The sequence below is a fragment of the Lathyrus oleraceus genome, chromosome 5 (genome assembly GCF_024323335.1).
Source record: "Lathyrus oleraceus cultivar Zhongwan6 chromosome 5, CAAS_Psat_ZW6_1.0, whole genome shotgun sequence".
In the NCBI taxonomy this organism is placed as follows: domain Eukaryota; kingdom Viridiplantae; phylum Streptophyta; class Magnoliopsida; order Fabales; family Fabaceae; genus Lathyrus; species Lathyrus oleraceus.
Window position 1 is genome coordinate 556,385,676 of NC_066583.1, and position 144,179 is coordinate 556,529,854.

General features: G+C 39.5%; 3 protein-coding genes across 4 annotated transcripts; 2 read left to right on the plus strand and 1 right to left on the minus strand.

Annotated features, from left to right (window-relative positions):
* Positions 1-50,233: 50,233 nt before the first annotated feature.
* LOC127086370 (CBS domain-containing protein CBSX5) lies at positions 50,234-52,523 on the minus strand. Of its 2 annotated transcripts, none has more exons than XM_051027123.1 (2): positions 52,057-52,523; positions 50,234-51,216 (listed from the first exon to the last, which is right to left on the minus strand). In XM_051027123.1, exons 1-2 carry the CDS (start codon positions 52,362-52,364, stop codon positions 50,373-50,375), a joined length of 1,152 nt encoding a protein of 383 aa, XP_050883080.1. In that variant the 5' UTR covers positions 52,365-52,523; the 3' UTR covers positions 50,234-50,372. The 2 variants fall into 2 exon arrangements, with proteins under 2 accessions (XP_050883080.1, XP_050883081.1); XM_051027124.1 differs by lacking the exon at positions 52,057-52,523 and adding an exon at positions 51,388-52,017.
* Positions 52,524-55,816: 3,293 nt separating this feature from the next.
* LOC127082031 (26S proteasome non-ATPase regulatory subunit 6 homolog) lies at positions 55,817-57,951 on the plus strand. The gene is made up of 5 exons (XM_051022255.1): positions 55,817-56,013; positions 56,094-56,208; positions 57,154-57,244; positions 57,324-57,469; positions 57,564-57,951. Exons 1-5 carry the CDS (start codon positions 55,872-55,874, stop codon positions 57,949-57,951), a joined length of 882 nt encoding a protein of 293 aa, XP_050878212.1. The 5' UTR covers positions 55,817-55,871.
* A 66-nt stretch (positions 57,952-58,017) lies between these two features.
* On the plus strand, positions 58,018-93,910 carry LOC127082032 (metal-nicotianamine transporter YSL3). The gene is made up of 6 exons (XM_051022256.1): positions 58,018-58,133; positions 58,215-58,349; positions 58,458-58,647; positions 58,743-58,860; positions 58,940-59,344; positions 93,726-93,910. Exons 1-6 carry the CDS (start codon positions 58,039-58,041, stop codon positions 93,908-93,910), a joined length of 1,128 nt encoding a protein of 375 aa, XP_050878213.1. The 5' UTR covers positions 58,018-58,038.
* The last annotated feature ends 50,269 nt before the right edge of the window (positions 93,911-144,179 follow it).

A 144,179-nucleotide genomic window follows, 5' to 3' on the forward strand; every position in this document is an offset into this window, starting at 1 on the left:
GCTTCATACTCGGCCATATTGTTGGTACAATCGAAACATAGTCTAGCAGTGAAAGGCGTATGGCAACCCTTGGGGGAAACGATTACAACACCAACACCATTACCCAACGCATTAGAAGATCCATCGAAAACCATAGTCCATCGGGATCCCGGTTCGGGTCCTTCATCCGGTCCCGGTTCTTCATAATCAGTAACAAGCATAACATCCTCATCTGGGAATTCAAAATTCATAGATTGGTAATCATCCACCGCCTGATGAGCCAAATGATCGGCCAGCACGCTTCCTTTGATTGCTTTCTGGGTAGTATACTGGATATCATACTCTGTTAAAATCATCTGCCATCTCGCTATTCTTCCGGAGAGGGAAGGTTTCTCAAATATGTATTTGATGGGATCCATCTTAGAAATCAACAAAGTGGTATGATTCAACATGTATTGTCTTAGTCGGCGAGCAGCCCAGGCCAAAGCACAGCAAGTTTTCTCGAGCAGTGAGTATCTTGTTTCACAGTCGGTAAACTTTTTGCTAAGGTAGTATATGGCATGCTCTTTTCGGCCAGACTCGTCATGTTGTCCCAACACACACCCCATTGAATTTTCTAACACGGTCAAATACATGATTAAAGGTCTTCCTTCAACTGGTGGCATCAGAATGGGAGGTTTTTGAAGATACTCCTTGATTTTGTCGAAAGCTTCTTGACATTCATCATTCCATCTCATCTCTTGATTTTTCCTCAATAGTTTGAAGAGGGGTTTGCAGGTAGCAGTCAAGTGGGAGATAAATCGGGCAATATAATTCAAACGTCCCAAGAAACCTCTGACCTTTTATCTGTACGGGGACTGGAATTTCTTGAATAGCCCTCACCTTAGCCGGGTCAACCTCAATCCCTTTACCACTGACAATAAAGCCCAAGAGTTTGCCGGATCTTACTCCAAAGGTGCATTTGTTCGGGTTCAACCTCAACTTGTATTTCTTCAACCTCTCGAACAGTTTGTATAACTGATCGAGATGCTCTCCCTCAGTATGAGATTTGGCTATCATGTCATCCACATACACTTCTATTTCATGATGGCTCATATCATGGAACAAAACCACCATAGCACGCTGGTACGTTGCCCCTGCATTCTTTAAACCAAATGGCATTACTTTATAACAGAACGTGCCCCATTGCGTTACAAACGTAGTTTTCTCCATGTCCTCAGGTGCCATCTTAATCTGGTTATAACCTGAGAATCCATCCATGAATGAGAATACCTTGTGTTGAGCGGTATTGTCTACCAGAACATCAATGTGCGGAAGTGGAAAGTCATCTTTAGGACTCGCTTTATTCAAATCTCTGTAGTCTACACACATTCGCACCTTGCCATCCTTCTTCGGCACTGGTACCACATTAGCAACCCATTGAGGATAAGAAGTAACAGCCAGAAAACCTGCATCAAATTGTTTCATAACCTCGGCTTTGATTTTCTCAGACATTTCAGGACGCATGCGACGAACCTTTTGCTTAACAGGACGACAATCTTCCCTCGTTGGCAGCCGATGTACTACTATATCAGTATCCAGTCCTGGCATGTCGTCATAAGACCAAGCAAAAATCTCTACATAGTCATGTAACATCTGAATCAACCTTCTTTTGACACTGTTTTCCAAGCCTGCTCCTATTTTGACTTCTTTCTTGTCTACTTCGGTTACCCAACGCATTAGAAGATCCATCAAAACCATAGTCCATCGGGATCCCGGTTCGGGTCCTTCATCCGTCCCGGTTCTTCATAATCAGTAACAAGCATAACATCCTCATCTGGGAATTCAAAATTCATAGATTGGTAATCATCCACCGCCTGATGAGCCAAATGATCGGCCAGCACGCTTCCTTTGATTGCTTTCTGGGTAGTATACTGGATATCATACTCTGTTAAAATCATCTGCCATCTCGCTATTCTTCCGGAGAGGAAGGTTCTCAAAATGTATTTGATGGATCCATCTTAGAAATCAACAAAGTGGTATGATTCAACATGTATTGTCTTAGTCGGCGAGCAGCCCAGGCCAAAGCACAGCAAGTTTTCTCGAGCAGTGAGTATCTTGTTTCACAGTCGGTAAACTTTTTGCTAAGGTAGTATATGGCATGCTCTTTTCGGCCAGACTCGTCATGTTGTCCCACACACACCCCATTGAATTTTCTAACACGGTCAAATACATGATTAAAGGTCTTCCTTCAACTGGTGGCATCAGAATGGGAGGTTTTTGAAGATACTCCTTGATTTTGTCGAAAGCTTCTTGACATTCATCATTCCATCTCATCTCTTGATTTTTCCTCAATAGTTTGAAGAGGGGTTTGCAGGTAGCAGTCAAGTGGGAGATAAATCGGGCAATATAATTCAAACGTCCCAAGAAACCTCTGACCTTTTTATCTGTACGGGGAACTGGAATTTCTTGAATAGCCCTCACCTTAGCCGGTCAACCTCAATCCCTTTACCACCATGACAATAAAGCCCAAGAGTTTGCCGGATCTTACTCCAAAGGTGCATTTGTTCGGGTTCAACCTCAACTTGTATTTCTTCAACCTCTCGAACAGTTTGTATAACTGATCGAGATGCTCTCCCTCAGTATGAGATTTGGCTATCATGTCATCCACATACACTTCTATTTCATGATGGCTCATATCATGGAACAAAACCACCATAGCACGCTGGTACGTTGCCCCTGCATTCTTTAACCAAATGGCATTACTTTATAACAGAACGTGCCCCATTGCGTTACAAACGTAGTTTTCTCCACTGTCCTCAGGTGCCATCTTAATCTGGTTTAAACCTGAGAATCCATCCATGAATGAGAATACCTTGTGTTGAGCGGTATTGTCTACCAGAACATCAATGTGCGGAAGTGGAAAGTCATCTTTGGACTCGCTTTATTCAAATCTCTGTAGTCTACACACATTCGCACCTTGCCATCCTTCTTCGGCACTGGTACCCACATTAGCACCCATTGAGGATAAGAAGTAACAGCCAGAAAACCTGCATCAAATTGTTTCATAACCTCGGCTTTGATTTTCTCAGACATTTCAGGACGCATGCGACGAACCTTTTGCTTAACAGGACGACAATCTTCCCTCGTTGGCAGCCGATGTACTACTATATCAGTATCCAGTCCTGGCATGTCGTCATAAGACCAAGCAAAAATCTCTACATAGTCATGTAACATCTGAATCAACCTTCTTTTGACACTGTTTTCCAAGCCTGCTCCTATTTTGACTTCTTTCTTGTCTACTTCGGTACCCAGATTTACAATCTCAACTGACTCCTCGTGCGGCTGTATAGTCCTCTCTTCCTGCAGTAACAGTCTGGCAAGTTCTCCAGGTACTTCACAATCTTCCACACTTCCATCCTCGGCTTGGTAGATCGGATTTTCAAAGTCATAATAAACAGTAGTAGAACTATTATCAACAGGATCCAGAGTGGGTATGGATCTGCAATTCGTTACGTGAGTGTGTGTAAGAAAACATAGCTTGTTGGAAGATGACAGAAAAGACAAAGAGCGCAATATTTGAATGCAAAAAATCCATTGATTTATTGAATATGAATATGCTTATGAAAATGACAAAACCCTTAACAAATTAGCTATTGTGCCCCGGGCATAGACACAACGCTTGGAGAAGTTCAATTGTAAAAAAACAAAAATTTGCAACACCAAAATAGACAATAACAATTACTCCTGACTAAAGGAAATCGGGATAGTGTCTTCAGCCTTCCAATTATTGAGTCCGTCGCCAATTGTTGGGAAAATCCAGCTATCCAGGTCGCAATCGCTGTCAGCGTCTTCTACAGCATTAATTTGACTCTCGGCTACCTTCTCAGAGCTAAACCCCAAGCCAAATTTGTCAGACTTGTACGATACGTCGATCAGTTGACCCCAGCCAGTACAGCCACCATCTTCAACCACAGCTTGAGCGTCCTTCAGGGAAATTATAGCAGGAGGAGTCCGAATAACCTTGGGCACACCGGAAGTTGGCTTAAGGACAGGATTGGTCGGAGGAACTACTTCAAATGACTGACAAGGAGTCTCAATGAATTCACCATCCATCTCGACGTATCTGAAGGCATGCACACTACTGACAATGTACTCTTCTTCTCCACACACGGTGACAATTTTGCCCTCTGTGGGATACCTCAGCTTTTGATGGAGAGACGAAGCTACAGCACCTGACCCATGAATCCAAGGTGTCCCAGTAAGCAGGAATAGGCAGGACGAATGTTCATTACATGGAAGGTAGTATTGAAGACTTGAGGTCCTATCTTGATAGGGAGGACTACTTCGCCATGGACAACACTCTTCGCACCATCGTAAGCACGTACCACAATGTCACTAGGTTTCAGTTCGATGCTTTTACAATCCAGCTTATCCAGCACAGTTTGGCAGCACATTCAAGGAAGAGCCATTATCGATCAACACATGAGACAAAGTGATTCCCCTACTCAATGGAGATATGCAGGGCTTTATTGTGATTCTTTCCCGCTGGTGTCAGGTCAGCATCGGAAAAGCCTAGGCCATTGTCAACAGCCAAGTGAGCAACATAATTTTCGAACTGATCGACAGATGTTTCCTGAGGCACATGAGCAGTCTTCAAGAATTTTATCAATGCATTGGCATGAGATTCAGAAGATAACAGCAGGATAACATCGAGATCTTAGACGGGGTATGCCCCAACTGTTCTAACCACATCGAAATCACTCTTGCGGATGATTTTCAGCACTTCTTCCATTTCCTGTTTGGCAACATCTTCGGGAGTAACTTCGACCGGTCTCTGACTGAGAAGGATTGACTGGTTTCCTTTCCTCGAGTTTCAAGGACAGGAGGTGAGATTTCTGGAGAGAAGATCCTTCCACTTCGAGTAATTTTACTAGTCCCAACGATGCCATTAGGATTAGTAGAATTGTCAATTTGCTTTACGCCATGGACGTAAACATCACCGCCATAATTCCACGGAATAGCTTTGCTTGAGGAATACGAGATCGGGCCAGGTGCAGTAATGATTGGGGAGCTACCCTGGGCTCAACAGTAATCTTCACAGGCGCCCTAGTAGCGGTAATCTTCACTGGAACTTTGGACCTAGCAATCACAAATATTTCTTCAATAGGGTTTTCCGCCTTAGGAATCTTTTCGAAGAGAACTGTACGATCATCCATCAGCCGTTGAATACCATTCTTCAATTCCCAACAATCATCTGGTTGGAATATACAGAGATTGCAATCTTCAGCACAACCTGGAAATAAACCAGCTTGCAATAAATTCCTCTTTATGATCGGGAGAGGAGATGTTAAGTCCGCCACATTGGAAACGTGATCGTCGTCATCCACGGCATTAACCGTCTTATCATGATTAGGCATAGGAGCAGTGATGACATTAGGGGTCTCCGGAGGCTCAAACTCAATTTCTCCAGCTTCGATCATATCCTGAATCTTATTCTTCAATGACCAGCAATCGTTTGTATCATGCCCGGGGCTATCGGAGTGATATGCACACCTGGCATTAGGGTTATAACGAGAAGAAGTAGGGTTGGGATTCGTAGGAGGATCTCTGAGGGTGATCAAATTTGCCTTTAGCATTCCCTGCAGTGCCTGTGCCAAGGTCATATTGATCCTGGTAAACTGCCTTCTTGGCCTGTCTTGTTTGGGCTGGAAGTTTTGAGATGGTGGTGCTGCAATCGTAACTGCTCCGATGTCATGGTCACGGTTTTTCTTGTTACGACCCTTTTGACCGTACACAGCATTTGATTCATTCCTCCCCTGATAGGACCTTTTGGTGCTTGCAGAGGCAGCCACCTGTATCTTTCCACTTCGGATGCCGCTTTCAACACGTTCACCTGTCAATATAAGTTCAGTGAAACCTGATGAAGAACTTCCCAGTAGATGGATGTAGAATGGGCCGGTCAGTGTGCCCATGAACATATCCACCAATTCTCTGTCAGTCATAGGGGGTTTGACTCTGCCAGCCAAATCTCTCCACTTTTGAGCATATTCTTTAAAGCTTTCTTTAGATCCCATAGTCATATTCTGCAGCTGTAGCCGGGTAGGCGCTAGTTCAGAGTTATACTGGTACTGTTTATAGAAAGTTGTTGCTAAATCAGTCCAGGTGCGGATGTCAGAGCTCTCGAGCTGATAATACCATTCCAACTGTGTGCCAGACAGGCTCTCTTGGAAGAAATGGATCCATAGCTTCCTGTCAGTGGTATGCGGCTGAATCTTTCTCACATAAGCTCTCAGATGCATCTGAGGACAGGACGCACCATCGTACTTAGTGAAAGTGGGGATTTTGAATTTGCGAGGAATGGTCACATCGGAGACCAGACCCAAACTTTCGAAATCCAGACCGGGCGCCTTCTGACCCTCCATAGCTAGCATACGTTCTTCCAGCAACTTGTACTTATCATCTCTTGGAGAGTACTGTTCATTTTCATAATCTTCATCGTCGTCCTCAGGGTTGAAGAGATCGACATTCTCCTCTTCTGAATCATTCTCTGTCTCCTCTTCTGGACCATTCGGGATCCCAAACTTGACTCCTGCGGCCTGTCCTTTACGCCTTCTTCCCGGTTAATGAAACTCACAGCTTTCTTGTCTTTCTTCTTTTCGAGCAAAAGAGCCTTCAGTTCCTCCTGCCCCTGGATAAGCTTAGCATCATCTCCTTGAATTGAGCATTCTGAGTCTGGAGATCTTTGACAGCTTGTTCGAGATCCATTTTTCTGTTTAGAAGGAAGACCGTGAGAACATTGAACTTGTAGAATACCTGTTATGCAGTGTTATGTTATGCTATGCAATGTATGAAATGTTTTCAAGGACTTTTGGAATTTAACTTTGCGTAAATCACCAACAAGAGAGAAATGTTTATTGCTAATTTCTTTGACCAATGTTCATTACAAAAGGAATAATAATAAAAATACAATGAAAGCTCAAGTCTCCCAGGGGCGGCTTCTTTTTGGGCGAAGATACGCATTGAGTCTTCGTTCCTCATTAAGCTGACTGGTAAGTTCTAACACTTTCTTCCTTCTTCTGCGACGAACTGAGTCTCGAAAGTATCCCTTTCTTCTCTCAACTGGATCCAGGATCTCTTTAGTTCCTCAACATTGGTAGGCATATCTGAATAAGGAATGATCTGAGGAGCACCTCCTTCAGCTTCAAGTTCGACAATCTGAGGTCCGATTGCAAGATATGGCATGACAAGTTCACGAGCTCTGGCGCGTACCCATCTGAGATAAGGTTCCATAGGAATAGAATTTTTCTGTCCTAACGTACCTCTCTTCACCATGCCCCAAGCTCGTACAAATCTTTGACGGAGGCCTTGGGAATCGTTGTCATAGTCGAACACAATGCCTTCGATGATCATTTCATGTGGACCATCTCTTCGAGCACAACCAAACTGTCGCAGAGCTAAAGCAGGATTATAAGTAATACCTCCTCTTATTCCTAGGAGTGGTACATTAGGGAACTCGCCGCAACGGTCAATGATGGTAACATTTTCCTTGAACTGAGGACACCAACATATGTCTGGGTGGGAGAGCGACATTATCCTTTGAGACCATTTCAAATTCTGCTCGTTCTTCAAGACCGATTGAGGAAGGTGCGAAATAAACCACCTAGACAACAAAGGTATGCAGCACATGAGAGTCCCTTGCTTCTTCATGGTACGAGTGTGGAGGGAATGCAAAATGTCTCCCAGCAAGGTAGGTACAGTGTTATGAGTGAGAAATATCTTAATAGCATTCATGTCTATGAATTGGTCTGGATTAGGGAATAACACCAAGCCATAGATTAGCAATGTCAGGATGTCTTCGAAAGCACGGACATTCATAACTTTTAAGAATTCTCGGGCCTTATTTGTCAGGAATTTGGCAAGTAAACCCTTAACTCCACTCCTTGTTACCCAATTAGCTTCAATGTCGGGCTTCGTCATGTGTAAAGCTGCGGCAACTTCTTCAGACTTCGGAACCTTTTCTAAACCACTGAACGGTAGTTGATCAAGGATAGGTATCCCAAGCAGACTGGAGAATTCCTCCAATGTGGGTACCAACTGATAATCTGGGAATGTGAAGCAATGATGTTTAGGGTCGAAGAACTGGAATAAAACTCTCATCATATCTTCTTTGAACTCAGTGGTAACTAAATTGAGAAGAGAACCATGTCTCTTGATGAACTGCGCATGATCGGAAAGTTCTGACACTAAGTTCTTGAGTTGAGGAGAGATTGCTACAAGATTAATCCGGATGGTCTTCCTGGGAGCCATAGCTTTACAAAACAGAGCAAAGTTAAATCCCTAAGTCCTTGAAATGGTTATAATGTCATGATATTATGATGTTATGATGTTATTATGTTATGATGTTATGTTATGATGTTATGTTATGATGTTATGTAAACAAACACAAGCAAGTCACACAACAATCACTCCTAAGTTTTAAGGCTTGCATGAGTTCCATAGGTAAGTACCCTCCCTACTGAAGTTTGGTTGGTTCAACCTGTCCTAGAATAGTAACCGGGTTCTAAAAGGATCTCCAATCATTGACCTTCCTTCAAGTCCACTTCAGTGCAACACCAAGTGGTTGACCGAAGCTTCCCTAAAGTCCAATCTCAAGGAGTGTAGTATCGAGTCTCAACCAACCCCAGTCGGAACCGAAGTCAGTTATCTCACTACTTTCTAATGGCCAGGATGAGTCAATTAGGGTTCTAAAGGTCTGGTTAATGCTTTAATGACACCACGCAGATGCCAATTTTTTCCTCAAGTAAACATGAGGAACATCAGGACATCCCAAGTGTCACATTAACCGTAGCCATCATTTTAACCATTCCAGTATACGCCGGATAGTCGCGATGATCTATTGCTACTTACCTAAGGTACACTAGATCCGGGTGTAGGATCTTTCACTCAAGAATACCCAAGCAATCCCTTAAAAGTAAATCAGACAATTTTAAATAAGTGATCTTGTTTTTTAAGGTAACCTCTCTTGTAATCGTCCCCAGCAGAGTCTCCAGTTCTGTCATACGGTGAACTGACTTGGGGTATTTTGCTTTTTATCGCAATGTCGCGGATAGTAAGAGTCGCCACCGACTTTTCTTTTATCCAATAAGGAAAGGTGGAAAAGAACAGGAAAGACCTCAATAGATTTTGGGTTCGGGAGGTACATTATACAAAGGGAAGGTATTAGCACCCTTTGTATCCATGGTTATCCATGGGCTCTTAATTGCTGGATCACTTATATTTTTGTCTGAAAAGTGTTGGTGAATTGTTTAAAAATGTTTCGAAAAGAGAGTTTAACTTTGTAATGATTCTCGTATGAATGTATACAAAGTATTTATCTCGTTTGATTTTGAAAAACAGTTTAGAAAAATATAACTTGGTAATGATTCTAGTATGAATGTATACCAAGTGGTGATTTTCTAGGACTTACAAAGTGTGAGGGGTGGAAAATGTTTTAGGTTATGATCCAGTAATTGAGAGTTATACCTTCCTAAGGTCGTTATGGGCATTTCCTATCCTTATGAGGGTAAAACTGTCCTTACTATTGAGAAGTAAGTAGTTTTATCCTTTGGATGTAAAAGGGTCATTGTAGGGTCATCGATAGGTCATTGAAGGCAACAGTTGTAAGGATACCTTAGCATTCGAAGGGACGATCATCATTTAACCGTAGGCTACACCGAAGGGTCATCGAGGGACAAAATCGTATTTTCGAAGGCAACATCCGAGGGACCCTGATTTATTTTATGATGATTTAACCGAAGGGTCTTTGCTAAGTGTATCCCTACATTCGCGGGACACGACCGTTATACCGTAATACCGTAGGGCAGCAAAGAGAGGTCCAAGATCACATATTTAAAGGCCGTATTTTACAATCAATTAGGCAATTAGGATGAATCTCCACATTAAAATCAATACATTAAAATCAGCTAAGTAATTGAGGGTTGTCATACGGTGAACTGACTTGGGGTATTTTGCTTTTTATCGCAATGTCGCGGATAGCAAGAGTCGCCACCGACTTTTCTTTTATCCAATAAGGAAAGGTGGAAAAGAACAGGAAAGACCTCAATAGATTTTGGGTTCGGGAGGTACATTATACAAAGGGAAGGTGTTAGCACCCTTTGTATCCATGGTTATCCATGGGCTCTTAATTGCTGGATCACTTATATTTTTGTCTGAAAAAGTGTCGGTGAATTGCTTAAAAAATGTTTGAAAGAGAGTTTAACTTTGTAATGATTCTCGTATGAATGTATACAAAGTATTTATCTCGTTTGATTTTGAAAGCGGTTTAGGAGAGGTTTTGAAAAGAGAATTTAACTTTGTAATGATTCTTGTATGAATGTATACAAAGTGGTTATCTCGTTTAGTTTTGAAAGTTGTTTAGAAAAATATAACTCGGTAATGATTCTTGTATGAATGTATACCAAGTGGTGATTTTCTAGGAATTGTAAAGTGTAAAGTGTGAGGGGTGAAAAATGTTTTAGGTTATGATCCAGTAATTGAGAGTTATACCTTCCTGAGGTCGTTATGAACGTTTCCTATCCTTATGAGGGTAAAACTATCCTTACTATTGAGAAGTAAGTAATTTTACCCTTTGGATGTTTAAGGGTCACCGTAGGGTCATCGATAGGTCATTGAAGGCAACAGTTGTAAGGATACCTTAGCATTCGAAGGGACGATCATCATTTAACCGTAGGCTACATCGAAGGGTCATCGAGGGACAAAATCGTATTTTCGAAGGCAACATCCGAGGGACTATGATTTATTTTATGATGATTTAATCGAAGGGCCATTGCTAAGTGTATCCCCACATTCGCGGGACATGACCGTAATACCGTAATATCATAAGGCAAAAGAGAGGTCCAAGATCACATATTTAAAGGCCACATTTTAAAGTTAATTAGGTGATTATGATGAAGCTCCACATTAAAATCAATACATTAAAAATAATAAATTAAAATTAATACATTAAAATTAATTATTAAAATTAACACATTAAAATTAATTATTAAAATTTAGGGTGAGCCTCCACAAGGGTATCCCACAAATAAAGTGGAAGACCTAACGGCAATCTTTTCCTGGGACATGTGAACCTTGGCAAAATTCAGCAAACGGGTTAGAATACCAAATCGGGGTGTAATCGAAGATTACATCGCAAAAGAAAATACAGCAGCATGAATGTCAGGCAAAACAGTGCATAATTAACATAGAATAGATCAGGTTACGCATAGAACATAACAAATATCAATGGCTGTCCCGTTCGCCTCTGCCTCGCCTAGCGAAGGCCTAGCGAACACTCGCTACATGCTCGCTTAGCGATGTGCTAGCGAGCGGCTGCGGGTTTTGAATTTCAGAACAGTATGACTTCAACCTGCGGCATGGCTTATGGCATTCAACACATAATTACATGGTTCAGCATTCACAATATTCAGGCACACTTAAATTCACATGCAAAACCTCAAATATGTTTATGAATTCAATTATAATATCACATGCAAGTTAAGAACCTAAAGCGGTATCACATGCAAATTAAGAAAATAAAGCGATAATAGTAACGCAAACCTGTTTGCAATCGAATTGTAACCTTGAGTTGGCCGATCGGATCGAATTGAGCGGAAGTGACCTTGCTGCCGCCGGCTTTTCCTTCAGGGTTTCCTTTAGGGTTTTCCGTCTGTGAGCGCTAGGGTTTGCTTGCTAGGGTTCTCCTTTCCTCCTTTTTTTCGTTTTCTTTTCATTACTGAAGTGCTGGTATTTATAATGCCCTTTTTCATGACCTAATGGGCTCAGAACGAAGCCCGAAATTTTTTGTTGTCTGTCAGCTTCGCTAGGCGAGCTGGTAGCGAACGTTTGCTTCGCTAGGCGAGCGTGTAGCGAACGTTTGCTAGGCGAGCGTGTAGCGAACGTAACGTTCGCTAGGCAAGCGTGTAGCGAACAGGCCAGTTTTGGGCCATTTTCTGGATTGGGCCATTCGTGAGCTGGGCCTTCGTTCCTTTGGGATGTCAGTGCCTTGTGGAACAAGTCGGAGGGTCTTGGAAAATGCTTTGTAATATCAACGGGCAAATTTTGGGGTATGACAGCTGCCCCTGTTCAATATTCTTGAACCGAGAGAGTTAGAATGGCGAGTATGCCGTTCGTGGTCTGGAGGTGAAAGATTATTGAACACTAGAATGCCCCAACAATTTGCGCTTGTCCATCAGTCTTGACGGAGATGGGCTTAAAGATGCCATCCAGGAAGTTTGATGAGGAGATTTCCAGATTCTGTCGTACGTTAGACGATATCTGGAGACATGGGTGTCACACCGGGTCGTACATCAGACCGTATAGTGAGTCATCCATTATGCTGTCGACTTCGCTGGGGAGTCAGAGTATGCTATATACTGCTGGGGATAAGGGATCAGAATGGATCGTACGTTAGACCGTGTCTGAATACCAGAGTGAGTTGTTCATTAGGCGGATGACTTTGCTGGGGATGAAAGATCAGAATGGATCGTACGCTAGATCGCATCTGAGCTGCAGAATGAGCCGTCCGTTAGGCTGAATCTGCTGAAAAGGGAGTAGTCGTGTACTAGACTACCATTCAGAAATGTACCTGTCCAAAGGTAGCATCTGAGTAAGGGAGTAGCCGTATACTAGACTACCATTCAGAAATGTACCTGTCCGAAGGTAGCATCTGAGTAAGGGAGTAGTCGTATACTAGACTACCATTCAGAAATGTACCTGTCCGAAGGTAGCATCTGAGTAAGGGAGTAGTCGTATACTAGACTACCATTCAGAAATGTACCTGTCCGAAGGTAGCATCTGAGGAAGGGAGTAGCCGTATACTAGACTACCATTCAGAAATGTACCTGTCCGAAGGTAGCATCTGAGTAAGGGAGTAGTCGTATACTAGACTACCATTCAGAAATGTACCTGTCCGAAGGTAGCATCTGAGTAAGGGAGTAGCCGTATACTAGACTACCATTCAGAAATGTACCTGTCCGAAGGTAGCATCTGAGGAGGGAGTAGCCGTATACTAGACTACCATTCAGAAATGTACCTGTCCGAAGGTAGCATCTGAGGAAGGGAGTAGCCGTATACTAGACTACCATTCAGAAATGTACCTGTCCGAAGGTAGCATCTGAGTAAGGGAGTAGCCGTATACTAGACTACCATTCAGAAATGTACCTGTCCGAAGGTAGCATCTGAGTAAGGGAGTAGCCGTATACTAGATGTCATACGGTGAACTGGACTTTTTGTGTTTTTTATCGCAATGTCGCGGTTAGCAAGAGTCGCCACCGACTTTTCTTTTATCCAATAAGGAAAGGTGGAAAAGAACAGGAAAGACCTTAATTTAGATTTTGGGTTCGGGAGGTACATTATACAAAGGGAAGGTATTAGCACCCTTTGTATCCATGGTTATCCATGGGCTCTTAATTGCTCGATCACTTATATTATTTTTGTCTGAAAAAAAGTGTTTGTGAATTGTTTGGAAAATTGTTTTTGGAAAGAGAATTTAACTTTGTAGTGATTCTTGTATGAATATATACAAAGTAGTTATCTCGTTTAGTTTTGGAAATTGTTTAGAAAAATATAACTCGGTAATGATTCTAGTATGAATATATACCAAGTGGTGATTTTCTAAAGATATTTTGAAAGGTGTGAGGTGTGAAAATTGTTTTTTAGATTGTGAGCCAACAATTAAGAGTTATACCGACCCAAGGTCTTTATGAGCATTTCCTATCCTTATGAGGGTAAAACTGTCCTTATTATTGAGAAATAAGTAGTTTTATCCTTTGGATGTTTAAGGGTCATCGTAGGGTCATCGATAGGTCATTGAAGGCAACAGTTACGAGGATATCTTAGCATTCGAAGGGACTATCATCTTTTAACCGTAGGCAACATCGGAGGGTCATCGAGGGACAAAGTTGTATATTCGAAGGCAACATCCGAGGGACTATAATTTATTTTATGATGATTTGACCGAAGGGTCTTTGCTAAGGGTATCCCCACGTTCGCGGGACATGACCGTAATATCGTAATCGTAAGGCAACAAAGAGAGGTCCAAGATCACTTATTCAAAGGCAAAGTTTTACAATTAATTATATAATTAGGATGAAACTCCACATTAAAATTATTAAAAATAATATATTAAAAAATTAATACATTAGAAATTAATACATTAAAAATTCATTTAGGGTGAAACTCCACAAGGGTATCCCACAAATAAAGTGGAATACCTAGCCAATAACCTTTTCCTGGGATATGTGAACCTTTACGAAACTCAAAAAAAAGAAACATGTCAGAACACCAAATCAGGGTGCAATCGAAGATTACACCGGAGAAATATCACAACAATAAATAGGATAGGATGAATAATGCATGGCTATGATAAAACATAAAAAAAAAACAGAATAGAAAAGTCAGCTACTGTCTCGTTCGCCTCTGCCTCGCCTAGCGAAGGCCAGGCGAATACTCGCCCCAGGCTCGCCTAGCGAGGTGCTAGCGAGCGGCCACGGATTTTGAATTTGAAAACAGCCCCACGTTAGGAACTTTGAATTTTATGGCATTTTATCACAGGAATAACATGATCAAACATTCAGGGGGTATTCAGGCATATTTAAATTCCCATACGAAAGCAAATTATATATCAACATTTAATCATGATGCATTATATATGTAGATATGGCCAATTGAAAGTATAAACAATAGAGATACGCAAACCTGTTTGCCAATTCAAGGTTGAAGGGATTGACCACTTGTAGTATCGGAATAAGTTAGGCAGCGGGAATTGGACGGCGATGGCTTCGGTGCAGATGAGCTGCCTTCAGGGTTTCTTTACTCTGAATTCTCCGGGTAGGCAGGGTTCCTATGCCAAAACTTCTATTCGTTCTTCTCTGTTCTCCTCCTCTTTTTTTTTCCCAGTGAATCTCCCAGTGTAACTCCAAGTGTAACTCCCCTACTGAAACTTCAGTATTTATAGACTAATTTCGTGGGTAATGGGCTTGGAATGAGGGAGACCCAAGTCCAAAATAATTTGTTATATTATTTATTTATTTATTTTTATTATTTAATTAATTAATTAATTAATTAAAAAAAAATTTCTCTTTTTTTTTTTTTTTTTTTTTTTTTTTCGTTTCTCGTTTTTTTTTTTTTTGGGAAAAATGATGGGTAATTTTTGGGGTATGACAGCTGCCCCTGTTCAATATTCTTGAACCGAGAGAGTTAGGATGGCGTGTATGCCATTCGTGGTCTGGAGGTGGAAGATTATTGAACACTAGAATGCCCCAAAAATTTGCACTTGAGAATCGACAGTTGGTCTTGATGGAGATGGGCTTAAAGATGCCATCCGGGAGGTTTGATGACAAAAGCTTCAGATCGCGCCGTATATTAGGCCAATTTGAAGACATGGGTGCCACACTGGGTCGTACGTTAGACCGTATAATGAGTCATCCATTAGGCTGCCGACTTCGCTGGGGAGTCGGAGTGTGTCATATGCTGTTGGGGATAAAGGATCAGAAAGGATCAGATGGACCATACGCTAGATCGTATCTGAGTTGCAGAATGAGCCGTACGTTAGGCTGAATCTGATGACGAAAGGGGTAGTCGTACGTTAGACTACACTTCAGAAATGTACCGTATGTTAGGTAGGATCTGATGATGAAAGGGGTAGTCGTACGTTAGACTACACTTCAGAAATGTACCGTATGTTAGGTAGCATCTGAGGGATGGACATCCGAACGGGTCGTACGTTAGACCGCGTTGGGGTTGTTGAAGTTCAGAATGGATCGTACGTTAGATCGTATCCGAGTTGTAGAATGAGCCGTCCGTTAGGCTGCATCTGAAAAAGAAAGTAGTCGTACGCTAGACTACACCCCTGAATGTACCGTACGCTAGGCAGCATCTGAGGATTTGAAGGTCCAAATGGGTCGTACGTTAGACCGCATTGGAGTTGCTGAAGAAGTCATATGTTGGGCTGAATCAGAATGAACCGTACGTTAGGCTGTATCTGATAACCTGTATATGTTGTACTTGCAATAAATGTCTGGGATGGGCTTAGAGATGCCATCGTTAGGAGGATATCGAAGTGTTGTCAGAATGAATGTTCCCATGAACTGTATTTGAAATATGTATCTGAATCTTGAATGTGATTGATAAAGGTGTCTGTCTGAATGAACCTTCTACTTTGACTATATCAGGAGGATAATTAACCTGCAAAGAAAAAGCTATGTCATGATGCATGAGATGTTTCGTGTTATGCTAAAATAAATGTGAATGTTGTATGCATGCGTATGCTGTGAAAGGATGTAATGAATGAGTTATGCGTATGAGAAGTTCTGCTTGGGGACTCTACTGGGGAAAATAAATCCCCATCTACTGATTTGAGACATTTGTGTCGATGACCCTTTCTCGGCTGGGGATGCTTGATTTCTGTCTGATGGTGGAAATATTCAACAGAGCCTGGCTGGGGATGGATGAGATGGTCAATCTGTCTGGTGACGCCGACCTCTGTTGGGGAGTAACTGGCTGTGCCTGGGGATACTGCCATCTTCTGAGGAAAAAAAAACAGGCTTGCTGGGGAAGAGAATTGGTAGCGGATTCATTGGAAGCATGATTAGACCTTTTCCTTGATCCTGAAGTCGGGTAGTAATTGCTATTGCTATTCTATGCATGTATTTTTGGTAAACATCAGTCATATTCAAATGCACATATTAATTCAAATTAAATCAATGGACATTTACGCAACCAAAACAGAAAAGTAAAAACAAAAGCATCTTTTTTTTTGAAAGAGGGTTGTATTGATTTTGAAAGGAGGCCTATAAACAGGCAATTTGTGTACAAGGAGACAGAAATCCTAGTAAGAGGAAATTGTCGAAAACAAAGAGAAAGCTATGTGGAAGAAGTCCTATTGATTTTAAGCCTACTACTGTCATTATGTCTTCGAGCATCTCATCCCTTGCTGTCGGATAGAAGTGATTGGCTTGGTCAGTCCCTCGAACTTGGATGAAAGTTGACTGAGAACGGGACATAGTCATACGCTTTAATCCCTAATTTTTGCCTGGACCGCCTTTTCAGGTTTTCAGTCCACCAGGATACCCTTTTTTGCCCAAGCCGCCTTTTCAGGTTTTTGACTTGCCGGGTGTACATTTTTTTTATATATCCCTAATTTTTGCCCGAACCCTTTTGGTTCGCCGGGATGCCCTTACTTTTGCCTAGATACGTCGATCTAGCGGGTCTCTTTTATGCGTAGTATTTTTTAACTATGTCCGCGTTCACGGGATGTGGGAAGTCTTCACCATCCATTGTAGCGAGTATCATGGCTCCACCTGAGAATACCTTCTTAACTACAAATGGCCCTTCGTATGTGGGAGTCCATTTGCCTCTGGGGTCAGTTTGTGGTAGAATGATACGCTTGATCACCAAGTCGCCAAGTTGGTACACCTGTCTCTTAACTCTTTTGTTAAATGCCTGGGTCATGCATTTCTGATATATCTGCCCATGACAAACAGCCGCAAGTCTCTTCTCATCAATCAGATTTATCTGATCGAGTCGAGTCTGAATCCATTCATCTTCATCTAAGCCCGCCTCTTTCATGATTCTTAGAGAGGGAATCTGAACTTCCACTAGTAAGATGGCTTCCATTCCATAGACTAAAGAGAACGGAGTTGCCCCTGTCGTAGTGTGCACTGAAGTGCGATAACCGTAAAGAGTAAAGGGTAACATCTCATGCCAGTCTTTGTATGTTACTGTCATTTCTTGCATGACCTTCTTGATACTGTTAGCAGTCCCCACGGCGCCGTTCATCTTTGGCCGGTACGGAGAAGAGTTATGGTGTTTTATTTTGAACTGCGTGCAGAGTTCAGTAATCATCTTGTTGTTCAAATTAGTACCATTGTCAGTGATAACTCTTTCAGGAGACAGCAGGTTTCTCAAATAGGTATTTGATAGAATCCATCTTAGAAGTCAATAAGGTGGTATGATTCAACATATACTGTCTTAGTCGGCGAGCAGCCCAAACCAAAGCACAGCAAGCTTTCTCGAGCTGTGAGTATCTTGTTTCACAGCCGGTACCTTTTGCTAAGGCAGTATATGGCATGCTCTTTTCGACCAGACTCGTCATGTTGCCCCAACACACACCTCATTGAATTTTCTAACACGGTCAAATACATGATGAGAGGTCTTTCTTCAACTGGTGGTATCAGAATTGGAGGTTCTTGGCGATATTTCCTGATTTTGTCATAAGCTTCTTGGCATTCATCATTCCATACCATCTCTTGATTTTGTCTCAGTAATTTGAAGATGGGTTTGCAGGTAGCAGTCAAGTGTGGAATGAATCGGGCAATGTAATTCGAGTGCCCCAAGAAACCTCTGACTTCTTTCTTGTTTATTTCAGTACCCAGATTTACAATTTCAATTGATTCCTCATGCGGCTGTATAGTCTTTTCTTCTTGCAGTAGTCGGGCAAGTTCTCCAGGGACTTCACAATCTTCCTCGCTTCCATCCTCGGCTTGGTAGATCGGATTTTCAAAGTCATAATGAACAGTAGCAGAGTCATTACCAACAGGATCCAGAGTGGATATGGATCGGCAAATTGTTACGTGAGTGTGTGCAAGAAACATAGCTTGTTTGAAAAATGACAGGAAAGATAAAGAGCGCAATATTTGAATGCAAAAAGTCCATTGATCTATTGAATATGAATATGCTTATGAAAATGACAAACCCCTAACAAATTAGCCATTGTGCCTCGGGCATAGACACAATGCTTTAAGAAGTTTGATTGTAAAAGAAAATTAAAATTTGTAATTCTAGAATAAACAATAACAATTACTCCTGACTAAAGGAAATCGGGATAATGTCTTCAGTCTTCCAATTGTTGAGTCCGTCACCAATTGTTGGGAAAATCCAGCTATCCAAGTCGCAATCACTATCAGCATCTTCCATAGCATTAATCTGATTTTTGACTATCTTTCCAGAGTTAAACCCCAGGCCAGCTTTATCAGACTTGTACGGTACATTGATCAGTTGACCCCAACCAGCACGATCACCATTTTCAATCGCGGCTTGAGCATCTTTCAGAGAGATCATGACAGGGGGAGCACGAACAACCTTGGGCACAAGGGGAGTTGGCTTAAGGACAGGAATGGGTGGAGGAACTACTTCAAATGACTGAGAAGGAGTCTCAAAGAATTCACCATCCATCTCGACGTATTTGAAGGCTTGCACACTACTGACAATATACTCTTCTTCTCCACATACAGTGACGACCATGCCTGCTATTGGATACTTCAGCTTTTGATGAAGCGACGAAGCTACCGCACCTGCCCCATGGATCCAAGGGCGCCCCAACAAGCAGGAGTAGGCGGGACGAATGTCCATCACGTGAAAGGTAGTGCTGAAGACTTGAGGTCCTATCTTGATAGGGAGAACCACTTCACCATAGATAACACTCTTCGCACCATCGTAAGCACGCGCCACAACATCACTAGGTTTCAGTTCAATGCCTTTGTAGTCAAATTTATCGAGTACAGCTTTCGGGAGCACATTCAAGGAAGAGCCGTTGTCGATCAACACGTGAGCCAGGGTGATCCCCTCACACTCGATGGAGATATGCAGAGCTTTATTGTGATTCTTTCCTGCTGGCGTCAGGTCAGCATCGGAAAAGCCTAGGCCATTGTCAACAGTCAAATTAGCAACATAATGTTCGAATTGATCGACGGATGTTTCTTGAGGCACATGAGCGGTCTTCAAGAATTTCATCAATGCATTGGCATGGGATTCAGAGGATAATAACAAGGACAACATTGAGATTTTAGACGGAGTATGCCCCAATTGTTCCACTACATCAAAATCGCTCTTACGGATGATTTTCAGCATCTCTTCCATTTCCTGTTTGGCAACATCTTCAGAAGTAACTTCGACCGATGTCTCTGACTGAGGAGGATTGACTGGTCTTTTTCCTCGAATTTCGGGAGCGGGAGGTGAGATTTCTGGGGAGTAGATCCTTCCACTTCGAGTAACTTTACTAGTCCCCACAATATCATTAGGATTAGCAGAACTACCAACTTGCTTTATGCCGTGGATGTAAACGTCGCCTCCATAGTTCCACGGAATAGCTTTGCTGGAGGAATATGGCACGGGGCCAGGTGCGGTAATAATCAGGGGAGCCACTTTGGGCTCAGCGGTAATCTTCACAGGCACTCTAGTAGCGGTAATCTTCACTGGAGCTTTGGACCTAGCAATCACAGATACCTCTTCAATAGAGTTGTCCACCTTAGGAACCCTTTCAAATAGAATTGTACGATCATCCATCAGCCGTTGAATGCCGTTCTTCAACTTCAAACAATCATTGGGTCGGAGTACACAGAGATCGCAATCTTCAGCACAACCTGGAAATAAACCAGCTTGCAATAAATTCTTCTTAACGATCAGGAGAGGAGATGCTAAATCAGCAACGTCAGTAACGTGAGAATTGTCGTCCACAACATTAACATTCTGGTCATGATTAGGCATAGGTGCTGTGATGACATTGGGGGTCGCCGGAGGATCAAATTCAATTTCTCCAGCGTCGATCATATCCTGAATCTTGTTCTTCAACAACCAGCAATCATTCGTATCATGCCCGGGGCTATCGGAGTGATAGGCACACCTGGCGTTGGGATTATAACGAGGAGAAGTAGTGTTGGGATTTGCAGGAGGGCCTCTGAGGGTAATCAAATTGGCCTTTAACATACTCTGCAGTGCTTGGGTTAAAGTCATATTGATCTTGGTAAACTGTCTTCTCGACCTGTCTTGTCTGTGTTGGAAGTTCTGAGATGGCGGTGCGGCAATTGTAACTGCCCCAACAGTATGGTCACGATTCTTCTTGTTATGCTTCCTCTCACTGTACACAGCATTTGATTCATTCTTTCCCTGATAGGACTTTTTGGTGCTTGCAGAAGTAGCTGCCTGTATCTTTCCACTTCGAATGCCGCTTTCAACCCGTTCACCTGTCAAGATAAGTTCAGTGAAACCTGACGAGGAACTTCCCAGTAGATGGCTGTAGAATGGGCCAGTCAGTGTACCCATGAACATGTCCACTAACTCTCGATCAGTCATAGGGGGTTTGACTCTGCCAGCCAAATCTCTCCACTTTTGAGCATATTCTTTGAAACTTTCTTTAGAGCCCATAGTCATATTTTGTAGCTGTAGCCGAGTAGGCGCTAACTCAGAATTATACTGGTAGTGCTTGTAGAAAGCTGTTGCTAAATCAGTCCATGTGCGGATGTTAGAGCTCTCAAGCTGATAATACCACTCTAACTGTGTGCCAGACAGACTCTCTTGGAAGAAATGGATCCACAGTTTCTTATCAGTAGTGTGCGGCTGAATCTTTCTCACATAAGCCCTTAGATGCATCTGAGGACAAGAGGCACCATCATACTTAGTGAAAATGGGAACCTTGAATTTGCGGGGAATGACCACATCAGAGACCAGACCCAAGTTTTCGAAATCCAGACCGGGCACTTTCTACCCCTCCATAGCTAGCATACGTTCTTCCAGCAACTTGTACTTATCATCCTTCGGAGAGTACTGTTCATGTTCATAATCTTCGTCGTCGTCCTCAGAATTGACGAGATTAGGATTCTCATCTTCCGAATCATTCTCGGTCTCTTCTTCTGAATCCTTCGGAATTCTAATCTTGACTCCTGTAACCTGTCCCTTAAGCCTTCTCCCCGGTTGATGTAACCCACAGGTTTCTGGTCCTTCTTCTTCTCCATCAAAAGAGCTTTCAGTTCTTCCTGCCCCTTAGATAAGCTCAGCATCATTTCCTGGAATTGAGCATTCTGGGCCTGGAGATCTTTGACAGTTTGTTCGAGAGCCATTGTTCAATCTGTTTGAATCTGCTGGAATCTGTTTGATAGGAAAATCGTGAGAACACTGATCCTTTAGAATACCTGTTATGCGATGCAATGCAATGTATGAAATGTTTTCAAGGACTTTCGGGATTTAACTTTGCATAAACTAACAAAAAGAGCTTTTTTTTTCTTTTCTCTTTTGTTTTTGCTTTTGTTTTTTTTTTTTTGTTTTTTTTTTTTTTTTAGCAGAGTTAAATCCCTAAATCCTTGAAATGGTTAGTACAATGCCATGATGTTATGATGTTATGTTGTTATGATGTCATGTTGTTAGATAAATAACAAGCACAAGCAAGTCACACAACAATCATTCCTAGGTTTTAAGGCTTGCGTGAGTTCCATAGGTAAATACCCTCCCCACTGAAGTTTGGTTGGTTCAACCTGTCTTAGAATAGTAACCGGGTTCTAGAAGGATCTCAAATCATTGACCTTTCCTTAAGTCCACTTCAGTGCAACACCAAGTGGTTGACCGAAGCTTCCCTAAAGTCCAATCTCAAAGAGTGTAGTATCGAGTCTCAACCAACTCCAGTCGGAACCGAAGCCAGTTATCTCACTACTTTCTAATGGCCAGGATGAGTCAATTAGGGTTCTAAAGGTCTGGTTAATGCTTTTATGACACCACGCGAATGCCAAATATTTCCTCAACTAACATGAGGAACATCAGGACATCCAAAGTGCCACATTAACTGTAGCCATCATTTTGACCATTCCAGTATACGCCGGACAGTCGCGATGATCTCTTGCTACTTACCTAAGGTATACTAGATCCGGGTGTAGGATCTTTCACTCAAGCATAACATACCCAAGCAATCCCTTAAAAATAAATCAGACAAATTGAATAAGTGATCTTGTTTTTAAGGTAACCTCTCTTTTTAAATATTTAGGGTCCCCAGCAGAGTCGCCAGTTCTGTCATACGGTGAACTGGACTTTTTGTGTTTTTTATCGCAATGTCGCGGTTAGCAAGAGTCGCCACCGACTTTTCTTTTATCCAATAAGGAAAGGTGGAAAAGAACAGGAAAGACCTTAATTTAGATTTTGGGTTCGGGAGGTACATTATACAAAGGGAAGGTATTAGCACCCTTTGTATCCATGGTTATCCATGGGCTCTTAATTGCTCGATCACTTATATTATTTTTGTCTGAAAAAAAGTGTTTGTGAATTGTTTGGAAAATTGTTTTTGGAAAGAGAATTTAACTTTGTAGTGATTCTTGTATGAATATATACAAAGTAGTTATCTCGTTTAGTTTTGGAAATTGTTTAGAAAAATATAACTCGGTAATGATTCTAGTATGAATATATACCAAGTGGTGATTTTCTAAAGATATTTTGAAAGGTGTGAGGTGTGAAAATTGTTTTTTAGATTGTGAGCCAACAATTAAGAGTTATACCGACCCAAGGTCTTTATGAGCATTTCCTATCCTTATGAGGGTAAAACTGTCCTTATTATTGAGAAATAAGTAGTTTTATCCTTTGGATGTTTAAGGGTCATCGTAGGGTCATCGATAGGTCATTGAAGGCAACAGTTACGAGGATATCTTAGCATTCGAAGGGACTATCATCTTTTAACCGTAGGCAACATCGGAGGGTCATCGAGGGACAAAGTTGTATATTCGAAGGCAACATCCGAGGGACTATAATTTATTTTATGATGATTTGACCGAAGGGTCTTTGCTAAGGGTATCCCCACGTTCGCGGGACATGACCGTAATATCGTAATCGTAAGGCAACAAAGAGAGGTCCAAGATCACTTATTCAAAGGCAAAGTTTTACAATTAATTATATAATTAGGATGAAACTCCACATTAAAATTATTAAAATAATATATTAAAAAATAATACATTAGAAATTAATACATTAAAAATTCATTTAGGGTGAAACTCCACAAGGGTATCCCACAAATAAAGTGGAATACCTAGCCAATAACCTTTTCCTGGGATATGTGAACCTTTACGAAACTCAAAAAAAAGAAACATGTCAGAACACCAAATCAGGGTGCAATCGAAGATTACACCGGAGAAATATCACAACAATAAATAGGATAGGATGAATAATGCATGGCTATGATAAAACATAAAAAAAAAACAGAATAGAAAAGTCAGCTACTGTCTCGTTCGCCTCTGCCTCGCCTAGCGAAGGCCAGGCGAATACTCGCCCCAGGCTCGCCTAGCGAGGTGCTAGCGAGCGGCCACGGATTTTGAATTTGAAAACAGCCCCACGTTAGGAACTTTGAATTTTATGGCATTTTATCACAGGAATAACATGATCAAACATTCAGGGTATTCAGGCATATTTAAATTCCCATACGAAAGCAAATTATATATCAACATTTAATCATGATGCATTATATATGTAGATATGGCCAATTGAAAGTATAAACAATAGAGATACGCAAACCTGTTTGCCAATTCAAGGTTGAAGGGATTGACCACTTGTAGTATCGGAATAAGTTAGGCATCGGGAATTGGACGGCGATGGCTTCGGTGCAGATGAGCTGCCTTCAGGGTTTCTTTACTCTGAATTCTCCGGGTAGGCAGGGTTCCTATGCCAAAACTTCTATTCGTTCTTCTCTGTTCTCCTCCTCTTTTTTTTTCCCAGTGAATCTCCCAGTGTAACTCCAAGTGTAACTCCCCTACTGAAACTTCAGTATTTATAGACTAATTTCGTGGGTAATGGGCTTGGAATGAGGGAGACCCAAGTCCAAAATAATTTGTTATATTTTATTTATTTATTTATTTTAATTATTTAATTAATTAATTAATTAATTAAAAAAAATTCTCTTTTTTTTTTTTTTTTTTTTTTTGGAAAAATGATGGGTAATTTTTGGGGTATGACACTAGACTACCATTCAGAAATGTACCTGTCCGAAGGTAGCATCCGAGGAGATAAAGGTCTAACTTGGTCGTACATTAAACCTTATCTGAGTTGTCCGAGGACTTGACGGTCTAACTTGGTCGTACACTAGACTGTCACTGAGCAGAATCTGGTCTAACTTGGTCGTACATTAGACTGTATCTGGGCAGAATCCGAGGACTTGACGGTCTAACTTGGTCGTACATTAGACTGTATTTGCAGAATCTGACTTGAAGGTCTAACTTTGTCGTACATTAGACTGTATTTGCAGAATCTGACTTGAAGGTCTAACTTGGTCGTACATTAGACTGTATTTGAGTGGTATTTGAAGATTTGAAGGTCTAACTTGGTCGTACATTAGACTGTATCCGAGTTAATGAAGGTCAAAATGGATCGTACGCTAGATCGTATCTGAGTTGAAGGAGTCATGTGTTGAGATGAATCAGGGTGGACCGTATGCTAGGTAGTACCTGAGAAGTGAAGGTCCAACCGGGTCGTACATTAGACCGTGTTGGGAGTAGTTGAAGATCAGAATGGATCGTCCGTTAGATCGTATCTGAGTGGAAGGAGTTATATGTTGAGCTGAATCAGAATGAACCGTACGCTAGGCTATATCTGCTAGTATTTGTATATGTTGTATTTGCAATGAATGTCTGGGATGTACTTGGAATATACCGTACGCTAGGCAGTATCTGAGGGATATGGTTAAAGCTTGAATGTAATAGATAAAGATGCCCGTCTGAATGGACCTTTGTTTTGACTGTGTCAGGAGGATAATTGACCTGAAAAATAAAGTTAGCTTCATGCCATGTCATGATGCATGAGATGCAAATGTTGTATGCATGCGAAATGATGTAATGAATGAATTATGCGTCTGAAATAAATGCGAACTTTGTATGCATGTATATGTTATGAAATGATGTAATGTATATGATGCGGAATGAAAATTGTATGTAGGTATGTGATGTGAAGTGATGTAATGAATGCACTATGTGTCTGAAACGTTCTTCCAGGGGACTCTATTGGGGAATAAATCTCAGTCTTCTGGTCGGAGATATTTGTATTGATGACTCTTTCTTAGCTGAGGATACTTGATTTCTGTCTGATGGTGGAAATATCCAACAGAGCCTGGCTGGGGGTGGAAGAGATGACCCATTTGTCTAGTAATGCCAATTTCTTCTGGGGGAATAATTGGCGTTGCCGGGGAATAGGATTGGCAACGGATTCATTGGAAAGCATGGTTAGACCTTCTCCTTGATCCTGAAGTCTTGTAGTAATTGCAATTCCCATTTTAGGCATGTATTTTTGATAAACATTGATCATATTCAAATGCATATATCAATTCAAATTAAATCAATGGACGTTTATGCAAACAAAACAGAGGAAATGAAAACCAAAGCATTTTTTTGGAGATAAAATTGTATTGATTTTGAAAGAGGGCCTATAAACAGGCAGTTTGTGTACAAGGAGACAAAAATCCTAGTAAGAGGAAATTGTCAAGAAAACAAAGAGAAAGCTATGCAGAAAAAGTCCTATCGATTCTAATTCCACTACTGTCATTATGTCTTCAAGCATCTCATCTCCTGCTGTCGGATAGAGGTGATTGGCTTGTTCAGTCCCTTGAACTTGGTTGAAGCTGACAGAGAATGGGACATAGTCATACGCTTGAATCCCTAATTTTTGCCTGGACCGCCTTTTCAGGTTTTCAGTCCACCGGGATACCCTTTTTTGCCCAAGCCGCCTTTTCAGGTTTTCGACTTGCCGGGTGTACCTTTGTATAAGTTTATCCCTAATTTTTGCCCGAACCCTTTTGGTTCGCCGGGATGCCCTTACTTTTGCCTAGGTACATCGACCTAGCGGGTCTCTGTTATGCGTAGTATTTTTTAACTATGTCTGCGTTCACAGGATGCGGGAAGTCTTCGCCATCCATTGTAGCAAGTATCATGGCTCCACCGGAGAATACCTTCTTAACCACAAATGGCCCTTCGTATGTGGGAGTCCACTTGCCTCTGGGATCCCCTTGTGGTAGAATGATACGCTTGATCACCAAGTCGCCAATTTGATACACCTGTCTCTTGACTCTTTTGTTAAATGCTTGGGTCATGCGCTTCTGATATATCTGCCCGTGACAAACAGCCGCAAGTCTCTTCTCATCAATCAGATTTATCTGATCGAGTCGAGTCTGAATCCATTCATCTTCATCTAAGCCTGCCTCTTTCATGATTCTTAGAGAGGGAATCTGAACTTCCACTGGTAAAACGGCTTCCATTCCATAGACTAAAGAGAAAGGGGTTGCCCCTGTCGAAGTGCGGTAACCATGAAGAGCAAGAGGTAACATCTCATGCCAGTCTTTGTACGTTATGTCGTTTCTTGCATGACCTTCTTGATATTGTTAGCAGTCCCCACGGTGCCGTTCATCTTTGGCCGGTACGAAGAAGAGTTATGATGTTTATTTTTGAACTGCGTGCAGAGTTCAGTAATCATCTTGTTGTTCAAATTAGTACCATTGTCAGTGATAGCTCTTTCAGGAGACAACAGGTTCCTTAAGTAGATATTTGATAGAATCCATCTTAGAAGTCAATAAGGTGGTATGATTCAACATATACTGTCTTAGTCGGCGAGCAGCCCAGGCCAAAGCACAGCAAGCTTTCTCGGGCTGTGAGTATCTTGTTTCACAGTCGGTACCTTTTGCTAAGGCAGTATATGGCATGCTCTTTTCGACCAGACTCGTCATGTTGCCCCAACCACACCCTCATTGAATTTTCTAACACGGTCAAATACATGATGAGAGGGCTTTCTTCAACTGGTGGTATCAGAATTGGAGGTTCTTGGAGATACTTCTTGATTTTGTCATTCATCATTCTATACCATCTCTTGATTTTTCTTTTTTAGTAATTTGAAGATGGGTTTGTAGGTAGCAGTCAAGTGTGGAATGAATCGGGCAATGTAATTCGAGTGTCCCAAGAAACTTCTGACTTCTCTCTTGTTTATTTCAGTACCCAGATTTACAATTTCAATTGATTCCTCATGCGGCTGTATGGTCTTTTCTTCTTGTAGTACCAGTCTGGCAAGTTCTCCAGGGACTTCACAATCTTCCTCACTTCCATCCTCGGCTTGGTAGATCGGATTTTCAAAGTCATAATGAACAGTAGCAGAGTTATTACCAACAGGATCCAGAGTGGATATGGATCGACAAATTGTTACGTGAGTGTGTGCAAGAAAACATAGCTTGTTTGAAAAATGACAGGAAAGATGAAGAACGCAATATTTGAATGCAAAAAGTCCATTGATTTATTGAATATGAATATGCTTATGAAAATGACAAACCCTTAAAATTAGCTATTATGCCCCGGGCATAGACACAATGCTTTGAAGCACTACAATAGCAATAACAATTATTCCTGACTAAAGGAAATCGGGATAGTGTCTTCAGCCTTCCAATTATTGAGTCCGTCACCAATTGTTGGGAAAATCCAGCTATCCAAGTCATAATCGTTATCAGTATCCTCCACAGCATTGACAGTCTTGTCATGATTAGGCAGAGGGGCAGTGATGACATTAGGAGTCTCCGGAGGCTCGAACTCAATTTCCCCAGCGTCGATCATATCCTGAATTTTGTTCTTCAACAACCAACAATCGTTTGTATCGTGCCCGGGGCTATCGGAGTGATATGCACACCTGGCATTGGGATTATAATGAGGCGAAGCAGTGTTGACATTTGCAGGAGGACCTCTGAGAGTGATTAAGTTTACCTTTAGCATACTTTGCAGTGCTTGTGCTAAAGTCATATTGAGCTTGGTAAACTGCCTTCTTGGTCTGTCTGGTCTTTGCTGGAAGTTTTGAGCTGGCGGGGCGGCGATTGTCACTGCTCCAACGGCATGGTCACCATTTTTCTTGTTATGATTCTTTTGACCATACACAGCATTCGATTCATTCTTCCCATGGTAGGACTTTTTACTGCTTGTAGAAGTAGCTGCCTGTAACTTTCCACTTCGAATGCCGCTCTCTACCCGTTCACCTGTCAGTATAAGTTCAGTGAAACCTGATGAAGAACTCCCCAGTAGGTGGCTGTAGAATGGGCCAGTCAGGGTACCCATGAACAGGTCTACTAATTCTCGGTCAGTCATAGGGGGTTTGACCCTGCCGGCCAGATCTCTCCATTTCTGAGCATACTCTTTGAAGCTTTCTTTAGATCCCATAGTCATATTCTGCAACTGTAGCCGAGTAGGCGCTAATTCAGAATTGTACTGGTACTGCTTATAGAAAGCTGTTGCTAAATCAGTCCAGGTGCGGATGTCAGAGCTCTCGAGCTGATAATACCATTCCAACTGAGTGCCAGACAGACTTTCTTGGAAGAAATGGATCCACAGTTTCTTATCAGTGGTGTGCGGCTGAATCTTTCTCACATAAGCCCTTAAATGCATCTGAGGACAGGATGCACCATCGTACTTAGTGAAAGTGGGGATTTTGAATTTGCGGGGAATGGTCACATCGGAGACCAGACCCAAACTTTCGAAATCTAGACCAGGCGCCTTCTGACCCTCCATGGCTAGCATGCGTTCTTCCAGCAATTTGTACTTATCATCTCTTGAAGAGTACTGTTCATTTTCATAGTCCTCATCGTCATCCTCAGGGTTGGAGAAATCAGCATTCTCTTCCTCTGAGTCATTCTCCGCCCCCTCTTCTGGACCATTCGGGATTCCAAATTTGATTCCCGTAGCCTGTCCTTTACGCCTTCTTCCCGGGTTAATGAAACTCACAGCTTTCTTGTCTTTCTTCTTCTCGACCAAAAGAGCCTTCAGTTCCTCCTGCCCCTTGGATAAGCTTAGCATCATCTCCTTGAATTGAGCATTCTGAGTCTGGAGATCTTTGACAGTTTGTTCGAGATCCATTTTTCTGTTTGGAGGAAAACCGTGAGAACACTGATCCCTTTAGAGTACCGGTTATGCAATGTTATGCTATGCAATGTATGAAATGTTTTCAAGGACTTTTGGAATTTAACTTTGCATAAACTACCAAAAAAGGAAACTCTTTTCTTTTTTTTTTTTTTTTTTTTTTTTTTTTTTACGAACTAGAGAAAAGTTAAATCCCTAAGTCCTCGAAATGGTTAGTACAATGCCATGATGTTATGATGATGTTATGTATGTTATGATGTTATGTATGTTATGTAAATAACAAGCACAAGCAATTCACACAACCATCATTCCTAGGTTTTAAAGCTTGCATGAGTTCCATAGGTAAGTACCCTCCCCACTGAAGTTTGGTTGGTTCAACCGGTCCTAGAATAGTAACCGGGTTCTAGAAGGATCTCAAATCATCGACCTTTCTTTAAGTCCACTTCAGTGCAACACCAAGTGGTTGACCGAAGCTTCCCTAAAGTCCAATCTCAAAGAGTGTAGTATCGAGTCTCAACCAACCCCAGTCGGAACCGAAGTCAGTTATCTCACTACTTTCTAATGGCCAGGATAAGTCAATTAGGGTTCTAAAAGTCTGGTTAATGCTTTAATGACACCACGCAGATGCCAAATTTTTCCTCAAGCAAACATGAGGAACATCAGGACATCCAAAGTGTCACATTAACCGTAGCCATCATTTTAACCATTCCAGTATACGCCGGATAGTCGCGATGATCTATTGCTACTTACCTAAGGTACACTAGATCCGGGTGTAGGATCTTTCACTCAAGAATACCCAAGCAATCCCTTAAAAGTAAATCAGACAATTTGAATAAGTGATCTTGTTTTTAAGGTAACCTCTCTTTTTAAAGTGTCCCCAGCAGAGTCGCCAGTTCTGTCATACGGTGAACTGACTTGGGGTATTTTGCTTTTTATCGCAATGTCGCGGATAGCAAGAGTCGCCACCGACTTTTCTTTTATCCAATAAGGAAAGGTGGAAAAGAACAGGAAAGACCTCAATAGATTTTGGGTTCGGGAGGTACATTATACAAAGGGAAGGTGTTAGCACCCTTTGTATCCATGGTTATCCATGGGCTCTTAATTGCTGGATCACTTATATTTTTGTCTGAAAAAGTGTCGGTGAATTGCTTAAAAAATGTTTGAAAGAGAGTTTAACTTTGTAATGATTCTCGTATGAATGTATACAAAGTATTTATCTCGTTTGATTTTGAAAGCGGTTTAGGAAAGGTTTTGAAAAGAGAATTTAACTTTGTAATGATTCTTGTATGAATGTATACAACGTGGTTATCTCGTTTAGTTTTGAAAGTTGTTTAGAAAAATATAACTCGGTAATGATTCTTGTATGAATGTATACCAAGTGGTGATTTTCTAGGAATTGTAAAGTGTAAAGTGTGAGGGGTGAAAAATGTTTTAGGTTATGATCCAGTAATTGAGAGTTATACCTTCCTGAGGTCGTTATGAACGTTTCCTATCCTTATGAGGGTAAAACTATCCTTACTATTGAGAAGTAAGTAATTTTACCCTTTGGATGTTTAAGGGTCACCGTAGGGTCATCGATAGGTCATTGAAGGCAACAGTTGTAAGGATACCTTAGCATTCGAAGGGACGATCATCATTTAACCGTAGGCTACACCGAAGGGTCATCGAGGGACAAAATCGTATTTTCGAAGGCAACATCCGAGGGACTATGATTTATTTTATGATGATTTAATCGAAGGGCCATTGCTAAGTGTATCCCCACATTCGCGGGACATGACCGTAATACCGTAATATCATAAGGCAAAAGAGAGGTCCAAGATCACATATTTAAAGGCCACATTTTAAAGTTAATTAGGTGATTATGATGAAGCTCCACATTAAAATCAATACATTAAAAATAATAAATTAAAATTAATACATTAAAATTAATTATTAAAATTAACACATTAAAATTAATTATTAAAATTTAGGGTGAGCCTCCACAAGGGTATCCCACAAATAAAGTGGAAGACCTAACGGCAATCTTTTCCTGGGACATGTGAACCTTGGCAAAATTCAGCAAACGGGTTAGAATACCAAATCGGGGTGTAATCGAAGATTACATCGCAAAAGAAAATACAGCAGCATGAATGTCAGGCAAAACAGTGCATAATTAACATAGAATAGATCAGGTTACGCATAGAACATAACAAATATCAATGGCTGTCCCGTTCGCCTCTGCCTCGCCTAGCGAAGGCCTAGCGAACACTCGCTACATGCTCGCTTAGCGATGTGCTAGCGAGCGGCTGCGGGTTTTGAATTTCAGAACAGTATGACTTCAACCTGCGGCATGGCTTATGGCATTCAACACATAATTACATGGTTCAGCATTCACAATATTCAGGCACACTTAAATTCACATGCAAAACCTCAAATATGTTTATGAATTCAATTATAATATCACATGCAAGTTAAGAACCTAAAGCGGTATCACATGCAAATTAAGAAAATAAAGCGATAATAGTAACGCAAACCTGTTTGCAATCGAATTGTAACCTTGAGTTGGCCGATCGGATCGAATTGAGCGGAAGTGACCTTGCTGCCGCCGGCTTTTCCTTCAGGGTTTCCTTTAGGGTTTTCCGTCTGTGAGCGCTAGGGTTTGCTTGCTAGGGTTCTCCTTTCCTCCTTTTTTCGTTTTCTTTTCATTATTGAAGTGCTGGTATTTATAATGCCCTTTTTCATGACCTAATGGGCTCAGAACGAAGCCCGAAATTTTTTGTTGTCTGTCAGCTTCGCTAGGCGAGCTGGTAGCGAACGTTTGCTTCGCTAGGCGAGCGTGTAGCGAACGTTCGCTAGGCGAGCGTGTAGCGAACGTAACGTTCGCTAGGCAAGCGTGTAGCGAACAGGCCAGTTTTGGGCCATTTTCTGGATTGGGCCATTCGTGAGCTGGGCCTTCGTTCCTTTGGGATGTCAGTGCCTTGTGGAACAAGTCGGAGGGTCTTGGAAAATGCTTTGTAATATCAACGGGCAAATTTTGGGGTATGACAACGCTGCCCCTGTTCAATATTCTTGAACCGAGAGAGTTAGAATGGCGAGTATGCCGTTCGTGGTCTGGAGGTGAAAGATTATTGAACACTAGAATGCCCCAACAATTTGCGCTTGTCCATCAGTCTTGACGGAGATGGGCTTAAAGATGCCATCCAGGAAGTTTGATGAGGAGATTTCCAGATTCTGTCGTACGTTAGACGATATCTGGAGACATGGGTGTCACACCGGGTCGTACATCAGACCGTATAGTGAGTCATCCATTATGCTGTCGACTTCGCTGGGGAGTCAGAGTATGCTATATACTGCTGGGGATAAGGGATCAGAATGGATCATACGTTAGACCGTGTCTGAATACCAGAGTGAGTTGTTCATTAGGCGGATGACTTTGCTGGGGATGAAAGATCAGAATGGATCGTACGCTAGATCGCATCTGAGCTGCAGAATGAGCCGTCCGTTAGGCTGAATCTGCTGAAAAGGGAGTAGTCGTGTACTAGACTACCATTCAGAAATGTACCTGTCCAAAGGTAGCATCTGAGTAAGGGAGTAGCCGTATACTAGACTACCATTCAGAAATGTACCTGTCCGAAGGTAGCATCTGAGTAAGGGAGTAGTCGTATACTAGACTACCATTCAGAAATGTACCTGTCCGAAGGTAGCATCTGAGTAAGGGAGTAGTCGTATACTAGACTACCATTCAGAAATGTACCTGTCCGAAGGTAGCATCTGAGGAAGGGAGTAGCCGTATACTAGACTACCATTCAGAAATGTACCTGTCCGAAGGTAGCATCTGAGTAAGGGAGTAGTCGTATACTAGACTACCATTCAGAAATGTACCTGTCCGAAGGTAGCATCTGAGTAAGGGAGTAGCCGTATACTAGACTACCATTCAGAAATGTACCTGTCCGAAGGTAGCATCTGAGGAGGGAGTAGCCGTATACTAGACTACCATTCAGAAATGTACCTGTCCGAAGGTAGCATCTGAGGAAGGGAGTAGCCGTATACTAGACTACCATTCAGAAATGTACCTGTCCGAAGGTAGCATCTGAGTAAGGGAGTAGCCGTATAGCTAGACTATAGCCATTCAGAAATGTACCTGTCCGAAGGTAGCATCTGAGTAAGGGAGTAGCCGTATACTAGATGTCATACGGTGAACTGGACTTTTTGTGTTTTTTATCGCAATGTCGCGGTTAGCAAGAGTCGCCACCGACTTTTCTTTTATCCAATAAGGAAAGGTGGAAAAGAGGAAAGACCTTAATTTAGATTTTGGGTTCGGGAGGTACATTATACAAAGGGAAGGTATTAGCACCCTTTGTATCCATGGTTATCCATGGGCTCTTAATTGCTCGATCACTTATATTATTTTTGTCTGAAAAAAAGTGTTTGTGAATTGTTTGGAAAATTGTTTTTGGAAAGAGAATTTAACTTTGTAGTGATTCTTGTATGAATATATACAAAGTAGTTATCTCGTTTAGTTTTGGAAATTGTTTAGAAAAATATAACTCGGTAATGATTCTAGTATGAATATATACCAAGTGGTGATTTTCTAAAGATATTTTGAAAGGTGTGAGGTGTAAAATTGTTTTTTAATTGTGAGCCAACAATTAAGAGTTATACCGACCCAAGGTCTTTATGAGCATTTCCTATCCTTATGAGGGTAAAACTGTCCTTATTATTGAGAAATAAGTAGTTTTATCCTTTGGATGTTTAAGGGTCATCGTAGGGTCATCGATAGGTCATTGAAGGCAACAGTTACGAGGATATCTTAGCATTCGAAGGGACTATCATCTTTTAACCGTAGGCAACATCGGAGGGTCATCGAGGGACAAAGTTGTATATTCGAAGGCAACATCCGAGGGACTATAATTTATTTTATGATGATTTGACCGAAGGGTCTTTGCTAAGGGTATCCCCACGTTCGCGGGACATGACCGTAATATCGTAATCGTAAGGCAACAAAGAGAGGTCCAAGATCACTTATTCAAAGGCAAAGTTTTACAATTAATTATATAATTAGGATGAAACTCCACATTAAAATTATTAAAAATAATATATTAAAAAATTAATACATTAGAAATTAATACATTAAAAATTCATTTAGGGTGAAACTCCACAAGGGTATCCCACAAATAAAGTGGAATACCTAGCCAATAACCTTTTCCTGGGATATGTGAACCTTTACGAAACTCAAAAAAAAGAAACATGTCAGAACACCAAATCAGGGTGCAATCGAAGATTACACCGGAGAAATATCACAACAATAAATAGGATAGGATGAATAATGCATGGCTATGATAAAACATAAAATAAAACAGAATAGAAAAGTCAGCTACTGTCTCGTTCGCCTCTGCCTCGCCTAGCGAAGGCCAGGCGAATACTCGCCCCAGGCTCGCCTAGCGAGGTGCTAGCGAGCGGCCACGGATTTTGAATTTGAAAACAGCCCCACGTTAGGAACTTTGAATTTTATGGCATTTTATCACAGGAATAACATGATCAAACATTCAGGGTATTCAGGCATATTTAAATTCCCATACGAAAGCAAATTATATATCAACATTTAATCATGATGCATTATATATGTAGATATAGCCAATTGAAAGTATAAACAATAGAGATACGCAAACCTGTTTGCCAATTCAAGGTTGAAGGGATTGACCACTTGTAGTATCGGAATAAGTTAGGCAGCGGGAATTGGACGGCGATGGCTTCGGTGCAGATGAGCTGCCTTCAGGGTTTCTTTACTCTGAATTCTCCGGGTAGGCAGGGTTCCTATGCCAAAACTTCTATTCGTTCTTCTCTGTTCTCCTCCTCTTTTTTTTTCCCAGTGAATCTCCCAGTGTAACTCCAAGTGTAACTCCCCTACTGAAACTTCAGTATTTATAGACTTGAATCTGCTGGAATCTGTTTGATAGGAAAATCGTGAGAACACTGATCCTTTAGAATACCTGTTATGCGATGCAATGCAATGTATGAAATGTTTTCAAGGACTTTCGGGATTTAACTTTGCATAAACTAACAAAAAGAGCTTTTTTTTTTCTTTTCTCTTTTGTTTTTGCTTTTGTTTTTTTTTTTTGTTTTTTTTTTTTTTTTAGCAGAGTTAAATCCCTAAATCCTTGAAATGGTTAGTACAATGCCATGATGTTATGATGTTATGTTGTTATGATGTCATGTTGTTAGATAAATAACAAGCACAAGCAAGTCACACAACAATCATTCCTAGGTTTTAAGGCTTGCGTGAGTTCCATAGGTAAATACCCTCCCCACTGAAGTTTGGTTGGTTCAACCTGTCTTAGAATAGTAACCGGGTTCTAGAAGGATCTCAAATCATTGACCTTTCCTTAAGTCCACTTCAGTGCAACACCAAGTGGTTGACCGAAGCTTCCCTAAAGTCCAATCTCAAAGAGTGTAGTATCGAGTCTCAACCAACTCCAGTCGGAACCGAAGCCAGTTATCTCACTACTTTCTAATGGCCAGGATGAGTCAATTAGGGTTCTAAAGGTCTGGTTAATGCTTTTATGACACCACGCGAATGCCAAATATTTCCTCAACTAACATGAGGAACATCAGGACATCCAAAGTGCCACATTAACTGTAGCCATCATTTTGACCATTCCAGTATACGCCGGACAGTCGCGATGATCTCTTGCTACTTACCTAAGGTATACTAGATCCGGGTGTAGGATCTTTCACTCAAGCATAACATACCCAAGCAATCCCTTAAAATAAATCAGACAAATTGAATAAGTGATCTTGTTTTTAAGGTAACCTCTCTTTTTAAATATTTAGGGTCCCCAGCAGAGTCGCCAGTTCTGTCATACGGTGAACTGGACTTTTGTGTTTTTTATCGCAATGTCGCGGTTAGCAAGAGTCGCCACCGACTTTTCTTTTATCCAATAAGGAAAGGTGGAAAAGAACAGGAAAGACCTTAATTTAGATTTTGGGTTCGGGAGGTACATTATACAAAGGGAAGGTATTAGCACCCTTTGTATCCATGGTTATCCATGGGCTCTTAATTGCTCGATCACTTATATTATTTTTGTCTGAAAAAAAGTGTTTGTGAATTGTTTGGAAAATTGTTTTTGGAAAGAGAATTTAACTTTGTAGTGATTCTTGTATGAATCTATACAAAGTAGTTATCTCGTTTAGTTTTGGAAATTGTTTAGAAAAATATAACTCGGTAATGATTCTAGTATGAATATATACCAAGTGGTGATTTTCTAAAGATATTTTGAAAGGTGTGAGGTGTGAAAATTGTTTTTAGATTGTGAGCCAACAATTAAGAGTTATACCGACCCAAGGTCTTTATGAGCATTTCCTATCCTTATGAGGGTAAAACTGTCCTTATTATTGAGAAATAAGTAGTTTTATCCTTTGGATGTTTAAGGGTCATCGTAGGGTCATCGATAGGTCATTGAAGGCAACAGTTACGAGGATATCTTAGCATTCGAAGGGACTATCATCTTTTAACCGTAGGCAACATCGGAGGGTCATCAAGGGACAAAGTTGTATATTCGAAGGCAACATCCGAGGGACTATAATTTATTTTATGATGATTGAACCGAAGGGTCTTTGCTAAGGGTATCCCCACGTTCGCGGGACATGACCGTAATATCGTAATCGTAAGGCAACAAAGAGAGGTCCAAGATCACTTATTCAAAGGCAAAGTTTTACAATTAATTATATAATTAGGATGAAACTCCACATTAAAATTATTAAAAATAATATATTAAAAAATTAATACATTAGAAATTAATACATTAAAAATTAATTTAGGGTGAAACTCCACAAGGGTATCCCACAAATAAAGTGGAATACCTAGCCAATAACCTTTTCCTGGGATATGTGAACCTTTACGAAACTCAAAAAAAAGAAACATGTCAGAACACCAAATCAGGGTGCAATCGAAGATTACACCGGAGAAATATCACAACAATAAATAGGATAGGATGAATAATGCATGGCTATGATAAAACATAAAAAAAAACAGAATAGAAAAGTCAGCTACTGTCTCGTTCGCCTCTGCCTCGCCTAGCGAAGGCCAGGCGAATACTCGCCCCAGGCTCGCCTAGCGAGGTGCTAGCGAGCGGCCACGGATTTTGAATTTGAAAACAGCCCCACGTTAGGAACTTTGAATTTTATGGCATTTTATCACAGGAATAACATGATCAAACATTCAGGGTATTCAGGCATATTTAAATTCCCATACGAAAGCAAATTATATATCAACATTTAATCATGATGCATTATATATGTAGATATGGCCAATTGAAAGTATAAACAATAGAGATACGCAAACCTGTTTGCCAATTCAAGGTTGAAGGGATTGACCACTTGTAGTATCGGAATAAGTTAGGCAGCGGGAATTGGACGGCGATGGCTTCGGTGCAGATGAGCTGCCTTCAGGGTTTCTTTACTCTGAATTCTCCGGGTAGGCAGGGTTCCTATGCCAAAACTTCTATTCGTTCTTCTCTGTTCTCCTCCTCTTTTTTTTTCCCAGTGAATCTCCCAGTGTAACTCCAAGTGTAACTCCCCTACTGAAACTTCAGTATTTATAGACTAATTTCGTGGGTAATGGGCTTGGAATGAGGGAGACCCAAGTCCAAAATAATTTGTTATATTTTATTTATTTATTTATTTTAATTATTTAATTAATTAATTAATTAATTAAAAAAAAAATCTCTTTTTTTTTTTTTTTTTTTTTTTTTTGGGAAAAATGATGGGTAATTTTTGGGGTATGACACTAGACTACCATTCAGAAATGTACCTGTCCGAAGGTAGCATCCGAGGAGATAAAGGTCTAACTTGGTCGTACATTAAACCTTATCTGAGTTGTCCGAGGACTTGACGGTCTAACTTGGTCGTACACTAGACTGTCACTGAGCAGAATCTGGTCTAACTTGGTCGTACATTAGACTGTATCTGGGCAGAATCCGAGGACTTGACGGTCTAACTTGGTCGTACATTAGACTGTATTTGCAGAATCTGACTTGAAGGTCTAACTTGGTCGTACATTAGACTGTATTTGCAGAATCTGACTTGAAGGTCTAACTTGGTCGTACATTAGACTGTATTTGAGTGGTATTTGAAGATTTGAAGGTCTAAATTGGTCGTACATTAGACTGTATCCGAGTTAATGAAGGTCAGAATGGATCGTACGCTAGATCGTATCTGAGTTGAAGGAGTCATGTGTTGAGATGAATCAGGGTGGACCGTATGCTAGGTAGTACCTGAGAAGTGAAGGTCCAACCGGGTCGTACATTAGACCGTGTTGGGAGTAGTTGAAGATCAGAATGGATCATCCGTTAGATCGTATCTGAGTGGAAGGAGTTATATGTTGAGCTGAATCAGAATGAACCGTACGCTAGGCTATATCTGCTAGTATTTGTATATGTTGTATTTGCAATGAATGTCTGGGATGTACTTGGAATATACCGTACGCTAGGCAGTATCTGAGGGATATGGTTAAAGCTTGAATGTAATAGATAAAGATGCCCGTCTGAATGGACCTTTGTTTTGACTGTGTCAGGAGGATAATTGACCTGAAAAATAAAGTTAGCTTCATGCCATGTCATGATGCATGAGATGCAAATGTTGTATGCATGCGAAATGATGTAATGAATGAATTATGCGTCTGAAATAAATGCGAACTTTGTATGCATGTATATGTTATGAAATGATGTAATGTATATGATGCGGAATGAAAATTGTATGTAGGTATGTGATGTGAAGTGATGTAATGAATGCACTATGTGTCTGAAACGTTCTTCCAGGGGACTCTATTGGGGAATAAATCTCAGTCTTCTGGTCGGAGATATTTGTATTGATGACTCTTTCTTAGCTGAGGATACTTGATTTCTGTCTGATGGTGGAAATATCCAACAGAGCCTGGCTGGGGGTGGAAGAGATGACCCATTTGTCTAGTAATGCCAATTTCTTCTGGGGGAATAATTGGCGTTGCCGGGGAATAGGATTGGCAACGGATTCATTGGAAAGCATGGTTAGACCTTCTCCTTGATCCTGAAGTCTTGTAGTAATTGCAATTCCCATTTTAGGCATGTATTTTTGATAAACATTGATCATATTCAAATGCATATATCAATTCAAATTAAATCAATGGACGTTTATGCAAACAAAACAGAGGAAATGAAAACCAAAGCATTTTTTTGGAGATAAAATTGTATTGATTTTGAAAGAGGGCCTATAAACAGGCAGTTTGTGTACAAGGAGACAAAAATCCTAGTAAGAGGAAATTGTCAAGAAAACAAAGAGAAAGCTATGCAGAAAAAGTCCTATCGATTCTAATTCCACTACTGTCATTATGTCTTCAAGCATCTCATCTCCTGCTGTCGGATAGAGGTGATTGGCTTGTTCAGTCCCTTGAACTTGGTTGAAGCTGACAGAGAATGGGACATAGTCATACGCTTGAATCCCTAATTTTTGCCTGGACCGCCTTTTCAGGTTTTCAGTCCACCGGGATACCCTTTTTTGCCCAAGCCGCCTTTTCAGGTTTTCGACTTGCCGGGTGTACCTTTGTATAAGTTTATCCCTAATTTTTGCCCGAACCCTTTGGTTCGCCGGGATGCCCTTACTTTTGCCTAGGTACATCGACCTAGCGGGTCTCTGTTATGCGTAGTATTTTTTAACTATGTCTGCGTTCACAGGATGCGGGAAGTCTTCGCCATCCATTGTAGCAAGTATCATGGCTCCACCGGAGAATACCTTCTTAACCACAAATGGCCCTTCGTATGTGGGAGTCCACTTGCCTCTGGGATCCCCTTGTGGTAGAATGATACGCTTGATCACCAAGTCGCCAATTTGATACACCTGTCTCTTGACTCTTTTGTTAAATGCTTGGGTCATGCGCTTCTGATATATCTGCCCGTGACAAACAGCCGCAAGTCTCTTCTCATCAATCAGATTTATCTGATCGAGTCGAGTCTGAATCCATTCATCTTCATCTAAGCCTGCCTCTTTCATGATTCTTAGAGAGGGAATCTGAACTTCCACTGGTAAAACGGCTTCCATTCCATAGACTAAAGAGAAAGGGGTTGCCCCTGTCGAAGTGCGGTAACCATGAAGAGCAAGAGGTAACATCTCATGCCAGTCTTTGTACGTTATGTCGTTTCTTGCATGACCTTCTTGATATTGTTAGCAGTCCCCACGGTGCCGTTCATCTTTGGCCGGTACGAAGAAGAGTTATGATGTTTTATTTTGAACTGCGTGCAGAGTTCAGTAATCATCTTGTTGTTCAAATTAGTACCATTGTCAGTGATAGCTCTTTCAGGAGACAACAGGTTCCTTAAGTAGATATTTGATAGAATCCATCTTAGAAGTCAATAAGGTGGTATGATTCAACATATACTGTCTTAGTCGGCGAGCAGCCCAGGCCAAAGCACAGCAAGCTTTCTCGGGCTGTGAGTATCTTGTTTCACAGTCGGTACCTTTTGCTAAGGCAGTATATGGCATGCTCTTTTCGACCAGACTCGTCATGTTGCCCCAACACACACCTCATTGAATTTTCTAACACGGTCAAATACATGATGAGAGGGCTTTCTTCAACTGGTGGTATCAGAATTGGAGGTTCTTGGAGATACTTCTTGATTTTGTCATTCATCATTCTATACCATCTCTTGATTTTTCTTTTTTAGTAATTTGAAGATGGGTTTGTAGGTAGCAGTCAAGTGTGGAATGAATCGGGCAATGTAATTCGAGTGTCCCAAGAAACTTCTGACTTCTCTCTTGTTTATTTCAGTACCCAGATTTACAATTTCAATTGATTCCTCATGCGGCTGTATGGTCTTTTCTTCTTGTAGTACCAGTCTGGCAAGTTCTCCAGGGACTTCACAATCTTCCTCACTTCCATCCTCGGCTTGGTAGATCGGATTTTCAAAGTCATAATGAACAGTAGCAGAGTTATTACCAACAGGATCCAGAGTGGATATGGATCGACAAATTGTTACGTGAGTGTGTGCAAGAAAACATAGCTTGTTTGAAAAATGACAGGAAAGATGAAGAACGCAATATTTGAATGCAAAAAGTCCATTGATTTATTGAATATGAATATGCTTATGAAAATGACAAACCCTTAAAATTAGCTATTATGCCCCGGGCATAGACACAATGCTTTGAAGCACTACAATAGCAATAACAATTATTCCTGACTAAAGGAAATCGGGATAGTGTCTTCAGCCTTCCAATTATTGAGTCCGTCACCAATTGTTGGGAAAATCCAGCTATCCAAGTCATAATCGTTATCAGTATCCTCCACAGCATTGACAGTCTTGTCATGATTAGGCAGAGGGGCAGTGATGACATTAGGAGTCTCCGGAGGCTCGAACTCAATTTCCCCAGCGTCGATCATATCCTGAATTTTGTTCTTCAACAACCAACAATCGTTTGTATCGTGCCCGGGGCTATCGGAGTGATATGCACACCTGGCATTGGGATTATAATGAGGCGAAGCAGTGTTGACATTTGCAGGAGGACCTCTGAGAGTGATTAAGTTTACCTTTAGCATACTTTGCAGTGCTTGTGCTAAAGTCATATTGAGCTTGGTAAACTGCCTTCTTGGTCTGTCTGGTCTTTGCTGGAAGTTTTGAGCTGGCGGGGCGGCGATTGTCACTGCTCCAACGGCATGGTCACCATTTTTCTTGTTATGATTCTTTTGACCATACACAGCATTCGATTCATTCTTCCCATGGTAGGACTTTTTACTGCTTGTAGAAGTAGCTGCCTGTAACTTTCCACTTCGAATGCCGCTCTCTACCCGTTCACCTGTCAGTATAAGTTCAGTGAAACCTGATGAAGAACTCCCCAGTAGGTGGCTGTAGAATGGGCCAGTCAGGGTACCCATGAACAGGTCTACTAATTCTCGGTCAGTCATAGGGGGTTTGACCCTGCCGGCCAGATCTCTCCATTTCTGAGCATACTCTTTGAAGCTTTCTTTAGATCCCATAGTCATATTCTGCAACTGTAGCCGAGTAGGCGCTAATTCAGAATTGTACTGGTACTGCTTATAGAAAGCTGTTGCTAAATCAGTCCAGGTGCGGATGTCAGAGCTCTCGAGCTGATAATACCATTCCAACTGAGTGCCAGACAGACTTTCTTGGAAGAAATGGATCCACAGTTTCTTATCAGTGGTGTGCGGCTGAATCTTTCTCACATAAGCCCTTAAATGCATCTGAGGACAGGATGCACCATCGTACTTAGTGAAAGTGGGGATTTTGAATTTGCGGGGAATGGTCACATCGGAGACCAGACCCAAACTTTCGAAATCTAGACCAGGCGCCTTCTGACCCTCCATGGCTAGCATGCGTTCTTCCAGCAATTTGTACTTATCATCTCTTGAAGAGTACTGTTCATTTTCATAGTCCTCATCGTCATCCTCAGGGTTGGAGAAATCAGCATTCTCTTCCTCTGAGTCATTCTCCGCCCCCTCTTCTGGACCATTCGGGATTCCAAATTTGATTCCCGTAGCCTGTCCTTTACGCCTTCTTCCCGGGTTAATGAAACTCACAGCTTTCTTGTCTTTCTTCTTCTCGACCAAAAGAGCCTTCAGTTCCTCCTGCCCCTTGGATAAGCTTAGCATCATCTCCTTGAATTGAGCATTCTGAGTCTGGAGATCTTTGACAGTTTGTTCGAGATCCATTTTTCTGTTTGGAGGAAAACCGTGAGAACACTGATCCCTTTAGAGTACCGGTTATGCAATGTTATGCTATGCAATGTATGAAATGTTTTCAAGGACTTTTGGAATTTAACTTTGCATAAACTACCAAAAAAGGAAACTCTTTCTTTTTTTTTTTTTTTTTTTTTTTTTTTTACGAACTAGAGAAAAGTTAAATCCCTAAGTCCTCGAAATGGTTAGTACAATGCCATGATGTTATGATGATGTTATGTATGTTATGATGTTATGTATGTTATGTAAATAACAAGCACAAGCAATTCACACAACCATCATTCCTAGGTTTTAAAGCTTGCATGAGTTCCATAGGTAAGTACCCTCCCCACTGAAGTTTGGTTGGTTCAACCGGTCCTAGAATAGTAACCGGGTTCTAGAAGGATCTCAAATCATCGACCTTTCTTTAAGTCCACTTCAGTGCAACACCAAGTGGTTGACCGAAGCTTCCCTAAAGTCCAATCTCAAAGAGTGTAGTATCGAGTCTCAACCAACCCCAGTCGGAACCGAAGTCAGTTATCTCACTACTTTCTAATGGCCAGGATAAGTCAATTAGGGTTCTAAAAGTCTGGTTAATGCTTTAATGACACCACGCAGATGCCAAATTTTTCCTCAAGCAAACATGAGGAACATCAGGACATCCAAAGTGTCACATTAACCGTAGCCATCATTTTAACCATTCCAGTATACGCCGGATAGTCGCGATGATCTATTGCTACTTACCTAAGGTACACTAGATCCGGGTGTAGGATCTTTCACTCAAGAATACCCAAGCAATCCCTTAAAAGTAAATCAGACAATTTGAATAAGTGATCTTGTTTTTAAGGTAACCTCTCTTTTTAAAGTGTCCCCAGCAGAGTCGCCAGTTCTGTCATACGGTGAACTGACTTGGGGTATTTTGCTTTTTATCGCAATGTCGCGGATAGCAAGAGTCGCCACCGACTTTTCTTTTATCCAATAAGGAAAGGTGGAAAAGAACAGGAAAGACCTCAATAGATTTTGGGTTCGGGAGGTACATTATACAAAGGGAAGGTGTTAGCACCCTTTGTATCCATGGTTATCCATGGGCTCTTAATTGCTGGATCACTTATATTTTTGTCTGAAAAAGTGTCGGTGAATTGCTTAAAAAATGTTTGAAAGAGAGTTTAACTTTGTAATGATTCTCGTATGAATGTATACAAAGTATTTATCTCGTTTGATTTTGAAAGCGGTTTAGGAAAGGTTTTGAAAAGAGAATTTAACTTTGTAATGATTCTTGTATGAATGTATACAACGTGGTTATCTCGTTTAGTTTTGAAAGTTGTTTAGAAAAATATAACTCGGTAATGATTCTTGTATGAATGTATACCAAGTGGTGATTTTCTAGGAATTGTAAAGTGTAAAGTGTGAGGGGTGAAAAATGTTTTAGGTTATGATCCAGTAATTGAGAGTTATACCTTCCTGAGGTCGTTATGAACGTTTCCTATCCTTATGAGGGTAAAACTATCCTTACTATTGAGAAGTAAGTAATTTTACCCTTTGGATGTTTAAGGGTCACCGTAGGGTCATCGATAGGTCATTGAAGGCAACAGTTGTAAGGATACCTTAGCATTCGAAGGGACGATCATCATTTAACCGTAGGCTACACCGAAGGGTCATCGAGGGACAAAATCGTATTTTCGAAGGCAACATCCGAGGGACTATGATTTATTTTATGATGATTTAATCGAAGGGCCATTGCTAAGTGTATCCCCACATTCGCGGGACATGACCGTAATACCGTAATATCATAAGGCAAAAGAGAGGTCCAAGATCACATATTTAAAGGCCACATTTTAAAGTTAATTAGGTGATTATGATGAAGCTCCACATTAAAATCAATACATTAAAATAATAAATTAAAATTAATACATTAAAATTAATTATTAAAATTAACACATTAAAATTAATTATTAAAATTTAGGGTGAGCCTCCACAAGGGTATCCCACAAATAAAGTGGAAGACCTAACGGCAATCTTTTCCTGGGACATGTGAACCTTGGCAAAATTCAGCAAACGGGTTAGAATACCAAATCGGGGTGTAATCGAAGATTACATCGCAAAAGAAAATACAGCAGCATGAATGTCAGGCAAAACAGTGCATAATTAACATAGAATAGATCAGGTTACGCATAGAACATAACAAATATCAATGGCTGTCCCGTTCGCCTCTGCCTCGCCTAGCGAAGGCCTAGCGAACACTCGCTACATGCTCGCTTAGCGATGTGCTAGCGAGCGGCTGCGGGTTTTGAATTTCAGAACAGTATGACTTCAACCTGCGGCATGGCTTATGGCATTCAACACATAATTACATGGTTCAGCATTCACAATATTCAGGCACACTTAAATTCACATGCAAAACCTCAAATATGTTTATGAATTCAATTATAATATCACATGCAAGTTAAGAACCTAAAGCGGTATCACATGCAAATTAAGAAAATAAAGCGATAATAGTAACGCAAACCTGTTTGCAATCGAATTGTAACCTTGAGTTGGCCGATCGGATCGAATTGAGCGGAAGTGACCTTGCTGCCGCCGGCTTTTCCTTCAGGGTTTCCTTTAGGGTTTTCCGTCTGTGAGCGCTAGGGTTTGCTTGCTAGGGTTCTCCTTTCCTCCTTTTTTCGTTTTCTTTTCATTACTGAAGTGCTGGTATTTATAATGCCCTTTTTCATGACCTAATGGGCTCAGAACGAAGCCCGAAATTTTTTGTTGTCTGTCAGCTTCGCTAGGCGAGCTGGTAGCGAACGTTTGCTTCGCTAGGCGAGCGTGTAGCGAACGTTCGCTAGGCGAGCGTGTAGCGAACGTAACGTTCGCTAGGCAAGCGTGTAGCGAACAGGCCAGTTTTGGGCCATTTTCTGGATTGGGCCATTCGTGAGCTGGGCCTTCGTTCCTTTGGGATGTCAGTGCCTTGTGGAACAAGTCGGAGGGTCTTGGAAAATGCTTTGTAATATCAACGGGCAAATTTTGGGGTATGACAAGGGTGGATCTCCACATTAAAATTAATACATTAAAATTAATTAGGTAATTTAGGGTGAAACTCCACAAAGGGCATCCCACAAATAAAGTGGAATACCTATCTAGTTAGCTTTCCCGGCGATGTGTGAACCTTTGCAAAACTCAGCAAACATGTCAGAATACCAAATCAGGGTGCAATCGAGAATTACACCACAAAAGAAACCAGAACAGCAGTAGGGTCAGATAAACAATGCATGGCTATGATAAAAACATGACAGGTGGGCAAAAGTCAGAACAGAAAAGTCGGCTGCTGTCGCGTTCGCTCCTGCTTCGCCTAGCGAAGTCTTAGCGAACACTCATTGCATGCTCGCTTAGCGATGTGCTAGCGAGCGGCTGCGGATTCCGGTTTTAATAACGATATAATGGCAGCAAGCTTCACACCTTATAGCATTCATTACAGAGATTATGTGGTTAGACATTCAGATGTTCATGCATACTTAAATTCATATGTAAAACTTAAGATAGTTTCATAAATTCAATCATGATACCATGTGAAAACTAAGAACATAAGGTAGTAATAGCAATGCCAACCTGTTTGTAATCGAATTGTAACCTTGAATTGGCCGATCGGATCGAATTGAGCGGAAGTGACCTTGCTGCCGCCGGCTTTTCCTTCAGGGTTTCCTTTAGGGTTACTCGGAATTCTCAGGGTTAGCCTCCAGGGTTTTCCGTTTGTGAGCGCTAGGGTTTGCTTGCTAGGGTTCTCCTTTCGTCCTTTTTCGTCCTCCCTTTTTCTGACTGGAGTTGTGGTATTTATAATACCTTTTTTCCATGACCTAATGGGCTCAGAGTGAAGCCCCGAATTTTCTGTTATCTGCCAGCTTCGCTAGGCGAGCGTGTAGCGAACGTTCGCTAGGCGAAGGATTTGCTCGCCTAGCGAGCAGGCCAGTTTGGGTCATTTTCTAGATTGGGCCACTCGTGAGCTGGGCCTTTGTTCCTTTAAGATCAGTGTCATAAAAATGAGTCGGAGTGCCCTGAAAAATGTCTTGAAATATTAATGGGCAAATTTTGGGGTATGACACATGGATAGCTAGAACAAAAGCTGTTGAAAAAGTGTTTGGCAATTGGGAGGAATCTTACAAACAACTTCCAAAATACATGTTCACTCTAAAACACTATGCTCCCGATACAATTTTCAAGATGGAAACATTGCCCGCATATACACCAGATGGTACGTATGCTGTTGGAAATAGAATATTTCACCGTATATTTTGGGCGTATCAACCGTGTATCATAGGTTTTTCTTTCTGTAAACCAATTATACAAATTGATGGTACATGATTGTATGGAAAATACAAAGGAACGTTACTGATGGCAGTGGCACAAGATGAGAACAACAATATTTTTCCGATCGCGTTTGCCTTAGTTGAAGGGGAGACTGCTGAGGGATGGAGTTTTTTCCTAAGAAATCTCCGATTGCACGTTGCACGTCAGCCTAACTTGTGTTTGATCTCTAATAGACACCCCTCAATCATCAGTGCATATAATAACATTGACAATGGCTGGCAAAATCCTCATTCGACGCATGTGTTTTGTATTAGACATATTGCTCAGAATTTCATGCGAGAAATCAAAGATAAGACGTTGCGTAAGAAGGTTGTCAATGCAGGTTACGCATTAACAGAACCTTCTTTCAAACACTACCGCGAGGAAATAAGATTGTCGAACGAAGATGCGGTTTGGTGGATCGATAGTATTCCGTTGGAGAAGTGGACTAGGGCATACGACGGCGGACAACGTTGGGGCCACATGACAACAAATCTTATGGAATCAATGAACTCTGTCTTCAAAGGAATTCGTAACCTACCAATAACCGCTTTGGTGCAAGCTACATATTTCAGGCTAGGGGCGTTGTTTGAAACCAGACGCTCAAAATGGAGTTCCGTGTTGCAATCTGGACAGTTGTTCAGTGATGCTTCAATGAAATTCATCAGACATGAAGCTGCCAAAGCAAACACACACGTGGTTACGGTATTTGATCGAACAAAAGGTTGGTTTAGTGTTGCCGAGTCCATGGATCACAATGAGGACATGCCAATGGGACAGTACAGAGTCGAATTAGATAGAGGTTGGTGCGACTGCGGAAGGTTCCAAGCCTTTCGTACCCCCTGCTCCCATGTCATAGCGGCGTGCTCAAAGGTTCGAAGGGATCCATCCTACTTGCTATCTGAAGTTTACAAACTCGTCAGCCTTTCAAATGTTTATAAAATTAGTTTTTCAGTAGTGGCAAAAGAGGATTATTGGCCAGAATATAAAGGGGACATCGTCTAGCACAACGAAGTTATGCGAAGGAAGAAAAAGGGTCGCCCTAACAGCACCCGGACTCAAACCGAAATGGATACGGCGAACAAAATGGTTAGACTATGTAGTTCATGCCGTCAACCAGGTCACAATCGTAATAACTGTCCTAGCGTTGGAACGAGCACAACCAGATAAATTCAGATGTACCTCTGTTGCTATATATGGAAAGTTAAATTTATTTCAAAGTACCTCTGTTGCAATATATGGAAAATTAATTTTACTTCATAGTAGACGTCTGTGACGAAAAGACAGTTGTTCATAAAAAATAACACAAACAATTAAAACAACTAGAATACAAAAACTATGTGATTACAACCATCAAAACAATTTTGAACATGTATTGCATCATCCTACGAGCGTCTTGGTCGGTCTTAATATCCACCCATTCACGCACTTCTCCGTTTTGGTTGAACGTAGACACAAGCCATTGTATTCTTCTAATCCGTTCACCCTCTCCAATTTCTCCCTCTAACCAACTATACAACGTCCGATTAAGACGTTCAAACGTATATGTGTTCCAAAGTCGAACCTGTATCGGAGCCGCAATGGCAGAAAATATTACATCAGCATTTCGTTTCTGAATGTATGCAGACATTGTTGAAACAAAGAAAATTAAAATTGATGGTTGAACTAGACTATGAGATGAATTTGAGTGAAAATAATTGTATGCAAGATGAATTGGACAAAACACGTAGGCGCCAGTCGAAGTGGCACCCACATGACACACACACAGGCGCCACAAAAAGTGGCACCTTGCACACACACACACACACACAAAGGCGCCATTGCCCTTGGCGCCTCCTTTAGGAGGGCATGTAGGCGCCAGATGCATGGGTGTCTCCTTTAGGAGGGCCATGCAGGCGCCACAAGCATTGACGCCTCCTTTAAGAGCCCAATGCATGTGCGTCAATGCATCTGGCGCCTCCTCTATTTTTTTGGGGGGTGCGCCAACTCCCCCGGCGCATCCTCTCCCAAAGTTGGTTATTTTGGAATTTTTTGAAAAGATGGTTAATTTCGTATTTTTGTTGAAAAACCTGATTATTTTAAAAAAAAATTCTCCTAGACATAAAGGCTCCAAAATTTGTTTCATTTATGTGTCACTTTCCGGTATTTGTTTTTTCACTAAATCCCTTATTATTTATTTCTCTTTCTTTTTTTAATATTTTTATAATTTTATAATTTTATTAATGAAGATGATTTTATAATTTTTTTTTATAATTTCTCATAGGTAAACTATAACATACAAAGTTCAAAATGAATTTAAAAACTTGAAAATGCTCTTAGATTAGGACCACCACCTCTTTCAACACTAGTTCAAAATCTAACATTATTTTAAACAAACAACAAAGGTGGTATAGCTGTCTCAATTTTCTTCATAAGTTTCAGTCACAAAAATAAAAATAAAAACTCGTCCAACTTGATTAATCAGTTGCTATCAAAGCAACAAAAAAAAAAAAACAGCTTTCTTCGTTGTCTTGTGACAGTTAGAGATTAAAACCAATGAATTTTTCTATCAATAGCCGTAAATTTTTGAATCATAATCACTTAGTCAAAGGGAAGGAAAACAAAAAACATTAATTCTTGACAAAGATTTGCATCAAAGGGAAACTTATTAAAAACTGATTCACACAGTCAAATAAAGCAAAACAAAGATCAGGCCAGAGTTCATGTTTCCCTATCACATTCAAAGCAAAACAAAAACATTGCCACATTTTTTTTCTTCTAAATATCTAAATCATTTCTGTATGTTCTCTGAACACTTTCAAGATATTAGAAAAAGTAACAATGCCAATTAAGCTGCAATCATCATCAATAACCCACAAGTAGTTCACTCTATGAGCAATTGCTTGAATCATCACAGCAATCAAAGAGCTTTTCGGATGACACACTATAGCCTCTGCCTTCCTCACAAATCTCGTCGAGTAACTCGACGACCTTGCGTACCTTCCCGGACTATTCAAACTCCTTGTCGGACTCTCCTCATCAGACGAGGACGAGGCCGACATATCACCGGTCAGAGAAGTCAAAATTGTAAACTTCTGTAGCAGTTTCTCCAGATTCTTCTCCTTCAACCTCGCCTTCACAACGCTCACCAGACCCTCTGGCGGGCCGCCATAGTCAATGTAGGACATCAAGTCCCCTGCAGACAAAGTTGTGACAGCGGCCGCAACTGACTCGTCGCAGCAAGCTAGCGTGAAGGGCGATATCTCCCCGATGAATGTCCCATCACCGTCGACAACAGCAACAGAAGTTTGTTGTGCGAGGGACTTCGCGATGGCTTCAACGACAGAAGCTGCAGGGGAGTAGTAATCAATGGCGAGCACATCGGAGCTGATAATATCAAGATCAGCAATGGATTGTGCGGAGAGTGGAGCAAAGAGACCAATGGAACCAAGCAAGAACCTGATTACATCCTCCTGTGTTAACCAACAGAACTCAACGCCGTTGTGGCCGCTGATTGTTGATGACTTCTGATGCTGTTTTCTCCTTGAAATGCCACCTCTTCTTGTTTGCACAATTGGCACCACAAGATTTTGTGCTCCCTCAAGTATCAGATCAATTGCTTCCAATAAGCTGAAACATCAAATTAACAAGAAATATGACTAATTAACCAAAAATCCTAATCTTTACCATGTTAAAAACACACATTAAAACAGAATTTTGAAGCTTAAACAAGAAATTACACAAGAATAATTAGTTAATTAGTTCATAGACATTTTCAAGTTTCATCTCGGGAGCATTTACATTGGGACTTTTTCTTTTACGGAGCAAAACACCCAAAACCATAGGTGTGTGGGTTCTCCACTTATAGAGCAAAACACCCAAAAACAATAGGTGTGTGTGCGGATTATCTCACTTAAAGAGCAAAACATCCAAACTGATAGGTGCATGGATTCTCCCACTTATAAATCTTCGGGTCTCCACATTTTATGTAACACTTCTCCTCAAATGTGAGTCTATCCTTCAAGCGGAAGCTCATTACACCACTGTTGACACATTTCAACGGGCCACACCTCCTGCGCAGTAGAGAATTTCGATGCAAATGAATTGCTCCTTCACTCAAACCAAAGGTTTATGATATCCCTATTAGGTCAATTTGGGGTCAACACGAGAAAGAGAAAGACACCTTTACCAGAAAAACAATTATCTTTCTAAGATAAATACTTTTTAACCAATTTATAAATATTAAAGTCTCACTTTCTAACCAACATAAAACTTTCCCACACAATTCACCCTTATTTTTCTCACACTAAATCCTTAAAGAAAATGGTCATCACTAATAGATAACTCCAGATCCAAAAAAAACTCTCAATAATAACAATAATAATAATAATAACAACAATAAAATATAAGAGGAAAGAGAGAGAAAAATATTGCAATGAAGCAATAAATAAATAAAAAAATGAAAAGTACCTAGAAGAAGGTTCCAGATGCACAACAAGACCATGAACCTTATTCAAAACATTAGCAATCGAAGCCTTAAGAGCAGATTCAGGGCACAAAAGACTTTCCTCTTTGCAAAGGTAACAAATCACATCAACCATACACACCTTCCCCACACATTCAGAGTAATCACAGTTCCAAACACTGACGAAACTCTCGCCGGAGCTTCTGAGGAGTTCAATCGCCTCGGCGACAGTAGCCGATGTCGAAATCGACTTCAGCGGCGGCTTCCCGAGACAGAGTTCAGATAACTCATATGTCAGACAGGACACTTCCATGCAAAGATTGAACACGCGGTGGCGGAGAGAATGTTGAAAGGGTTGTTGAAAATTGAAAATTGAAACACTCGTTTTTGTTGTGGGTTGTAAGAATGAATGCAAAAGGAAAATAAAAGCGTGTATTTATAGAGAGGGAAATTATAACATCGGTTTTAAGACAAATAGAAAATTTAGTACAAAAATGGTTGTGGATCCTACTTTTCTTTTTTTAAATAGAAAAAATGTACACTTTTTTTATCTTTTGATGCAATTGGGCATTATTGCTTTATACCGGTAAAGATTACATTTTTGTACTCATATAAACACATTTTTAACCATAGATTTATCATTTAAAAGTTTAATGGTTTGGATGTGTTGGTGGTCTATAAAAGTTTATCATAAAAATATGTTTTTTTGACTTCTTCTTTTTTTGTATTTTTGAGATGCATTTATTTAATAATAAAATATATGTTTATATTTAAATAATAAATTGATTATTTTATTATTTTCTTTAATTTTATTTATAAAAAAATTTATAAATAAATAATATATCTGGACAATATATGAATCAGATTATTTAATAAATTTAAAAAATATTGTTTTTATAAATAAAGATAGTAATCAATTTATATTTTTAATTGTATGTGTTAAAATTTATTTCTTTTTGTTTGTAACAAATAGTTTAAATAGACTTTAAAAAATCTACTTTTATTTCTTTTTTCTACATTAATTTTTTTTTCTTTTCACTTCAAGTTTTTTTTAAAGAAAATATTTTTTTTATTTGATGATAAGTTTATTAAGAATTTGTTTAATAATAGTTGATAACTATCATTTATGTCTAATTCACATGAGTACATATAAAAAATCCTATCAAAAGTTTAATCTAAAAAATTATGATTTTATCTGTATAACTAATTCCAATAAAAAGAGAAAATCTGTAATAAAATTCATAAAAATAAAATAAAAGTTTCATAAAATAAATAAAAAATTCAACTTTAATGAAAATAATGAGGTTAAAGATGACAAAAAAATCATTTTTTTAATTTAAGTATATATTTAATTAACAAATAAATAAATGTATTTTAAAAGGTCAAATTTTGTAAGATATGTTTTATAAACCACAAAATCAAAATCAAAATCAAAGTACATTTATACTAAGTTGCCAACATTATATCTAATCCATCCAATTTTTAAATTTATAAATCAAAGTCTAAAAAGTGCTTGAGAATTGATATCCCACTACGTAGTGCACAAATCTTGTTAAGATAATTTTTTATTTTCTTACTTTATACTTTAGGTATTTTAGAATATTCAAATCTCAATATTACTAAAAGAAATTAATAAAAAATAATATAATTTTTTTTTTGATTTTACTTATTAAAAAAATTGACTTTTTATATATAATTAATATATCTAATTTATTATACAATTCATATATACGTTGATTAATATCAGAAGAAATATTACTTAAATTAATAATAAATACACAGTCAACCCATCTCTAGAATAAAAGAATATTCATCAAGATAATTATCAAATGGAAAATGCTAATGAGTGCCCCTGCAGTACTGGTTAAAAAATTAAAATGGTAAGTTAAATATTATTTAAGAGATTTAAAAGATATGTTTTTTCTAAATATATATGTATTCAATGCACTGAAAACATAAATAGTCAACTTTTTAAAAGAATATTATATGTATTCAATTAACTGAATATAATATATTTTCTTTATTTAAAATTCTTAACGAGTACCCCGAGGACACTGGTTAGCATGACCCTTATTAAATTAGTGTATTTACATTTTTATTTTTATTTTTTTGACAAAAGTATTCACTTATACTATTATATTCTTAAGCAACAACCTTTTAACTTTTCTACAAATTTAATTATTTGTACTAAATCTGAAATGGAGTAAAGATCGGTGGTAATAGTGAATTAAAGCTTCTGATACGGTGGAGACGGGATTGACCTGCAAGGTTAACACTCCAATATTTGAGTCAGTATGTGAGAAATGAGGGAATAAAAATTGAATATGAAATCGAGTACTTGAATTGGCGCACTCTCTCTATATATAATGGAGAGGAAATAACAGCTTGATATTTGTTAGACGTGAATTGCTGAGAGTCGTTAGATGTATCATGAGTTTGGATCCTCTATACTTATCTGCAAGACAGTTCTCGTTTGATGAGAAGGTTTTGAATGGATTGTAGCTCCATTAGAGTGGCCGGTCGAGGATCAATATGGTCGGCCCATAATAGTTGTCTCCCTAGCCTTTGTTTTTGCGTAACTGATAACTCATTTTGTGTGGGGTATTCTAACTCTTAACACTTGATTTTATTTTGAATTAAACAAGTTTGTTAGGTTAATTTAATTTCATTTTGATCAAGACTTTATTGGATCAACCAAGAATCAAGGGTTTATTGTGAGTCACGAGCATGGAGTCTGGGTAAGAACCGTCCTAAAGGAGTGTACTAAGAATAAAACCTGTAGATCGTGTTCTAAAAAGTTCCCAGAGTCTTAATTCCATCTATCGGATATTACAGATTAGGATGACTGACTCATCAACCCATAATATTCTCAAGAGAAACTCGTCTAAGGGTAGTATCGCATAACAACTGTTATCAAGTCTACACCTGAACAGTCTCTGCACTACATCCTAAATAGGCCAAGATAGGTTAAATGTTCTACGGTCCTCAGCTTCTCGGACCCCAAATCAGAGATAGTAATGCCTAACCACAAATAACTTGTGTGACATTCCTAACTCCAAAAGGGTATCCACTGAGTAGATGGGTCTCAAGCCAACTTGTTAAGGACTACTCCACACAAGTCGAACATGACTATATCATCCTCATATCTTAATTTCACTCAAGTTCGGGTTAGAACTTATCTCACCACTCAGAGATCACCAAGCGCAACAAGCAGATTATATCACACAAACAAATATACATACATCAAATATACAATTATATACACACAAAAAAGTAGGCTAAACCCACTAGAGACTACTCCCCATCAGAGTCGCAACTTAATTTCTGTAGCGCTAAATTCATGACCATCAAGCAATGGATAAGCTAGACGCACTATGCCAAAAATGACTTTTAACAGCGCATCTTAGACAGCGCTTATAAAAGAAAGCGCTGTCTAAGGTTTAAATTAAAATAAAACACGGAAAATGTTCCAAAAAAATAATGAAAGCGCTGTCTAAGGGGGGGTCTTAGACAGCGCTTTCTAAAAGCGCTGTCTAAGATCCCCCCTTAGACAGCGCTTTTAGAAAGCGCTTTTAAATATAGACCTTAGTCAGCGCTTTCGATAAAGCGCTGTCTAAAGTCTTTAAATTAAAAAAAAAATTAAAACCAAAAGCGCTGTCTAAGGGGGGGTTTAGAAAGCGCTTTTGGAAAGCGCTGTCTAAGGCATACCTTAGAAAGCGCTTTCCACAAAAGCGCTGTCTAAGGTCTAATTAAAATAAGCGGCAATGGCATCCTGTGAAAGAGAGTTAGATTTGCATCGTGCGGTGAAGCATAAGCGGCAATGGCATCATCGGAAGGAGAAGAGTCTCAGCAGCCACAACTCGTCCTCGCCGACAAGCTTTTCCTCCTCAAACAACCCGATGTTCAAGACATTGACAAAGTTGGATTCAAGGAGGATGTCTTCACATTCGTCAAGGATCATGGTTTCAATCTTTCCCTCTTCTTTCAACTATTTTCTATTCTATATAAACCCTAATTCCCTTTTGTGTTTTGTTTTGTACAGATATGGTCCCTTTATACGAAACCCTAGTCGCCGATTCTGTTTTGGATATGGATCGTACCCTTTTGGACTCTATGCGTGCTAAAATTGACGATGAGCTTAAGAAGCTTGACGAAAAGTGAGTCTCTCTTTTGCTTTTTTCATTACCTTGAGATTTTTGGGGTTGGGTGCTGTAAACCCCAATTGAAAATTTCGGATTTTGAATTGCAGAAAATTTTACAATAATAGGGTTACCATCTAAGTATAGCACACTGATGGCTCCTTGATGTTTATTTTTTCAATTAACTATATTATATGAGATTTACTTATCTGAATTGTACTAATGGATTTGGCAAGTGTTTTTCTGTTCATATGTTTTGCTGGTTATTGATCTTAATCATCACCACTGTTATCACTGAGGTTCTGAACTAAGTTGATTCTTTTAGCTAGTGTATGTTTGGTTTTCATCTTGGATGAGTCAAAAGCAATTCTAGAAGTGTAAAATTGATTTTGACATGGTTGTTTTCTTTGGGCTGAGTGCGTACTGAGTTAAGAATGAGATATGATTGATCAAATTATTTTATTTTCACCCTGGGAGAGCAGACACAGTAGAACTGTAATCCATGCCCTCCATATTTTAGGAAAAGATGCAATGGTGCTACCATACTGAAGATGGCGTAAAGTGAACCCCTCTTTGTAGCTTTGCTATTTGGCTGTGACTGTGATATCTGCATGTTGCTAGAGAACCTAGAAATAGAATTATCGATTGATGAATTTGACCTGTTTATGGGAGTACGACATATCTATTGCTAGAACCCGCATACTTTGTAGGACTTACTGCTCTTCATTTTCAACATAGAAAAGATAATTATTTTTTTAGTGAAAATATGGAAATTTCAACTCAGCAAGTACCATTTGAAAACCTAAAATACTGGGAGAAGGATAAATACCAAGGCTGGGTCATAGTAATTGTTTTTTTTTTTCTTTCTAATTGCAATTCCTCGAGATACAAACTGTTATTTGAAAAGTGACAAATTTAATTATCCTTGCACTTATGATAGTCCATGTGAATGTCTCATTTTAGGATTGCTGATGCCGAGGAAAACTTAGGTGAGAGTGAAGTCCGCGAGGCTCACTTGGCAAAATCCTTGTTTTTCATCCGGATTGGGGACAAGGTATGCATTGCATTTATAATTGATTGCTCATCTCCTTTATGCTGCTGGAATCAAGTCATCACTCTATCCCATGTATTAGGAGAAAGCCCTGGAACATCTCAAGATAACAGAAACCAAGACTGTTGCAGTGGGGCAGAAGATGGACTTGGTGTTTTATACGCTGCAGCTTGGTTTCTTTAACATGGATTTTGATCTAATTTCCAAAAGTATTGACAAAGCTAAAAGGTAATTATTTGAATCTCATATATCTGTAGTTATATCCTCTGCTATGTTTTTGATTTAAGCAATGGCTTTCTAACTGTTTGCAACATTATTACAGCTTGTTTGAAGAAGGTGGTGACTGGGAAAGGAAGAACCGGCTGAAAGTGTATGAAGGCCTCTACTGCATGTCCACTAGAAATTTTGAGAAGGCTGCAACATTGTTTTTGGATTCTATCTCACCGGGTTTGTGGTACTCAATTAGAGAGGAAGGGAGGCAGTTCCCACTAAGGTTGCGTTTTTTCTATTTTTTCGGTTTTCACTTGGGATGTGAATTGGTTATGTTGTCAACATGTTTCTATTATCAAGATATGATTTCTGCAACATTCTGTTTGGATTATATTGGGGATATTTTAAGTGAAACCATTTTTTTTTTGCTTTTGAGTTGTTGGATTATTTTGTGGGCGGATCACTTTGCTGTTATCAAATGGAGAGAGAGGGAGGATTAAGTACTAGCCTCTGTTTGTACCGATAAAGAGGAAAAGATGTTTGACCTGAATGGTGATGATGATGAAGTTTGTGTTGTTTAACAGATCATGATAATAGACTACAAATTAACTTATCCAAGTGGAACTGCTACTGCGGTTCTTATTAATGGATTCCATACACCTAAAGGAGATGTCATGGCCAAGTATGAACCTGTTTTGTCTTTTCTTTTGTTTTTAGTTTTAATGTTTTGGAGTTTCTCAAATTTGTTTAACTTCTTTTGCAGGAAGCAGGTTCATGGATTCGTAAAATTCTTCGCATCGAGCTTTGTCTGGGCATTCTTTCAGTGGTTCTTTACTGGTGGAGATACTTGTGGATTTGTTCAATTTCCTACTTTTGGATTGCAAGCATGGAAAAACTCGTGAGTTCTCTTTTGTTTTTTGTTCTACTACTAGTAGTACTAAAAGTTCTCAACTACATATGAAATAATTATGTAATTGTTGCTGATTAAAACGCTACAATTTTGCAGATTTTACTTCGATTTCAGTATGACTTATGTTGGAGCAGGAATGATCTGTTCTCATCTTGTTAATTTATCATTACTTCTTGGTGCTGTGGTTTCATGGGGCATCATGTGGCCGTTAATCAGAGGACTAAAAGGAGAATGGTTCCCTGCAAATATAAAAGAAAGTAGCATGAAGAGTCTCAATGGTTATAAGGTTTAAGTTTAGCTAGAATTAATTAAAGGACCTTAATAAAAAGATATAAAATTATTTCTTTTTACACCTTAGCTGATTTTTATCCCTTGCTTCAGGTTTTCATTTCCATTGCCTTGATTCTTGGTGATGGGTTTTACAATTTTGTCAAAGTTCTCTATTTCACTGCCACAAATATCCACGCCAACATGAAAAAGAAGAATCTTAATAATACATGTAAGTAAGTGATAGCTTATAATTTTTCCAGTCCTTGAGGGTTTCGTTCATACTCTCAACATACTCTCCTCATTTGCAGTTTCCGGTAACCAGAAACAGTTGCCTCTTGATGATCTAAGACGCAACGAAATGTTTGCGAGAGAAAATATTCCAATATGGTTGGCATGTACAGGGTACATATTTTTCTCCGTCATCTCTATTGTTGTAATCCTGTTGATGTTCCCTCAGGTGAAGTGGTATTTTGTCCTGTTTGCATATATTTTTGCGCCTTCTCTTGGCTTCTGCAATGCTTACGATGCTGGATTAACCGATATGAACATGGCTTATAACTATGGAAAAGTAGCTCTCTTTGTACTTGCAGCCTTGGCTGGAAAAAGTGACGGTGTAGTTGCTGGACTTGTAGGGTGTGGTTTGATTAAATCAATTGTTTCGATTTCATCTGATTTGATGCACGATTTCATCGGATTCTTAGATTCCCACCGATGTATGTATTTCTAACTTATGAGTTATTTTTATATTTACACATATCTCATATAATTAAATAGTTGGAATTAATTCAAAATATGTTATATTATTATGTAGTACTTTGAGGAATTCAAGTGTGCATTTTATACAAAGGATCAAGTGGACGAAATCAAAGAGGAGTGGTGTCAATTCATGATAGAGCTCAATGTTTGTTCATAAATTTGTGTAATTAATGTGTACATTTGTAGTATATGTAATGACTTGTAAATGTGTACATAATTTGTATATATTTTGATACATTTAAGGCAAAATTGGTTTGAATTGGTATATATATATATTTGTTAGCCAAAAATTGGTAGAAAAAAGGCCAAAATGGCATATATAAAATGTGATAATTGTCTGTCAAAATCTGGTTTAAAACAGGTAGAAATTCTGGTTTATAAACCTGGAAAAAATGTGGTTTAAAACAAAAGCTTCAAAAATTTTCGTATACCTTAGACAGCGCTTTTGTAAAAAGCGCTGTCTAAGGGGGGGATTAGAAAGCGCTTTAGGCAAAAGCGCTGTCTAAGGGGGGGGGGGGGGGGGGGGGGCTTAGACAGCGCTTTTTGAAAAGCGCTGTCTAAGGTATACCTAAAAAAATTAAAATAGGAGGGTCTTAGAAAGCGCTTTTGGCCAAAGCGCTGTCTAAGGGGGGGGGGGGCTTAGACAGCGCTTTTAAGATTTAAAAAAGCGCTGTCTAAACCTTTAGCAGCGGAGGTTTAGACAGCGCTTTAAAGTGCTGTCTAAGGCTAAAAAAAGCGCTGTCTAAGGTCTTGTTTGTTGTAGTGACGTCAATAAAACCAGAGTCACCCTCGCGCTTTTATTGTTTCCAAGGGAAAAGGGAAAAGTATGAACAAAACCCAAAATATAAGAAGTTTTCAAATCAAAACTAATAAAATGCCAGAGATTACAGGTAAGGGGGTTGGTTATACAAAGGGAAGGTGTTAGCACCCAAAGTGTCTTAGGTACTCCTAGGGAGCCCTTTTTTGTGTGCATATGTGTTTTTATACAAAATCATGTTTGCAATAAAATAGAATGGAGGGATGAGAAAAGAATTCATTAATTATATTTTTGTGTTTGACAAGACCTTCGGACTTGTGCCTACGTACCAACATAAAAATGAGGGATCAAAACCTCGTAGTTCGTGGTAACAATTTCAAAATGAGTGCATTACTTTTAACAAAATTTTAAGTTTAACACAGGCACAAAGGCCTAAAAAAGATGGTTTGAATGAGTGTTAGTTCTTTTTGGCTTTTGAAATTTTAAGTCAAGTATAGTTAAGTTTATTTACAAGTTTGATTAAGAAAAGAGTTTAAAAATGCAATGGCATAAGGCCAAAGTTTCTAATTTGCAAAATGGTCTAAGTTTAGAAAACAAACACAAGCAAAGAAGATTTTAAAAGGAGGGAGAGATTTTAAATTAAAGAAGTGGGGAGGAGATGAAGAGACTAATCCTAAGCACAAATTTAAAAGTTAAGAGTTGAAAAGATCTGACCAATGGGCTGCAATCCAATAGACAAGAATGTCATATAGAAACCCCAAATTTCCCTTGGACTTTAGAATCAAGCAAAATCAATACACAAATATCAAGATGAAGAGCAAAGCATCAAATAAAGATAGCCACATCCAAGCTTAGCAACTCCATGATCTTCTTCAAAATTCCCCATGTATCAGATGACTTCAAAGATGGCATAAGACACAGGTTCAAAATAACAGCTTCACAATGATCATGTTGCAGATAAACTCAAATGGATCTTCAATATTGTATCAGATGAATGTTCACTTCACAAGCACTTGGTTTCATGAAAGTTGGCATTGGCCAAGTCCTTTGCATAAGGAGTGTTGCCTAAATTCTAAGTCCAATAGTCTCAGATCAAACCAACAGTCCACACAAGATGTTTTTTAGGGTTTTTGTTCTTACTATGTACATTAAGGTCAAAAGACCAAACAAACAAACAAGTATATACAAACACAATGTATCACAAAATATGGCCCAAGTGGGCAAAGGGAAAATAGCATTAAAGTAAACAAATTGAATAGTATGAATAATGGCAAATGAATTAAAAGCTTAAGAATTAAAGTGCATAAAAGTAAACGACTTGAAATTAAATGTTAGTTGTTAGTTACTTAGAGGTTGGTATTGCTTTTGCTTTGTTTTGTTTAAGTCATTCTTTGGAGAACACTCAACCCGCTTATCACAAGCATGGATCCTTGAACCAAGACATCTTCCAAAGGAAGGAAAAAAGGCCAAGTTTCCATACAATACCATGAAAGAGGGGAGACTTACAATCTCACTAACTAGAACACTATGCCTTTTGTGTCACAAATTTAGCGCTATGTTAAGCAATCATAATTGGACTTATGTAGAAGTCACAGCTATTTGAGGTCAGGCAATATAATTTTGGAGTTAATGCATGTTAGAGACTCAGTATAATGGACTATGCTCATGAAACATACCACACACAAAAAGAATATGCAAAGTGGGGGCCTAATCTCATCCATACTTATGTTGATTTTGCAATCAACTAGCCTTAGGATATAGAGATATCATAGGTCCATGACATGAATGAATGAAGAAGGGGAATGACATGAAGAGGGAGGGGGAATGGATTCAACACAAATTGGTCAAAGGAGGACTTTTACCAAATTAAGATCATTCCATCAATCCTCTAAATCCAATGATCTTAACCTAACAAAGTCAAATCAACCTTGACCAAGGCCCAATCACACAAGTCAAATTCACAAAGTCAATTAAAATGGCTCTAGACAATTTATTTGGCATTTAAATAATTAAAAATAATAAAAATATGCATTAAATTAAATTATGGTTGATCACTTTCCTAAAACCTCATTAAAACACCAAAGAAATGGCCATGAGATTTATCATAGGTCAAATAAGGTCAAAGGACCTTGGAGAAAAAATTTCATAATTTTTGGAAACTTAAAAGTATTTTTAAACAATTAAAAATATTCACAAAATCAATTAAATCATGAAAAGTATTAATAATGATCCAAAAAATAATTTTAATTCAGAAAATGAAAGAGGATTTTATTTAAATTTTTTTGGTGAAACTCTCATATTTTTGGGATCAATATTAAAATTAATATTAATTAATGAAAATAACACAATTAAAATGAAAATCAATTAATTAGAAAAAAACGTGGACCACTTGATCTCCCTCATTAATTGAGGTGGCAGATCAAGTGGATCAAAATGCGCGTTCAACCAAGTACACGAGTCAGGGTGCCACACAAATGGTATTTAAAACTAACGCTCGTGATTAAAACAAAATGGAATGATCACGTGGCTCTGGACAATCCAGCTTATCACCGGAGCAAAACACCAGTCATCTTCTCAGGTGACCTTGGCCGGATTGGTCCACTCATCACTATCACAAAAATTAAAAAGAAGGACATGATCTTAAAGTAAAAATGGCACTGATCACGAATCTGACCTCAATTCATCCTAACTCCAAGTATATTGAGAGATATATGGAGTTGAGATTTGAGGTACATGAACTGAGTTGCTTCGATTTAACCTCAAAGCAACTCAATCTTCTTGCCTATATTGGTAGGACTTCATACAACCACAGATCCAAGAGAATTGAAGAGAAGAAAAAAATCTGGAAAATACCTTCAATGTTGTGCAGAACTCGATTGCTCTTGCTTTGATTCTTGCTTGATCTCACTCCGGAAGCTTGCAGAAGTGGTCTAGAATTGAACAAAAGCTTTGGATCCCTGGAGTTTTGAATCTCAAAATAGTGAGATTCAAACTCAATTTTCAAAGAAAATTCTCAGGTTTCTCCTTTCAAATGCGAGGGTTTGAGGTATTGGAGCAAAACTGGCGCGTAAGGGTCCTTAATTTTGATGCTAGAGGTCTCTATTTATAGTCGCAGCTTGTGATATTTGCACCTTCAAATTCAACTTCCAAATTTGGCAATGGATGATGCATGCTTGCATGGGCATGTACAGGCCCATGAAGTCACTCAATTAGGTCCATAATTAAGTGTGAATGAGTCTGAAAGTGAATTGGAATGCAAGGCAAATGTGTACAGCTGTTTGAAGTTTGATCTTTGCCAAATGATGATGCCATGTCCAAGCCATGCGCAGACCACTCAAACATTGTCCAAAATGGATGAAATTTGACTCTTTAGAAAGGTTAGATCAAGAGGAACAACTCTTATGTTGAACATTTTTCCACTTGAAGCATGTAACATGATGAATTTTGAAGTGGAAGTTTGGAAATTTTAATATATCAAAAAGTTTTCTAAGTGTCAAGCCATATGTTCACTTATTCCACCTTGGATTACTTTTTATGTGAGCTTCAAATGAGAAAAGTGTCTTCATCAAAGTTGTAGCTCTTTCAAAATACTTAAAAAAGGTTACCAATTTGAACTTATTTGGATTTTATATGAATGAGTTATGCATTTTTGAAGTTGAGGAAAATCACTTGTTCAATGGCATTGGTCCAAAATGACCTATAATGTATCCTCATATCACATGCTCATAAAAGTTGAATTAGCTCTCACTCCAAACATAAAAGTTGAATTAGACACATTTAATTTGATTGTGAAACTTGTAAATCTTTCATCTCATAAAAATTGAGCAAGTTATGACTTTGGGAAGTTGACCTCTAAATTAGGGTTTATACAAAATGACCCATAATCTTTCACCATAAAAAATGACTTTCCAAGAAAAACTAGTTATAGACCTTGTAAAGACAAAGAGTCAGATAACATACGATCGCAAGTTTCGATGATGACAAAAGACCATCATGCACGTCTACAAACAAATGCAACACATTACCCATCATATCCTTTTCTACGTTTGTCTAAACCTATTATAATGATTAAAAACATATGTGGACAAAGTGTGATCATGACGAAATGCATGAAAATCACAAAACACAGTTTTATGCAGATTTGAAGGCCTTGAGTCGACCATAGGGGTCAGCTCAAAGCTCACGGGTCAGCGCAAAGCTCAGCTAAACTGAAGATTGGTCAGCGCATGCTTCTTTGCGTCGACCATAAGGGTCGGCGCATAACTCACGGGTTAGCGCAAAAATCCCTTGAGTCGACCAGAGGTCAGCGCATAGCATAATGATGCTATCCTGGGTCAGCGCATGGAACCATGGGTCGACCATAGGGGTCGGCGCATCACTCACGGCTCAGCGCACGCCGATCTATGGTCGACCGCTCGTGCGTAAACTCAGTTTTCTGAGTTATTTCCACTGTTTGAAATTCTGTTAATTTTGATTGGTTTGTCAGTTACTATATATAGAAGTCAAAACAATTTTATTAACCAACATTTGCTAATTTGAGTTCAAGTGTTCAAGGAAACAAGAAAGAGTGAAAAAGGTGTCCAAGACTCAGCATCTTCATCTTCAACATTTCACAACACATCATCTGCACACAATTACTTTTGATGTGGTTCGTGATCGATTAAAGGTGATAAGGTTCGAAGTTGTGATCGAAGAATCAAGTTCGAGTTGAAGCTTGTGGCAGGTTCTTTCTTGAATAAAACCGTTAGGGTTTTGTCCTCCAATACGGGTTTGTGTTTGGGGGTTTTTGGATGAATCGCTTCATCAATATTCAGTCGAGCGAAGGTGATTGAGAAGAGGAAGTCTTCATCAGTCTAGTAGCGGATTCGGTGACATTGTAGTGAAGGATTCGGGTTTGATTCTTTGTGTTTGAGATCAGCCGAGCCGAGGGATTGAAGAACGGAAGATTCTTCAACAAAGGGGCTGGAATCGGAGGTCTAGCAACAACGATCGAAGGTCTTGATTCATCTTGAATCAAGGAGCAAGGATAGGAAGCATCATTCAGCACATTGGAAGTTCTGTTGTTTACATGCTTTGCAATCCTTGTATAAACGATTAAATTTCACAGGTGATATCTAATTAATCATCTCAATTCTAATTTTAGAATTGAGGGCAGACGTACCCCGAAGCGAGGACGGTGGGGGAACTGCCTCATCAAATCTCTGTCTTCTTTAATTTTCTGCATAAGTGCTTTTCAGCTTAAAAATTAAGTGATTTTAGTTTAAGCAATTTTACCAAACGTTGATATAAGTTGAGTAAGAAATTAAAACTGCTGTTTGAATACAAAGTACAATAGTATATTGTACTAGATAAATTTGAATTACTTACTCAACTCAAATATCTCTTGGAGTGTATGCACACCAAGTGTTTGTGAATTTGCATAAGCCAAAGTTGTCTTAAGTTTGCACTCAGTTTAATTTGGTATTTTGGATCATTGGAACTAGGCTTGCTAGTTAGTGAAATATATCAATTGAGTGTGCAAATAGTGTAGTGATTAGTATTTCATTTTATCTCTAATCCATTAGCTTAACGCATATCCGGTTTTCCAATAACGGTTCGTTTTAGACTAAAATTTTCCTCGGCCGCTTCCGCATTCAAAACAAATTTTCAAAACCAATTTTCTTTCAAATTGGTAGCGCCGACTCAAGTTTTTAATTGAGATCTATTCAACCCCCCCTTCTAGATCCGTGCCATAGTCTAACAAGTGGTATCAGGAGCTCCGGTTCACTCCGTGCTTCAAAATATAACTTTGATAGAAAATGGCTAACGAACCTAAAGGGGCTTATAATAGAGCTCCCGTTTTCAATGGTGAAAATTATAGTTATTGGAAAGACTGTATGCGGGTGCACATAAATTCCATAGATAGAAAAATATGGAATGTTATTCTCAATGGTCCAATTCAAATAACCATGACCAATGAGAACAACGAAGTGGTGCCTAAGCCCGAAGCACAATGGACCGATGATGATGAAAAGAAATACAATTATGATTGGAAAGCCAAAAATATCCTAATCTCCTCATTAGGCGTAGATGAATACTATCGTGTATCCCATTGTCCTACTGCTAAGGCTATGTGGGATTCACTACAAATTGCCCATGAGGGGACGAATGATGTTAAATTTGCTAGAATCAATACACTAACACAAGAGTTTGATCTCTTCTTCATGGAGCAAGGGGAAACCATTGCTGACATGCAAAAGAGATTCACTCATCTCATCAATCGATTACATTCACTTGGTAGGCCTGTTTCCAATGATATTGCTACTAATAAGATCTTAAGATGTCTTAACAGGGAATGGCAGCCGAAAGTGACCGCCATCAAAGAGGCAAATGATCTTACCATATTGGACTTGACAACATTGTTCGGTAAACTACAAGAGCACGAACAAGTTCTCTTAAGCCTGGAACAACACGAAAAGAAAGATAAGAAAGACAAAGCAAAGGTGAGTGAAAAGAAATCAATAGCTCTAAAGACTTCCTCCTCAAAGTCTCAAGCAAAAGAGCAAAGTGATTATTCATCGAGTGACGAAGAAGAAGAGGACAAGAGTGAAGATATGGGGCTGTTCGTCAAACGCTACAACCGTTACGTGAGAAAGAACGGCATCCAACATTCCGAGAAGAACTTGGTAAACTTCCGGAAGCAATCTAGGTTCTCTAAAAATGATGACTCAAAAGGAAAAACAACTAGAGGGTCGTGCTATAAGTGTGGAAAGCCGGGTCACTACAAACCGGACTGTCCGATGAACAAAAAGACAAAAGAAAAGGATTCATACAAATCACACAAGAAACCATCAAAGCCAAGGAGAGCATACATAGCTTGGGAAAGCGATAGCGACTCCTCCGATGATGAAAGTTCTAGTGATGAAGATGAAAATGCAAATCTATGTCTTTCTGCTCATCAAAAGAACAAAAAGAAACAGGTACGACATGCTAAATATGAAAAATCCTCTAGTATGTCTCATCATGAATTGCAAACTGCTTTTGATACTTTACACTATGAAGCGAAAGAGGCCTTTAAAAGGCTTGCCTCAAATAAGAATTTTTTTTCTCATTTGGAACATAAAATTCAAGAATCCGAACGGAAACTTGAGGCACTTAAAGCTTCTATAGTGGAAAGCACAAAAACAAGTTATGAGGACCTTAAAAGTAGAATGATGAACTTTGGGTGTGATACTTGTTACATTTGGCAAGGTGAAGTAAGAAACCTAAAAGCCAAACTTGACAAGGCTCTTGAGCCCAAGATTACTTTTGCTATCGACAAATCAAATTTTCGAAAAAGTATGGTTAATCCATATCAAAAATATAAATATGTTATAAAAGATGAAGATAGCAAAAGCAATCCAAATGTAACTTTCTCTTGTCTCTATTGTTGCAAGAAAGGCCATTCCATTGCTAAATGTAGATTTAGGAGGTTTTTAGTTCCTAAAGGCATTTATCAATGGATGCCCAAATGCAACCATTTCGTTCCTCACCACTCAGGACCCAATAAGCAATTGGGTACCTTCTCTTGTTAATTATCTTGTCACAGGTACAATGCCTCGAGACTACCGAGAGAAGATGGGTTCTCGACAGTGGATGCTCAAGGCACATGTCAGGTAACATATCTCTCTTCATTGACTTTGTGGCTAAGAAGAAGGGATATGTAACTTATGGTGACAACAACCGTGGAGCAATACTTGGTAAAGGTAGTGTAGGTAATCCCTCCCCTACTACTATTTCTGATGTTTTGCTTGTCGAAGGTCTTAAACACAATCTACTTAGCATCAGTCAATTATGTGACAAAGGATACAATGTATCGTTTTCAAAAGATTGTTGCAAAATTGTACATAATGATGATAAGAAGAGTATGTTTAATGGTCTTCGTGTGAACAATGTCTATATGCTTGACTTAAATGAAGTATCGTTAACAAGTGACAAATGCCTTGTAACAATGAGTAAAGATTCATGGTTATGGCATAGACGTTTAGCACATGTTAACTTTGACTTACTTAACAAAGTAGTCTCAAAAGATCTAGTCCTAGGTCTCCCCAAAATTAAGTTCACCAAGGATCACCTTTGTGATGCTTGTCAAAAGGGGAAGCAAACGAGGATCTCTTTTAAATCCAAAAATATCGTTTCAACAACGAGACCTCTCGAGCTTCTCCATATGGATTTATTTGGGCCATCTAGGATTAAAAGTCTAGGAGGAAACTATTACGGTTTCGTAATAGTGGACGACTTTTCTCGATTTTGTTGGACTATTTTCTTAGTAAGTAAGAGTGACACATTCGCCGCCTTTGAACGATTTGCTAAGCTTTCCCAAAATAAACTAAATACAAACATTGTTGCAATTAGAAGTGATCATGGAGGTGAGTTTGAAAATCACTTATTTGAAGAATATTGCGGTAACCATGGTATTGATCATAACTTCTCCGCTCCACGCACTCCTCAACAAAATGGGGTTGTGGAGCGTAAAAATCGAATTTTGGAAGAATTGGGAAGAACAATGATCAATGAAAGTGGCTTACCGAAATATTTTTGGGCTGACGCCATTAGTACGGCTTGTTACGTTCTGAATAGGGTGCTCATTCGCCCCATTCTAAACAAAACACCGTATGAACTTTTAAAAGGGCGAAAGCCAAATGTTTCTCACTTACATGTCTTTGGTTGCAAATGTTTTGTATTGAACAATGGAAAGGAAAACTTAGGGAAGTTCGATTCCAAGGCCGACGAAGGTATCTTCCTCGGATACTCTCAATCTAGCAAAGCATATAGAATATACAACAAACGATTACTTACTGTAGAAGAGTCTGTACATGTCACTTTTGATGAATCCAATCCGAGAAACGTCGGAAAGGGTAGTGTTTTTCATGGTGCAGGTATATCTACCGAAGACATACTCAAAGGTGGCGAGCCGGGGATTGATCAACCCGACATAGTCAAAATTGAGGAGGACAAAGATGTACACCGTGAAGAAACCGAGGTAGTTCATCCGCCTTCAAACGATGATCTCCCTCAAGCTTGGAAGTCTTCCAAAGACCATCCAATAGACAACATTCTCGGGGACATCTCAAAGGGTGTAACAACTCGATCTAAGCTAAGTAATTTCTGTTATCACTTCGCTTTCGTTTCGCAGATGGAACCTAAAAACCCTAAAGAAGCCCTACTCGATGAGCACTGGTTTTTATCAATGCAGAAGGAACTTAATCAGTTCACCAGAAATGAGGTTTGGGACCTCGTCCCTCCTCCGCGAGATCATCGAGTAATCGGCACCCGATGGGTGTTTAGGAACAAGCTGGACGAAAACGGGGTAATAACCCGTAATAAGGCGCGTTTAGTCGCGCAAGGGTATAACCAAGAGGAAGGCATCGACTATGAGGAAACTTATGCGCCGGTTGCCCGACTCGAGGCTATACGCCTTCTCCTTGCTTTCGCTTGTGCGAAAGACTTTAAGCTATTCCAAATGGATGTTAAGAGTGCGTTCCTTAACGGTCACATAAATGAAGAGGTTTATGTCGCACAACCTCCGGGTTTCGAATCCCATGAGTATCCTGATCATGTTTATAAACTAAAAAGAGCTCTGTATGGCCTCAAACAAGCTCCTAGAGCTTGGTATGAGAGACTAAGCAAATTCTTACTCGATCAAAAATACTCAAGAGGAAAGGTTGACACAACCCTCTTCATTAAATGTCAAGGAAAGCACTTGATATTAGTGCAAATTTATGTAGATGATATCATATTTGGATCTACTAACATGAATCTTGTGAGAGAGTTTTCTGACCTTATGCAGGGCGAATTCGAGATGAGTATGATGGGGGAGCTCACATACTTTCTCGGTCTGCAAATTAAACAGCTCAAAGAAGGAACTTTTGTGAGCCAGACAAAGTACTGTTTGGACCTTATCAAGAGATTTGACATGGCAAAAGCTAAGGCCATAGACACCCCCATGCCTACGTGTACCAACTTGAACAAAGATGAAGACGGTAAGGAAGTAGATGTAAAACGGTATAGAGGTATGATTGGTTCACTCCTTTATCTTACTGCTTCTCGTCCCGATATTATGTTTAGCGTATGCATGTGTGCAAGATATCAATCATGTCCCAAGGAATCCCATTTAAAAGCCGTCAAACGAATACTTCGATACCTATCCGGTACTCCGAAGTATGAACTGTGGTATTCCAAAGGTAATGATTGTTCTTTGGTAGGTTTTTCCGATTCTGACTTTGCCGGTTGCAAATCGGATAGGAAGAGCACCAGTGGCACTTGTCACTTATTTTCAAACTCTTTGGTCAGTTGGCATAGCAAGAAACAGGTTTCTGTTGCTTTGTCAACCGCCGAAGCGGAATACGCTGCCGCCGGTACTTGTTGTGCCCAAATCCTATGGATTAAGCAACAACTATTGGATTTTAACCTCAAACTTGAACGTATTCCCATTTTTTGTGACAATACAAGTGCCATTAACCTAACCAAGAATCCTGTGCTACATTCTCGCACCAAACATATCGAAATACGACACCACTTTCTTCGGGATCATGTAGAAAAAGGTGACATTGTGTTTGAACATGTCAATACTGAAAATCAACTAGCGGACATTTTCACAAAGCCGCTAGCCACTGAACCTTTCTTTCATATCCGCCGAGAACTTGGCATTCTCGATATTTCGGAACGGGCACTATAATCTGCTGTTTTACCTAATTCCATATAAGACTTTAATCTTGTACTTCTAACAAATCTATGTTGTTGTAAGCACAAGTCTACCGTTCACTAAGTCACTCCGGCATTGAGGTGATACTGTTCCTCTCTTTCTCTCTCTGCAAAATCTCATGACTACAATAGTTTTATCTCATAATGATGTTGTTTATATATATCTATATGATCTCTCTCTTTGGATGTTTATTGCTGTATGAATTGTTAATTATGCATCAAACCTGTCATCGCATGTGCCAAATAGTGAAAAATTGAAATTTGGACTGTATGAGTCGACCGCAGCAGGGTTATGGTCGACGCACGCTTAAATAATTTCTGCATTTTCTCAAAAACCAAACAGTATGCGTCGACGCATACAGGGCTATGGTCGACGCATCGCTCGAAAATTTCGCTTTTCTGCAGAAAAATTTAAATCGTTTTTCATGCATTCCCATTCAAAAATCATCATTAAGTGTGCATTTACATTCCATCACCTTTCAAAGTACCCACTACTTTGTAACTTGCATCTACCTAGTGGCTATTGTTCCTTGATCTTCCATCTTCCCAAAACCCTAACCTTTCCACTATAAATTGGGAGAAACCTCTCTCTAGCAGAATCACTCTCAAAACCCTTCTTAAACCTTCTCTCTATACCCAAACACTTAGTTTCAAACTTGCTCAAATGGCTTCCACATCACGCAGACCTTCCGGCAAGAGATCCCGAGAATCATCCGCCGCATCTCTCCCCATATCTGCTGTATCACTCGTTCCACCCGCTCGCGTCGAAGTCTTCAACAGAGATATCAGCAAAAGAGGCATTGTGCAACAACATGCGTTCTACAAACTTACCGCTGAACGCATGCACCTTCCTGAAGTCCTGGCTCTGCTGCAGCATCAGGGCTTTATCAACTTCTTGGAATGTAATACTAAATACAGTGAAGACCTTGTTCGAGTGTTCTATGCCGGCCTTCATGACAACTTTCGCGGGCACAAGTTTCACTCTAGAATTGGCCCGACAAAGGTACCGCTTAAATCAAATATCTGGAACCAATATTTTGATATGTCTGTTGATAAAGCTGAAAACCCTCTACCTGAGGTAACTGACTCTCACCACATAGATGGCTACGAGTTTAAGAGTGCATTGAATAACATGCTGAGACGACCCTATCCTGATCAGTCTGTGAACAGTGACGCGTTTCCACGAACTGTCACTGCTGGAAAGCTGAAAGCCGGAGAAAGGATTCTTCAGTGGGTTGTCTCTCGAATCCTACGACCAAAGAAGGGCGGTCTCTCCAGAGTCGAACCGGCCGAGGTTCATCTGATTTACATTCTGAAAAATAAGATGAAAATCAACTGGCCGTACTACATTGCCAGTAGAATGTTTGGGCTACGTGATTTCGGACGAGGAACGGCTCTTGCCTACGGATCCTTCATTCAAGAGGTCCTGACTGCAGCCAACGTTAATCATCCGTCTTTCCCGTACACTTCCATCTCATCTGACAAAGAATTCAACACAAAAACTATGTCTATGATGGGATATCTTTGGTGCAATGAGCGGAGAATGTATAAGTTTATTCGAAGAGCGAATGTTCCTGCAGATGATGACAGTGATGAAAGCGAAGAACAAGAAGATGAAGAAGAAAATGAAGAAGAAGAAGCCAGGCACGATTTTGATCACAATGGTGGAGATGATAGTCCTCCACCCGTTGACACTCATGACTACTCCGGCTCCGCTTGGGTTCAGCAGTCGCATACAAATGAAGATGTTCCACGCTGGGGTGGCTGGGGTGAATGGCAACATACGGGCTGGTCAACTCAACGTCAATTTTACCAGCCGTATCACCAAGATGAGGAAGAATCTCCTCCGTCCCCTCCACAACAAGCAGATTCTTCAGAACTGTTGGATATGATGCACAATATGCAGATCGCTCAACAGTCCTTCATGCAAGCTCAAGATGAGCGCTATGCTTACATCAACGAGCAACTTCAAGCCCAAAATGAGCGTCTCGACTCCTTCTCTACAAGCATGAATGACCGGTTTGCAACCTTTTCGGCTTCATTTGAACTTCAAGAAAAGTCAATCGACGAGAGTCTCAAGCATCTGAACGGTGTCACCGAATACCTATCATCTCTGGCTGACCCTTACAAAAACCCGGGCATTTGTTATCATCCAGGACACCGCCACTAGGACATAGACATTCACATGCACTTTGTAGTTTGATTGTTATTTTGAATGTATTTCTATGTTTTACTTGTTCTTAATAAATGACTATTGCTCAGAAATGACATTGGTGTGTTATTATTATCTGTTTATGTTATTTCCTGTGAAATTTCCTTGTTATCTTGAATAATCACTCTGTCTCTCTTTTTGATGTTGTCAAAGGGGGAGAAAAGGGCACAAAGCAGGCAGACAAAAATGCCCACAACTAACAGTCGATTTCTGCAGATAGCCTTAGATTACAAAAGAAAGGGGGGGGGTGCAAAATGTGTCAATACCGCATGCTGTTTGTCACGTTGATTTATACAGGTTGTCATCATCAAAAAGGGGGAGTATGTAAAGACAAAGAGTCAGACAACATACGATCGCAAGTTTCGATGATGACAAAAGACCATCATGCACGTCTACAAACAAATGCAACACATTACCCATCATATCCTTTTCTACGTTTGTCTAAACCTATTATAATGATTAAAAACATATGTGGACAAAGTGTGATCATGACGAAATGCATGAAAATCACAAAACACAGTTTTATGCAGATTTGAAGGCCTTGAGTCGACCATAGGGGTCAGCTCAAAGCTCACGGGTCAGCGCAAAGCTCAGCTAAACTGAAGATTGGTCAGCGCATGCTTCTTTGCGTCGACCATAAGGGTCGGCGCATAACTCACGGGTTAGCGCAAAAATCCCTTGAGTCGACCAGAGGTCAGCGCATAGCATAATGATGCTATCCTGGGTCAGCGCATGGAACCATGGGTCGACCATAGGGGTCGGCGCATCACTCACGGCTCAGCGCACGCCGACCTATGGTCGACCGCTCGTGCGTAAACTCAGTTTTCTGAGTTATTTCCACTGTTTGAAATTCTGTTAATTTTGATTGGTTTGTCAGTTACTATATATAGAAGTCAAAACAATTTTATTAACCAACATTTGCTAATTTGAGTTCAAGTGTTCAAGGAAACAAGAAAGAGTGAAAAAGGTGTCCAAGACTCATCATCTTCATCTTCAACATTTCACAACATATCATCTGCACACAATTACTTTTGATGTGGTTCGTGATCGATTAAAGGTGATAAGGTTCGAAGTTGTGATCGAAGAATCAAGTTCGAGTTGAAGCTTGTGGCAGGTTCTTTCTTGAATAAAACCGTTAGGGTTTTGTCCTCCAATACGGGTTTGTGTTTGGGGGTTTTTGGATGAATCGCTTCATCAATATTCAGCCGAGCGAAGGTGATTGAGAAGAGGAAGTCTTCATCAGTCTAGTAGCGGATTCGGTGACATTGTAGTGAAGGATTCAGGTTCGATTCGTTGTGTTTGAGATCAGCCGAGCCGAGGGATTGAAGAACGGAAGATTATTCAACAAAGGGGCTGGAATCGGAGGTCTAGCAACAACGATCGAAGGTCTTGATTCATCTTGAATCAAGGAGCAAGGATAGGAAGCATCATTCAGCACATTGGAAGTTCTGTTGTTTACATGCTTTGCAATCCTTGTATAAACGATTAAATTTCACAGGTGATATCTAATTAATCATCTCAATTTTAATTTTAGAATTGAGGGCAGACGTACCCCGAAGCGAGGACGGTGGGGGAACTGCCTCATCAAATCTCTGTCTTCTTTAATTTTCTGCATAAGTGCTTTTCAGCTTAAAAATTAAGTGATTTTAGTTTAAGCAATTTTACCAAACGTTGATATAAGTTGAGTAAGAAATTAAAACTGCTGTTTGAATACAAAGTACAATAATATATTGTACTAGATAAATTTGAATTACTTACTCAACTCAAATATCTCTTGGAGTGTATGCACACCAAGTGTTTGTGAATTTGCATAAGCCAAAGTTGTCTTAAGTTTGCACTCAGTTTAATTTGGTATTTTGGATCATTGGAACTAGGCTTGCTAGTTAGTGAAATATATCAATTGAGTGTGCAAATAGTGTAGTGATTAGTATTTCATTTTATCTCTAATCCATTAGCTTAACGCATATCTGGTTTTCCAATAACGGTTCGTTTTAGACTAAAATTTTCCTCGGCCGCTTCCGCATTCAAAACAAATTTTCAAAACCAATTTTCTTTCAAATTGGTAGCGCCGACTCAAGTTTTTAATTGGGATCTATTCAACCCCCCCCCCCCCCTTCTAGATCCGTGCCATAGTCTAACAGACCTCAACATGAAAGTTGTTTGGATTATCATTTAGAGTAACTTTGCGCTTGGAATCATTTTCATATGATAAACATTGCAGGAGATAGGGCCTAGGGGACCCCAGTTTTGATCAGATGAATTCCTCTTATCAACCACCATTAACCAACTTGCTAGCTTGCAATTCTCTTGACTTTTGAGACTCATGGGAGATCATATATGCACAAGATTATGAGATTTTAAATACCCCTTGAAATATTTGATCAATTGTTGAAGAAACTTGGTGAAGAAGTTACACAAGATACCCAGATGCATTAGGGTTTCCAAGGCAAACCAATTGCAAACTCTTGAAGGATTCTTGATCATAATACCATGTAAAGATCATAGGGACTCATATATGATTACTAGAGCCATTGTGGATCATTTCTTGGTTGAGCTCTTAGCAATGAGGGTCTTAAACCCTATATGTGAGCTTGATAAATCAAAGGTGGTCATGTGCCCTACCTACAAAAGAGTTAGACAAATGCAAAGACATATTTTTTTGGTATTTTGGTTAGTAAAGATAATAAAATAACAAGTATGATACAAACACATGGTGCTTGGTGATCTCTCCCAATACAAACCCAATGGGTAAGGGGTAAGGAGGATGCCAAGGTATGATCCCAATGCCAATGCATATGATGAGATAACATGAGGGATCTTAGGGTCAAAATTGGGGTCTTACACTCCTGAATCCACATCATTGGACCAGAGCACACCAAAATCTCTACTAATCACTATATAGTAACTCTTCACTAATTCCTCATTAGAATTAGCTACTCTTCACCAAAATTGGGGTCTTACACTCCTGAATCCACACCATCAGACCAGAGCATACCAAAACTGAACCGAAGTTTATACACCATGATGCATGATTTTCAACAATGACATGCAAACAAACATAGGCATAATTGGCCCTCCATCTGACCATGCACATCACCACTATGACAATTCAACAATTTCAATAGGCACCATTCATAAATGCATATCATGTCCACACCAATATCATACACCAACGATACATAGATCAAATAATCAACACGTCAACACGAATTAATCTATATCATAATTAATTAATTCTTTATTAGTAATCATACGTATACAATTATCCTCCTAATACCTCACCATAGGGTAGTACTACACATTAGCATTCTAACGCTTCAAATCGTGCCTCCAATGGAGTCACATAGCTAAGTTATGGTTAAAACAATAATTGAACTAATCAATTGCAGTAACTAACCAATCAATTGAAACAGAGGACATATCGATTGACACAGAGGACCGATCAATTTTCCTCAGCTCTTTGTCTTCATTTTTTTCCCTTCATTTTTCTAAGGAACCAATCGATTGCCATGGGGGACCAATCGGTTGTTCCAATGTTTCTGTCCTAATTATTTTCGATTTTGAAGAGGAACCAATTGACTGCTTCCCCTTGTCAATCAATTACTCACCTCTATTTTTCAAGAAATCTCACATTTCAGCAGTTTTAATCACTTTTAAACCCCACCCAAACATGCCCTAATATACCTAAATAGCTTATTTCAAAAAGCTAATTTTATACACCAATTATCTTCTATTACCACATCATATACACCAATTAACATGCAATTTTCACCAATCTTTGCATCAACAACTATTTTACCATGAGAATGATCTCATGTTCATCATCACTAATGTAACACATCAATCATCAATCTCATGATTAGAATTATTCAAATAGGATTCATTAATTCCACAACATACACTCGATGATAACAACACACAATCAATTCACAACAAGAATCATAAAATGTTCATAATCATAAATCAAGTTTTTCAAACACAACAATGAAGAAAGAAAACCTAGAGGAGGGTGAGGATTCCTCTCTACCCCATCATGCAATACACCCATACAAGAGCAATCTCCCCCTTACCTTATATTTTCAGTAAGCAAGCTCTTCTCCAATGGTTTTCCTTTCCTCCGCTAGCTCTAAGGTTCTCCTCTTGCCTCTTTCTCAAGTTCTCTGAAAATTATATGAAACTTAACTCTCCCTCACATTTTAGAATATATACCTAGGATTTTCTACACAATCCCTTTTAATTACCTCACTAGCTCCCAACGCTTTTAATTCACACTATCACCCCCAAACTCTCATTATTATATTTTTCTGATTAAATTATTAAACTCATACAAATAATAAATTTAATTTTTCACTCAATTACCTATTTTATCATCATTTAATTATTATCATATTATTTAAATCAAATAGAATTATTCTAAATCCCGATAAACTCAATAAATCCACATTTATTCCAATAATTCACATATTAACCAATAATCAAATAATTTCATTATATAATAAAACATGAATAATTCATTGAGCATCATAAAATAAAATAAATCATAAATTAGGGTGTTACAACTCTCTCATACTTAAAGAATTTTTGCCCTCGAAAATTACCTTAAGGAAACAACTTTGAATAAGACTCTCTCATTCGACTCTCCAGCCTCAACGTCACACTTCCATCATCAGGTCCTCACCACACCACCTTCACCAATGCAATCTCCTTGCCTCTCAAGTTCTCCACTTTGCGATCCTCTACTCTGAAGAGAGACGTCTCCACTGTCAAGTTCTCTCTAACTTGCACATCATCCACCTGAATCACATGAGATGAATCGGGAATATACCTCCTCAACTAAGACACATGAAAGGCATCATGAAGATTCGAAAGAATTGACAGTAACACAACTATGTAAACCACTTCTCCTACTCGCTTCATAATCTGGTACAGACAAATAAAATACGGCGTGAGCTTTCGAGACTTCAAAGCTCGACCAACACCAATTATCAAAGTAACTCACAAAATCACACGATCTCCCTCCTGGAACTCAATTGCTTTCCTCCTCATATCATGGTAACTATTTTGGCGACTCTGTGACTCTCTCATCTTCTCTTGGATCATCTTGATCTTCTCAAAGGTTTGCTGAACAATCTCAAGTCCAAGCACAACACTCTCACCTGATTCATACAAATACAAAGGTGTCCTACATCTTCTACCATAATAAACCTCAAACAACACAATTCCATTACTATAATGGAAATTATTGTTGTAGGTGAACTTAATCAGTGGCAAGTTGCTATCCCAAGAACCTCCTTATTCTAGCACACAAGCCCTCAGCAGATCCTCTAAGGATTAGATGATTATCTCTATTTGACCATCTGTCTGCGGATGATAGGCAGAACTCAACTTCATCTTAGTACCCAAAGCTTCTTGCAAACTCTGCCAAAACCTCAATGTAAACCTCATGTCTCTATCTGAAATAATGCTCGATAGAATACCATGCAGGCTAACAATCTTCTTAATATACAACTCGGTTAACTTCTGCAAAGGATAACTTATCTTAATTAGAATGAAATGAGTCGATTTAGTCAGTCTATCAACAATAACCTAAATGGAATCACATCCCTTTCGTCGTCTTCAGAAAACTTGACACAAAATCCATGGAAATGTTATCCCACTTCCACTCGGGAATACTCAACAGTTGCATCAGACCCAACGACTTCTGATGTTCGGTCTTCGACTTCTGACAAGTCAAACAAGCATAAACAAACTCAGCTACTTCCTCCTTCATTCCTGGCCACAAAAGCAATTTCTTCAAGTCGTGATACATCTTAGTGGCACCAAGATGAATACTCAGACCAATTCTATGACCTTCCTCTAGAATACTCTTCTTAAGCTCTAACACATCTGGTACACAAACCTTGTCTCTCAACCTCATCACACCATTCTCATAGATCCTAAAGTCACCTCATTTACCTTGATTGATTAACAGAAGTCGATCAACCAATCCCAAATCAACTTTCTGACTTTCTCCGATCTCTTCAAGGATAACACTAGTCGACCTCAACTTGCCCAACTTCACACTATTGTGAGTCTCTTCACATACCAAACTCTCTTCACAAGACACATACCAAACATAAGCCCGACCCTTCTGAGTCAACTGAGTCAAAGGCAATGCTAACTTCTAAAATCCTTCAATAAACTTCTTGTAATAAAAAGCCAAACCAAGAAAACTTATAATCTTTGTAACAAACTTCGGAGTCTCTCGCTGCAACAAAACATATATCTTTGATGGATCAACAACAATACCACCACTCGAAATCACGTGACCAAGGAAACTCACTTCTTACAACCAGAACTCGAACTTGGACAACTTCGTATACAACTTCTTCTCTTTCAAGGTTTGCAACAAAATTCTCATATGCCCTGCATGCTCTTTATCAGAATTCAAATATATCAAGATGTAATCAATGAACACAATAACAAACTGATATAAGTACTGATGGAATATTTTATTCATATACTCCATGAATACTCCATGCACATTAGACATCCCAAATAGAATCACTGAATACTCATAATGACCATACCTCATTCGGTTTCCAGTCTTTCGAATATCTTATGGTTTCACATGAGCATATATACCACAAATAAACCAAAAAAAAGGTGAGAATACACTCAAATAGGTTAACAATGTAAAACAAAGCAAGGGTTGGAAAATCATATAATCATTAGGTACACACACTATTCACAATAATTCATTAATTACATAAAGTATTCTTAACCAATCAATAACATCGTCAATAATCAATAACATATGCAAACATGTATGCAAGAACTCCACAACTGACTCATTATGCATATGGTACCATTTATGGACAACACAAGTCCATCTCGCTCCCGAATTCCCACCTTAGAACCAAAGCACATCAATTCGCTACTTTCACCATAAGTAACATTTCACTGATTCTCATATGGAACCAGTTACTCGCTCCTGAATCCACACTATCGGACCAGAGCACACCAAAAAGCGCTACTAATCCTCATATAGCAACGCTTCACTAATTCCTTATTGGAATTAGCTACTCGCTCCTGAATCCACACCATCGGACCAGAGCACACCAAAATTGAATCGAATTTCATATACCATGATACATGATTTTCAACAATGATATGCAAATAGACATATACGCAAGTGGCCCTCCATCTAACCGTGCATATCACCACTGATTCCAATTCAACAATTCCAATAGTCATATATTCATACATATAATATCTCCAAATTATCACCATTGATAAATGCATATCATGTCCACACCAATATCATACACCAACAATATATAGATTAAATAATCAACACCTCAACAAGAATTAATCTTTATCATAATTAATTAATTCATCATTACTAATCATACATATACAATTATCCTACTAAGACCTTACCATAGGGTAGTATTACGTGTTATCTTTCCAACGCTTCAAACTGCACCTCCATCGGAGTCACGTAGCTCAAGTTATAGTTAAAACAACAAGTGAACCAATAAATTGTTATAACAAACCAATCGATTGATGTAGCGGACCTCGATTAACACAGAGGATCAATCGATTATCCTCAACTCTCTGTCTTCATTTTTTCATTTTTTTAAGGAACCAATTAATTTCCCTGGTAGACCAATCGATTGTTCCAATGTTTTTGTGCAATATTTTTTTGGTTTTGAAGACGAACCAATTGATTGCTTCCCCTTGTCAATCGATTACTCACTACTATTTTTCCAGAAATCTCACGTTTCAGCAATATTTAATCACTTTTAAACCCCACCCGAACATTCCCTAACATACCTAAACAACTTATTTTGAAAATCTAATTTTATACACTAATTATCTTCTATTACCACATCAAATACACCAATTAACATGCATTTTTCACCAATCTTTGCATCAACAACTATTTTACCATGAGAATTATCCCATGTTCATCATCACTAATGTAACATATCAATCATCAATCTCATGATCAAAATTGTTCACATAAGATTCATTAATTCCACAAATTACACTCGATAATAACAAAACACAATCAATTCACAACAAGAAACATCAAATGTTCATAATCATAAATCAAGTTTTGCAAACACAATAATGGAGAAAGAAAACCTAGATAAGAGTGAGGATTTCTCTCTACCCCATCATGCAATACACCACTACAAGAGCAATATCCCCCATTACCTTAGATTTTCAACATGCAAGCTTTTTTTCAATAGTTTTCCTCTCCTCCGCTAGCTCTAGGGTTCTCCTCTTGCCTCTTTCTTAAGTTCTCTAAGAATTGAATGAAACCTAACTCACCTTTTAGAATATATACCTAGGGTTTTCTACACAATCCCTTTTAATTACCTCATTAGCTCCCAACACTTTTTTATGATTAAATTATTAAACTCATACTAATAATAAATTTCATTTTCCACCCAATCTCCTATTTTCTCATCACTTAACTATTATACTATTATTTATATCAAATAGAATTATTCTAAATTCGGATAAACTCAATAAATCCATATTTATTCCAATAATTCACATATTCATCAAGAATCACATAATTTTATTATATAATAAAACGTGAATAATTCACTGAGTATCATAAAACAAAATAACCAAAAATTAGGGTGTTACATTGAGCAATGTGAAGTTTAATGAAAACTAGTATTTTGTGTTAACATGGTGTGATTTGAAGTGATATATTTTACCATGTGAAATAATGTTATAAATATGTTTCTTTGATCGATCACCTTAGAAATAGATAAAATTTGGTTAAGGGTTGAGATATTAATTAACAAACAGATTAGTCACTTTAGAGATAAGGGACTATGACCATGGGGGAAATTAGAAGATGCAAAAAGACATGCTTTAATGTTATTGTGAGACCTCGAGAGTTGTTCCATTGACTTATTGCACATGCCTTGATGTTGTAGATATACACCACTATATCTCTTTCTGCCTCATCTGTCACAAAAGATCTCATCTGCCACACACAAAATATCAACACCACTAGATGGATCATTACCTAACATGCCTTTTACTATTGATTTAACTTCTTTATCTTCACTTATATTTTGATGTATTCAACCTGAATTTGTGTTAAACTACTATTATTGTTACCATCTTGCTCATGGCTATTCACATATTTTTTAAGAAAGCATCAATTTAAGTAATCACATGGACCAATACTCTTACTTTTACATCACTTGCTACTATTTGACTATAAATAATTGTATATAACAATAGTTCACACAACGTGTTTTTTGGCACTGTTGTCAGGGATTATATTGATAACACTTTGATTCTGTAAAAATCTTATGAAAAGTACATTAAAGCTTTTGACATTTTCTTTCTTCTAGTTACACGACATGTCTATGTGTGATGCATGCACAAGTTGCTAACTCTTTGGGGGAAATGGTACTATGACATTTCAAGATACTGGTCACTTACTAGGAATTCCTCCACCTAATCTTGTTTTTGGTAACTTTAAAGGATACTATGAAGATCCATTTGAAGAAGTACCACTGAAAGAGGAAGGAGTCATTTCAAAAAATGATATTATTGGCATAACCAATGATAGAGCAATGAGCATAAAGGATTATGATGTATATGATCTTAATGCCATGAATGCAAGGTTTAAAAGACCAAAGATCATTATGGTATAGTTTGAATTCAAGCCTATGATGCTTCAAATGCTGCAAGCAATATGCCAATATTCAGGAGCTACCAATGAAAATCCACATTTGTACTTGAGGAAATTCTTGGAAGTAGCTAGCAACTTCAAAATACCTGGAATTATTGATGATGCTTTCAGACTAAGTCTATTTCCATACTCTCTAAGAGATAGATCCAAAAGCTGGTTGAACTCCTTAGAAACCAGTTCCATATCCACATGGAATACCTTTGTTGAAATTTCTTTAGCTAAGTACTTTCCTCTTGGCAAGAATTCCAAGATGAGTAATTAGATTAATTCATTTAGAAAATAAGATGACGAGTCTTTGTTTGATGCTTGTAAAAGATTTAAGGAATTGTTAAGGAAATGTCTTTGCCATGGGATACTAATCTGCATTCAGTTGGAAACATTTTACAATGGATTGGTATCATCCTCAAGAAACATGTTGGATGCATCCTCTAGTAGAGGTTTTCTATCTAAGTTATATGAAGAAGGATACAAATTTATTGAAAGTATTACTTCCAACACATACCAATGGCCAATTACTAGAACGAGCACTAGAGTTATTCCAAAGAAGCCACCTGGTGTCTGTGAGGTCACCAAAACCAAAACCTTAGATGATCAAGTGACTCAAAGACACCAAATGATACAAATGATGAGTATTTGTTTAATTCTTGGGAAATATTCAAGGAATTATTAAGGCAATGTCTTCACCATGGGATACCAATATGAATTCAGTTGGAAACATTTCACAATGGATTGGTACCATCCTCAAGAAACATGTTGGATACATCCTCTAATAGATATTTTCTATCTAAGTTTCATGAATAAGGTTACAAATTTATTGAAAGTAGTATTTCCAATACCTACCAATGACCAGTTACTAAAGCAGGCACTATAGATGTTCCAAAGAAGCTAGCTGGCGTCCATGAGATCACTGAGTTCTGATACGCTAGCTGTCAAGCCAGTCAAAGTGGTTATTGATGCCAATGTTGTTGGATGTGTTTATTATGGGGAGCTCTTTTGTTTGAAGAGTGTTCAGCTAATCTATTTCTTGTGAAATATGTGGGAAACAACAAATATAACAACCCCTACAATAACACTTACAACTCAGGATAGTGTAATCACCCTAATTTCTCATGGAGTAACACCCAAAATCAACTAAAGCCCAAACACCACAAATTCCCCTGGTTTTTCTACACCAAATCATATTGTGGCCATTCAAGGAAACAACCACTTGGAGAAAAATATGAAGTCCTTTATACAAGAAACTAAGAACTAGTTTGAAGCTCAAGGTGTAAGTATCAAAAACTTGGAAGACCCCTTGCTTGACTTGGAGTGTCCTTGGACCCATGGACCTTGTGGACACTTTGATTTTCCTTTTCTATTGTCGAACTTTTGAGCTTGTGCTTTTGTTCCTCTGATTTATGCCTCTTGCTTATTGCATTCATATGCTTAGGCTTAGCACACATTTACACACACATGGCTTTCTCTTGGGCTACCTAACAATGAGACATATGACATTACACTTTGCACCTGTATGTACTTCTCTTGGGCTACCTAATAATGAGACCTTAGTCTAGTTTTTGTATGATCATTCATCTTTGTTTGTTCATCAATCCTATTCCCTTTGATTTAGCTTGACCAAATTCCATTTGATCAACTAGATTCTACAACCTTGCACATATTCCCTTTGTCTTTGTTAAGTGACCATAAGCCCCTTAGTCACTTGAGGGGACTTGCCTATGTTTCTTTGGAGCTTCATATTCCCTAATAAGTTCAAGACTCTCAGTGGATCACAATTGCTTTCCTCAGCAAGATATCAGTCATCTGCCTAAACAACTTGTCAGCTATTGACTAAGGTTGAATGCCATGAGCCTTAAGCAATAGAAAATGATGAGAGGGAATCTGTCCTACCCTTGTCTAGGATACTTCTATATATAGGATGTAGTCCTTAGATACCCAGAGTATTCGTTTATATTCATAGACTTTAGTGCAATCCCAATCAATTCACTGTCAAGTCTGCAAATAGCTTTGTGGCTTCTTTGATCTCTTTTTGGTTTAAAAACCATTGCAATCAATTTCTTTTAGGTTGAAACCTTCATGTTTATTCCCACTTTGTTTTGGGTTGTCACCTTCATGGTTATTCCCACTTTCTTTTGGGTTGAAATCTTCATAGTTATTTCAACTTTCTTTTGGCTTGACACCTTCACGGTTATTCCCTTGGGTTGACACTTTCATGGTTATTCCCACTTTCCCCTAGGTTGACACCTTCATGGTTATCCACATTTTCCTTTTGGGTTGACACCTTCATGGTTATTCCCCTGAGTTAACACCTTCATGGTTATTCCAACTTTCCTTGGGTTGACACCTTCATGGTTATTCCCCCTTTATTTTTGGGATGACACCTTCATGGTTATTCCTTTTTTCTTGGTTTAAACACCATACCTTACCATGTTTGACCCAATGCTTTGGTAAGAACCTTGTCATATGAGTCTCAGGCTTTGACAAGTTCCTATTTTCCTTTCCTTACCATGTTATACCCAGTGCTTTGGTAAGACCCTTGTCATGTTAAACCTAGTGATTTGACAAGTTCCCGCTTTATTTACTTACCATATTAGTCCTAGTGCTTTACTAAGCCCCTTTTTCTTTTGGTTTAAACACCACCCCAATCATCTTCTTTTTCAGTCTTTGTTTTCCGAACTAGGGAGCTCTGACTTTCTTATTGCACTATGATAATACCTAGGCACGAGGATGCAAGTCCTTAGCGTGCACCTTTCTCCATCCTTCTTTCCTCTCCCCCTTTTCTTTCTCTATTTCTCCAAACAACGAGGCTATAAATTTCTAATTTAACCATGAGAATACGTAGGCATGAGGGCCACAATCCTCCTCAAGCACCCTTTTTCTAACCCATTTTATTTTTTGCGGGTACATGAAGATAACAACACCCATCCAAGCAAGAGCATTCAAAACGGTTCCCATGGAGTACCATGGACGTGATGGGTGTTAATAAATTCCCTTTGCATAACCGACTTCCTTACCCATTTCTCTGTTTCCCCTTGGGTTTTATCGATATTCTCCCTTCCCTCTTTTAGGATAAATAAAGTTCGGTGGCTACTATATTGTATCTTCGAGCATGCGATGTATTCAGAAATAATTTGTGTAGCTTCAATTGGAGACTCTGATGGGGATGATATTGCAACCTAGTTGCTAGAAGGAGTCGAGCCAAGTTTTGTTTGCTTTCTTGTTTTCCTGCTTTTAGTCTTTATGTTGTTTATTGCATACTTTATTGCTTTAGATTTTCATTTTTTTGCTAACCATGTTCTGGATATTATTGCGATGCTCTCTGTGGGTTAGGGATGATGTTCCAAGAGATGAGATCTATACCCGAGCTCGGGCATAAATACAGGATTAGTATCTTGACTATAATCGTGGAAGCCTACTTGGAGTCAGTCCTCGTTTATGGTTAACATGATACGTCACACCTAGAGTAGATCATTTTGAGAGTATCGTTGTCCGACGAGTCATTTGTTTCAGACAATGGTTTCTCAAATAGGGATCCATGACTCTAGGGACCTTGTTAAGGTTACCTTTGAATATTAGTTCACACCTGTGAGTGGGATATTGGGTTCTTTTGCAGGAAACCAAGACCCTGCATACCTTTGTTCCCATGTAACATCAAACTTTTGAACCTGTGCAGAGTAGTATTTACCGTTTATCCAGAACATATGGAACTAATGAATCCATGATACTTTCATTATCATTACATCATATTTAAATTAATTTTTAGCATGTGCATTTTCAGGAGACCATCAGTTTGTCACTTAAGGTAGTTCGTTCAGTTAGGGAGAAGTTTGACCGAAGGAATACATATCAGTGCCATACCTAATTTTTAACCCTAAGATCCCACATCTCATTTGTATTTTTGCATACAAGTAAGGTCACATTTTGGTCATTCCCTTTATCCATCTTTGGGTTTACTTTTGTAGGAAACACCAAGCACCTCTTTGATGGTGTTTTACCTTTATGTTTATTTGATTCATTGCTTATCTAATCACTAATCAAAATACCAAAAATATGTCTTGTTTCCATTAAGTTTATTATGCAAGGTAGGGCTTTTCAAATCAAGAGCATCTCAAAGTTTAGTTGCCTACTTCTCAAGGAAAGTCAAAGGTTCATGTGTTTATTTCCATGCCTTCTTCAATAAGCAACTTAAAACTTTGAGAAATTTAATCAAGATACAATCAAGAACACCTTATCTTGAGTTCATATGATCACTCATGTGCTTTGAAATGCAAGGAAAGTCTAAGTACACAAGCTTGTTCCAAATGGTTTGACCTAAAAGTCAATAATTTGAAGTCAAAGTTACAAGGATCACAACTCCTTCAATTCTCAACATTTTTGAATGCCTATTTTTGCATATGACTATTCTCAACATAGTCTACAACTTTTCTTTACATTATAAGAGCCAATTATTCTTGGAGGATCATCAAAAGTTTGGAGACATTATAGGTCATTTGTGGACTTAATGAACTTTGACCTATTTTCAAGTGACTTTTCCCCATCTTTAAAATATTATAACTTCTTCTCTTTTCAACATATGAGGCTGTCTCTTTTTGCACAATGTCATTTGTGACTCCCTCTACAAGTTTGCTTCAAGGATCAAGGTCAGAATATATTTGGAAGGCCATGGAATTCATTGGGACATTATAGGTCATTTTCAGCCATGAAGCACTCCAATTTTTCTAAGTTATGTGACCAGTTTTTCATGCCAACTTCAACATGCCATAAATTTGTGCCCAAACATCCAAATGCAACCTTTCTTGGCACATTGTAATCTTGGCCATGATGTTAACACATTGCGAAAAGAATGGGATCAAAAAGACTCTTGAGTAGGATGCCCCATTGAGTTGAACATGGTGACTTGGAACTGAAGAAATCACTATTGCCCGAAATTTGAACATGAATAATCTCAATTCCAAGTCAAATTAGCAAGTGTTTTGGACCTAAACATGTTTTAACAAGTCTCCAGAAGTTAATTGACCCTTGAAATGCATCATTTGGCTGAGTTTTGATGAGTTTCAAGTCACACTATTCACACATTCAGATCAAATTTGTTTTACACGAATTATGCATCATTTCACACGCATTTGGATCAAAACACATTCCCCATAAATAGAGGAAGCTATTGCCTTCATTTGCAAGCTTTGGAAAGCCAAGAAACCCTTATTGCAACTTAAATTTTTTCCAGAAAATTCAACTATCATGTTTTGAGTTTCAGCTTGTTTCAATCTAATTTCTTGATTCCATTAGCACCTTCGTCATCCTCTGAAACGTTTGCAATAATTCCCAAGCTTTGAGACCTCCTGAAGTGCTCTAACCAGATGGAGCTTCATCAACTTCTAATCACCATCTGGACAAGGTATTTTTGAGCATCATTTAAACTCAAACAAGTTACCACAATGTAGTCATTCACTCTCTGATGTTTTCCTCTAACTTATCTAATATTGATTGATCATGTTTATCATTTAATTTTGTTTTCCGTGGCTTGCTTGTTTCTGAAACTTCTATGAAATTCCCTTTGCTCAGTTTACATAAATGAATTTGGAGTATAAGGTTGAATTCAGGATGAGAAGAGGATCACAATGGTGGTGGTCCCGTGTCATGAATTTACCAAACGATGAAACTCGGGTGAGAGCTCACCGGAGAAGACGATCAGAGCTTTCTTAGATTGTCTGATTTTGGACGTTGGCAGAATGAAAAGTTTTGATTGGTTGAATTTAAATTGGATCCTGTGTTTGACTTGTAGCGCGTTCCACCATGCATCCTTACCTTTGGAGTGTTAGATCTGCCACGTCAATTAATGAGGCGTGATCCAACGCTCCCTGTTTTTTTTGTTTTTTTTCTTTTATTATTTTTAATTACTTTTTCTTTAAAAATTCATAGTAATTTCATTTTTATCCAAAAAATCCCAAAATAATTTCTAAAATTCTCTTTTATTTTTCTTCATCTGATTTTTATTTCTCCATAATTTATTTAACTGATTTTCTATTTTTAATGAATTTTCTCTTTTCTCCTTTATTTTAATTGGTTAAAAATTACTTTTATGCATTATTTAATTATGAAAATTTTATTATATGTTTCTTATTTTATTTTCAACGTTCCATAATTTTCTTGGCCATTTATTTTGGGTTTTGAAGGACTTTATGGATTTTCCATTTTATTTCGATTTTAAAATTCATTTAAAAATACCTTGGATGCATTTTTATTTCATTTAATTGCATTTTATATTTGTGTGACCTTATGAACTTCTGTTGGCCTTGGATCATGTTGGTTTTGACTTCAAGTCTCATCAAACTCAATGGATCTTGGGTGTTGATGGGGTGGAAACCCTAATCCACCAAAAATGATGATTGATTTTGGTGATGACTTGATCAAATTTTTTTATCCAATTTGGGTGTGACTTATCTTGTCTCCTTCTTCTTCGTCTCCTTCTTTTCCTTTTGATCAATTGGATGGTTTGTGTCCATCTTGTTCATGATGTGTGGATTGGTACTTGATGAACTTTCATCATTTCAAACCTACCTTCTAAGTGATCATGGATTATTTAAGGTACTTCTGATTGATGCATAAGTTTGTCCTAAGTGTCATGAAGTGTGGATTGAAGTAATGAAGCATTCTCCTAGCCTTGGTGCTTGATCATCACCCTTTTTTTCTTGCGTGACATGGCTTTAGGAGAATGATTTATATATCATTTCTCTAGCATTTATTAACACAAACATTATTATTGACCGGCCTCAGATAGTTGTGAATTCTACATAAGTCCAATTACGATTGCTTAACATAGTACTAAATTTGTCCTGAAAGCAAAGACATTTTTTATAAGAGAGATTGTAAGTCTCCTATTCCTCATGGTATTGTGTGAAAATGTTGCTCATTTTTCATTTGCGAGAGCTATTGGCATACTTGTTGATTTTATCCAAGTTGGAGCCCTTTTCACAAATGATGTATAGGTTCATATTTTTATGCTTGTGAGTGGATAGTTGAGTGTTATCCAAAAAATGCCAAAACATCTTTTCATCTTCACTAACATCCTTTATTAGCCTTTCACTTGATTTAACTTCTATTTCAATGTCATTTACTTTATGCCTTTATTTTATGTTATTTACTTTATACTTTATGTTTAGCATTTCATATCATATTGTTTGTGATTATGTCATTTTGTTCTTTGTCCATTTGGACCTTTCTTTTATATCATTATAAATAAGACACTAATAAGGGAAAAACAAAAAAAAAACTTGTTTCTCCTAACTCATGGACTTGTGGTTACTATCCTTGGAATCATTGTGGAGTTATGGACTTTGAATAAGGATCTTGACCTTTGCTTTGGGACTTGTGACTTACCTTGGAATTCATCTGATACCTATGACTTTGGACTACTCTATGAATACTTGGTTTCATCTGATACATGGATTATCATTTGCTTATTTTGGCTTGCTTGAGACTTAATCCAAATGGGGAATTCTTGCTTAACTTATGTTATAAAGCTTGCTATCTCCTGGTTAGATCTTTCCTCCCTAGCTTTTACTTTATGCTTTAGGATAGTCTCTTCCTCTCCTCCCTTTCTTAAATTTTCAAATCTTCTTGATTTCAAACTTGAATCATTTTTCTCAATAAACCTTGACTTTTGTCAAGTGATTTTCAAAACCTTTTCCCAATAAATGATAATTCATCTTAGGCATATTTAGACCTATTCAAAAGACTAAAAAAGTGCATAACTCATTCAAACCATTTTGTGCACTTTTCCTTTTAAAACTTTTCTCAAGGTATTAGACATGAGTCATTTCCATAGTTGAGATATAATTCTCATATCCCCATAGTATTGATGATAATTCTTTTCCATTTGTGAGAGCTAGTGGCATACTTGTTGATCCTTATCCAAGTTGGAATCCTTTTCCTAATGATGCAAAGTTCTCATACTTGTGGGTGACTAGTTGAGTATTCTCCTTAAAATGACAAAATGTCTTTTCCATAAAAAATGAATCAAAACAAACTCCCTTTGTTATTTTTACCATGGACTACAAGGTTTTGATCCTCCATTGCACTTTGTTGGCACGTAGGCATGAGACTTCAAAAGTCTTGGCAAACATAAAAATAAGGAAAATATACTTATTTCCCATCTCTCCAATCTTTTAACAAACAACACCCCTTTTCAAACCAAAATGTACATATTTTCAAAGAGGTTCCCATGGAGTACCATGGATGTTTAGGGTGCTAATACCTTCCATTTGCATAACTAACCCCCGGACCCCTGTTCTCTTTTTATTAATTTTATTTTAAAAACTTCTTTGGGTTTTGTTAGTACTTTTTCCCTTTTCCTTTGGAAACAATAAAAGTGCGGTGGTGACTCTTGCTTTGCGAGTTAAGTTAATCAATAGCTTAATCTCAAAATATTTACCGCTACAAAAAAGTGGTGACTCTGTTAGGGAGTAGTCTCTAGTGGGTTAATCCTATCTTTATTATTTTTGTATATATTATATTTGCCGTTGTTTGTTATTGTTTGTTCTATATGATGCTTGGTGATCTATGTGTGGTGAGATTAGTCCTATACCTGGACTTGAGAGCTCTTATGATAGGAGGGTGATATAGTCATGTTTGACTTACGTGGAGTTAATCCTTAATAAGCAGACTTGAGATCCCCCGCTCAGTGGAGGCCCCTTTGGGATTACTGATGTCATACGAGTAGTCGTAGTTGGTATTACTTTTTTCGACCTGGGAGCCCGAGAAGTCGAGGACCTTAGAACCCTTAAACCATATTGGCCTTTTTAGGATACAGTGTCGTGGCTATTCAGGTGTAGATTTGAATTAGTTGTTACATGATACTACGCTCGGATGAGTTTCTCTTTAGAATATTATTGGTTGATGAGTAGTCGTTTAAGCCTGCAATGTCCAAAAGATGGAATTACAACTATGGAAACTTTTTAGAACCTTGTTATATAGGTGATTATATCCTTAGTACATATATTGTGGGTTGGTTCTTACCCTTGGCTCCATGCTCGTGACTCCGAACCTTTGGACCTTGTTTGTGTGCCTTGTGTGATATTGTTTGTGATTGTTGCATCATGCACTCATGGCGTTCACAAGAAGTTTACTCAATTTTCAAGGAACTTAGAGACTCTTGTTGCAAACATCGTAGATATTTTGATCATGGATATTGGAAGGAGGAATACTCGGAAATATAGTTTCAGATGTCCCGATCTCATGGAATTAAGGAATCTAGCATATTTCATCGATGATCCTAAGGGTTTCAACGACCATTTTGGAATACTTTTATATGTTCTATCTATCGATGTTGAGGATGGTCTTCTCTGTACTTTGGTTCAGTTCTATGATCACGTTTACTGGTGCTTCACTTTCCCTGATTATCAGTTGTTGGCTACCATGGAGGGGTATGCTTATCTTTTGGGTATACTAGTTTCTAATAGAGTTCCTTTTAGTGGGGTGGAAGGAATTCTTGAATCTTGGGTTATTTTTGAAGCCAATCATCTGAGAAAGTCTGGCATAGATGCCAATCTCACTGTCAAAAGGGTACCAGAGGGCTGACTTCAAAGTTTCTATTGGAAAAAGCCTTTTCTTTTACTAATGCTAATAACATGGTGGCATTCGAGACTGTTCTGGCCTTACTCATCTATGGTTTGGTCTTGTTTTCTAACATCGACAATTTTGTCGATATTAATGCTATGAGGATCTTTTTGATTAGGAATCCGATTCCAACTCTGCTCGGTGATACTTATTTCTCCATTCATCATAGGACTTCTAAAGGGGGTGGAACTATTGTCTGTTGGGTGCCTTTACTGTACAAGTGGTTTATTTCGCACTTGCCGTAGTCTCATATCTTCCAAGAAAACAAGTATTATTTAAGGTGGTCTCAAAGACTTATGTCTCTCACCACCGATGACATTACTTGGTACTCTTCTATTTATGACGACGTCGAGATTATTGATAGTTATAGGGATTTCTCTAATGTTTATCTTCTTGGTACACAAGGGGGAATCAACTACAATCCGGCTTTGGCAAGACCTTAACTCGGGTTTGCTATGAAGGACAACCCTAATAACACTTTGTTAGAAGGTTTATTTTTCCAATAAGGGAAAGACACTCAAGGGTTGAAAGCTAGGATGGTGCATGCTTGGCACAATATTCATAGGAAATGAAAAGGTGAGCTTAGATTGAGGAATTGTGTAGCTTTGGAGCCTTACACTAGTTGGGTGAAGAAGAGAGCAAAGGAATTCAAGATGCCATACGCTTATGAAATACCTATGTCCTTAGTAATGGTCAAATCTCCCACTATTAAAGGCATAGAGGAGTTGCAAGAGGATTTGGATAGGATGAAGTAAGAGAGGGATGATTGGGAAGACAAATTTCACACCTCACACCTTGAGAAAGTAGAATTGGAGAAGCAGCTAAAGGAAAAGGACGACTTGATAGAATTACTCGAGCAACGTGTTGTGAAGAGATCAAGAGGACAAGGGGATTTATTTTCCTCTAATAGTTCATCATCTACTCATCTTCCTACTTCCGGCGTTTGGAAAGGCATTGTAAACCAACTCATGATAGAGAAGGATGTTATAAAAAGTAGCTACGAAAGAGAGATCAAAAGACTTCGCAAGAAGAGTCAGCTTGGAGTTGGGTCATCATCGGACATGATTCCATAGATCTAGCTTCTCTCCGTTTATGATCATTGAAATTATACTTCTGATTGTAATCCTTTATATTATTAATAAAATGAGATTTTTAGTACATTGAAAGGTATTATTCTTATGTTTTCAACTTATGTCTTAAAGTTCCTTGAAAAAAAATTACATTCCCGTTTGCATTTGCATATCATGCATCATGTTGCATCTTGGTCTTGCTTTGAGAAAGTTCACCAGGGGTCTTATTTCTTTCTTGGTCTTCATTCAGACAAGCTGTCTCATGGGTACAATACTCGAGCTAATAAGTTGAAAAAGATGGAATGCCTAGAGCAAGAGAATCATGAAATACGTGAAGAGGTGACAACATTGAGGGACGGTTATGAGAGGGTTACTGCTATAATGGAAGCTTTGACAGCTGTTCAGAATCAGCCACCTCCTCCTCAGACTCCGTAGAGGACCGTGATTTCTGAAATTGTCTCTACGCCCATCTCTGTGGCTCCCGTTAGTGCTCCGTAGCACCACATGTCTTCTAGTTTCCCTTTGGGCATGACTCTTAACTTTGTGCCTGAGGGGTACCAACCTGTTGTTGAAGTGGTTCAACCTGTGATATCAGTACCACCTCCCGTGGTTCACACTGTTCCTTATGTTGAAGAACCTATTTTTCACGCTGACCAAAACAAAACCGTTGGTGTTTATGAAAGAATGGACGAGTTCCAAGACCAGTTTCAGGCTATGCAGAAAGAGATTCATGCTTTGAGGGGGAAAGATCTATTTAGAAAAAATGCTCATGATCTGTGTTTGGTTCCTAATGTGAAGATTCCGCATAAATTCAAGGTTCCGAATTTCAAAAATTACAAAGGAAACTCTTGTCTTCTGAGTCATCTGATGATGTACGCTCGTAAGATGTCGACTCAGACTGACAACCATGAATTATTGATCCACTACTTTCAAGATAGTTTGACTGGGGCTGCTCTGAAGTGGTATATGGGGCTTGACAGTACTCAAATCTGAATGTTCAATGACCTAGGTGAGGCTTTTGTTCGCCAATACAAATATAATGTCGACATGGCACCAGACATGGATCAACTCTGTGCTATGTCCCGTAAGGAAAAATAAACGTTCAAGGAATACGCATAGAGATGGCATGAGATTGATGCATATGTTAGTCCTTCATTGGAGGAAAAGGAAATGACAAAGTTATTTCTGAAGACGTTGAGTCCATTCTATTACGACCGGATGGTTGCAAGTGTGCCTAGTGACTTTACTGAAATGGTAAATATAGGTCTGGGATTAGAAGAAGGTATTCGTGAAGAATAGTTTAAAGAAGGTGGTTCATCTGATGGGTCCAAAAGATATGGGAATTGTTTACACAAGAAGAAGGAACACAATGCAAACACTATCTCGCAAGAGAAACGTAGGAGGCGTCCGAGGAACAGTCAATGTCATCAACATGTGGTGTCTGTAACTCCAGTTATTAATTATGCTCCAATTGTTCAAGTAGCACCGAGTTATCAACCGCGTTTCTAGCAACGCACAAATTAACAGAATCCTTCCCAGATGCCATACAATTTGACCCAATTCCAATGACTTATACATAGTTGTTTCCTTTTTTAATTCAGAAGAATTTGGTGCACGCAAGAATTCCACCGGCTATTCTGAAAGAGCTTCTGTGGTGGTATAAACTTGACCAACATTGTGCATTCCACCAAGGAGCACCTGACTATGATATTGAGAATTGTTTCGCTTTAAAGGTTGAGGTAAGAAGGTTAATGCAAAGTGGTATTTCGTCATTTCAAGATTCTAATCCCAATGTACAAGCTAATCCACTGCCCAAACATGGCAATACAACTGTGAATATGGTCGAAGGATGTCCAGGAAAGTATCGAGTTTTTGACGTCAATCTAATCAGAAGATCCTTGGTTGAAATGCACGCTACTTTATGTGAATTGAGCTATTATGAGCATGACCATGCTTCTTGTTATGTTTGTTCCAGAAATCCCAGAGGGTGTGTTGTTGTGAAAATAGACTTACAAGAAATACTGGATCAAAACCTTATTCAGGTTAGAAGGGATGGAAACGAAGACGAGCATGAGGTGAACGTCATAGTTCCCTGTTTTAATCTCCCAGAAACGGTTGTGATTGCATATGATGGTCAAAAGACTGTTGTTTCTCTATTGGTTATTCGTTTGGCGGGTCTTGTGCCTTACGAGTCTGATAAAGCAGTGACTTATAAGTATAATGCTACTATGGTAGAAGACGACAAATAAGTGCCTATTCCTACTTTTCCATCCGTTGTGAACATTGCGATGTAAGTGGTGTGACCCGAAGTGGTCTGATATTTGTTGTTGCGGTTCCTAAGAGGACTGAAGATGTGGTCATAGAGAAACGAAGTCAAGAGAAAACTCATGTTGTACAAGCCGACCAATCCAGTATTGTGAATCAGAATATTGATCAAGATTAGGTGCTAAAATTGATAAAGAATAATGATTTCAATATGGTGGACCAGTTGTTGCACACTCCGTCCAAGATATCTGTCATACGGTGAACTGACTTTGGTGTGTTTTTAATCGCAATGTCGCGGTTAGCAAGAGTCGCCACCGACTTTTCTTTTATCCAATAAGGAAAGGTGGAAAAGAACAGGAAAGACCTTAATTTAGATTCTTAGGTTCGGGAGGTACATTATACAAAGGGAAGGTGTTAGCACCCTTTGTATCCATGGTTATCCATGGGCTCTTAATTGCTCAATCATTTATGTTTTTCTAGTTTGAAAAAGTGTTTGAGGAATGTGTAGGAAATGTTTTGAAAAGGAGAATTTAACTTTGTAATGATTCTTGTATGAATGTATACAAAGTGGTTATCTCGTTTAGTTTTGAAAGTCGTTTAGAAAAATATAACTCGGCAATGATCCTAGTGCGGATGTATGCCAAGTGGTGATTTTCTAAAAAAAAGATGTTTGGACAAGTGTGAGGTGTGAAAAGTATTTTTAGGTTATGAATGAGCAATTAAGGGTTATACCTGTCCGAGGTCTTTTCTGACATTTCCTATCTTTATGAGGGTAAAACTGTCCTTATTATTGAGAAGTAAGTAGTTTTATCCTTTGGATGTAAAAGGGTCATCGTAGGGTCATCGATTGGTCATTGAAGGCAACAGTTGTGAGGATACCTTAGCATTTGAAGGGACTATCATCATTTAACCGTAGGCTACACCGAAGGGTCATCGAGGGACAAAGGCAACATTCGAGGGACTATGATGATTTAAACCGAAGGGTCTTTGCTAAGTGCATCCCCACATTCGCGGGACATGACCGTAATACCGTAATATCGTAATATCGTAGGGTAACAAAGAGAGGTCCGAGATCATTTATTTAAAGGCAAGGTTTTACAATTAATTAGGTAGCCGTCATCAAGTAGGTAATTAGGTCCATGTTAAAACCAATACATTAAGAACAATTAAGCCATTAGGGTGGATCTTCGCCATAAAATTAATACATTAAAATCAATTGAGTAATTCAGAGTGAATCTCCATAAGGGTATCCCACACATAAGGTGGAATACCTGGGCGGCCGTTTCTTCGAGAATATATAAGCCTTTACACAATTCAACACACGAATTAGAGCATCGAGATAAAGCATAATTGAAAGTTGCACCATAAAATAAACACAACAGTCATGAACTCAGGCCAAATGATGCAGCATTATAATAATTCATGATTAGACAAACATAAGATAGAACAACAAGAAAATGAAACAGCCACTGTCCCATTCGCCCCTGCTTTGCCTAGCGAAGGCTTAGCGAGGGCTCGCTCCAGGCTCGCTTAGCGATGTGCTAGCGAGCGGCGACAGATTTTGAGTTTGACAGCAGCATGATGTCCGGAACCCTGACCTTCATGGCATTTAATTATAGGAACAGCATGGACAAGTATTCAGGATATTCAGGCATACTTAAGTGAAATCAGATTACATATCCAAAAACTTAATCATGATGCCTTGCATGTGTAAAGATTATCGATTAAAAGCATAAAGCATTAGTGATACGCAAACCTGTTTGTAACTGAACTTGGTATCGGATGGAGTTGGGCGGCGGTAACTTTGGTGCGGAAGAGCGGCCTTCAGGGTTTCTCTACTCGGAATTCTCTAAGTCGATCTTCAGGGTTTCTCTGCCAGGGTTTCCGTCCGTCTTCCTCTGTGTCTTTTCGTGGCTGAAGCTTGGCTATTTATAGTGATTATGATGACCTAATGGGCTCAGAATGAAGCCCAGAAATTCTGATATTCGCAAGCTTCGCTAGGCGAAGGAATTGCTCGCCTAGCGAGCAAGCTAGTTTGGGCTTTTACTGGATCTGGTGCTTCGCTGGGGCCAGTGTCATAACGAGGGGTTCGCTAGGCGAAGGAATTGCTCGCCTAGCGAGCGAGCTAGTTTGGGCCATTTTCTGGATTGGGCCTGTTGTGAGCTGGGCTTTTGTTCCTTTAATGTCAGTGCCTTGCAGAATAAGTCGGAGTACTTCGAGAAATGTTTCGCAAGATTAATGGGCAAATTTTAGGGTATGACAGCTGCCCCTGTTCAATATTCTTGAACCGAGAGAGTTAGGACGGCGAGTATGCCGTTCGTGGTCTGGAGGTGGAAGATTATTGAACACTAGAATGCCCAAAAATTTGCACTTGTCAACCAGTCTTGATGGAGATGGGCTTAAAGATGCCATCCAGGAAGTTAGACGATATCTGGAGACATGGGTGTCATACCGGGTCATACGCTAGACCGTATAGTGAATCATCCATTATGCTGTCGACTTCGCCGGGGAGTCGGAGTGTGTTATATACTGCTGGGGACAAGGGATCAGAATGGATCATACGCTAGATCATATCCGAATACTAGAGTGAGTTGTTCATTAGGCGGATGACTTTGCTGGGGATGAAAGATCAGAATGGATCGTACGCTAGATCGTATCTGAGTTGCAGAATGAGCCGTACGTTAGGCTGTATCTGACGAAGGTGGAATCAGAATGGATCGTACGCTAGATCGCATCTGAGTTGAAGGTCCAAATGGGTCGTACGTTAGACCGTATTGGAGTTGCAGAATGAGCCGTACGTTAGGCTGTATCTGAAGGAGAAAGTAGTCGTACGCTAGAGTACACCCCGGAATGTACCGTACGCTAGGAAGCATCTGAGGATTTGAAGGTCCAAATGGGTCGTACGTTAGACCGTATTGGAGTTGCAGAATGAGCCGTACGTTGGGCTGTATCTGAAGAAGAAAGTAGTCGTACGCTAGACTACACCCCGGAATGTACCGTACGCTAGGCAGCATCTGAGGATTTGAAGGTCCAAATGGGTCGTACGTTAGACCGTATTGGAGTTGCAGAATGAGCCGTACGTTAGGCTGTATCTGAAGAAGAAAGTAGTCGTACGCTAGACTACACCCCGGAATGTACCGTACGCTAGGCAGCATCTGAGGATTTGAAGGTCCAAATGGGTCGTACGTTAGACCGTATTGGAGTTGCAGAATGAGCCGTACGTTAGGCTGTATCTGAAGAAGAAAGTAGTCGTACGCTAGACTACACCCCGGAATGTACCGTACGCTAGGCAGCATCTGAGGATTTGAAGGTCCAAATGGGTCGTACGTTAGACCGTATTGGAGTTGCTGAATGTCAGAATAGATCGTACGTTAGATCGCCTCTGAGTTGAAGGAGTCATATGTTGGGCTGAATCAGAATGAACCGTACGTTAGGCTGTATCTGATAATATTTGTGGTTGTATTTGCAATGAATGTCTGAGATGGGCTTAAAGATGCCATCATTAGGAAGATGCCAGAATACTTGCCAGAATGGATATCCATCTGGATTCTATCTGAAAAATGTGTCTGAATCTGGGATGTGATCAGGAGGATAATTAACCTGAAAGATCAAGTTAGTTTCATGCTATGTCATGGTGCATGAGATGTTTTATGCCTGCGAACATGGTATGCAGGTGCATGCTATGAAACGATGTAATGTATATGATGCGGAATGAAATAAATGTGAACATTGTATGCAGGTATGTGATGTGAAATGACGTAATGAATGCATTATGCGTCTGAAACGCTCTTCCAGGGGACTCTACTGGGGAAATAAATCTCAGTCTTCTGGTCGGAGATATTTGTATTGATGACCCTGTCTCAGCTGGGGGCATTTGATTTCTGTCTGATGGCAGGGATATTTAACAGAGCCTGGCTGGGGGTAGAAGAGATGACCAATTTGTCTAGTGATGCCAATTTCTTCTGGGGAATAACTGGCGTTGCCGGGGAATCGAATTAGCAACGGATTCATTGGAAAGCATGGTTAGACCTTCTCCTCGATCCTGAAGTCGTATAGTAATTGCTATTACTATTCTAGGCATGCACTTTTGGTAAACATTGACCATCTTCAAATGCATAAATCAATTCAAATTAAATCAATGGACGTTTACACAAACAAAACAGAAAAGTAAAAACAAAAGCATCTTTTTTGGAAATAAAATTGTATTGATTTTGAAAGAGAGCCTATAAACAGGCAATTTGAATACAAGGAGACAGAAATCCTAGTAAGAGGACATTGTCAAGAAAACAAAGAGAAAGCTATGTAGAAAAAGTCCTATTGATATTAGCTCCGCTACTGTCATTATGTCTTCAAGCCTCTCATCTCCTGCTGTCGGATAGAAGTGATTGGCTTGTTCAGTCCCTTTGACTTGGTTGAAGCTGACAGAGAACGGGACATAGTCATACGCTTTAATCCCTAATTTTTGCCTGGACCGCCTTTTCAGGTTTTCAGTCCACCAGGATACCCTTTTTTTGCCCAAGCCGCCTTTTCAGGTTTTCGACTTGCCGGGTGTACATTTTTATATGTTTATCCCTAATTTTTGCCCGAACCCTTTTGGTTCGCCGGGATGCCCTTACTTTTGCCTAGGTACGTCGACCTAGCGGGTCTTTTTTATGCGTAGTATTTTTTGACTATGTCTGCGTTCACGGGATGCGGGAAATCCTCGCCATCCATTGTAGCAAGCATCATGGCTCCACCAGAGAATACCTTCTTAACTACAAATGGCCCTTCGTATGTGGGAGTCCATTTGCCCCTGGGATCACCTTGTGGTAGAATGATACGCTTTATCACCAATTCGCCGATTTGATACACCCGTCTCTTGACCTTTTTGTTGAATGCCTGGGTCATGCGCTTCTGATATATCTGCCCATGACAAACAGTCGCAAGTCTCTTCCCATCAATCAAATTTATCTGATCGAGTCGAGTCTGAACCCATTCATCTTCGTTTAAGCCTGCATCTTCCATAATTCTTAGAGAGGGAATCTGAACTTCCACTGGTAAAACGGCTTCCGTTCCGTAGACTAAAGAGAAAGGGGTTGCCCCTGTCGAAGTGCGGTGACCATGAAGAGCAAAAGGTAACGTCTCATGCCAGTCTTTGTATGTTACTGTCATCTTTTGTATGATCTTATTAGCAACCTCCATGGCATCATTCATTTTTGGCCGGTACGGGGGAGAGTTGTGGTGTTTTATTTTGAACTGCGTGCAGAGTTCAGCAATCATCTTGTTGTTCTTCCGGAGAGGGCAGGTTTCCCAGATGTATATTTGATAAGATCCATCTTAGAAGTCAATAAAGTGGTATGATTCAACATATACTGTCTTAGTCGGCGAGCAGCCCAAGCCAAAGCACAGCAAGCTTTCTCGAGCTGTGAGTATCTTGTTTCACAGTCGATACCTTTTGCTAAGGCAGTGTATGGCATGCTCTTTTCGGCCAGACTCGTCATGTTGCCCCAGCACACCCTATTGAATTTTCTAACACGGTCAAATACATGATTAGAGGTCTTCCTTCAACGGGTGGTATCAGAATTGGAGGTTCTTGGAGATACTTCTTGATTTCGTCGTTCATCATTCCGTACCATCTCTTGATTTTTTTTCCAGTAATTTGCAAGTAGCAGTCAAGTGTGGAATGAATCGGGCGATGTAATTCAAGTGTCCCAAGAAACCTCCGACTTCTTTCTTGTCTATTTCAGTACCCAGATTTGCAATTTCAATTGATTCCTCTTGCGGCTGTATGATCTTTTCTTCTTGTAGTACCAGTCTGGCAAGCTCTCCAGGTACTTCACAATCTTCCTCACTTCCATCCTCGGCTTGGTAGATCGAATTTTCAAAGTCATATGAACAGTAGCAGAACTATTATCAACAGGATCCAGAGTGGATATGGATATGCAATTTGTTACGTGAGTGTGTGCAAGAAAACATAGCTTGTTTGAAAAATGACAGGAAAGATAAAGAGCGCAATATTTGAATGCAAAAAGGTCCATTGATTTATTGAATGTAAATATGCTTATGAAAATGACAAAACCCTTGAAAAATTAGCTATTATGCCCCGGGTATAGACACAATGCTTTGAAGCACTAAAATAGCAATAACAATTACTCCTGACTAAAGGAAATCGGGATAGTGTCTTCAGCCTTCCAATTATTGAGTCCGTCGCCAATTGTTGGGAAAATCCAGCTATCCCAATCACACTCGTTATCAGCATCTTCTACAGCATTGACAGTTTCGTCATGATTAGGCAGAGGGGCAGTGATGTCATTAGGAGTCTCCGGAGGATCAGAGGTAGCCGCCTGTATCTTTCCGCTTCGAATGCCGCTTTCAACATGTTCACCTGTCAATATAAGTTCAGTGAAACCCGATGAGGCAATTCTCAATAGATGGCTGTAGAATGGGCCAGTCAGTGTGCTCATGAACATGTCCACCAATTCTCGATCGGTCATAGGGGGTTTGACTCTGCCAGCCAAATCTCTCCATTTCTGAGCATATTCTTTGAAGCTTTCTTTAGAGCCCATAGTCATACTCTGCAATTGTAGCCGAGTAGGTGCCAATTCAAAATTGTACTGGTAGTGCTTGTAGAAAGCTGTCGCTAAATCAGTCCAGGTGCGGATGTTAGAGCTTTCGAGCTGATAGTACCATTCCAACTGTGTGCCAGCCAGACTCTCTTGGAAGAAATGGATCCATAGCTTCTTGTTAGTGGTATACGGCTGAATCTTTCTCACATAAGCTCTCAGATGCATTTGAGGACAAGATGCCCCATCATACTTAGTGAAAGCGGGGACCTTGAATTTGCGGGGAATGACCACATCTGAGACCAAACCTAAGCTTTTGAAATCCAGACCGGGCGCCTTCTGACCCTCCATAGCTAGCATGCGTTCTTCCAGCAACTTGTACTTGCCATCTTTTGGAGAGTACTGTTCATTCTCGTAATCTTCATCGTCGTTCTCAGGGTTGAAAGGATCAGCATTCTCATCTTCTGAATCTGTCTTTGTTTCCTCTTCTTGATCCTTCGGAATTCGAATCTCGACTCTTGTGGCCTGTCGTTTGAGCCTTCTTCCCGGATTAATGTAACTCACAGGTTTCTTGTCTTCCTTTCTCTCGAGCAAGAGAGCCTTCAGTTCCTCCTGCCCCTTGGATAAGTTCAAGATCATCTCCTGGAGTTGATCATTCTGAGCCTGGAGATCTTTGACAATTTGTTCGAGAGCCATTTTTCTGTTTGGAGGAAAACCGTGAGAACATTGATCCCTTTAGAGTACCTATTATACAATGTTATGTTATGCTATGTAATGTATGAAATGTTTTCAAGGACTTTTGGAATTTAACTTTGCATAAACTACCAAAAAAAAAAGGAAACTTTTTTTTTTTTTTTTTTTTTTTTTTTTACGAAATAGAGCAAAGTTAAATCCCTAAGTCCTCGAAATGGTTAGTACAATGCCATGATGTTATGATGTCATGATGTTAAGTAAATAACAAGCACAAGCAAGTCACACAACAATCATTCCTAAGTTTTAAGGCTTGCATGAGTTCCATAGGTAAGTACCCTCCCCACTGAAGTTTGGTTGGTTCAACCTGTCCTAGAATAGTGACCGGGTTCTAGAACGATCTCAAATCATTGACCTTTCTTTATGTCCACTTCAATGCAACACCAAGTGGTTGACCAAAGCTTCCCTAAAGTCCAATCTCAAAGAGTGTAGTATCGAGTATCAACCAACCCCAGTCGGAACCGAAGTCAGTTATCTCACTACTTCCTAATGGCTAGGATGAGTCAATTAGGGTTCTAAAGGTCTGGTTAATGCTTTGATGACACCACGCGAATGCCAAATTTTTCCTCAAGTGAACATGAGGAACATCAGGACATCCAAAGTGTCACATTAACCGTAGCCATCATTTTAACCATTCCAGTATACGCCGGATAGTCGCGATGATCTATTGCTACTTACCTAAGGTACACTAGATCCGGGTGTAGGATCTTTCACTCAAAAATACCCTTAAAAGAAGGAACACTTTGAAACATAAATGATTTTTTAAGGTGACCTCTCTTTGTTATGTCCCCAGCAGAGTCGCCAGTTCTGTCATACGGTGAACTGACTTTGGTGTGTTTTTAATCGCAATGTCGCGGTTAGCAAGAGTCGCCACCGACTTTTCTTTTATCCAATAAGGAAAGGTGGAAAAGAACAGGAAAGACCTTAATTTAGATTCTTAGGTTCGGGAGGTACATTATACAAAGGGAAGGTGTTAGCACCCTTTGTATCCATGGTTATCCATGGGCTCTTAATTGCTCAATCATTTATGTTTTTCTAGTTTGAAAAAGTGTTTGAGGAATGTGTAGGAAATGTTTTGAAAAGGAGAATTTAACTTTGTAATGATTCTTGTATGAATGTATACAAAGTGGTTATCTCGTTTAGTTTTGAAAGTCGTTTAGAAACATATAACTCGGCAATGATCCTAGTGCGGATGTATGCCAAGTGGTGATTTTCTAAAAAAAAGATGTTTGGACAAGTGTGAGGTGTGAAAAGTATTTTTAGGTTATGAATGAGCAATTAAGGGTTATACCTGTCCGAGGTCTTTCCTGACATTTCCTATCTTTATGAGGGTAAAACTGTCCTTATTATTGAGAAGTAAGTAGTTTTATCCTTTGGATGTAAAAGGGTCATCGTAGGGTCATCAATTGGTCATTGAAGGCAACAGTTGTGAGGATACCTTAGCATTTGAAGGGACTATCATCATTTAACCGTAGGCTACACCGAAGGGTCATCGAGGGACAAAGGCAACATTCGAGGGACTATGATGATTTAAACCGAAGGGTCTTTGCTAAGTGCATCCCCACATTCGTGGGACATGACCGTAATACTGTAATATCGTAATATCGTAGGGTAACAAAGAGAGGTCCGAGATCATTTATTTAAAGGCAAGGTTTTATAATTAATTAGGTAGCCGTCATCAAGTAGGTAATTAGGTCCATATTAAAACCAATACATTAAGAACAATTAAGCCATTAGGATGGATCTTCGCCATAAAATTAATACATTAAAATCAATTGAGTAATTCAGAGTGAATCTCCATAAGGGTATCCCACACATAAGGTGGAATACCTGGCCGGCCGTTTCTTCGAGAATATATAAGCCTTTACACAATTCAACACACGGATTAGAGCATCGAGATAAAGCATAATTGAAAGTTGCACCATAAAATAATCACAACAGTCATGAACTCAGGCCAAATGATGCAGCATTATAATAATTCATGATTAGACAAACATAAGATAGAACAGCAAGAAAATGAAACAGCCACTGTCCCATTCGCCCCTGCTTCGCCTAGCGAAGGCTTAGCGAGGGCTCGCTCCAGGCTCGCTTAGCGATGTGCTAGCGAGCGGCGACAGATTTTGAGTTTGACAGCAGCATGATGTCCGGAACCCTGACCTTCATGGCATTTAATTATAGGAACAACATGGACAAGTATTCAGGATATTCAGGCATACTTAAGTGAAATCAGATTACATATCCGAAAACTTAATCATGATGCCTTGCATGTGTAAAGATTATCGATTAAAAGCATAAAGCATTAGTGATACGCAAACCTGTTTGTAACTGAACTTGGTATCGGATGGAGTTGGGCGGCGGTAACTTTGGTGCGGAAGAGTGGCCTTCAGGGTTTCTCTACTCGGAATTCTCTAAGTCGATCTTCAGGGTTTCTCTGCCAGGGTTTCCGTCCGTCTTCCTCTGTGTCTTTTCGTGGCTGAAGCTTGGCTATTTATAGTGATTATGATGACCTAATGGGCTCAGAATGAAGCCCAGAAATTCTGATATTTGCAAGCTTCGCTAGGCGAAGGAATTGCTCGCCTAGCGAGCAAGCTAGTTTGGGCTTTTATTGGATCTGGTGCTTCGCTGGGGCCAGTGTCATAACGAGGGGTTCGCTAGGCGAAGGAATTGCTCGCCTAGCGAGCGAGCTAGTTTGGGCCATTTTCTGGATTGGGCCTGTTGTGAGCTGGGCTTTTGTTCCTTTAATGTCAGTGCCTTGCAGAATATGTCGGAGTACTTCGAGAAATGTTTCGCAAGATTAATGGGCAAATTTTGGGGTATGACAATATCCATGTTATCCCTACTGATGAGTTCGGAAGCACACCGAGAAGCTTTACAGAAGGTCCTAGAGCAAGCCTATATGGACCATGATGTGACAATTGATCAATTTGATGGCATTGTGGCTAATATTACCGCATGTAACAATTTGAGCTTCAATGATGAAGAGCTACCCGAGACAGGGAGGAATCACAACTTGGCCCTGCATATCTCTATGAATTGTCAAGAAGATGCCCTGTCCAATATGCTGGTGGATACTGTATCCTCTTTGAATGTTCTTCCTGAGTTTACGATGTCTAAACTTGCTTACCAAGGTGTTCCAATGAGATTTAGTGGAGTTGTTGTGAATGCCTTTAATGATTCAAGGAAAACTGCAATTGGGGAGGTTGATCTCCCAATAAAGATAGGTCCGTGCTTATTTCAAATCACTTTTCAAGTGATGGACATTCATCCCCTCTACAGTTGTCTCTTAGGACGTCTGTGGATTCATGAGGCTGGAGCAGTTACATCAACTCTACATTAGAAGTTGAAGTTTGCGAAGAATGGGAAGTTAGTGATCATGGGCGGCGAGCAGGCCATGTTGGTAAGTCATCTCTCTTCATTTTTGTACATTTATGCCGGTGAAGATGAAGGGACATCGTTTCAATCTCTTTCTGTTGATAATATCATTGTTAACAAGAATGGTGCATGTCATCCTTAAAAGATGCCCAGTTTGTGGTGGAGAATGGTCAATCTGCTAGATGGGGACAAATTGTTGAGCTTGCTGAGAACAAGAACAAAGCTGGTTTGGGTTTTTCACCCAGTGCAACCCGAAGAGATTTGAAGCGAATTCAAGAAGTGTTTCATAGTGTTGGCTTTATTCATTCTAAGGATCAATCTACTAACGCAATCTTAGAAGATGATGAAGAGCAACAAGTGCCAGACTTTGTGACACGTGGATCGATGTGCCAGAATTGGATTGCGGTTGATGTTCCTTATGTTATTCACTTGCCGAAGTAATATGTTTGTTTTTGTTATTTTCAAAATCCTTTCATTATGCCCAAGGTGAAAGTGAATCTATGTGGGCTTTGTTTCAAATTTCATTATCATTAATAAAACTTTATTTCGTTTATCCGTATTATATTTTTCCTTTTTCCTTTTTATAGAAAAAATGGTAACATAAAAAAATAATAATAACTTTTTTATCTGTATCACTATGTGCGTTTATTTGTTCATATTCTAAAATCAAGCATAAAATCATTGTGCAGATTAATTGTTAAACCATTGAAAATAATGACCCTATGCCATATCCCAACTTTGAATTTCCTGTGTTCGAAATGGAAGAAGATGATAACGAAGAGATTCCTGATGAGATTTCTCGGTTGCTTGAGCATGAAGAGAAGACCATTCAGCCCCATAAAGAGTCGTTGGAAGTGATTAATCTAGGTTCCGAAGATAAAAAGAAAGAAGTCAAGATTGGGGTACTGCTTTGTCCAGATGTTAAGAAGAGGATGGTAAAGCTTATTAGAGATTATGTGGATGTGTTTGCTTGGTCTTATCAAGATATGTCAGGTCTTGATACTGATATTATGGAGTATCAATTGCCGTTGAAGCCAGAGTGTCCGTCGGTTAAGCAGAAATTAAGAAGAACTCACCCTGATATGGCTGTCAAGATTAAAGAAGAAGTGCAAAAGTAGATTGATGTTGGGTTCCTTGTTACTGCTGAGTATCCTCTATGGGTGGCTAACATTGTACTCGTTCCAAAGAAAGATGGTAAAGTTCGGATGTGTGTTGACTATAGAGACTTGAACAAATCTAGTCCAAAAGATGATTTTCCTCTGTCGCACATTGACATGTTGGTAGATAATACAACTAAATTCAATGTATTCTCCTTTATGGATGGATTCTACTGTTATAATCAGATCAAGATGGCACCCGAAGACATGGAAAAGACAACATTTATCACACCTTGGGGAACATTCTGCTATAGAGTGATGCCTTTCGGTTTAAAGAATGTTGATGAAACGTACCAAAGAGCTATGACTACTCTTTTCCATGACATGATGCACAAAGAGATAGAAGTCTATGTTGGTGATATGATTACTAAATTAAAGACTAAAGATCATGTTGAGTATTTGTTGAAGCTGTTTCAGCGGTAGAGAAAGTTTAAACTTCGATTGAATCCTAATAAGTTTACTTTTGGTGTCTGTTTGGGAAAACTATTGGGTTTCATTGTCAGTCAAAAAGGTACAGAAGTAGATCTTGATAAAGTCTGAGTTATTCAAGAGATGCCTGCACGAAAGACAGAATAGCAAGTCAGGGGGTTCCTCGGGCGTCTGAATTATATATTCAGATTCATATCTCACATGACTGCCATGTGTAGGGTCCAATCTTCAAGCTTCTCCGTAAAGATCAAGGTTGTGTTTGGACAGAGCGCTATCAGAAAGCTTTTGACAGCATCAAGGAGTATCTGCTTCAACCTCCTATCTTGTCTCCTCTAGTGATAGGAAGACCTTTGATTATATATTTGACCGTGTTAGAAGAGTCCATGGGCTGTGTGCTTGGACAGCAAGATGAAGCCGGTAGAAATGATCATGCCATATATTATCTGAGTAAGAAGTTTACAAACTGTGAATCTCGGTACTTCATGCTTGAAAATACTTGTTGTGGTTTATCATGGGCTACCAAATGTTTACGCCAGTAAATGATCAATCATACCACTTGGTTAATATCCAAAATGGATCCAATCAAGTATATTTTTGAAAAGCCTACTTTGAATGGAAGGATAGCTCGTTGGCAGATGCTATTATCGAAATATGATATTGAGTACCGTACTCAGAAAGCAATTAAAGGAAGTATTCTTGTAGATCATTTGGCTCACCAGTCGATCGATGATTATCAATCCATCAGGTTTGACTTCCCTGATGAAGATGTTATGTACTTGAAAGCTAAAGATTGTGATGAACCGTTGCCTGGATCCCGTTGAGGTTTAGTGTTTGATGGAGCTGTTAATGCTTATGGAAATGGAATTGGGGAAATCATTATTACTCCTAAGGGTTCTCATCTCCTTTTTACCGTAAGATTGATGTTTGATTGTACGAATAATATGGCAAAATATGAAGCTTGTATCATGGGTCTTGAAGAGGCCATTGATTTGAGAATTAAAATTCTGGATGTGTATGGAGATTCAACCTTGGTCGTTAATCAGATTAAAGGAGAATGGAAGACTCGTCATCCTGGCCCGATTCCTTACAAAGATTATGCAAGGAGGTTGTCGACTCTCTTCAATAAAATAGAATTTCATCATATACCTCACGAAGAGAATCAAATGGCAGACGCTCTAGATACTCTGTCTTCTATGTATAAAGTAAATCATTGGAATGACACACCCAGTATCACGATTATGCGCCTTGATAGGCATGCTCACGTGTTTGTGGCAGAAGAAGTTACAGATGATAAGTCATGGTATTATGACATTAAATGTTTCCTTCAAAGTCAGGAATACCCGCTTGGGGCATCCAACAAAGATAAGAAGACTTTGAGAAGACTGCCTGGAAATTTCTTTCTAAATGAAGATGTGCTTTACAAGAGAAGTTTTTACATGATATTGCTCAGATGCGTGGATAGACACGAAGCTGACATGTTAATGCAAAAGGTTCATGAAGGATACTTTGGTACTCATGCCAATGGACATGAAATGGCTAAAAAGATGTTAAGGATAGGTTACTATTGGATGAAAATGGAATCTGATTGTTGTAAATATGTGAAGAAGTGCCATAAGTGTCAAATTTATGTTGATAAGATTCATCTGCCTCTGACGCTTCTCAATGTTATTTCATCCCCATGGTCTTTCTCTATGTGGGGGATTGATATGATTGGTATGATTGAACAAAAAGCTTCGAATGGACATTGTTTATTCCTGGTCGCCATTGATTACTTCACCAAATAGGTTGAAGCAACATCTTATCCTAATGTGACCAAGCATGTTGGAACACCGTATCGGCAAATAATATGATTCTTGATAAATCGGACCACAAATAAGAATCTTATCAATACTAATATTCTTATTTGCAGCTTCAACAACCTCATTCTTATTTGCGGCTTCAACAACCTCATTACTGATGATGAAAGAACTTTGTGATGGCTTCAAGATTGAACATCATAACTCTTCTCCTTACAGGCCTAAGATGAATGAGGTTGTTGAAGCCGCAAATAAGAATATTAATAAGATTATCCAGAAGATGGTTCTGATGTATAAGGATTGGCATGAGATGCTCCTGATGCAGACAAGAATTACTTCGCCTAGAAAAATAAAAGAACAGCTCGCTAAGTTGAAAACCCGAAAGGGCGACTTAGGCAAAAATGAGCGTCTCCGTTGAAAACCCGAAAGGGCGGGTTAGGCAAAAGTTAGAGACATAAAATAGAAAATAATCATCCCGGTAGATTTGACCCTGAAAAGGAAATCTAGGCAAAAGTTAGGGAATATGGCAAGTAACTGCGTCAGGCCAGACGCTCATTTTTGCATCCGGTCAGACATTCTTCTGCTCACTCAGCCTTGACACACACCACATTATCCAGAAGATCGTTTGAAGCAACAATGCTTATCACAGGTTCCTTTTCCGTCATCCTTGACCGAAGTCCAGAGCATAGTGGAATTCAAAGTTGTTAGAGAGAATATTGGTCATTGTATTTCAATTTAGCTCTTTCTATGTACTTACCATTTTCCAACTTTGTAATGATCCATGGAGTCACGCAATTTGCGGACTACCATTCTATCAATAAAATTTGAGTCTTTTGCCCATTTGTTTGCTATTCTTATTTTGTTTCATTTTACGAAATTTCATTTATTTTTGATAATAATTTTTGAAACAAAAATATATAAACAATCATATTTTTTGAAAGTTTACAAAAAAGATATATATTCCTCGACTTGTGAATATAAAAGAGTAATGTTAATGGCAATCCCAATGATGGTAAGATCCTGAAGAATGGAATTCAATGACTTCCTCCGGCCGGATCATCTTTTATAACAGTCTCTCCAGCATCATATTGCAAGAGTGGTGTAATCCCTAACCAATCTCCACCAGAATCTCCATCTTGTTGAGATTAGCCGAGTATCTGGTTGTACTGTGTTATCAGTCTCGCGCCTCTGCGTTTGTTTTCTCAACATAATCATACGCATGTGCATAAAATCATGATGTTTATTTACGCTTTTTTGCATTTCTCAATAATTCCCCACCATTCTCTGGAACTTTTCTACCTATAGAGTGTGTGCGTCCTCTCTCCAATAGAGTGTCAACCTTAAGCATAAAGAGTTTATCCTTTCTAATCCCCCATTGAGTCTGATCCTCGTGGAAGATTGTATTTCAGTTTTCCCCTCCAGTTCATCATCTGGATGGGATCAATCTCCAATTGAGTTCATGGTCACATTGGATTGAGTCCTCTTTGACCGCTTCTCTCCAGTTCAGTCCTGGGTTGAGCTTTGGTCCCCCTTTGATTGGTTACCTTTGTTAAGATATCACTTGGATGATAGTTGGTAATCATTCTGTTTGGTTTATTACCTTTGCTAAGCTATCATTCGGCTGATAATAAGTAATATTCCTTTTACCTTTGATTGGTTACCTTTGTTAAGCTATCACTTGGCTGGTAGTTGGTAATCATTATTGTTAGTACCTTAGGATTGGCATTAATTTTGTAAAACAAATAATGTAATCACCTCTGTTGTTTTATTATATTGGGTTGAAGAAGTTCAACATCTGGACCAACATGTCATGTAAGATGTCACAACATCATGACTGTGACATCGCGCCTGTGTATAAAACTGAATTAGTTAATTCTGTTATGTGTTAACTGATTTAATTTTCTAGGATTAGTTAGAATGCTATGTGGCGTTATTTGTGGAGGTCTTGAAGACTCAATCAGAATATTTGGTGAATATACAGTTTCTAAATATGGAGATATTTTAGGAACTAAAAGATTGAAGACCTTGATTGTAGCAGAAGTTTTCTGCTGGCTTTTTAACAGCAAAGGAGAAGTTTCTGCGATTTCTGAAGGCCCAAATCCAGTTGGGTGTTTAGGTTATAAATAGAAGATTGTAACCTAGGTTTTGTAAGCCTCAAATAATGTAAAATTAGGGGTGTGTGTGAGGTAAACCTCCCAACCTGTGGGAAGGTTACCATGTGTTTCTCAGTGCTCGAAGGCATGAGATTATTTGTAACTCAAAGCCTGTAGGTAAGAGTTTGTTATGGTCTTGAACGAAGCTGTGAAGCAAGTTCAAGTTGTTTAGAATTACATTGTAATTGTAGTGATAGGAATGGAAACTGGAGGTTTCTATCTAGGAGTTCCTAGGTATAGATTGCATTGGGTAGGGATTAAGTGAAGAGTTGTAAACGGGGGAGTTTAACTCTGAATTAATACTGCTGATAGTGGATCTTCTTCCTGGCTTGGTATGCCCCCAGAGTAGGTGATGTTGCACCGAACTGGGTTAACAATTACTTGTGTTTTTACCTTCTGCACATTATAATTCTGTTTGTTATAAAATAAGGTCAACCTGTAATGCTGTAACAGGTGATGTTCAAATCAATGTTGAGACATCATGCTGATAAATGTGCCGGCTCAACAGAAGTAAGTGATATGTTTGATCTCTGCTGTGTCTTTGTACCAGATGGACAGAGTTGGGTGTTCTTCCATTCTATGGTGATATAGTAGCAGATGTCGTGACATCTGTGAATGTGTGCATATCAGTATTGGGTTTTAATTTGTATAACTGTCTTGCTGTATTAGTAACAATGTTGGATCAGATGTCATGACTTGGATTAGAACATCTGAACTCTGACTACACCAGAATTACAATTGGTATCAGAGCATGCATCTTGTTCTGTTTCTGGATGAGATCCATGGGTGATACTTTCTGGTATCTTGCAAGGAGTTATGTTAGTACTGATGTTGGAACCTGTGGAAGGTTCTGTGATTTCCCTGAATGGTCCCTTGAAGTAGGTGGATGGACTATTCATGACAGGAACTGTGTGTACCTGTCTCTGGAGGTTGGAAATTGGCCTTTGTGTGGGACAGTTGTGCTAGTATTGAATCATATTCAAACTTGGTATGTTCTTGGAGGCTGATCTGGTGAAATGTGTGTTCATAGGTTAAGTTGTATTATGATTTCCGCTGCAGAATACCTGGCAAAACTCAAACTCTGATGTAGTTTCCCCTCATGTGGATGAAAGGCTGCTGTATTCAAGATTTCATCATAATCTACTGAAGATGTCAAAGATACTTGAGTCTCCTCAAGTCCACTCATCATGACGTTCTCACTTCAGGATGGTAAGAATCACCTGATCACTGATTCTTTTACTCTCTTGGGTAGTGTATATGAAGACCTTGAAGACTTTTAAGGAGGGTTTGTTCCAAGGAGGTGGAACTAATGTTCTATGTGATGTTAAAACATGTTGTTCAACAAGTATGCAGCTACTGGTTGAAGAGCAGATATTTTTAGGTGTCAAACAAAGGGATACTTTTGTTTGGAACCTACTCCTGACCTGGAAGAGGAGACATCTGTGTGTGCTAAGTTGACAAGGGTAGGGTCAACTGTGTGTGTGCTCAAGAAGGTCACTTTTAGAAGTCTGATCTCTAGAAGTGGAGCTGGTTGAGATGTGACATTGTGCAATTTCCTACTGTTTGTCTTATTCCTGTAGATTGATCAGGGTTGGATAGTTGTTCCCTAAAGTACTATGTTGTGTTGGAAGACAAGTCCCTTGGGTGTTAGAAGTCAATAATGGGGTAACCTGATTGCTATTTCATTTAAGAGGATTGGGACCATGAATCTTGTTATTCAAACACCACGCTCAGAAGTGGCAGTTCTTTCAAGGAGTGAGAATATGAAGATTCATAGGTTGGTTGAGGTAGTATGCTCTGGTAATGCATATCTACTATTGACTGGTGTTGTTTTTTTCCACTAGTACTTATGGTCAGCTGGAGTCTGATTTGTGTGATTGGAGTATGTATAGGTATAACTCATAGAGTTAGTTGCCACTAGTAGGGATGATATATGTCATGTTGAGACATTTGTGTACAATGAATGGATATTGGTGTGGAGTTTCCATGATTGTTAATTTGAGGGGGAGTTTTGGTTAACCTCCTCACGTTTGGTCAGCCTAGGGTCTGGTTGGCTGTTGACCTATGTCACATGGGTTCTGGTTGTTGTGTGACACATTTGCAAGGAAGGTTTCATCTCTCTCATTCCTAAGGGTGAATCTAATCTGGAAAGATTCTCAAAACTGTTGAGGTGCTTGCAAGCAAAAGATGTTGACACAAGAAGAGTATTTTCAAAGTATTCTTATGGTGGAAGTATCTGAAAGGATAATTGGGAAAGGATTTAAGATCAATGTCTACTTGTGCCAAGTACAAGTATTTAATTGATTATCCTTGGAGCTCAAGATAATTGATGTTCTTAAAGATGTTGGAACATCTCTTCTTCAAGACCCTGTGCAGAATCACAGGAAGGATAGTACATTGGTTTATGATCTATCTCTTTGGTGGCAGCAAAAGCATATGATCTCTGAAAAGGCTTCCTGGCAAGAAACATGTTCAGCCTTGGTGTGTACAAGAAGAAGAAGACATCATAGTCTTGATGGTGGTTACTTGGATCAGTTTATTTCTGATATAGGTAAGGAAGTGCATTGGCTAATGCACATTGTGGAGTTAAGAACAAGTGGCAGCATTCTTGACATTATGGAAACAACCTTGCTTTAGGAAGTGGAATCCTTGGTATAGCTGAAGGGTTAGTTTCTAACTGGTCCTTCTAAAGACTCATGCATCAGAGTATCTGATGTCTTTGGAGAAGAAGCAGGGATTCATCAAGGTGTGAGCTTGGATGACTTAACTGCAAACCTGCAGGATGGAGGTTGTTTACTCAAACTTGGTTCCACAATCAAGTCTATGAGAGCGTTGAACTCTTGTTCTGTGTAGGGAGGAAGTTCTTTCAAGTGGCAGAAGAAGGAGCTGAATTCAACAGCTAGATGTTAAAACACAATGTTGTGACATTTGGTTCAACATCAGAATCTTAGTTGGTGAAGTGGCACATCAACTTAAGATAGAAGGGTCTACAGAGTTGTAGATTGGGTACTTCAAAAAGATCGTTCTCATTGCAGTTCTTTGGAGTTGCTGGATGGAGAAGATGTTACATGTTCATGTCTTAGAGAATCTAAGTTTTGTTTAACATGTAGCTTGAAGTTCAAGTCTCACTTGGAAGGTCAGAATATCTTTGGGAGAAGTCTGATAAACGTGGAGAGGTCAAAATGTGGCATTTGACTTTTTCATATGAGGATTCATGAAGGAGGTAATCAACCAGTGGCATTTGGTCTATCTCAGAAGTGAGTTCGAAGAATCAAGATAATCAACATATGGCAGCTGATTATTCTTGAGGAAAGTCTGAGACAAATTACTTTTGAGCAGAAAAGTAGTAAGTTGAAGACAAAAGGAGGTGTTTTCTATTCATCTCTTGGAGCTTGTGGTAGGAGTTCTGAGCTATCTATGGAAGATTATCTCTTGTAATGGGATGAGAATGTATATGTCCCAATTTGTGTCTGGTTTCTTTTGGATCAAGCTGGTGACTCAGTGATATCTGAAGATTATTAGATGGTGTTCTTTGTTATGTTGTGAAGGATGTCCTAACTAATGTTAGAACATTTTGTGAAGTGGTTTTCTGTTCTGGTTAGAAGAGAGATTGACACAGAGTGTGGATGTGTTCAGCCAAGAGGGTTGAACAGAGGGTGTGCTCTTGAAGACATGAAGATGCGTCTTATGTTTTCCATTCATCAAGTGGTCTGGGTTCTCTTTGAATCAGGAAGTATGTGAAGATCCAACTTTGGGGTGTTCGATATGTTCATGTGTGATCTCCAAGTTTCAAGAGGAGAGTTGGTTGTTCATGACAGGGGGAGTTCTGTCTTTGTGCTGCAAGTAATCATCAAGCTTATGGTCTATGTGTTCTCAGATAACAAGGTATGGCGCCTTGTTAGTTATTGGGATGATGTGGTGTGTGTCAAGGCTGAGTGAGCAGAAGAATGTCTGACCGGATGTTATGACATTGCCTTGGACAATATTGTTATTTCCTTCTGAATCTTACAGTCATAAGGAAATATGGATGTGGTGTGTCTCATTATGATATATTAGAATGAGCCTGTGTGTTACAGTTGTGTGGTATAGGGGGAGTAACCATCTACTGTTGTTTGTGATTTTGGTTGTAGTGGGGCTAGATGTCAAGCTACCACTGGAGGTAAGAAAGTGGTTTTAGGAAATGGTGATAGGGAGAATACATGAAGAATGCAGACAAAAGCCGTGTTGAATGTTAAGACATCGCTTGCAACGTGTCTGACAACATATATGGAATAGTCTACATGCATTGGAACTGTTGTTTATGAAAAGAAACGGTCAAGAGCTATTCAAAGATAGTCTGGGATATTGTTGGTGATTCTCTGACAGATTCTCAGCAAATATTTATGGATCTTGACCAAGTATTTACTCCTACCGTTAATTCCTAAGCACAATCTGGCCTATTTAAAGGATGTATCAACACTCCTCTTCTCACAAGAGCGACATTCCATTCCCTCTAAACCATGGGGTTTGTTAAGATTTGGGCATACTGCGCCTGGATCTGGTTTTGTGAAGGTTTCATTTATAAATGTTTAGCTAAAAAGGGGGAGAGAAACATTGTCCTGAGGATGTACCAGAAGCAAGCAAAATGTGGTAGCAAGCAGAAGTTGGTTTCAGGCACAAAAGTCACTAAAACCATACTGGGTATATCACTTGTGACTTGTGATCTGAGTTAAGAGGACAGTTGTGTCTTGTGATCTGAGTTACATTATCTATGTACTCAACATTACATATTCTTCAGGAAGCTCTAGGGTTGAGGGGAAGGGTTGTGATGCAGCTGATTCTTGTACAACTTCTTCTTCATGTACACCAAAGTTGGTGTTGGTGATGGTGCTGACAATGACAAAGAGGAAGTGCAAACCCATATTGGTGATGTGGTGTCTAGTGTAATGTTTATTTGTTTTAGCTAAAATTTGCCAAAGGGGGAGATTGTTAGTACCTTAGGATTAACATTAATTTTGTAAAACAAATAATGTAATCACCTCTGTTGTTTTATTATGTTGGGTTGAAGAAGTTCAACATCTGGACCAACATGTCATGTAAGATGTCACAACATGATGACTGTGACATCGCACCTGTGTATAAAACTGAATTAGTTAATTATGTTATGTGTTAACTGATTTAATTTTCTGGGATTAGTTAGAATCCTATGTGGCGTTATTTGTGGAGGTCTTGAAGACTCAATCAGAATATTTGGTGAATATACAGTTTCTAAATATGGAGATATTTTAGGAACTAAAAGATTGAAGACCTTGATTGTAGCAGAAGTTTTCAGCTGGCTTTGTAACAGCAAAGGAGAAGTTTGCTGCGATTTCTGAAGGCCCAAATCCAGTTGGGTGTTTAGGTTATAAATAGCAGATTGTAACCTAGGTTTTGTAAGCCTCAAATAATGTAAAATTAGGGGTGTGTGTGAGGTAAACCTCCCAACCTGTGGGAAGGTTACCATGTGTTTCTCAGTGCTCGAAGGCATGAGATTATTTGTAACTCAAAGCCTGTAGGTAAGAGTTTGTTATGGTCTTGAACGAAGCTGTGAAGCAAGTTCAAGTTGTTTAGAATTACATTGTAATTGTAGTGATAGGAATGGAAACTGGAGGTTTCTATCTAGGAGTTCCTAGGTATAGATTGCATTGGGTAGGGATTAAATGAAGAGTTGTAAACGGGGGAGTTTAACTCTAAATTAATACTGCTGATAGTGGATCTTCTTCCTGGCTTGGTATGCCCCCAGAGTAGGTGATGTTGCACCGAACTGGGTTAACAATTACTTGTGTTTTTACCTTCTGCACGTTATAATTCTGTCTGTTATAAAATAAGGTCAACCTGTAATGCTGTAACAGGTGATGTTCAAATCAATGTTGAGACATCATGCTGATAACTGTGCAGGCTCAACAGAAGTAAGTGATATGTTTGATCTCTGCTGTGTCTTTGTACCAGATGGACATAACTAGGTGTTCTTCCATTCTATGGTGATATAGTAGCAGATGTCGTGACATCTGTAAATGTGTGCATATCAGTACTGGGTTTTAATTTGTATAACTGTCTTGCTGTATTAGTAACAATGTTGGATCAGATGTCATGACTTGGAGTAGAACATCTGAACTCTGACTACACCAGAATTACAATTATTTTTGATTTATTACCTTTGTTAAGCTATCACTCGACTGATAGTAGGTAATATTCCTTTTACCTTTAATTGGTTACCTTTGTTAAGTTACCACTTGACTGGTAGTTGGTAATCATTCTATTTGGTTTATTATGTTTGTTAAGCTATCACTCAGATGATAGTAGGTAATATGCCTTTTACCTTTTGATTGGTTACCTTTGTTAAGTTACCACTTGACTGGTAGTTGGTAATCATTCCTTTGGTTTATTACCTTTGTTAAGTTATCACTCAACTAATAGTTAGGTAATATTCCTCACCTATTAGAGTCGGGGTTTCCCCCTTTTGACGATTTCTTTTCCCCGAAGAGGTATGGCTTTTATGAGTCTTCCCTGTTGGATCTTTAGCTCATTTGTTTCTAATAGTGCATTGGTTATTCTCGAGTCTTTTCTTCCTTTGCCCCTGCGGAACTTTGTTTGTCCTCAGCCGGGTCCCCCCTTTGAAATCTGTCATTCGCCTACGGAATTTCAGTCTCCTCTTTCCTCTAGGAGTTATTTGTCTATCGTGGTGCTATATTCCCTACAGAGATCATGTCTTGAATTCATATCATATCATAAACATCTTGCGGTATCTTAGGCCCAAAAATTGGGTCTTTGATATTTAAGTCTCTTCAATCTTGCGGAGACGAAGATTTCAACCTTCATATCTCCAAATTAAAGAAACTTAAATAGGGGCATCTTTCATACCCTAATTTTTAACTTTAAGATCCCACATCTCATTTGAATTTTTGCATACAAGTAAGGTCACATTTTGGTCTTTCCCCTTTATCCATCTTTGGGTTTCCTTTTGCAGGGATCACCAAGCACCTATTCGATGGTGTTTTACCACTGTGTTTATTTGATTCATTGCTTATCTAACCAATAATCAAAATACCAAAGATATGTCTTGTTTCCCTTAAGTTTATTATGCAAGGTGGGGCTTTTCAAATCAAGATCATCTCAAAGTTTAGTTGCTTACTTCTCAAGGAAAGTCAAAGGTTCATACGTTAATTTCCATGCCTTCTTCAACAAGCAACTTCAAGCTTTGAGAAATTTAAACAAGAGATAATCAAGGACATCTTATATTGAGTTCATATGATCACTCATGTGCTTTGAAATGCAAGGAAAGTCCAAGTACACAAGCTTGTTCCAAGTGGTTTGACCTAAAAGTCAATAATTTGAAGTCAAAGTTCCAAGGATCACAAATCCTTTAATTCTCAATATTTTTGAATGCCCCTTTTTGCATATGACTCTTCTCAACATCGTCTATAACTTCTCTTTGCATGATAAGATCCAATTATGCTTGGAGGATCATCAAAAGTTTGGATACATTATAGATCATTTGTGGACTTAGTGAAATTTGACCTATTTTCAAGTGACTTTTCCCCAACTTTCAAAGATCATAACTTCTTCAATTTTCAACATATGAGGCTGATTCATTTTGCACAATGTCATTTTTGATGCCCTCTACAAGTTTTCTTCAAGGATCAAGGTCAGGATATGCTTGAAATATCATGGAATTCATTGGGGCATTATAGGTCATTTTCAGCCATGAAGCACTCAATTTTTTCTAAGTTATGTGACCAGTTTTTCATCGGGGTGGCAAACGGGTATGCCCGCCCCGTTTATGCCCTCCCCGCAAAAGCCCATAAAAAAACGGGGCGGGGCAGGACGGTTATATTTACGGATGTGGGCCTAAAACTTAGGCCCGCTCCGCAAAAAAGTGAGGGCAGGGCGGGGAAAGCCCGCGGGCATTACACTATTTAAGCCTAAAAATGCAAAATTTTATGTAAATGTACATGCCCGCAAAAGCCCGCGAAGAAAACGGGGCGGGGCGGGGCGAACACATTAGAGGGTGAGGGCCTAAATCCTTGGCCCGCCCCGCACTAAAGTGCGGGCAAAACGAGCATGCCCAGCAGGCCAGACCCGTTTTTCCACCCCTAGTTTTTCATGCCAACTTCAACATGCCATAACGTTGTGCTAAAACATCCAAATGTGACCTTTATTGGCATATTGTAATCTTGGCCATGATGTTAACACATTGTGAAAAGAATGGGATCAAAAAGCCTCTTGAGTAGGATGCCCCATTAAGTTGAACATGGTGACTTGGAACTGAAGAAATCACCATTGCCCAAAATTTGAACATGACTAATCTCAATTCCAAGCCAAATTAGTAAGTGTTTTGGACCTAAACATGTTTTAACAAGTCTCCAGAAGTAAATTAACCCTTGAAACGCATCATTTGGCTGAGTTTTGATGAGTTTCAAGTCACACTTTTCACACATTCGGGTCAAATTTGTTTTGCACGAATTCTACATCATTTCACACGCATTTGGATCCAAACACATTCCCTATAAATAGAGGAAGCTATTGCCTTCATTTACAAGATTTGGAGAGCCAAGAAACCCCTGTTATAACTTGAAATTTTTACAGAAAATTCAATTATCGTGTTTTGAGTTTCAACTTGTTTCAATCCAATTTCTAGATTCCATCAGCACCTTCAGCATCCTCTAAAATATTGCAACAATTCCCAAGCTCTGAGACCTTCTGAAGTGCTCTAACCAGGTCATGCTTCATCAACTTCTGATCACCATCTGGACAAGGTAGTTTTGAGCATCATTTGAACTCAAACAAGTTACCACAAAATGTAGTTCTTCACTCTTTGATGATTTCCCCTAACTTATCTGATGTTGATTGATCATGTTCATCATTTAATTTTTTTTTCGTGGCTTGCTTGTTTCTGAAACTTCTCTGAAATTCCCTTTGCTCAGTTCACATAAATGAATTTGGAGGATAAGGTTGAATTCAGAATGAGAATAGGATCACAATGGTGGTGGTCCCATATCTTGAATTTACCAAACGATGAAACTCCGGTGAGAGCTCACCAGAGAAGAAGGTCGGAGCTTTATCAGGTTGCTTGAGTTTGGATCATACACGTTGGCATAATGAAATATTTTTATTGGTTGGATTAAAACTGGATCATGTGTTTGGCTTGTAGCGTGTTCCACCATGCATCCTAACATTTGGAGTGTTGGATTTGCCACGTCAATTAATGAGGCGTGATCCAACACTCCATGTTTTTTCTGATTTTAATTCTTTTTCTTTTATTATTTTTAATTTCTTTTACTTTAAAAATTCATAGTAATTTCATTTTTATCCAAAAAATCCCAAAATAATTTCTAAAATTATCTTTTATTTTTCTTCATTTGATTTTTATTTTTCCATATTTTATTTCACTAATTTTCTATTTTTCATGAATTTTCTATTTTCTTCTTTGTTTTAATTGGTTAAAAATTACTTTTATACATTTTTTAATTCTGAAAACTTTAATATGTGTTTCTTACTTTATTTTCAACCTTCCATAATTTTCTTGGCCATTTATTTGGTGTTTTGAAGGACTTTATGGATTTTCCATTTTATTTCTATTTTAAAATTAATTTAAAAAATACATTTGTTTCATTTTTATTTTATTTAATTGCATTTTATATTTGTGTGACCTTATGAACTTTTGTTGGCCTTGGATCATGTTGGTTTTGACTTCAAGTCTCATCAAACTTAAGGGATCTTGGGTCTTGATGGGGTGAAAACCCTAATCCACCAAAATGGATGATTGATTTTGGTGATGACTTGATCAATTTTTTTGATCCAATTTGGGTGTGACTTCTCTTGTCTCCTTCTTCTTCATCTCCTTCTTTTTCCTTTGATCAATTTGATGGTTTGTGTCCATCTTGTTCATGATGTGTGGATTGGTACTTGATGAACTTTCATCATTTCAAACCTACCTTCTAAGTGATCATGGATCATTTAAGGTACTTTAGATTGATGCATAAGTTTGTCCTAAGTGTTATAAAGTGTGGATTGAAGTAATAAAGCATTCTCCTTGCCTTGGTGCTTGATCATCATCCCTTTTTTTGTGGCATGGCTTTAGGAGAATAATTTATATATCATTTCTCTAGCATGTATTAACACAAACATTATTATTGAGTGACCTCAGATAGTTGTGACTTTTACATAAGTCCAATTACGATTGCTTAACATAGCGCTAAATTTTTCCCGAAAGCAAAGGAATTTTTATAAGTGAGATTATAAGTCTCAAATTCCTCATGGTATTGTGTGAAAATGTTGCTCCTTTTCCATTTGTGAGAGCTAGTGGCATACTTGTTGATTTTATCCAAGTTGGCGCCCTTCTCACAAATGATGTATATGTTCATATTTTCATGCTTGTGAATTTATAGTTGAGTGTTCTCCAAAAAATGACCAAAACATCTTTTCATCTTCACTAACATCCTTTACTAACCCTTCACTTGTATTAAATTCTATTTCAATGTCATTTACTTTATTCCTTTATTTTATGTCATTTACTTTATACTTTATGTTTAGCATTTCATATCATAATGTTTGTGATTATGTCAATTTGTTCTTTGTCCATTTGAACCTTTCTTTTATATCATTGTAAAGAAGATACTAATAAGGAAAAAAAACTTGTTTCTCCTAACTCATGGACTTATGGTTACTATCATTGACATCATTATGGAGTTATGGACTTAGAATTGTAATCTTTAACTTTGCTTTGGGACTTGTTAGTTGAGACCTTGGAAATCATCTAATACCTATGACTTTGGACTACTATGTGAAGACTTGGTTTTATCTGATACATGAATTATCATTTGCTTATTTTGGCTTGCCTGAGGCTTAATCCAAAGGAGAGAATTCTTTCTTGACCTATGTTATAAAATTTGCTATCTCTTGGTTAGATCTTTCCTCCCTAGCTTTTACTTTAAGCTTTATGATAATGTCTCCCTCTCCTCCCTTTCTTAAATTTTCAAATCTTCTTCCTCTTTTCAAAAACCTTCTTGATTTCAAACTTGAATCATTTTTCTCAATAAACCTTGACTTTTGTCAAGTGATTTTCAAAATGTTTTCCCAATAAATGCTAATTTATCTTAAGCATATTTAGACCAATTTAAAAAGACTAAAAAATGAACAACTCATTCAAATCATTTCGTGCCCTTGTGCACTTTTCCTTTTAAAACTTTTCTCAAGGTTCTAGACACGAGTTATTTCCATAGTCGAGATATAATTCTCCTATCCTCATAATATTGATGATAATTATTTTCCATTTGTGAGAGCTAGTGGCATACTTGTTGATTCTTATCCAAGTTGGAGCACTTCTCATGATGATGCAAAGTTCTCATACTTGTGGGTGACTAGTTGAGTATTCTCCTTAAAATGACAAAATGTCTTTTCCATAAAAAATGAATCAAAATAAACTCCCTTTATTATTTTTACCACGAACTACGAGGTTTTGATCCTCCATTTCACTTTGTTGGTACGTAGGCATGAGACTTCAAAAGTCTTGCCAAACATAAAAATAAGGAAAACATATTATTTTCCCATCTCTCCAATCTTTTAACAAACATCACCTTTTTCAAACCAAAATCTACATATTTTCAAAGAGGTTCCCATGGAGTACCAACAAACATCACCTTTTAACAAACATTTTATTGGATGTTTAGGGTGTTAATACCTTCCCTTTGCATAACTAACCTCGGACCCCTGTTCTCTTTTTATTAGATTTATTTTAAAAACTTCTTTGGGTTTTGTTTGTACTTTTTCCCTTTTCCTTTGGAAACAATAAAAGTGCGGTGGCAACTCTTTCTTTGCGAGTTAAGTTAAACAATAGCTTAATCTCAAAAATTTTACCGCTACAATCAGTACAAACTTCGAGAGTCCAAGTTTTATGAGCTTAAGAAGCTTGGTTCCCTAGTTTTATGATCCCACGCTGCATTGCTTCATATTCCAGGATTTTCTCCTAGCTCCTACTCTATAAGAGTTTGCTCATATCATCCATATCCCAGTTAGAGACCAGGTTCCTTACATGGGTGTTATTGGATTTCCAAAGGTTTCTTTGGTTGCTTAAGCTCTTCATATTGAGAAGAATCTGGTTGAATCTAATCTTCGTACAAAGGGAAACGTCAGAGGTTTTACTTTGAAATTTATTTTTGAGAAGGCCACTTTGTTTTCTAGTAGTGGATGTTGGGATGCTTTTTATGCTATGTTCGCTCTCCTTATTTATGGGTTGGTACTCTTTCCAAATATCGAAGGGTTCATCGACAAAACTATTGTTACTATTTTCATCTTCAGAAATCTGGTGCCTACTCTCTTAGCCGATGTGTTCTTTTCTTTCCATTGGAGAAATCATAAAAGAGGGGGGATGATCAATTACTACATTCCTTTTCTCTACAAGTGGATTTTGACTCACTTGCTAATAAGAGGACCTTGTGTCGACAACATTGGAGCTTTGAAGTGGTCTTAGAGGTTGATGTCTTTGGATGTTGAAGATGTTGTTTGGTATTGTAGTGACTATGATGGGGTGGAGCTTATTTATAGTTGTGGAGATTTCCAAAATGTTCGTCTTGTTAGTGCTAGAGGTGGAGTCATCAATTATAATCATGTTATTTCATTGCGACAATTAGGTTATCAGTTGAAGGAAAAGCCCAAGGATAAGTTGTTAGAGGATCTTCTTATAGCTGAAGGGGTTGAGGATGCATATATGATGAAGAGGATACGTCGTGCTTGGGGAAAAGTTCACCATATAGGGAAGAAGGAACTGAGAAAACAGAATTGCATCGCAATAGAGTCATATACAGAGTGGGTAAGATCTAGAGCTAAGAGTATCAAGCTCCCGTATCCATGGGAACCTTCCATGAGTTTTAAGGCACCCAAGCCTTTTGTTGTTGTTATTCCTGAGGAGAATGTTCTTAAGAAGACTATCAAGATCTTAGATAAAGAGAATGTTGATATCTGATATAATCTTGGTAGGCTTACAAGGGAGAAGGAAAACATGGAGCTTAACCTCAACCAGAAGAGATAAATGACTTCCCAAGCGATGGAGGAGGCCCAAGAGGAGTAGTTCAAGAGAAGGAAGGTAGGTGATGCTTTGAATGGGATATTGATACTTTGTTCATCAATAAGAAACAACTCGCCGAAGCCCAGCATCAAGCCTGCAAGAAGGAGATCAGTTGCCAAGACCAGCTTAAGAAGTTTCACGAACTGTTGGAGGGTTGCAAGAAGGAGCTAAAGGAATAAATGAGCCATACTAAGAAGTTAAAGGTTTCTTTATCCCAGCGCCAAACAAAACTTGACCAACGGTTTAAGGAGATTCGAGATTTGAAATGTCAAGCCTTCTGAAATCGAGAAGAGAATGATCAATTTCAGCAAGAGGCCACACATTGGGAAAGGAACGGTCGTCATTTGCAGGTTCTTTTGGATCAGAAGGAGGCTGTATTTTAGAAATTGTTGGAGGAATCTAGTCATATCCCATAGCTTTCTTCATTCAGTTTTATCCATTGCTTTGTATTTAAACTTAAGGCCAATCTTTTTGTAGCTCATTGAGCAGAATCCCGAGTAGTACTATTTGCTATTTTGAATGAGATTCATGGTCCTTGTTGTTTTATTTCCCACAATTGAATGATTATTTTATACAATTCAACAACTGATGGTTTCATTGAAATTAAAATTTTGCATACATCTCATTCATTCATTCATACACATATTTTTTATCAAGAAAACCAAAAATACAAAATGCTTATAACCGTCTTCATCCTCTTCACAAAGATGATGACTCACTGGTACTTTACGAGAGCCAACAAATAGAGAATCATGTCTGATTTTGAACAAGAGAATGTTGTAACAAGGGAGGCTTTAGCTCAACTCCAAGGACAGATGGGTACCATTCTAGAACATCTAAAAGCTTAGAGAGACAATGTTGATGTTGTCAACTTAGCTGATGCTACTGCTATGACTTCTGCTGCTGACACAACTCTTGTTGTGATGGATCCTATTGACCCTGTTGTTCAACCTGCTGTTGTTAGCCAAAATCTGTCTCAAGCTGGTCCCAGTAGGTTTGTTGCTGCCTACCCATGGGGAATGCCTTATAATTAGAATCCTCAGTTTGCTACTAGAAATCCGTTCATACCATATTAGTCCTTTGTTGCTGCTCCTGCTAATGTGAATTTTGATGCCTATCCGTGGGGGATGCTTAATCCTTACTCTGCTCAAGGGGTTGAAACCGAAGAGATTCATCCACCTACTATGAATGTTGATGGTGATGAAGACCAGGAGCCCAAGTATATGGGTTTTGTCCTTTCTTTTCTCGCCGGTTGTTTTTTCGCATCTCCTTTTTTCAGGCTGCGACAGCTGGAGACTCTGTCGGGGACACATTTTCCCTAGTGGGCCTTTCCTAGCGTTTGTTTGTTTATTGTCTATTGTGTGTTATTTATTTATTGCTTTGCATACGTATCTGCTTGCATTGCATCCTATGTGCGCTTTATTGTTTCATGCATACTGTGTTGGCTGTGTATCTGTTTCACTGTTGGGTGGGAATCACAAGAGGTAAAAGGCCCAATATACAGGCTATGAGTGAACTTTAGGACACCTAGGAATAGAGTGATTCATGGGAAGCGGGTGGTATGCCGCCACTTAGCGGAACATGGTATCACGAGCAGTTCAGATTCTGATGGGGTATTATCGTTGCATACACCTGGTATGCATATGATGATATTCTTGAAAGGATTGTTTATCCTGCGTTTCTCTTGACCTTACCCTGGCCTAGATTACACCCGTGAGTGGGGCGGGAATGATCATTTACAGGTACTGATGGTGACTTGTTCTGTTGGTGACCATGTCATGTTGGTGACTCTTGTTTGGTTCTTGTTGGTGACCGTTGGTTCTGAAGTATGGGTTCTAAGTCGATGACTGTGTTCTATGGTTCCCGGTTCAGAATTCATGCTGAAGTTCTGATCCTGTGCCTCGTGATATACAACCAACCCGGTTTTCTGGAGCAGAGTTTTGATCTCGTATTACATTCTTCAGTGGGTTTCTCTTCAGACAGTGCAACCCAACAGATATTCAAGCAGATACAACAACCTTGATTTGCACATCACTGCATTGCATCACATCATTCTGCATTCATATCATCTAACACATGTTTATCCATTTTTGTGGGGTTTATATCTTCTTCTTGATTCTAGTCGGGGTTTTCTGGTACTTTTTAAAAGGGATATTTTATCTGATGAGAGACTGGAATCAAGGGGGTAGAATACCTTTGGAATTGATAAACATGTCACTGCATTTGCATATTCATTAGCATGTCTTGCATAACAGGTACTGCCGTAGTGTTCTCAGTTGTTTGGTGTTCCACTAGCAGGATAGCTGACTCAGGCATTCACCGGTACGGTACCCGCAGAAACCACCAGAGAGCAATGGAAAGCCTACAAGCAGAGCTCGCCGAGATGAAGATTCGCATGAATCAGTTCATGGATGTGGTTCAAGGGGTGGCTCAGGGACAGCAAGAGCTCAGGCAGATGATGCGGAGGAATCCCGCCACTACTCAACCAGAGACGTTGACTGATCCTCCAGCTGGAGAGGTTAATGAACCCAGTGGACTGGGGCCTACCCCGATCCTACTTGTCAACTCCGGTCAGCAACCCGTCCATGATGACCAGGAGGATCAGTTCCCCTTGCTTCAGGAAGACTTTGGAATGAGTCATGGTATGGACCCTATGTTTCAGAGACTGGAAGAGAGGTTGAAGGCAGTGGAAGGACAGAATCCTCTGGGAGTAGACGTTGTTGACTTGGGATTGGTCCCAGGCGTGAGGGTGCCACCGAAATTCAAGGTCCCGATATTCGACAAATACAACGGCAACTCTTGCCCGAAGACCCATGTGCAAGCCTACTTCCGAAAGATGGTTGCATACTCCGATGACGAGAAGCTACTTATGTACTTTTTCCAGGATAGCCTAGCTGGGGCATCTCTGGAATGGTATATGAGGCTGGACAGAGCCCACACCCGCTGCTGGAGGGATTTGGCTAAGGCTTTCGTGAAGCAGTATTAGTATAATGCAGACATGGCTCCGGACAGAACTCAACTTCAGAATCTGTCTCTTAAAAGCAATGAGTGCTTCAAGGAATACGCTCAACGCTGGAGGGAGACAGCTTCCCGTGTTCAACCTCCTATGTTGGAGAAGGAAATGGCTAACATGTTCATGAACACTCTGCCCGGACCTTATTTGGAGCGCCTGGTGGGTTGCAATGCCTCCAACTTTGCTGATGTAGTCTCTACCGGAGAGAGGGTGGAGAATTACCTGAAGACATACAAGACCCAGAATGGAGGTGGATCTTCATCAGGGGTGAAGAAGCCATTCATTCAGGGACAGAAGGGGAGAGAAGGGGATGCAAGTGCCATATCTTCTTATCAGAACAGGGATAACCGGAGGAATAACTTTCAGAACTATCATCAACAACCGTATGTTGCGGCTGTGACCATTCCGGCTGCAGCACCACTACAACAACAACAACCCCAACGTCAACCAGCTCAGTACCAACCACAACAACCGGGTAACAAACCCGCTTATCAACAGAGGCCAAGGATGATGAACCGGCGTTTCGACACTCTTCCAATGTCGTACGCTCTGCTACTTTCTAGTCTTCAACGACTACAACTTGTGCAGTTATGCACTCTGGCTCCTCCCGTTGGTAGGCTTCCGGTGGGTTACGACGCTAACGCTAGGTGTAGCTTCCACTCTGGGGCACCTGGCCACAATATTGAGAACTGCAAAGCTTTTAAGCATGTAGTTCAGAACCTCATAGATTCAAAGGCCATCGACCTTGCACCGGCTCCTAATGTCGTCAACAATCCCATGCCCCAACATGGTGGTGCAAATGTTAATATGATGGAAGGGGAAGCCAGATCCGTCAAAGATGTGTTGAAGCTGAAGACTCCGTTGTTAGAGATTAAAGAACACTTACTGAAGGCCGATGTTTTCCCCGGTTGTGGGAAGGGTTGTTTGGATTGTGCTACTCAGAGTGGAGGTTGTTTGAAACTACAACAGGGTATCCAGGCCTTGCTCGACGAAGGTATCCTCTAGGCTGAAGATTTGTCTGTCCAAGAGTCCGTGGAAGGGGTTGAGGAAGAGGTGTTTGAAGATGCTACTGAGGAATTCGCAGATGTTGTTCCTACTGATTATGTAATCCATGATGGTGTATTTAATTTTTCCAATGTGGTTGATTCTGATGTAATTGAACTTGATTCCTATGTTTCGGATGCTTGCATTTCAATGAACGAGATTTCAGAGTATGACTATGATGTTGCTACTATCACCATTTTCTACCCAACTAATCAGATTAGTGTACCAGAAGCGCAACCGGTGCCACCAGCGCGACCATCCGCTATGACTATCACAACCCCTGGTCCTTTACCTTTCACCAACGAAAGGGCCATTCCTTGGCATTATGGGGGGAGTGTGTACACACACGATCATGGGATAGAACGACCACTAAAGGTAGAAGAGGGTCAGAAGTCTGAACCTGAAGTTGAAGGTCCCGCAGTGGACAATGTTGGTGGAATCGGGTGATTCACCAGGAGTGGTAGATTGTTCTCACCACCCGTTACCCAAACTGATAGTGCTGATGCTGCGGCAAAAGCCAAAGGCAAGCAGGTCATGAACGAGGGTGCCTCTGCACCACAGGCTGGTTCTAAGCCTACTTTTGCGAAGGATGTGGGTGAGCTTTTGAGAATTATAAAGAGAAGTGACTACAAGGTAGTCGATCAGTTGATTCAGACTCCGTCCAAGATATCCATTCTCTCACTCCTGTTGTGTTCGGAGGCGCACAGGGAGGCGCTGGTGAAAGTCCTAAATGCTGCATATGTGCCTCAGGAGATCTCACTGAACCAACTAGAAGGGATCGTTATAAATGTTCATGCAAGCAACGGGTTGGGTTTTACTGATTCTGACTTAACACCAGCTGGACGCAACCATAACAAGGATTTGCACATCTCGATGGAATGCAGAGACACCGTGTTATCTCATGTTCTGGTGGATACAGGTTCCTCTCTCAATGTGCTACCCAAGAGAGCCCTGTCAAGGTTAGAAGTAGAGGGTTTGGTCCTGAAGCCTTCAGATCTTATTGTGAGAGCCTTTGATGGTTCTAAGAGGTCGGTGTTCGGAGAGGTAGAATTGCCAATTCTGATTGGATCACAAACCTTCAACACCGTCTTCTATGTGATGGACATCAGTCCTTCCTATAGTTTCCTGCTGGGTCGTCCTTGGATCCACAACGCTGGGGCAGTCTCTTCAACTTTAAATCAGAAGATTAAATTCCCAGTCAATGGAAGGATTATCAGCGTCTGTGGTGAGGAGGACATTCTGGTCAGTAACCTGTCTACATTCAAGTATGTAGAGGTAGAAGGTGAATTTCATGAGACCCTATGTCAGGCATTTGAGGCAGTTCAGATCAAGGACGCAGCTCCGGTGGAAGAAGTTAAAGCGGGTGCCTCTATCTCGTCCTTTAAGCAGGCACAGGCCTTGGTAGATTCAGGTGTTGCTCCCGGTTGGGGACGTCTGTTGGAGTTACAAATGAAAGAAGACAAGTTCGGGATTGGGTATCAGCCAGCTCTGACTTCTACAACTTCAGCGCCTCAGACTCGTCAGGGGCCAATTACTTTCTCTAGTGCTGGCATCATTCAGTATGGCCAGGTCTCTGCAGTCAACGATGAAGATGGGGATAGCGATTGCGACATTGATAACTGGGTGCGTCCGAGGATCCCAGGTGAAGTCATCAACAATTGGTCTTCTGAGGAGATTGTCCAAGTCACTTTTCTGGAGGAGTAATTTTCTTTGTTTATTCATGCATATCCAAGTCTTACGTTCCGCCCAGGGCGTAATGACTCATTGTAGGGCTCATCTATGTGGATACTTGCATTTTTTTATCATAAATAAAGGACGTCTTTTTGCATTCAAATATTTTGTTCACCGTCTTTCTATTTTTGCAGTTTTTGAAAATCAAAAAATATTTGGCAATGTTTAGTTTAGTTTTCACTTCTTGTTCACACTCATAAGCACATACCATCACTCATGCAGATGCACATCACCGGATCCTATTGATAACGATTATGCTATGGCTCGCTTCGACTTTGAAAATCCAATCTTTCAAGCTGAAGAAGAGGGTGATGAAGACTGTGAACTCCCTGAAGAACTTACCAGGTTATTAAAACAGGAGGAAAGGGTCATTCAACCACATCAAGATTCTACTGAAGTGATTAATCTTGGCACCGAGGACGCCAAGAGAGAAATCAAGATAGGGGCTGCTTTGGAAGATAATGTGAAAAAAGGGCTGATTGAATTGCTGCAAGAATATGTTGACATCTTTGTTTGGTTTTATCAGGACATGCCAGGGCTTGACACAGATATTGTGGTACACTGTTTGCCTCTCAAAGAAGGTTGTCCTCCGGTCAAGCAGAAGCTCAGAAGAACAAGACCAGAGATGGCTGTCAAGATAAAGGAAGAAGTGCAAAAACAGTTGGATGCAGGGTTTCTAGCAGTCACAAATTATCCGCCATGGGTTGCAAATGTCGTTCCAGTACCTAAGAAGGATGGAAAGGTACGGATGTGTGTTGACTACCGGGATCTGAACAGAGCTAGCCCTAAAGATGATTTCCCATTACCTCACATTGACATTTTGGTGGATAACACAGCTCAGTTCTCGGTATTCTCCTTCATGGATGGCTTTTCTGGCTATAATCAAATTAAGATGGCACCAGAAGACATGGAGAAGACAACATTCATAACCCCATGGGGCACCTTCTGCTACAAGGTGATGCCGTTTGGTCTGAAAAATGCCGGAGCAACATATCAACGAGCGATGGTGACTCTTTTCCATGATATGATTCATCATGAAATCGAGGTTTATGTTGATGATATGATTGCCAAATCTCAGACGGAAGAAGAACATTTGGTGAATTTGTAGAAATTGTTTGAGCGTTTGAGAAAATTCAAGCTGAGGCTTAATCCGAACAAGTGTACTTTTGGGGTGAGATCTGGAAAATTACTGGGTTCTATTGTTAGTGAAAAAGGGATTGAGGTGGATCCGGCCAAAGTGAAAGCGATACAGGAAATGCCTGAGCCAAGAACAGAGAAACAAGTCCGTGGTTTCTTAGGGAGGTTGAACTACATTGCAAGGTTCATCTCTCACCTAACAGCCACGTGCGAGCCAATATTCAAATTGCTGAGAAAAGATCAGGCTATCAGGTGGAATGATGATTGCCAAAGGGCTTTCGAGAAGATAAAAGAGTATTTGCAGAATCCTCCTACCCTTATGCCTCCGGTCCCAGGGAGACCGCTGATTATGTATTTGACAGTACTAGACAATTCCATGGGTTGTGTTCTCGGTCAACACGACGAGACAGGTAGGAAAGAGCATGCCATCTACTACCTGAGTAAGAAATTCATAGATTACGAGTCGAGATACTCAATGCTTGAAAAGACATGTTGTGCACTTGCATAGGCTACTAAGCGTTTGAGGCAATACATGCTGACTCACACAACCTTATTGATCTCCAAGATGGATCCAGTCAAATACATATTCGAGAAGCCAGCTCTCACCGGAAGGGTTGCTCATTGGCAAATGGTACTGACAAAGCACGATATCCAGTATACATCCCAGAAAGCCATCAAGGGGAGTATTCTGTCAGACTATCTTGCTCAACAGCCGGTTGAAGATTATGAGCCGATGAAGTTTGATTTTCCAGATGAAGACATCATGTTCCTCAAGATGAAAGACTGCGAAGAGCCAGTTGTTGAGGAGGGACCTGATCCAGACGAAAAATGGACTTTGTTGTTTGATGGGGCTGTCAATGCCAGAGGAAGTGGAATTGGCGCTGTCATTACTACTCCGAAAGGTGCCCACATGCCTTTCACCGCTCGTCTGACTTTTGAGTGCACAAATAATGAAGCTGAGTATGAAGCCTGTATCTTGGGTATTGAGCAAGCCATTGATTTGAGAATCAAGACTCTGGACATCTTCGGAGATTCAGCTCTAGTGATCAATCAAGTGAATGGTGATTGGAATACTCTCGACCCAATCTGGTCCCTTACAGAGATTACACGAGAAGACTATTGACTTTCTTCATAATAGTAAAGCTGTATCACATACCTCGTGATGAGAACCAGATGGCAGATGCTCTTGCTACTCTATCCTCCATGATCAACGTGATTCGGCGGAACCACGCTCCCAGGATCGATGTGATGCGCCTCGACAGGGCCGCGTATGTGTTTGCTGCTGAACTGGTAGTTGATGACAAGCCCTGGTATCACGACATCAAGTGCTTTCTGAAGAATCAAGAGTACCCTGCAGGGGCATCCAACAATGATAGAAAGACTTTGAGGAGATTGGCAGGCAGTTTCTTCTTGAACAAACACGATGTTCTGTATAAGAGGAACTTCGACATGGTTTTGCTCAGATGCGTGGATAGACACGAAGCAGACATGTTAATGCAGGAAGTTCATGAAGGCTCCTTCGGTACTCATGCCGGCGGACATGCAATGGCTAAAAAATTGTTGAGAGCAGGTTATTACTGGATGACCATGGAATCTGATTGTTTCAAATATGCTCGGAAGTGTCATAAATGCCAGATTTATGCTGATAAGGTACATGCGCCGCCAAATCCTTTGAATGTGATGTCTTCGCCGTGGCCTTTTGCTATGTGGGGCATTGATATGATTGGAAAGATCGAGTCGACTGCCTCCAATGGGCATCACTTCATCCTTGTTACCATCGACTATTTCACCAAGTGGGTCGAAGCAGCGTCGTTTGCGAATGTCACCAGACATGTGGTTGCCCGATTCATTAAGAAAGAAATCATTTGTCGCTATGGGATTCCCGAAAGAATCATTACTGATAATGGTTCTAATCTCAACAACAAAATGATGAAGGAGTTGTGCCAGAACTTCAACATTCAGCATCACAATTCTTCCCCTTACCGCCCTAAGATGAACGGTGCTGTTGAGGCGGCAAATAAGAACATAAAGAAGATTGTGCAGAAGATGGTCGTTACGTACAGAGATTGGCATGAGATGCTACCCTTCGCCTTGCATGGGTACCGTACTTCAGTACGTACATCGACCGGGGCAACCCCTTACTCCCTTGTGTATGGTATGGAAGCAGTCCTACCTGTTGAAGTGGAGATTCCTTCTCTAAGAGTCCTGTTGGATGTCAAGTTAGACGAAGCTGAATGGATTCGGACAAGGTTCAATGAGTTGAGTCTTATCGAAGAGAAGCGAATGGCAGCCATTTGTCATGGGCAGTTGTATCAGAGTCGGATGAAGAGAGCCTTTGATCAGAAAGTGTGTCCTCGATGCTTCCAGGTCGGAGATTTGGTGTTGAAAAGGATCCTTCCTCCTCAGACAGATCACAGGGGCAATTGGACTCCTAACTATGATGGACCATATATTGTCACCAAGATTTTTGATGGTGGGGCCTTAATGCTTGCAACTATGGATGGTGAAAACTTCACTTCCCTTGTGAACTCAGACGCAGTTAAAAAATACTTCGCATAAAATAGACCCACTGGACAGTAAAAAGAATACTCCAGGAAAAAATGGGCATCCCGACGAACCAAGAAAATGAAAAGGTTCAGGCAAAAATTAGGGATTAAAAATGAAAAGATCGTACACCCGGTAAGTTGAAAACCTGAAAAGGCAACTTAGGCAAAAATGGGTATCCCTGTGGATTGAAAATCCGAAAAGGGCGATCCAGGCAAAAGTTAGGGATTAAACGAATGACTGCATTCTGAGTAGTTCTGAATCTCATCTCGTGTCAATGACTGGAAACTTTTGAATGATAGGAAACAGTCCAATCACTCTTTTCAGAAAGCTGATCATCTGGAGGATCTTGAAGACGAGCAAGTCATAGCAGAATTGGAATCCAATAGAAATCCATTTCACATTGCCATTAGATTAACTTCTGTTTTTATCTTTTGTGCGATTACCTCTTTCCAGGGATTGCTTCCTGATGTAAATGCCTATTCAGAGGCCATTCAATCAATAAAATCATGTTATTCAGTATATCTCTGTTTTCATTTTCATTTTACTATTTTGTTTGCAAAAATGACGTCCAAATTTTTTATAAACATTGCATCATGAAACATAAGAGATTTACAGGTACGTGCTTAATAAACATTTAAAATTGCTGTAAATGTTAAGTGCTTTAGATCGTCTATTCAGAACAGGTACCCTCGGGGCATTTCCTTAAGGTTCCCAACCGATGATCGCGAATGTTTTCCCCTAACAGTCAAAGTTGGTATCTTATCCCTGCAGAGCTGATCAGAGCATTGGATTCTTCGATCCCCAGCAGGCTCTCACTGCTGTACCTCCCCCAAGCGGTTGTTTCAGAATATACACTCCCCAGTAGAGTTGACGGTGCCAGACTATATATCCCCAGCGGAGTTGACAGTGCCATACTGTATCTTCCCAGCAGAAGCGGCTGCTCCTCAGAGTTCGATGCCAGATCGATAATCCCAATGCCAGATCCATGGTACCGTATCGGTGTTTGCTTCCCCTGCTGTGTCGTCTCTCTCGCAGATTATGGTTGCCAGAACCACTATCGCTTTCCCCAACAGCAGGTTTTCAGTGCCGTTCTCTCCCCAGTCAGAGTCTCGGTATTTCGCCATTGCTAGAACACCGTGTGGCGGGTCATTTCCCCACAGAGTTCTTTGTGCGGTGCATCTCCAACAGCCGTTCCAGGGTCCAGAAGATGGTGATCATTTCCCCAGCAGAATTCCTTGCCTCGGCTTGGCATTCTACCCAGCATTTTGCATCCCCGCATGTAGAATCATATTGCCTTGCATCCTCCCAAATCGCGTAGCATTTCCATTTTCATGGAGCATTACGCCATTGAAAAATTCAAACATACGCATGTAATCATAAAACATTCTCGGTATCCCAAGTGATAAGCCAGAAGTTGTTTCCAGTACTCAGACTGAAGATTGTTCATGACTTACCTTTATTATCCCCAGCAAGTGTCATTGGCCCATGCGCCACCTCTATTATCTTTCCATATTTCTGCCGATGCTGACAGGCATGAAGTTTTTCCGGTATTCATACCGAAGTGGCGTTCAGGCCAGTTTTCCGATGTTCAGATCGAAGAAGTTTCCGACGTTCAGGTCGATGCAACTTGTGGCATTCAGACCAGTTTCCGATATTCAGATCGAAGTGGCATTCAGGCCAATTTTCCGATATTCAGATCGAAGTGGCATTCAGGCCAGTTTTCCGATGTTCATATCGAAGAAGTTTCCGACATTCAGGTCGACGCAACTTGTGGCATTCAGGCCAGCCTCTCGGTGTTCAGACCGATATTAATAATCTCATATCTTCCGATGTTCAGATCAAGTCATTTCCAGTATTCAGACGGATGAGCAGCATTCAGGCCATGGTTATTTATGTGTTACCATTTATTTTGGTATCCAGGTTAACATTCTTTTTCGGTATTCAGACTGACTCTCACCGTACCAGACGGATTCTTCTTTCAAGACCACCTCTTTGCCGATTCTGACAGGCATTGTTACTTCACTTCACTTCAGTGCAAATTTTCGGGCTTTTATTGTATTCAATCCCTTGATACCTCGAAAGTGCGAAAGCCGCTGCTATATTCTTTTCGGGTCTCCAGTTGATTGAATAGGGGCAGCTGTAATACCTCAAAATTTGCCCCCCTCATTCATGCATTCATTTTTAGGACATTTAACATTTCATATTGCATTTCATCATGTCAATCGGAATTAGATCCAAGAAGCTTGAATATCATCCAAGACACTTTGTGGGTCCTATCTGGGTGATCAGTCAACACAAGGGAATGGCTTGAGATACTTCCAACATGTTCAAATGGGGTCTATTCATCAGTCAAAACGTTAATCTTGAAGGAGCAAAAGTTTGTTCATGAGCTGTCATGCTCACTAGGCGAGCAGAATGGGTTGCCTAGCGAGTCCCAAGAAAAGCCACCAGAATCACCTACGCTCAGAGGAATTTCTTGAACTGTCATGCTCGCTAGGCGAAGCCTACACGTTCAAGAAATTCCTCTGAGCGTAGGTGATTCTGGTGGTTTTTCTTGGGACTCGCTAGGCGACCCATTCTGCTCGCCTAGCGAGCATGACAGCTTATGAACAAACTTTTGCTCCTTCAAGATTAACGTTTTGACTGATGAATAGACCCCATTTGAACATGTTGGAAGTATCTCAAGCCATTCCCTTGTGTTGACTGATCACCCAGATAGGATCCACAAAGTGTCTTGGATGATATTCAAGCTTCTTGGATCTAATTCCGATTGACATGATGAAATGCAATATGAAATGTTAAATGTCCTAAAAATGAATGCATGAATGAGGGGGGCAAATTTTGAGGTATTACAGGTCTTCATCGCAATTTCCATATCTCTGCTTCGCCTGTTCAGCCAAATCCTTATGCTTCTACTGCTATGGTTCCACCATTTCCGAATAATGATTCGCTCCAGTATGCTCATTCTGAGGTACCTCTGCTCCAAATGTGCAACCTGGGAGACAAACTGCTCAAGAGGGCACTCCAACTGCCCAAACTTTGAACTCGACTTTGATGTATTAGATGTTTCCACAGTTTATGCCGCAACATATGCCTGCTCAGAATGTTGTTCAACCTCCTCCTAGGGTTTCTACTCAAAGGGTACTGAGGATCAATCCACCTAGGCCTACTTAATATCAACTTTTAGAGGAGAGAATATGTGCTATTAGAGGTTTCTCTGCTCCCGGTTTGAATGAAAGATAATTATTCTTAGTACCCAATGTTATGCTCCCTCAAAAGTTCAAAGTACTTGATCTACCCAAGTAAAAAGGCTTAAGTTGTTCGTGCAGTCACATTACCATGTATTGCAGAAAGATGGCCTCCTACAATGATAATGATGAGTTGTTAATCCGTTGCTTCCAAGACAGTCTGTCGGGGGCATCTTTGGATTGGTATATGAATCTAGATCCAGGGAAGATAAGGTCCTGGAAGGATTTATCTGATGCTTTTTTGAACCAATACAAATATAACATGGACATGTCTCCTAACAGATTACAACTTCAGAATTTGGGGAAACAATCTAATGAAACTTTTAAAGCGTATGCACACAGGTGGCGTGAAATGGCTTTGAGAGTTAGACCAACTTTGACAGATACCGAGTTAGTGGACATCTTCATGGTGACGCTCCAAAGTTTATACTATGAAAATATGGTTGGGAGTTCGTCTTCTAACTTTGTTGATCTAGTCATAACCTGAGAGAGGATTGAAAGTGGTCTCAAGATAGGGAATATTGCATGTGGTGGTAACCAACAGTCTGCAGTTAGAAGACCTTCTAGTGGGTATACCAAGAAGAAAGAAGGAGAGTCGAATTCCATAACAGCAAGTGTTCCACAGTATCAGGCTCCCATGGCTCATCCATCATACTATCCATATCCATATGTGGTTGCAGGCCAGTTCCAACAACTGTTTAAGTATCAACCACAATATCAACAGTCTCCTCAGGCTCAACAACAACAACAACCACCTCAAGGACAAACTTCTAAAAGGCAAAACACAAACAATAGAGGTCCAAATAAAAAATGTCATGGGAATCAGGGGCAAAATCAGAACCAGAATCAGAATCAGAATCAGAGGCGCCCTAAATATACCAAAATTCCAGTACCATACTCTAAGTTGTTCCCTTATCTTGTGCATGTAGGAGCAATTGTTCCTAAGGAGCTTCCACCAGCAGTATTTCCATTTGGTCCGCACCATAACCCCAATGTATCATGTGCTTTCCACGCAGGTTATATTAGGCATACAGTCAAGGATTATTTTGTGTTCAAAAATAGAGTACAGGATCTCATTGATCAGAATATTTTATCCTTCACCAAAGAAAAGCCAAATGTGAAGGCTAATCCCTTGCCTAATCATGGTAGTCATACAATGAATGCAATTATTGAAGAAGATAGAACATAGGTGGTCTGTTTGGTAGATGATGTGAATACTCCATGGTCAAGTATTTTGATGAGTATGTAGAAGCACAGTGTACTGGAAGGTGTGCATGATGATTGTGAGATGTTCAAGACTGAGCCAGAAAGATGTGAATAACTCAAGGAATGCATCCAAGAGTTGATGATACAAGACGCCTTGCAGTTTTCAAGAGATAGAACCTTGGGGGAAGTTTCTGTTATCGAGCCAATTGAGATTTTTTATCACAAGAAACGGATAGAAGCTCCAATGAAGAAAGTTCAGCCTATTGTCTTTCATGTTCCCTCACCTTTTCCTTATCATAATTCTAAGGTTTTGCCTTGGAAGTATAATGTAGCAGTTTCAGTTGGTGGTAAAGAAGTTAGTTTCCTAATGCAGAGATTGTCAACATATCAGGTCCAAGGAGGATGACCCGCAGTGGCCGTGTGTTTGCACTGAAATATACTCCCAAGGTTGTTCCAACGCCAGTAACAATTCCTCCTCCTCCTCCTCAGACAGGGCATCCGTTTGTGTTCCCACTACTCCAGTCGGGGCACCTGTTTCTTCTATGTCAAAAGGTACTCCTGGTAATTCAGCAGAAGCAACAACTTCTAGGGGGATGGAAGTGGTTAATGAGAAAGAGCAGGCTGAAAAGATCATTATTGCATAAGAAAGGCAGGAATTTTTGAAGCTGATTAAAAGAAGTGATTTCAAGATTGTCGACCAGCTGGGTCAAACTCCATCGAAGATCTCAATCTTGTCATTATTGTTCAGTTATAAAGCTCATCGAAAGGCTCTTTTGCAAGTTCTCAACACGGCACATGTGATACAGGATATCACGGTAGATCAGTTTGATGACATGGTGGATAATATTACAACGAACAGGTACTTGGGTTTCAACGAGGCAAAGTTGACAGCTGAAGGACATAATCATAGCAAAGCTCTGCACATTTTTGTGACTTGTGCAAACACTTTAATCTCTAGGGTCCTAGTTGACACTGGCTATTTGCTTAATATGTTGCCTAAAATCACATTAAGTCAATTGTAGTTTGAGGGACCGGAGATGAGAGCAAGTACTTTGATTGTCCAAGTTTTTGATGGATCTCAGAGGGAGGTCATTAGGGAAGTAGATTTTCCAATTTGTGTGGGTCCCCACCAATTTATCATCACTTTTCAAGTCATCGATATCCACCCTGCCTATAGTTGCCTATTAGGGAGGCCATGGATCCATGCAGCTAGCACTATAACTTCTACCCTGTAACAAAAATTGAAGTTCTCGTTTTAAGACAAGCTTGTCATTGTCTATGGTGAGGAGGATTCTATAATCAGTGAGTTATCTTCCTTCATATATGTTGAAGTTGAGGAGGGAATAACTGAAGTTCCTTTCCAAGGTTTGGATTTTGAAAAAGTTAGCTCCGCCTCTTCTAATCAGAGCCAGTCAACAGCCATGGTGTTATCATCAGCCAAGAGTGTTAAGTAGACTCTTGAGAATGGTCCTCTCTTGGGTTAGGCCAGATTGAGAAGGTATCTGAGAAGCATGATCATTTTGGTCTCGGTTAACTTCCTACTTCTTGTCATACAACTACAAGGGGAAGTAAGAAGTTCAATCCAGTCAGGTTTAGTAGTGTAGGCTACCAATTTGATCCTTCTGTAGCAGTAGTAGATGGGGCAAGCTTCAGCCAGCCTGCAGTCTCTGGTCTCATCCGCAAGTGTCCTCAGGGATTCAAGCTTAACAATTGGACCTCTATTATAGTCCATGTGGTTTTCTCGGAAAAAAATTAATGCGTTTTGTTTTTCTTGTCCCTTGCCCATGCCCGAGGCATGTGGGTAGCTTGTAAGGGCCTCTTTTGTTTTAAAACATGATATAATCAATGAAAGACAATTTTTGAATTCAAAATCACGATCCATTTTCTTTCTATTATTTCACTTTTTACTAAAAATAAATGGCAAAACTTTCTTTTTCTTTTATTTTCACATCTTTTTCAAAACTCCCATTCTTAAATAAGCTCATAACATGCAGAGAAAATGATTCCACTGAGAGCATTATTGCTGAAGTTCCCTGTAAATTTGGGTTTCCAATTAACCATGCCGAAAACGACGGTGAGGAGGATTGTGAAGTACCGCCTAAGCTTGCAAGAATTCTTGAGCATGAAGAAAAGGAGATTCAGCCGCACCAAGAATAGATAGAAGTGATCAATCTAAGTTCCAAGGAAGTCATAAGAGAGGTCAAGATTGGGGCATCCCTTACCGAGCATGTACATAGTGAGTTGGTAAAGCTACTTCATGAGTATGTTGATATCTTCGCTTGGTATTATCAAGATATACATGGGTTGGATACCAATATTGTTCAACATCTCTTTCCACTCAAGCCCGAATGTCCTCCGGTTAAGCAAAAGCTTCGCAGAACCAGACCCGACATGACACTAAAGATTAAAGAAGAGGTTAAGAAGTAGTTTGGTGTTGGGTAATTAGCTATTGTTGAATATCCTCAGTAGGTTGCTAATATTGTTTCGGTTCTGAAGAAAGATGGGAAGGTTCGAATGTGTGTGGACTTCTGTGATCTTAACAAAGAAAGCCTAATGGGTGACTTTCCTTTGCCTCATATTGATATTCTGGTAGACAAAACTGCTCAACCCTTAGTCTTTTCTTTCATGGACGGTTTTTTAGGGTATAATCAAATTAAGATGGCTCCAGATGATATGGATAAGATAACTTTCATCACACCCTGGGAACCTACTGCTACAAAGTCATGCCTTTTGGTTTGAAGAATGCAAGTGCAACATATCAACGCGCTATGATGACTCTCTTTCACGACATGATCCATAAGGAGATTGAAGTGTATGTAGACGATATGATTGCTAAGTCCAAGACTGAAGACAACCACTTAGACCATCTGAGAAAGCTATTTTCCAGGCTCCAAAAATTTTAGTTGAGGTTAAATCCTGCTAAGTTCACTTTTGGAGTCCATCCCGGTAAGCTGTTGGGGTTCATCGTGAGTTAGTAGGGTATTGAGGGTGATCCGGACAAAGTCCGAGCCATTCAAGATATGCCAGCTCCTAAAACAGAGAAAGAGGTCTAAGGGTTCCTTAGACGACTTAATTACATATCCCAGTTCATCTCTCATTTGACGGCTACCTATGAACCGATATTTAAATTGTTAAGAAAAAATCAAGTGGTCGTGTGAAATGATGATTTTCAAGAGGCATTTGACAAGATAAAAAGTATATGCAAAAACCACCAATTTTGAGACCACCTGTTCCTGGTAGGTCATTAACCAAGTATCTCACTGTGCTAGATGAGTCGATGGGTTGTGTATTGGGTCAACATGACGACATGGGCCGTAAAGAGCATGCAATCTATTACTTGAGCAAGAAGTTCACTAAATGTGAGATCATATACTCACTATTGGAAAAGACTTACTATGCTTTAGCTTGGGCAGCTCGATGCCTAAGACAGTATATGATGTGCCATATCTGACAATAAGCCTTGGTTCTACGACATAAAGAGATATCTGGAAAGACAAGAATATCCCGAGAAAGCATCCATCACATATAAGAAGGCTTTGAGAAGATTTTTTGCTAAGTTTTTCTTGAATGGGGATGTTTTGTACAAGAGGAATTATGATTCTATGTTGCTCAGTTGCGTGGATAGACATGAAGCAAACATGATCAAAAGGTCCATAAATGAGGCCGTGAAGGTGTACATGCTAAGGGGCCTGCTATGTCTAAGAAGATCCTTCGGGCTGGGTATTATTGGACAATAATGGAGGTCGATTGTTACAACTTTGTCAAGAGGTGTCACAAGTGCCAAATTTTTGGTGACAAAATCCATGTTCCTCCAACTCCATTGAATGTCTTGACTTCTCCTTGGCCTTTCTCTATGTGGAGCATTGACATGATTGGTATGATCGAGCCGAAAGCTTCTAATGGTCATCGTTTCATCCTTGTTGCTATTGACTACTTCACAAAATGGGTGGAAGTTGTTTCCTATACAAACGTCACGAGACAAGTGGTTAGACATCAAGAAGGAAAAAATGGCTATCCCGATGGACCCAGAAAAATAAATGTCCATGCAAAAGTTAGGGATTAAACAAAAAAGATATATAAGCTCGCTAAGTTGAAAACCCGAAAGGGCGACTTAGGCAAAAATGGCATCCTAGTGGACAAAAGAATAAAAAATTCTATGCAAAAGTTAGGGATAAAGGCATTTGACTATATCTTGACGTTATCTTTTAATCACATTCTCACCTTCATCTTGACCTCAGGCGGCATTAGGTCAGTCCAATCACCGACAACAGAAGCAAAGTATTGGAGCTCAGTGTCATAGTGAATGACAACCAATGTTGTTATCAGTGGAAATTCGAACAAATTTCCCATTGCCATTTAATTTGTTTTTCAATTTTTGCAATTTCCTCTTTAAGGATTTTTGCATCCTTGTACACATGCTACATGTACAAATTTTCTATAATCAATACAATCCAGTTGTTATTCAGCAATTTCTCATATTTTTATTTCTCCGCATTTTGTTTGCAAAATAACTGTTGAACTTGATTGCATAATGTCATAAAACTTTGAGAATAATATAAAGCCAAATCAAAAGGAAAACTTTATGCATTGCTTTGATTGTTGAAAACTCCCTAGTGGATTTTCAGTAGTCTGCAGTAAACACTCGTTGCACGATTGTTTTTCAACCACTGCTCAGTCAGGTCATGCACCATTCTTCCCCAAGCGGAGCCAGATGGTAGTCCTCCGCCAACAGGATTTTCCCCAGCAGTAGTGGTAACTTTGAAGCTCTTCATCGTAAGTTCTCTGATGTGGATACCGACGAGTCAAAGTCTATCTTTCACAAAAAAAAAACCTTACCTTGCTATTCAATATCACATTGCATAAGTATCATAAATAAACAGTCATGCACATCATGCATTCATTTTGAAGATGATCTAGCTCCCCAGCGGAATATTTCAGTCTATCCCCAGCAAATCAAACCAACCTGTTTATCTGCACTTCCTTTTTATCCCGGGATTTTTTTTGGTTACTTCTGTATTTACTCCTCTTCCACCTGTACACCCAAAAAGCTAATGCAATTCGCACCTTCAGGTCTAAGATGATTAAATAGGGGCAATTGTCATACCCCAAAATTCACCCTCCCTTTTTTCCTTTTTTGCATAGCTCATTTGCATACATCAAAGCATATCATGCATGACCATTGCATTTGGCCACTTTGTGGTTTGTACCTTAACATTAGGGTTTCATCTTGATT

Bases quoted from the DNA above. Each gene is read 5' to 3' on its own strand.
- LOC127082031 (XM_051022255.1), top strand. From the start codon at position 55,872: ATGGCATCATCGGAAGGAGAAGAGTCTCAGCAGCCACAACTCGTCCTC. The intron at 57,245-57,323 runs GTATGCATTGCA...CCCATGTATTAG, and splicing joins TCATCCGGATTGGGGACAAG to GAGAAAGCCCTGGAACATCT. The intron at 57,470-57,563 runs GTAATTATTTGA...ACATTATTACAG, and splicing joins AGTATTGACAAAGCTAAAAG to CTTGTTTGAAGAAGGTGGTG.
- LOC127086370 (XM_051027123.1), bottom strand. From the start codon at position 52,364: ATGGAAGTGTCCTGTCTGACATATGAGTTATCTGAACTCTGTCTCGGG. The intron at 51,217-52,056 runs GTACTTTTCATT...TTGATGTTTCAG, and splicing joins CATCTGGAACCTTCTTCTAG to CTTATTGGAAGCAATTGATC.
- LOC127082032 (XM_051022256.1), top strand. From the start codon at position 58,039: ATGATAATAGACTACAAATTAACTTATCCAAGTGGAACTGCTACTGCG. The intron at 58,350-58,457 runs GTGAGTTCTCTT...ACAATTTTGCAG, and splicing joins TTGCAAGCATGGAAAAACTC to ATTTTACTTCGATTTCAGTA. The intron at 58,861-58,939 runs GTAAGTAAGTGA...CCTCATTTGCAG, and splicing joins GAAGAATCTTAATAATACAT to TTTCCGGTAACCAGAAACAG.